General features: G+C 39.9%; 1 protein-coding gene and 1 long non-coding RNA gene across 11 annotated transcripts; one reads left to right on the top strand and one right to left on the bottom strand.

The window, feature by feature from the left end:
* Nucleotides 1–72,496: 72,496 nt before the first annotated feature.
* On the bottom strand, nucleotides 72,497–75,392 carry LOC113949633. The gene is made up of 2 exons (XR_003528485.1): nucleotides 74,627–75,392; nucleotides 72,497–74,134 (listed from the first exon to the last, which is right to left on the bottom strand). It is a non-coding gene; the product is annotated as an uncharacterized LOC113949633 (long non-coding RNA).
* A 1,305-nt stretch (nucleotides 75,393–76,697) lies between these two features.
* ZNF438 (zinc finger protein 438) lies at nucleotides 76,698–125,777 on the top strand. 10 transcript variants are annotated; one of them, XM_027648474.1, is made up of 9 exons: nucleotides 76,698–76,780; nucleotides 79,094–79,175; nucleotides 79,638–79,695; nucleotides 80,508–80,544; nucleotides 107,813–107,869; nucleotides 111,853–112,010; nucleotides 117,229–117,333; nucleotides 121,553–123,401; nucleotides 124,977–125,777. In XM_027648474.1, the coding sequence occupies exons 7-9, from the start codon at nucleotides 117,282–117,284 to the stop codon at nucleotides 125,587–125,589; spliced, it is 2,514 nt and encodes an 837-aa protein (XP_027504275.1). In that variant the 5' UTR covers nucleotides 76,698–76,780; nucleotides 79,094–79,175; nucleotides 79,638–79,695; nucleotides 80,508–80,544; nucleotides 107,813–107,869; nucleotides 111,853–112,010; nucleotides 117,229–117,281; the 3' UTR covers nucleotides 125,590–125,777. The 10 variants fall into 10 exon arrangements, with proteins under 10 accessions (XP_027504275.1, XP_027504274.1, XP_027504271.1 ...); XM_027648473.1 differs by lacking the exon at nucleotides 80,508–80,544; XM_027648470.1 differs by lacking the exon at nucleotides 111,853–112,010.
* Nucleotides 125,778–144,179: the final 18,402 nt, after the last annotated feature.

Below are 144,179 nucleotides of genomic sequence, written 5' to 3'. Positions count from 1 at the left end.
TAATTTTTCCTGCATAATGTGTAAGAGCATGTTCCTGAATTCCTGCGGCAGCAGCAGGCCAGATAAATTCACCATGAGCCCTATCTTCCATCCAAGAGGCATTCCACTGAAGTTGGAGAAACTATTCACTATGTGGGGACTGCCAAGGCTCACTGGAGCAAGGAGAGCAAAATCATCTCCTGAAAGACTATTTTGGTTTTGTAAAGGGCAGGAGAAAACACTGTACATTGCATGGGTAGACTTATTTGTCTGCTCCAGAAGGCTGAACGTATTTCATCCAGAAATGACAGCGGTGCCTTAAAAAAACACCAGAATTAGAAGGTTTATTTTGCAGTGCAGATTGCTAAGCCCATGTTTCTAGACCCAGTAATGGACATCAGAGAGGTCACAATACAGAATGACAAAGTATAGGCACTGGTTCTTGTAGAAGACCAACCCAGAGATAACTTGATTGAGCACATTCTACACCATGGAGATCTCTAACAGATGTGCTGTATGCATGGTCAGTGGCAGACACTGGCAGTCAGTGGTCAAAATTTCCAGAGCACTCTCTTCAGATTACCTATGAATGACTGTCCTCCCATTTTTAACTTCCTAGCTCAATGTAAAGCTTTCCTGTTCAGCTGAGCAGATGTCATGCTACAGCAAAGTGTTTCTGGGGTTTCTGCTAAATTATTCATATCTGGAAAAAAGCGGCACCAGCTAATATTTGGGTACTCAATCACATACTAGTCACCTGTATGTGCCTTTTGTGATGATTATAGTCATTTGCAATAAGCTGCTGCAGTTTTGCTTACTCTGTGTTATGCTTTTCCGTTCTTTCTCAATTGTCCTTTTCTGTAAAATAGTTTTTAATAAATTTTAAATAAATATGTGTTTTATTGTGTGCAAATGTGTAAATTTTGAGGTGCAGAGGAATATACAGACTATTGTTACTCTTGCTTAATCAATGCACAAACTTTGTAGTTTTAATCTACCAAATAAAATCAGAGATAAGTTTTACTGATTAAATGATCTGTAGCAGCAGGAATACATTATTTGGTTTTCCTTATATGCTCCTTGCTAGAGGTAAATGAGATATCATTGCAATACTGTTCATTCTGTTACAGCTCTGACTGTGTCAGCATTTACATTGCAAACCTCTTCCAAAGGCTTATAACTCAGCCATAAAACGCGCTCCAGTCTGAAACTTGGCATGCAAGGTCTCAGTCTGGCAATGAATTTGTTTTACAAAAAGTGAGAACAATGCAGTATCTGTTTGGCTGTATCTAAGTTACAATTGTTTAGATTTTTAGCGACAGAGTGGGCTGTACAGCAAAGCTGGAGAAGTATCCACCTGCCTGACACATTGCTCCAGCCTCACTCTTTATGGCCACCATAAAATCCAATTATGTCAAAATCCAACTGTGCAATGCTTAATGCAGTTTTGCACTCTGCAGTGGGTTTAATTCCAAAGGTGGAGTTTCAGAAGTGTTGTGCATTGCACTTCTCCAGATAGCACTGCCACTGCTCCCACTGCAGGCAGAGCTCCACCAAGATCCCAGACAGCTTTTCGTGGTTCATAACCAACCCCTGGACCTTCTGTGATGCTGAGCAGAGATGCCTGTTTCACTTACGCTTGTACCTTCATTCTCAGGACCTGAGTCTTCTCTCCCCTTCTCTCCTTGTATGGCAGCAGGAGCCTGGGCACCTCATCCTGTACCACTCAGTGCAGCCCAGGGCTGCACAGAGAGCTGGGCTGCCTTCCACTTGACCAGCCTTTGACTTCCTAGCAATCAAATAGGAAAAGGTCCCATAAATGGCAAAGCTGTTAAAGCCACTGGATTTCGTGTTCAGATGCTTTTTTTTTTGCCATGCCCTCCCCTTGGGTTTGCTGGGAATGTTTGATGTTACAGTCCCCAAGGCTGGGTCAGTGGGCAATGGAGAAGGAGTGCCTTCTCCACAAAGCCATAAACCTCCTCCTCCTCAGCAGCGGTTACCTCCCCAAAGTCCCCACCAAAACTTTTGAAGAGAATTCCTGGCATTGTGCAAGGCTTTTTTCTCCTAGTAGTGCTGGAACATAAGTTGGGTGTTTACATCCTTGGATTTGCCATAAAATTACCACTTCCAAAGATGTTAGTGTGTTAAAAGGTGAATATTACTAGAAAAGCAGGCAAAGGACCTTTTTATGGAGCACATCTACTCTCTGCTCTTGCTCCATGCCACACCTCAGGTTTTCTCCTTCAGTTTCAAGAACGTGTTTTGGCTCTCTTTCCAGACAAACTGAGGAACTGAGTGAACACTAGCCAAGTTCACCAGGTTTGATATACACTCACCAGCCATTAATTATAAAAAAACACTTAAAGCATATAAAGGATACTAATATATAGATTTTGAGTGATGCTGTTATTAACCATTAAAGAACATGCTTTATTTAAATAGAAAGGTTGATGAGATTTTATCTAGAATCCATCTTTAAGACAAATATATGAAATGTAGTTTCCAAATACTCATTCGCTTTCATCTCATGATATTTCCTCTTGGAAAGCCTCAACCCTTCAGGTTCTCTCCATTTCTGCACAGCAGATGTTGGAAGATTGTGATATTGATTGCATCTGCTTAAAAATGAGCTGTTTGCACCCACATCTTTAATCCAAGTAATATAAGACTACATTTGGGAAAAAAATCATAAATGTGGCTTTGAGCATATACACACAAAAGCATAATATTAATAATGCCATCATCTTAAAGTATAACTCAAACAGACACCTACTATTCTATAAAATCTATTTGAAGAAAAACAGACATGATGTTCTGACTTACTTAAGCCAAAGTTTGCATTGGATGTACATTCAGAGCATATTTTGCCTGAATTGTTCAACTATTCATGTCATTTGGAAGGAGATTATTTCCAGTCTTCAGCAATGTAACTCATCTTCCAAACTCACTGAGAATCTGTGTTATAGAAATAGAATGCCAGCAATTAGGTGATTAAGTCACTGAAAGAACCAATTCAATTAAATATTTGGACTTCATTGTAAAATATAAGTTAACTGATAGTCAAGCTGTTTTGTTGTCTTTGGGGAATATCAAGAAACGAGAAGGAAATAAATCTTAATATTAAAATATGTGAGCTGTCATAACAAAGATTTTGGGAGAAAAATAGGTAAAATAAAAATGTGATTCAATTTTTTAAGAATTGAGCAAATATTGTACACTGCACATTTACAGGACTCTTAGAGTTACAGTGATGTACCATCTTTCTCCTGAATGCAGGATAAGATTTTGTTCCATTAAGGTTTTTTTCTGGCTGGGAAAGGCATATGCACTTTGTGAGCACAGTAGAAACATACATTAAGCAAATATATTCACCCTTACATGGGAAAATTGGACATTTTTTTCTGTAGTAGTACCTCTTTTGAAAAAGCACAAATACTAAAAGTTCCTATTGTCACCAACTTCTATTCATGAAGGAAAAAGATAGAGGAAGCCCCACCATGCAGATAGTGTTGGAAATGCAACATTACCAGAAATGTCGAACCTGTAAATCTAATAAAAAAAATATTTTCATGGCAGAAAAAACAAATCACTCAGAAATCTTATGAAAGGTTTGCTCTGATAAATTGCTAGACTGAGTCTGAAATTGGAAGAGGTATCTCCTTTGTTGTGATGTTATGGAGACGATGTTTTTCTCGGTGCCGAAACCCTTGAAATCACTAGCAAAATTCAAAGAATGAAAATATAGGTCTCAAGTGGCAAATTGTATAAAAAAATAATCTCATGAGCTTTCTTAGAAATTTTTCTATGAATGTATGAGATCAGGAAATAGTCTCACATTTTGAAGAAAATGAACTGAACATTTATTTTTCTACCCAAGGCCTTCCCCTTGCTGGGCTTTAGGGTCATGTAAAACCCAGCTGAAACAAGCATGCTGAGGCACAGGTTTTTCTACCCGTCCACAAAGCAGCTGCAGTGGGGGACCAGCTTTTTTCTCCCTGTCCTACAAGCAGGCCATCAGCTCCAGCCCAATGAACTAGTGTCATCAGGATAAAGCCTTGTGGCTTTTGTGACATAATAAATCCTTGGTTTTATCTAGACACTTATGGGAAAGCCATCTGGGCTGTGTTGGTTGCAATTCATATATGACATCAAATGAGTTCAGCCATCAACTAAGAACAGATTTTGATTACTACCAGTCCTCAACATGTGAAAGGTTTTCTCTTTCCCTAACAGTTCTCCAAGTCATTCAATCCTTCTACTCTGTCTTTGACCCTATTTAGGAGTGCTATATGTAAATTAGATTCATTTGCCTTGCAGAGGTTGTCCCTCTTCATAACATCTGCAGGCCCAGAATAGCACCTTGAAAATGACATTGTCTAACCATTGGGTGCTGCTACCAAGATCAAAAGTTATCACAATTTAGTAACACCCTTTCATCCATCACCTATTTATGATCTCTCATTTGCTTTCTGGTCCATGATTTCTGAGTGGTTTATTTGCCACAGAACTGCTGTCTGAGCCCTGGTCTGACCTGAAAGAAAGACAGCACTGGTTTAGAACTATTTTATACAACAAAACAAATGTAGGGCAGAGAAGGGAAAAGAGCTTCCAATTATTATTTTCAAAGTTGAAAAAGACTTTTTAAGTCCAAGTGGTCAGGTTTTTATTTTAAAGGCAATCTCAGATAAAGATTACTTTGTGGGAATTTTTGGTGAAACAAACCTAAACAGATGCTTTGTACCAGATCACTAGCATGTTCTTTGAAAAAGCTGGAGTCATCAGCTAGATTAAATTAATAAGTATCTATGAAAATATGCCATCATCACCGTGCATTCATCTTCAGACCAGAGTGAATTGAGCTGAGTTTGAATGCAAATTCCCTGTGAAGGATAGTGTCCATATCCCCAGGAATCAGATCTGCTAGTATGATCTTCCTCTACACTGCTTCCTCGCAACTCCAAGCTCACAGTGACTGCAGTCTGTATATTCATATTTCCACCATGAAGGTGTTCATATACCTTCATGATGGTTGCATTCTGTGTGGCCACCTACCTGTAACTCTCTTAAGAATATAGAAACTAGCACCCTGGGTCAGAGTCAGCCCCTTCAGCCCGAAGTCCTGTCCCTAATGTGTTTTAGGGCCATGTTAGAGCCCCATGGAGAAAGGGGTAACTATAGAATGAGACTTCTTGGTATCCTCCTGTTTTATAACAATCAATATTTTAAGGAATTTTACAATAAGAAGTTCAGTCTGGAGCATTGGGCTCATCACCAATAGATGTATATACCTGCTATGATAGTATTCAATTCCAAATAACAAATCACTTTTTTTTTCACTCAGCTATAGTTTCACCATTCATAATTTCAGATTTCCATTGCAACCATATAAAAGAGAAATCATCTCCCTTCTGAAACTGAAAATCCTAGCCACAGCAGGTTCCGTCTACAAATGCTTTTCCAGACCTCTGAGCCGCATCATACATCCTTTATTCTTTGCAGTTCCGCTGTGTACTCTCTGAAATGAGATAACCGGACCTGCGTGCAGCATTTAAGAAGTAGGAGCACTGAGGGCTGACACAGTGGCATACTGGTTTCTGCTTGCTTTTTCTCTCCTAATAGCTCTTTCAGGCTGCTTGTCTCCTCGGCTGTTGCAGAGCATTACGCTGGTGTGTTCAGACTTGGCAGTCTCAGAAACATCACTGGATTTGAGGGATATGGACTTTGTTTTTTGAGGCGGTGAAGAACCTTCTGTTTGTAGAGCTGCCCTTTAACTTACTGTGGTTGCTAATTCCAGTGAAGAAGCATGAGGTCAATATATGGCTGCAGATACAGCTCTCCGTTGTCAGAGTGAGAGCAGAGCAGGCTTTGCTAATAGAGTCATAGGTGAAGCACAGCTGCCACAATTAATCCCTGTGCACTAACGAGTAGCTCTGACTTCCTGGCTGGGACAGGAAGGTGTGTGGGAGAGAAGGGTGCCAAAGATTTGAAGGAACAATTCATTTATTTTTTAATTTCAGTTTTGACTGTAAAGCAAGGGTGTTCTTACTTGCTTTAACAAGTAAATATATGTTTACTGGGAGAAATGGCTTCAGATTACAATAAGAAATTGATCCTATGAAAACATTTTATTAATTTGAAATGCTCAGAAAACTTTGGAAAGCTGGTGGAACCCATATCCTTGACCAAATCAGCCTATCATTAACCAAATTTTACCCTTCACCCTGTAAAAAAGAAAGGGTAGTGTAAATATTGCTCAGTCTCATTTTCTGTATTCCCAGTGTTGCTATTTTTGTGTCATGAAGGCCCTCCACATATATTTAAAGTGCATATGCTGAGAAGAGCCCTTTGACTCTGCCCTTTTTGTTATTTCAGTTTTCAGGAATGAAATACACTGTTTATGTGACTCCAGGTTTTGCACTTGTTCATATGCTGTGTATACTGTTCATAAGCTGGGTTTATAAAATGGAATGACCTCAGCCACCTAATTTTCAACCCCCAGGTCCAGATGTTGACACAAATTCTTCAGACTCAAACACATTTCTTTCCTTTTGCTATTGACAGTTTTTATTTTAAATTTGTATTTTTTTTCTTGCTACTTGCATAATAAAAGTTAAAGAATCTTGGTATTCAGCCTTCTCCTTCACTGAAACTTTAGAACTCCCTTAGAGACCACAATTTCTTCCTGCCTTGTTTATTTACTTTTCCAAAATATGCTTCTAAGAAGTTGTGGTTTCTTCTCATTGCAGAAGACAGACAGAACTCTATTAGTTCAAGATACCAGCCAGATCCTGCCCTGGTACAAGATGTGATACATTTGGAGTAGGACCTGCAAGCACCTGTATTGCCTAGCTGAAGTAAACAGAAAAGCCTAGTAGAACAAGCTTTTACTCTATGAAGTAATTACGAAGTCCAAATTTCATGACGTCCCAGCATTCCCTTCCTATCAGCCGACATCCACACTCCCCCCCCTCCAGGAAAATGTTGTTATTCTTGTTTAATATTAAAATCATTATACTATGACATTTGTTCTTAGCTGGGGAGGAATTACAAATCAGAAGTATCTGACTTTCTAATCTGCCATTTTATCCAACCATCTAAAACTTTCTCTTCTCCTATCATATAGGAATAAAACATTCTTCACCTCTTTCTTATCACTCACTTTTATTCAAATAAATGTTCATTTTTTTTATTATTTCCCCCCCGAGTAAGGAGTTGAACTTCTGAAATTTGTGGTTCCCCATTTGTGAAATAGACCCAGACTATCTTGGAGGAATGTTTTAATAGAATGAGTGATTTCAAGGTAGGAGGTCATGCTGGTAGGAGGTCTTGAGCTAGACTCTGGATATATGAACCTGCTTGGAAGCTGGGGGAGGAAAACAGCCTGAAAGGCAGAATATTTGGAGAAGGCAGTAAAAGGTCAATTTGTGTGCACATGGCTCAGTGTTTGCCACAGGTGCGACATCTTTGTATATAATTGACTTTATTTTCCCAGCTTTGGCTGCAACACTTGATACATTCTGTTAGCAGACTGTAGGATTAACAGAGACTGCAAGAGTAGATAAAACAGCTAGATAGTCCGTAAAGATACTTTGAGTAGGGGGCAAGTGGCAGCAAAACCTGAATGCTTGTACAGAGCCATGGCCATAGTCATGAAAAGATAAAATTGGAGGTAAAACTTTTTTATTTACTTATTTTCTCTTGCTTTTGCTCTCAACACACACAGGAAATAACAAGGAGTGAGTGAGACTTCAGCAATGTCCAAACCACAGAACCAGTGGATAAGGGAGTCAGACAAATAGCCTGTTCCAGGTAGATGAGACTACCCAAGAGAAAAATGGAGATTTATACTACACAGATGAGAAATCTGGCATTGACTATGAATTTGGAGATACTAAATATTCCCCAGTTAATGACAGGGTCATTTGTGAGATGTGTTTCCAGCAGAAATGATCAGTGATAAAACAGTTCTAAACTGCAGATAAAGGCCTCAAAATGGTGAAGGCCACTAAACTGTCCTGGGAAAAAAATGAACACAAGGGCAGAACAGATATGGAACACCAGAGAGAGCTGTCTGTCCTCTCCTGCACCATCTGGAAAAAAAATGCTCTGGTTGTGGATGTAACAGGGTGAATGGAGCATTGCTGAGAAGCAGGATTAGGTGGAGAAAAGCCATCATAGCACAGACACATGTGGGTCATAGCACAAACACATTCTGTGGCCAGTAAGAAGAGAAAGGCAGATGTTGAGGCAACTAAAGACAGAGCTGTTGTCACCAGGATCACCCACTGCTTCTGCTAAAGGAGAGAGGGTGGGTAGATCGATGGGCAGTATCTATTCAATCCTCCTCCTCGGAAGGTCCTGAGAATCAGCCTTCAAGAGCCTGAGATGTGGCTGAAGTTAGTCTCCCCTGCCCTGCTCCACAGAATGGTCCCATGATTGCTAAGCTGCAGACCAGTTGTTTCTGCAAGACAATGATAAAGGAGGCAGGTCTGCATAAACAGGCATCGTTCATCCTCCAATCCCAGCAGAGACTGGGTCTGCCAGTGGCTGTGAGAAAACCATCAGGTAACCAAAGCCTCTGAGGGCAGTTAAACTGAATATTGAAAAGAATTACTACACAACATTATTATACCTGATAGTGTATAGGATAGCATGCACCACTTGCAGCAGTGATGGGCACTGGTTTTCTGAGATGGATGAACCACTGGGCCGTGTGCCAATGCCGAAGGTCAGACGGAGAACATTAGGGCAAAGTTAGCACAATACTACTCCTCCACATCTGACGCCTGTTGATTTCTGAAGAACGTTGATTGACAAGCCCCAACCAAAAGAAGAAACCTGCCCATTTGTATAGACAGGCATCTGCCTTCCCTCACCCTGGAAAGCCCAGGAAGAGGCAAGAGGAGACCTTGGGGACCTCCTCAGTGAGTCACCAGCCTCGATCTTTATGGGACAGCCAAAGCTCCAGTCTTTTGCCTCAGAAGGACAACTGTGAATAAAGCAGAGCAAATTCCAGCAGCCCTGGGTGTTTGATGTCAGAGTCCTAGCATGCTGTCGGGCAGAGCAAGACCAAGAAAAGAGTTTCTTTCCTCTGTTTTCTTTAGGTCCATTAACTCAACTTTGACTTTTTGAGCATCACTAGTATACCAGAGAGGTCCTGATGACACATGTAATTACACCAAACAATTACATGATTTTTTAATTTTTTTTAGTACTACACTGGAAAATAAGGTATTGCCCTTAGAATAACACCGAATCTGCATGTCTATGAGGAAAAAAATAATATTTAATGCACAACAAAACTCTGTTAGAAATGTCTAGGCATCTAACAAAGTGCTGAAGAACTTCAGGTGCTATAGAGATTAAGGCAGTTCATGGTTACTTGTAAAAGGGATAGTGCCAAAGAAACTACCCATGCTGCTGGGTAAAAGAACATCTGTGATCACGGCAATAGGCAGAGCAGTAGTCCCAGTAGACTGTCCTCGGAAGATGGACACTCGGGCAAACCAATAAGTATCTCTACCAGCCAGATTGGGATGCTCAGCTGATGTACATCAAATACTGTGACCACTGAGCAATCAGACCAGAAAAATACCAGCCCTAAAACAGTCAGAACTGATTTACTCCATTTTAAAGGCAGGAACTACATGACCATGTAAAATTGCTACTTGTCTTTCCAAAAAAATAGACTGTGTGGAAGGCATTCAAGCAAGAAGTGAGATCATGAAATTCAAGGTACATTCTTCAGACAGTAGGTTGTAATGCACAGCAGCAAAATTCAAATGATTCAGTACCATGGGAATCTGAGCACAAGACCTCTTCCCCTGGGTACCTACAAAACAAGCAAAAGGCAAGAATGACAGTAAAGAGCCAGGAGCAAAAACTGCACAGACAAGAAGAGATGTCTACTTGGAAATGCTGTGCTCTTGCAGCAATCCTCCCAGGGAATAAACACCAGCTCAGCAAGAGACCGATGAGTAGGAAAATCAAGACCCCAGGGTAAGCTGACAGACAGGCTGTCAGCAGCTACAGGCATCAGGACTCCGGGATAGACCAGCGGCTTGCAGCAATAAAGGGAGCCGAGGGTAAAACCACTATAGGACAGTGCCTGTGTGGCAGAACAGCCATGAGGCACAAGGCAGCACTGTGATCTGGGCACTGGTGGGTACAACGGCTGGTACTCAGGGCAGCAGTGGAGGTAAAACTGAAGACAGATCAGCAGAAGGCAGCACACAGGAGAACAAGGAAGACAAAAAGATTTCAGGAATTCACTGATTTGACATAGTAGTGCTGGGGAAGTGAATGTCCCAGGAAGCCAGAGGAGCAGCAGAGTACCAGACAAAGAGGCTTGTAATGCCTCATCAGTAGTGATAACACAAACAAGACATGGAAGGCTGGACTGAAGGGGCACATGTGAAAGACAAAAAGGCTCTAAGTACTGCTGGGCAGTAGCAGTAAAAGTCAGAGCCCAGCTCAGGCTGTGCAGAGGTGACTCTGAGCTCAGCAATAGCTGCCAACATGGTGACAATAAACAGCTAAGAGGGGAGATTAATGACCTTCACAGGCCTTGGAGGACTATGTGTGGCTGCAGCGAGGGCTTGGAGGGGGCACCAGGAGCTGCATCTGCATTTGCTTGTCTTGAATGGCTGTGGCGTCTCAGGTTTTACAAGTGTGGAGTCCTTTCATGTCGTTGTCCAGCGCCCAGAACATGAAACACTTGAGGTGAAATCCTGCCTCCACTGAAGTTAATGGGAATTTTGCCTTGAGTCTGGTTTCTCTCTGCTCACACTCTCTGGTATAAGGAAAGACAGATCTCACCTCAAGGGAGAGGGAGGGGAGAAAAAGGAGCCAAAGAAAAGCTTTAGTGCAACTTTGCTGGTGAGTGTGTGCCGAGGGCACAGGGCTGGTGTCCCTCACTGCTGGGGACTGAGGCAGGCCCAGGGCTTCCTGAGCTGACCAGAGATGGGGCTGAGAGGGCAGGAAAATCCTCAGCACAGAGGGAAGGAGATGAAGTGGGGAGCTGGGAGGAGAACAAAAGCGCAAACTGAATTAAAAGGTGCATCAAGGAGCAACAAAATAACAAGGGGGGACCACCTCCGTAGGGCAGGAGGGGAAGTAGAACAGGCCACCAAAAACATGCCTTGGCAGCACCAACAAACACACAGCAGAGTTGGGAAAAAACACAGGAACGGGTTCTCCCAATGCTGCTGTCTTAGTTTTGCTGATGTATTGGCAAGGCAAAACACAGTCCTGCTGTGCTGCTGGAGTGGGTAACTTAGGGGGTCAGAAAAATGAGTAACTGGAAAGTTATCGCTTTGTGGAAAGAAGGCAACAATGTTACTGTCAGATATTTCAGTGGGATACCTGAATCCTATGGGTTAATGAAAAATAAGTGGCAGAAGCAAGGAGATAGAAAGATCACACACAAAAAGTAGTTCAATATCTGGAAGCTGCATGAGAATCCACCATTCGAAAAGTAGCAGCTACATTTGCCCGAGTAGTGCCAATTTCTTTGACCCAAGCAAGAAGATTTCATTATATCTTTGGAAGAGACACTGTGGAAGACACAATGAAGGACCTTGTAGAAGAGGTCCTTTCCTTTAGCTGAAAGCTACAATTGTGATACGTACAATTCCTAATTGTCGCAGTGCTAAAAGTGCTACAAAAAAGTCAGAGAGAAAGTAAATTCCCACAGTAGAGCTGCCAGTGACAGATGACAGCAGTGCTGAGGAAGGTAAAAAAAAAGAGTCAGAGCAAGAGAAGTCTGTAGGCAGACCTATTTGGTGCTTTTCTTTTTTCCTTTGACTGGAATGTTTTCTTATGGGAAATGCTCACTTGACTATATCAACATTTCTCTTTTTCCTTTCCTTCAAGAACATGTCTGAAGTCAGTTTCCTCTTGTCTTGCCTAGAAACCTCTTGTCACTCTCTGGCCAAAATGGACATGAATTTCCCAGGAGGCTGCAATGACAGAGTTCAGTGTGTATACCCCACAGGACTGGGCAACTATGCCAGGGTCCCCATCCCACCACCCACAGCACCAACACTGAGGCAAGGGGCTGGGCTGGATCATCACAAGCTCTGGGCAGAGGTAGTGGGCAGGCACTGAGGAAGCAGAAACCTTTCAGTTTTCACTCTTCTCATTCATATGTAAAGAAATTTCTCGGAAAAAGACTGTGGTTTCTATGCTCTTTCCTTGTGGACATAAGGGTGACCATCCTCGTCACAGACGCAGCTCTCAGTGCCTCATTGCTACTGGGCTATTGTGAGTCAAGCTGGTAGCCCAAACCCTGCCTGTCTCCACACAGCCTCAGCTCATCCCTCTGCATCACCACAAAGAGTTGTTCCCAGCTCCTCAGGCTGTTGTGAGGCCTAATTACCGAGTGTTTTGAAGAACCTCATTCATTAGAGGAGCTTAAGCTATGTAAGTGCATATTATCATCTAGGATACTTCAAGATGAAAGGCACTTAAGTGCTTGACAAACTGGGAAAGCAAATGTATACAGGAGTCATGCCATTCACCTCTGAAATGAAGCATATGGGCTGAGACATAACAACTGTCCTGGGCAGCAGCATGAGGTGGGAGCAGTAAACCCCCAAGGTCTGGGTAAATGTCCCAAGGCAGCAGCAATCTCACTGCTGGGGGCTCCAGCTGGTGGCTGCCAGAGGGACCCCAGCACTGGGGTTGGTGTCCCTGCAGGGAAAGTCTGAGCCGAGGAATGGGATGGCACCAGTCGGGCACTCCTGGACCACCAGGTCCCCACCAGAGGCTCTCACATCTCAAAGGATATTGACAGTGAGTTTGCACCTAAGAGGTTCCCATTGTGGTTCTTTCCTCAGGAGTAGAGGAGGAGGGAGGAGCCAGGGATGGGAGAACATATGTGCCATGTGTCTGCACCAGAGCAGGTCACCTAGGAGGTGCAGTGCAAGTTCAGGGCAGGAAAGATTCATTGAGCTACCCTTTTTATGGCTATTTTGCATGCATAACTTTGAGCTGAAATAAATACCAGTGGATGATTTAAGTCCCTTCTAACAAGCCCTGTAGCCTTTCAGAGGTATTAGCAGTGTGCCTCCAATAAGGAGTGCTCTGTTTTTCCGTGATAAATCCGTGCTACACTATGCCTCCCACGTACACAAGTACTCGATTTCTGCAGCAAGTGGAGATAGCAATGAAAAGGCCTGGAAGGAGACCAGAAAATAGATTAATGAGAACTATAGGCCATTTAAAACACATGCTGTAGTGACAGTGAAGCTTTTTAGAGAGCCTTCATGAGCTACATCCATGGGCTTGCTTTGCCCAAACTAGGAGTCTTGAAAAGCATATATTCCATAGCAATTTTGCCAAGATCCTCAGCAGCATAGGATTAGTATGTATTACTAAATTTTTTTTTTTTTTTTAATTCAGGCTCTTAAATTGTGTATGATATCCTGATATCAAAGCACTGAGCAAAAAGTACACTGAACTGTATTTTGGAGACTCATTAGGGGAAAAAAAGGGTGAAGGAAGACTTCTTAAGTACTTTCTAAGTTGCTGAGCCCTAAAGTATGTGCAGAAGTACACAAAAGCCAAACCAAAAGGACCCCACTCATCTGACTTACATATTGTTTCTTAAGATGTGGGACAAAGGTGGTGGATTCACCATCCCTGGAGATTTTTAAACGCAGATTGGACGTGGCACTGAGTGCCATGATCTAGTAAATGGACTGGATTTGGACCAAGGATTGGACTCGATGATCTCGGAGGTCTTTTCCAACTCAATCGATTCTATGATTCTATGATTCTATGAAATTATTCCATATTTGCCACCTACTAATCATGGGGGTCTTTATTTCCCAAATGTCAGTGCTCTAATTTGTGTTTTAATTCTGAGGTCATCCATTTTTGTCTCACTAATTGCACTCACAGAGATCTTATCATTTGCACTGTTCACCTGTGCAAGATTGCTTATTTTTTATACCCTCTGCTCTGCAATCCTCCCCCCTCCTACCAACCTCTTGGCCTGAATCACATTATTACTGAAACTTCTACGAACTTGTATGGTCAAATAGAAAACTTTTCAGTGGGCACTTTAATGAATGGCTATAATGAATTTTGGGCTGTGTATCTATTTTACTCTTTTTCACTGAGTCCTTTATCTCACAACAAGAGCAGATGCTACATGGTATAACTTATGCTGAGCTGAGTCCAGGGCTGGGAAGGGGGAGAGAGTGGGATCACACCACACTATGCAGGACAGCAGGGAGTCTCCTCACAGCTCCTGCCATGCACCAAAAGGCTTTAGTCCTTGGCTATCATTCCTGTAACATCCTCTGTTGCCTCTGACATGCTCTCACCAGCCATTGCTGTTGTCTTCCTCTGTAGACAGAGCACAGAGGGACTCTGTTTCTGCTTTGTGTGTGTACAGGGGCCAGATCCGTTACTTATCTACAGGACCATACATGAGCAGGACAGTGGTTATCAGCAGGGTACCTTGCAGCTCACCAGCCAAACAGAACTGCAGCCTAAGACAATAGCTAACCTCTGCTGGCATCTGTAGTCTACTTATGTCCATCTGTCTTGAAACTCCCTCAACTGGGAGTCTGGAGAGTCTTAAAACTTCCTGAGCTCTCCACTCCAGGTGACTCCCAGGAGAGGCATTTTACTCACTGCACCTCTGAAATTGGCAGTGTTTTTACTCATACTGCTGCATTTAGGACCAAAAATGTTGGCCCATACAGATAAAGACACCTGGATCTGATAAAGACACACTGACATGACAGTAAGAAATTAATATTATTGAATGCCACTTCTATGTGAAAAAATTTTCTGCATTACACGCAGAAAAAGTGAATCAGCCTTGTGTTGTATAAAATCAGACTCATTTTATAATGAAAGAGCATAGCACAACACAAGGCGACAGGAGTACTGGCGTTTGGATGTATCTCTGGTATTTCATTAATATTTTCATATAAAAAATCAGTGATTTAGAGGATTTATAATAGAAAGGATCCTGTGATGCAACAAGTACCTTCAGCTCCCTGAAAGAGAACTGTAGCACCTCTCCAAGAAATGCCCTACACAGTCAGGGACTCGTTGTTAAGAAGATTGAGCTCCTTCCAGCATCATTGATATTGAGATTAATTCAGCAGGGTTCTCAGATACGGTTAAATTTCAGCAATGCAGGATTTCTTGCAGCCCAAGGTTAAGGCTTTGAGAACTTCAACATCATGTAGAACCATTCCTGAATACATATAAGGGGGACATGGAGGAAATATGATGCCCCCCTCTAATATGTAGACATTAGCAAGCAGGTGTCTGTGAGCAAAGAGTAAAGTGGAGGAAGAGAGAATGTGAGGAAAAATCAGAGAAAATGCAACATCCAGGCAATTATTTTGCCTGGGTGAAGGCAAATTCACAAATAGTATATGATGCAGTACTGAACCCCTAAAGCTCTATAAAGTCCTGAAAGTCTGAAAGTATACAGTGGAAGGCACAGGCTGACTGGATTCTTCCCAGCACTGCTAAAGCTGGAAGATATCTAACTCAGCCTTTAAATATTGACTATTCTGAATGGAGATATGAGAAACACACTTAAATCTAACACAGAGCTGGATCTGTTGTGCCAGCTTCAAAAGAACAGCTGCTGCAAGCATGTTTCCCAAGGGTTGATTAAACATCGGAAGGAAATTTCCAGAGTTAGAATTTACATCGTGAAGAAGTAACTTTAAAAATAAAACACAGCCTAAAGTTTAACGGAATGTTTCTATACCAGCTGCTTCTGGAAACAGTTGCTTAAATGCAGAAAATATTTCTTAATAATATGCTGTACTGTTGCGTAAGAACAGGAGAGGGATATTGAGTAGGCAGAAAGTCAAAATGAAGTAGTTTCTCTTTCTTTACCCAGCTTCACTGATATACAGGAGGGAAATAAGAACCAAAAATTGTTAATGACTGAATGAAATGTTACAAGTTTTTCTTTTTTTTCAGTGGTAATAAAAGGAGCGTTATTCTGTGCTTGTCATAGGGGTAGGAGTAAGGGAGGATGAAGAAGGGAAGTGGAATATATAGAAAACATTCCACGTCCCTCAGGGAAACCAAAGAAAGCCAGAAGTGGCAATAGGGCTAGGTCTGCAGGGGAGGGCCTACTCTACCTGCTAAGGCTTCCGTCCTTGCCAGGACTGAGGTTAATAGGACGAATTTACAGGTCACCAAAAGTTACATCCCTTCTGTGTTTCCTTCAATCCACCTTACTTTACTTTATTTTACATGTATTTAAATATGTACGTCTTACATGTGGAGAAGCTGAAAGATGCTACAAGGCAAAACAGTGTGTAAATAACAGCAATTCACTTTCTTTTTGTCAGGTGAGCCCAAGAAGTAAAGAGGAGTCTAATTTAATTTAATGGGGAGACTAATTTAATTTAATGGGGTCTAAGCTATGCTGCTATCATTCAGACACAGTCTAATCATGCCCAATGTTCCTTGTATGACCAAGGCTAATAAGTCTTAAAAATAACAGAAGGGGACACTTTTCTTTAAAGAAAAGGGTTTTTAACCTTTACTGCAAAAATCTGTTCCAGTGTTTTGCATTAGAAAATCTGTGAAAACATTCAGTGAAAACATTCAGGGGTTAGAAATCAACCTCCCTTTAACCTGAATGAGACCCTTTTCTAGTAGATTAATAGAGAAGTTTGCCTTTATACCACAGGGTCAGGGCTGGTCAGCTCATTTATAGAGTGACTTCAGGAAAGCAGACCTTCATGCCTTACACACACAGAGATTTTGGGGAAAAAAACCCCAAAACCCAACAACCAAAAACAGAAAAGAAAGAGAAGACATTTGTCAGACTGTGCTTAAGGGCAGGCCATTTTCTGTGCTGTGAGGACATGTAGAGTTCAGTCACAGCACAGAACAGTCAGAGCTCCTGATGGCAGGAAAGAGTCTGACAGGGCTTGTTCTTCCCTTCCCAGGAAGAAGGAGAGACTTTTCCAGGGACATTCTGTAGGTAGGGCAAGCCATGCCCACTTATTGGATAGCAGTCGACATGAAAGGAAAGGGTTTGCAAAGCCCAGTTTGCAGTTTAGTGGGTTCATCCTTGGTTTGCACAGCTCAGAAAATGCATGGGGTTTTCTGTGCAGCTGGGAGAAGCTCAGTCTTACCATTTGAAAAACCACACTGGAGGGCTTCCCAACTTTCCTTAAAATTTACACAGCAAATAAAGCCGTTATGGTGATGTAAAGGGTCATAGTCACGATATAAATTACTCCTTCAAGAAAATACTGGGACTTTTCCTATATATCTGTGGGAAGAACTTTAGGGCCTCCATAGAGGCCCTCATATATCAAGTCAATCCCTTTGGTTTTGTGACTAAATGAAGTCTGCATTTGCAACTGAAGGGCACTTGGAGTATTTACCATGTAGAAGACCTTACATCGCAGGTGATGAGGTTCAAATGCTGCAAACCTTTAAAGATTAATAAAGAGCTTTGCACTCTATTCTTTCCCTGCTTATTTTGGGTATGAATAAAAAGTAATTCAACTAAAGTCAGTGAATTACAACAATTACCAATATGGGAGGGAAATGGGCTCTTTGGATAGACTCCAAGATTTCATCATACCAGTCTGCAGTCTGTTTTCTCACCATGATCCTCTTTTTTGTTATTTTGTCAAGTCAGGGTGAAGGAGATTAAATCCCAGCTCCAATAACTGTTCAATAGTTTAAGGTCTCTAAAATATTTATGCACTCAGCAGCTTGCTTCTGCATAATAACTTTCAAAGATTGGTAATGTTTCATCTCTGAGGTTTTTGACTGATGACATTAACTTTTAACATGCACTGTTTTACTGCCCGAAGCGCTTTCCTCCCCTTTGGCTACCTCCAGCCTGGCAGCACCTGCGCCACTGTTGCATTGCAAGGAGTGGTGAATGCAAAGTATGATGAGGAACAGGCTCAGAAGTGATGTCCAAAGGGAGCCTTTTCTGCTGCTATCATTTGGGTCACTGATAAGCCAGAATCCTGGAACTGGCCTAACCTGAGACACTGGGAATGTGCGATCTGGTCCCTGGAAGATGGTGATCTACCTGCCACTGGAGACGGCTGCCAGCTCTATCAAGGCTGGGAAAGGAAGCATGAGATTTTCCTTTCACTTGACAAGTCTCCGGCCCCCGCAGTTTCAGAGCCCACTCGGGTCTCCTTTCACATTTGGGAACAAATCAGCATCACATACGGGTAAAAAAACATGGTCAGGAAAAGAAGAGAACCCCTATTTTGAGGGAAACAAAGCAACAATGGGCTCAGCGAGTCGTTTGTGGTCTGCTTGGCAGGACCCAGATCGCTTTTCTTTCCTAGCTCTGCACAGTGATAGAAACAGGGCTGCAGCACTTAAGGCCTTGGCACCATCATCTCGGTTGGGATTTGGAGTTATTCCAGGAGGCCCAAGAAACCTGCACCTCAGGCCAAAAACTGGGAGTACACAGGACTGTTCTGGATGATTTAAGGTAGATAGCAACAATCTGAAAAAGCTTATTGCCTGGCTACTCCTTCAACCTATGAAAATGTTTGTGGATAGTTCCAAGGTTTCAGCTGCTGCAACAACATGGTTACTTCTCTTTAGGAGCCTTGTTTTTCCCAGAAAACATTTCCACCTGCAAAAAGCTCAAAGGAAAAAATGGGTAAATTCAGAGGAAAATCTGTAGTGGCGTTTGAACCTCTCAGTTAAGAAAGAATATGAAAGCTCCTCACTCTCCCTTCTCATTTCTTCTGAGAAATACCTTGCATTGGTTACTTCCCAATTTCATGTTGGGATAATGACAAGATCAATAAAGGAAGAAATATTTTTGACCCATTTCCAGGAAAAAAGTATATAAAACTCAGCTATGTCCTTGGACTCACACAGTATCATCTATCGTTTGCCATGGTGACTTCACAGTCATGATGGAATTGTCTGAATGAGGTTCAAGCAAGTTGTTTAACCTCAGGTGGCTACTGGCAAAGCTGCTGTGCTTATGATATTTGCCCATTCTGATTACCAAGTCTTGGGTTCCCAGAAAATTATGAATCATTATGGGTCACTTTACTTTCTGTACATTCACTTTTAGAAGAGACTATTGGTTTTTCAACATTAGGGGAGTAGAGCGGCATCCTCCTTGTGAGTTCTGTGTATTCCTCAAAGAATACAAAAATTTTCCCATAAAAAATTACCACTGCAGCTGCAATTTCCAAATAATCATCAGCATTTGGAAGGCTATAGGAAAATATTCAGGATTAAAGGAGTCATTGCTTTGCATGTGAAACTGAAACTCTGAAAACGGCTTGTAAATTACAGAGTCACAGTGTCTTGGATCCACACCTTTCATATATATGTGGGGAAAGCAACACAAGTATCCCAAGATACTCCCTGCCTTATTCTGACACATTCTGCTGATGCTGATTCTGAAAAGCTCGAATCTGATGTCTGCCACTTAGCTATGTTATGTTGGTCTTAAATAAAATTCTTAAGAAAATACATTATGGAAAAATGTGATGGTACTCCCTGACTGAAAATGAAGGAAGTACAAGGGCGGTTTAAAACCACACCACACCCATGCAATGTTGATGTTTGAAGATGGAAACAGAGATGTAATGGAAGCAAGACATGGTGCAAAGAGGAGGCGCGGGATGTGGTGGGAACCATGGCATGAAGTGCTGTTGTGCTTACAGTGAAGACCTTGATGTCTGGATCTTCCTGCTTATTCACAGCATTTACCATTGGCTTTTCTGCCAGCAGTCATACATTCCAAGTAAATCCTGGATTGCCAGTCCTCTGCAAACATTACACTAGGGGCTTTAACTGTGAGATAAAACTGATAGAAAATATGGCATTATACTAATGGAACTGTCTAGAAGGGAAAGAGTTAAACATGATGGCTGGTAGCACTAACACTGCCAATGTCAATGTGCAGAAATCCAGCTCTGGTACTAGGAGGAGGAGATCTATGTCTCAGCCCAAATGGCTTTGGGGATATGTGTTATCTTGGATGTTTTCAGTCACAGAGAGTGATAGTTCATTAAAGAGCCTGCCAATCTCTTACTACAAGCTCTTTGTCCATCTTCCACTGTGGTACTCATGGTCAGTGCTAGCAAGTCAAAAGCTCTTTCTGCTTTTTTTCAGTTCAACATTTTTATAGTTCTGGGCAAATTCTAAACTCTCAGTTATGGTGCTGTAATTTTCTTGACATTCACTATAAATATGTGTGTATGAGAGAGAAATGGAAAGAGAACAGGGAATACTTCTCTTTTGGCAACACTGTTATGCCATTCCCCTTAAAAAGGAAAATACATGATGTTCATAAGTTATGGCTGTTGTAAATGTCCTTTTTTATGTACTATGTAAAAAAAATCTTAATTTATATTATTTCAGTAATAACATTTCTACTAAATTCAAAGGTGCAGACTCATGCCCTAAATAAGAAAATCTTTTGCAAGTTTTGTGGATAAATGAAGAGAAAAACAGTGTTCAGAATAACATCCTCACACGTATTGGAAAAATGCTAGTCTTTAGCGAGTTGCTTTAATAATTTCAGGATTAGCATTTGGACAACCTGCTGATGTTCAGAAAATCCCTCTTTAGAACAACGAGGCTGTGTGTCAGTGGGGAATGTGCTCCACTCCTACAGAGACAAGGCAAACATGTTCATCCAGAGCGATGACTGTACCACTTCAGAGAGGTTTCCTTCAAGTGACTGTCATGACTCCCAGTGAACTGGGCTTTTCAAATCCTACCAAACTCTTCTATCTGCTTTAATTTCAGCCACAGTTTCTATAAGGATTTCATAAAATATTTGAAGATAAGGCAAACTTCAGCAGACAGGTGTTTCCAGGAGATTTGTACAGTAGCAATGATACTGGACTTCAGAAAGTCTCCTGGAAGGATGGCTATGAGGAAGGTGGTTGGGACTAGGAAGAGGATGCAGAAGTAAGAGTTAGATCTAGCCTGCTTACAACCTAGAGAGGGCATGGGAGGGTTAGGTCTTGGCTTCTGAGGGAGATACTTAGAACAAGGCAATAGGAATGAGCAGAGTTGCCACTGCTCTCTAGAGATAGAGCTGGCTCAGAGCTTCACGTCACCAGTCTTTGCCCAGGCATGGCCCAGAGGTGGGAGCTTCTCCTGAGGCTCAGCACTCACTTGTGCAGCATTTGAGAACCAGATTGCTCCATGACATCTGGTTTTATCAGGTTTTTAGAGGTTTAGAAATCTGGTTTCTCCTGGATCCCTTTCCCCACCCACGGCGTGGGGCGGCCCAGTTCTAGTTCCATTTCCATCTGAAGAACCATTCCGACGCCTTGAAGGATGGGGAAAGGGAACTCCAGGGGTTTCTTCAGGGGTCTTCTTCTGGCCCCGAACCTGGAGGGGAGAGGTGCTCCCCCCTCCCCCCCCCCGCACGTGGCCACATGGCCCGCACGGAGACAGGACACCGGGCGTGGAGAGGAGGCAAGAGAGAGCTTTATTGTTGGGGATGCTACATTTATAGGGTTTAGGAGGATTCACATAGTAACCAATTAGAAGTCTCAAGGGGCTTACAGGAACACCCAATCACAAGAAGAGGTTAACAAAGGCCAATGGGAAACACCTCAGGATACCTTCCCAGGACATTCCTGTATGGATAACACTTGTCGTGGGGGGTGCTGGGAAGAAGCATGTGTTTGCAAAGAGACCACCACAAGCCATTTTAAGACATGTTTAAACAACAGTTTTCCCATATAATGCAGGTTTAGTGCCACAGGTTTCAAATGCAGTCATTGCCTGAAGGGGTTCTGACCCTCATCTCCTTTTTCGAAGTGTACCCAGCTGACAAATGTAGAGTGACAGGGAGTATCAGTGAGGCTGTGGAGTAGAAGTGGGATGAAGAGCATTACAGTGACCATACTCCATTGTGGATTTACCCCTCAATCACAAAGGATCAGAACCTTGGTTTGCAGAAGGTTGTTGAACATGCTCTTCTCTCAAAACTATCAGAAGTTATCAGAATTATTCCTCTGGTTGTATGGGTTTGAACAACATGGGAATCTGCTCTTGTGGCAATGAGAGATTGTTCCCTGCAGGATACTATCTGGAACTAATGCAATTTTCCTGCATATTTGAATGAGAGGCTATTAATATGTATTGACTGCTCACTTAGCAATAATTGTATCTACTTCGTTACTAATGACAGTAATGTTGCCATTTAGAAATTTTATTAAAAATTTGCAGCTGAGAGGGTATCCCAGTTTAAATACTACATTCCTACTTAACAGAGTTTAGATCAGAGGCAGCCTCTTTGATGGTTCTTGAATGCAATGGAGAAAGTTGGATATTCGTAAATCATTCAAAACCGTTCAAAAAGCCCATCCAAGCCTCTTTAATGATTGATCCATCCAGAAATTACAAGAGCTAGAGTCAGGGTGAAAATCTCATAATCCTCTGCACTGCCATTGTTGTTCCACTGCGTTCCATCTGAATTAGAGGACCAAGGGCACTTCCTACCTCACATCTAGCTACGTAACCTGTTGAAATTCCCAAACCATCCAGGGGTGATGCCTGGATGCATTCTTTGTCTGCCGTGGTTTCCAAAGAATGCAAAAGGTAAGGAAAACTTGATTTCAGTGCTCTGGATGACAGAGTATGAATGCACCAGGGAGCATACCCGCCTAGTCTAGATATAGTTGGCCAAGTCTCCAGCTGCTGAGCTCTTCAGGTGTAGGTCTAACTTTTAAGTGAGAGATTAAACTTTTAGTCTGCTAATCCTCATGCCTGTACAGGGCTACATGGTCAAGTGTGCCTTTCAGGTGTGGTCACAAGAGGTAAAACACCTCAGATACAGATACTGTATCTGGTTCTTTTTTGATGAGTTTTGCTGCAGGGATCATTGGCCAAAGCAGCGGGAAGCCACTGTCCATTGTCTGTATGGCCTTTCCGACATAAGCTGGCCAGTCTCACCTCAGATTTCATGACCTTCCACCCTTCAAATAGCATCTACAGTCTTGCTAATAATAGCCTTCCTCTATCTGACAGAGCCTCACAATGTGCTCTGAAATTTTAACTAACATCTCACATGCCTATTAATCTCTTGACAAATCAAATAAATTAATGGTGAAATGAAATCTTGTGCCATAAGTGGATGGGCCTTGTAAGGCTTAACTCAGCAAAAATACATTGAGATGTCACTCAGGCAGGCATTGCCAGGATAAGAGGGGACTTTCTAACAGGATTTCATTCCCTCTTCAGTTTCCTCCAACACTGGAGTAAGCATTTTATTGGTCTTGCTGACTCACACCTTTAATTAGGAAAAAGCAATGTTTTCTGTTCTCTGAATAACATGCTTAAATAAAATGTTACAAGTACTCAAACGTATTAAAATATTTAACAAAATATTCCATAATTTAATGTCATATATATTTCTTGGCACTAGTGAACTCCAAAAGCCTGAAGCTGTAATTGAACAATAAATTTAAACCATGATTTCAGCCTATGTATTATAGATGTGTTCAGGATCTTTACCAAGCTCCTTGCTGACACCATGTCATCAGAATTCCTATTCCTCAGACAAACTCTCTCTGTGCTTTTTTTATAGAAAAGTCCTGGTGTTGCAACAGTAACGTCCGCAAAGTCATATTTGACTGTAATTTTGAGGTCTTAACGTGTGGAAATTGGATACACCTATGACACTCTTTACTTCAAAGCTGAAAGATAAACACTAAATTTATTTCTCTGACTAGAGAGATTTTTGGGTCAGTTATTTTCTGGCTTTTTATAAATACCTTAATAGTTTATTCACATACAGAACTGGCCATCTGCACATCTTGATATTTAGAACATTTACCATTTCAATCCTTCAGAGATCTTTATCCTCTGCTTATGGAATCAGATTTAATCATTACAGATGCTCTGTAAAGATTATCAGAAATACTATTCAGTAGCTATTCAGCAAGCTAAAAGAAGGCTCCTTTTCCTCCAGCCTATTGTGTGAGAACACCCAAATTCTGTCTTGATGCTGGATCTATAGCCAAGTTAATCCAGACTGCTTCCATTCAGTTTATGCAAAGTGCCTCTAGCTCTGGGAAATGCATTTGGGATTTTGCAAGCACGTATGCTTAGGTTTGAATTCAATCGCTTGCCTCTGTTGTGGCAGAGCAATAAGGCAAGGGAACAAATTCATAGTCTGCTTCTGCTTTCATTTTGGCTAACATTTCTCCTTGAGGTTTCACAGGGCCTTAAGAGAAACGGCTCTGCAAAAAGTCTTCTATGCTCATGCCCTCCATGGCACAGGAAAACTGACCAAAAAAAAAGTACCAAGCAATGAAGGTTGCCATGTCCACATTAGGGAAAAAAAATAGCTACTGCTATTTCTTACTGAGAGATTTGGGAGTGCTCTGCTCCAAAACCGTTCCCCTGAGGTTGACCATCTGTTGTTACTGAACGTGCTCCAAACCCCCTGTTCCTGAGCATGACTGTCGAGAAACTTGTGGTAACACAGACGTTGTAGTCTGGACACTCAGTTCTCCCATGACCCCATGTTGCCTGGTGCCCAGCCAGCAAGTGGTGACAGGCTGTCCTACCTGGGCAATCAGGAGCCAGTAGCAGGGTACCTGCCAGCACAGGGAGTTCCAGTGGCCATATCATTCATACTTGTATGTGAGGCTGTGATTCGCAGGAGGATTTTATAAAGGTGATGTTGATGGGACACCCATTTACCCTGGAGCACTGTCAAATGTTACCTCTTCTTGCTTTACCCATGAAATTATGTTCCATAATTGGAAAGTGTTTTGGAGACTCCTTCATACTCCAGTCAATGAGAATTAGATAATTCTTGCATTAGGCTGGCATGACTGAGCAAATTCCATAGTTCAAAGCTAGGACTGGGTCTCTATGAAGATCTTTTGTTCTCATGTGCATGAACTCATTTTTGGTACTGTAGGATTTCATCCCTTCCCTTTACTCTAGCCTTGAGGGCCATTTACTTCCTTTTTTGTATGGTATTCTGCTATTCATGATGTCCCTTAACATTAGGTCACCAGCTAATTTATCTGCACAGTTCTAATGGCTTTGACAAGACTGTTATCAAAATAATAAGACTCTGGAGTCTCGCCTAGTAACCTCCCTCCAGCCCCATATTTCTTGCAGGATTACTCATTGTCTCCTTTTCCTTCACACTCCTATCTCTAAGCCAACTTCTTACTCACCTTCCACTTTACCGACTGACTCCGGCTTTTCCATTTTAAAGAAAGGATTTCCATATGACCTATAGCAAAATATCCTATTGAATTCCAGAGAGTTTGCAGGAATATTCTCTTTATTAAATAAATTTCATGTTTTATCAGAGGCAGTCTGGCAGAAGTTACCTTAAAATTACTCCTGTTGTGCTTTATCACTTTTCCTCTTCACATTCATGTCTTTAATTACAATTTTCTTCAGAATCTGTTTTAAACCATGAATACTGCTGAGACAGACTAATGAGTCTAGACTCAATCTGAGCACTTTGTTTTCCTTCTGAAGCATCCGTCTTGACATTTTTTTGACAGTTTTTTTCAGAACGCAGGGATGAGATCATCCAGTTCTCTCAACCAAGTGCATTGAACTCCTTCAATTTTGTTTCCACCATGATTTCCAGCTCTTTTTACCATCCTCTGTGTTTTTCTCTCATGATTAAGCTCATCACCTTTGTGGGACACTGAGGCAAAGTCTGGACTCAGTGTCTCATTTCTATTTCCTTGCATTTTATGCTGCTGAAAAACCCTTACCCTTTTGCCTGAAGCTTTGCAAGATCAATCTCAGTTTTCCTTTGGCAGTACTAAGGTTAGCTCTGTTCCTCTCTTTTCACATATTGTTCCCCTTTCCATCTTTGTACAGATTTATTCTTTTCCTTACATCTCTCTGTCTAGCCTAGTCTGAAGTGGAAATCTGGCTTCTTCCATTTTACCCTCTTTGGGATGTAGATTTCTGATCCAATTTTTGACATGTTTGAATGTATTTCCTTCACCTGCAAGTTCGGACTCATCCTTAAACTCCGGGTCACTGGACTGCTGGAGGACATGGGATGCAGCTGTAGCAGACAGTGGTGTGTGTTTCAGCTCTGCCAAGTACCCAAATTTCCCTGCTGAGGTTTCAAGCTGCAGGCTGGAGAATTGTGGGCTATAGTTGGAGAAGGAGGCAATTGCTCCAAGTGGCTGCTGGGAGAAATAGACCTTACTGTGATCCTATCATGCTCCCAGGTGCACACACAATATCCTACTCAGTCCTTTGCCCTGAAATGCAGGTACAAACCCTGGCAGAGGATTTTCCCAGCCACAGGTGCTCTGTGTTTGGACATGACAGAAAGGAAAACTGGGCAGAGGATGCAAGGTTCACCTCGCTGTGGAGTGGGTGCAAGATACAAAATAGTCATGAACCAGGTTTTTAACCCACACTGTCTGTGAGGATTATTGCAGATGATCATCTCAAGCTTCTCAACAGGGAAAACAGCAGGAGTTCATGCTGAACCAACATTCCATAGGCTGCAGGCCAAAACTCAGCAATGGCCAAGGTGCAACCAGCGTAACATAGGATGAGGAGGAAAATAATGGACTGGTGCCATTCCTAATGATGTAAAAGTAATCCTGAGACAGTCTTCCTGCTGCTCTGTATGTCCCAAGGCCCACGGCAGGGGCAGAACACCAAATGGATTATAAATACATTCTCAAGTAATCATTGTACCTGCTTTGGGATAGGAGGTGGAGATGGTAAAGAAGCAGTTTTTACTGCTAAATAACTCCCCTCCAGAAGGGAGTCCTGGGGAACACTGAAGAAAGGTTTTCCCCAGTAAAACAGCACAAGGTATCCCCGCAGAGTAATGGATCTGATACTTTCCTGGATTTTTGTTCCAGCATTTGAGTCATTTATGCCACAGATGAGGTCTGGGATGACTATGACTCTGGGGTTTTGGTCTGTTTGGGTGCCTAGCAGTGCACGGCAAATAGGGGAGGCAGGAGGCACCCAGTGCTGTGCTGGGCCTGGATACTCCAGCACCTGCCATTCCCTCAATGCAGCGTCTAGAAACGAAAAATAGTTTCCCATCAAAGGATTGGCAGCCAAGCATTCAGGAGCTTTCTGAAGAATCACTGGCTGTGTCACTGGGTGTAAGCACAGCTTTACGTGCGTGTCCTGGTGTTACAGATGGGATCACTGCAGGGGCTGGTTCATGAACCCTGGTCCTGTTGGTCCCAGCTGGTGTGTCTGGTCCTGCACACCCAGAGAAGGGCTACACTGTGTGAGCACAGGGAAAATGCCTGTGCAGGGCACAAGACAGACTATGTCCAGGCCTCAAGCACGAGGCTTAGAGACTCTAAGGCAAGTGAGTCTTTAGAAGGCAAAACCATGCCAATGAGCCTTGCAGTGGTCCTTTTGTCAGTGGTCACCGCAGTGGCTGCACAGGGGGAAACATCTGTTCTGTAGACAACACACTGTGTTTCAACATCAGGAATTTTGGCAACATCTGTGTAATCAACAAAACTATGAGTATTTCTAATCTGTAGCCAACTCTACAGTACAGAGACTTCATTAAAGTCATGAAAGCTGAAGTCCCATCTGTCATGAACTGGCTCTGAAATCATGCTGACCTATAACAGGTGAAGATCTGACCCTAAAGTGTTTAAAACATGTGATAGCATCTATATCTGGGAGTTCTGCAGCACTGAGCACTTCTTTCGTTGTATCTTTTTTTTAAAAGGTGTCTTCCTACAAAACCAGTATTGCCAAGAGGAAGAAAAAAGGACAGCATGACACACTTAAATAGGAAAATCTTACACTGAGCCCTTAAAATATTTCCACATCTTCTGATCTTTGGATGCATATTTACTGATAGATTAATTCTTAGACTATTGCAGCTCTGATGGAAAGTGGATTTTTAAAATTTTATTGTTTCAGTAAATGAAACTTCATGTGTGTCATTGGTGTTCTGATCACAGCATAATTTTTATAAACACAGTGGAAAGTCTGAGATTTAAAATAAAATCTCAAAGAAGAATGAATAATAAGATAATTGAAAAAAAAATCTTAAAGAACTTTACATAAGGAAGAACATATAAACCCCACAGCACTGTCTTATATAAAGTAGCAGCAGGAAATTCTATGAAAGTTTCCCTGGGAGGGAGAAGTGAAAAAAAATCCAGCTGCATAAAACTGTTTTGTTGTTTATTAGGCTATTATTTCTTTGTCTAGCAGAATACCAGACCATGTTAGATAACTAACACAGACTGAGAGCTGTGAAGATGACAGTTTAAATTTACAAAATAAAAACCAAACAAAGTTCTTTAGCTATTCAAAGCCATTGAACTGGAAAATCATAGTACAGAATATTATATTCTATCACAATTTATCTACCTTTTAAGCAAATTTATTGTTCTGTTTATTAAAAAAATAACAACAGTCCTCTGCTTGTCATGTTTGATCATACACTGTGTTCTTTAATGCCAAGTGCATCGCTGTGAGTGCCTGTAATTTGCCATCATCCCTGAAGATGTTCTTGAAAATGAGATGTTTCGTCTCAGTGGTCATAACACGCTGACATTTTTAAAATAAATAAATTATCAGTTCTGTAGTACTGTTGTCAAGGTTTAAGAGGAATTTACATAGGATGCTGCACTTCTGTGGGAATTGTCAAATCTTAATCTTCCAGTAAGCTACAAAACTATTACTAACATATCTCTAGGTAATGTTGTTTAGTGTTAATATTCAGTGGAATATACTTTTCATTAAAATATGAAAGCAGTCCATATATGCTTTACCCTCAGATATAATATTAGCTATGCTCTTTCTTGGAATGACTGCAATATAGAAATTAATCTAGTCTTACTCAAATGACTTTTGCGTTACTGTACAAACTCTGGATTTTTTTCTGGGTGGTAAGATGAATCGAGACAAGAGAAAAAAAAACTTGGGAGGCAAAACCAATAAAAAAATGTCTATTAAAGCCAAAGGTTTCAAAGCAAAGAGGTCTTCCCAGTGATGTGCAATGCTGCTCCTCTGCTTCCTATGGCCACATTTCATCTGATCTAGAGTTACTCTCTAGCACATCCTATTTGGTGAATGCTTATCTCAGCCTCATCATATGAATGAGTTATGAAAGCATAAATATGACGTTCAAGTTGGCCCAGGGACATGGCAGGGGGATACCCACTGTGAGAAGAGCAGGCACCCTATTTATCAGTGTATGGACACACAGTCCAGGGCTGGATCCCTGCAGCTCCCTCTTCCAGATGTCCAAGGAGAAAGACTGAACAGGATGTTGAGCCATCAAGGTATCTTTTAGAAAATTGAAGTCCCTCCTCTCTGTATCCACAAGAAGAAGTATAAACAGCCTCACATTAAAAAATACAGTAAATATGAAATGATTGTAGGGTGTATTTGCAGCAAAAGTAGCCCTAAAATTAATAACAATTTTAAAAAACCATAGAGAAAAGAAGATAAAAGTTTCTTTTTCAGTGTGCTGTCAACAGGCTGCCTTCAAGGATTCAGTGAATTCATTGAGAAGTGAACAGGATATTTTACTAATGGGTGGATAGGGAAGGGATAAATTACATACAATACCATTTTTAGTTTGGAAACATTTCTTCTAGCTGACAGTTTGATCAGTGCAAAACTGGTGTGTGTGAATTCAGCCTAATGAAAAATAACAAATGAGAGTAAATGGCTAATTTTCACCCAGGCAAAAATTTAACTGTTGGGCTAAATCAAAATACTGTTCTAGAAAAAGGGGTGATGAAAAAGCATGTTAATAATGTGATTGGACAGCTGGCAAAAAGGAATAGGCTGGCAGGGTGCAAATGAGATTGCAAGAAGTTTGAAACATCTCAAGACAGTTCACAGGCAGCCCTACAGAGGAAGAAAGTCATTTCCAATAAACTGAAGGCTGAGCAGTGTTAACAATAGATTCATTGCTGGGCTCCAAACATGGCATAACCAGTCAGAAAATAAAACTAGGAGTGAGAGAGAAGCTGGTGAAATCCTTGGAGGAAGAGTAAATTTACACGGAAATGTGGTTTTGAATGTCCTGAAACTATTTGTGAGTTCAGCTCGAGGCACTCAAATAGTTTCACTTAATTTCTTTCTTCTTTTCTGGCAAGAAGGTAGAGAGAAGGAAGGAGCCAAGAGGGGAGGTGTCATTTTATCCTCCTTCATCTTCTACCTCATCTTGCCCTCTGTCTGGGATGTGGGAGACCCAGCTGTAAATCCTTTCTCCTTCTGAGAGGACCAGACCTCTCCCGAAGAAGTGGTCATAAAGTACTCAAAGGGATGCTCAGTTTCTTACATGGAAACACCAAGGGACTGAGGCCCCAGGAAGGTGTGGGACCAGAGGGACAATGGTCCCTTCTCACACTGACTCTGTAGTAACTCTGGTTCCTCTGTACCCTTTTCTCTGCCCAGGGCCAGCCGGGCACTTTGGTGCTGTGGGCATCTTTCTAGGCAGGGGGAACTCAGAGTCTGGTGGGGGTCAGGGCTGCCCAGGAAGTGCCTTGGTACTGCCTGACTGTGGCATTCCTGGCAGTTTGATAAACATTGCTTTGATTTGTGTGGGATTAAGTGAGGGAGAGGGAAGGGGGTCTATTTCTGCAGAGAAGAAAGAATAAGTAGGTTTGTGTCTGACAGCTAATTTGTATTCCAGCCTCTAAAAGGTGCAGTTTCACAAGTGGGCTGATTTTCATCATAGTCTTTGAGAAGAAGATCACTATCCTCAGATGTTGATCAATACCTTTCCAAAACTAACCTAAAAGATAAATAAAGTATTTGACAAAAGACTTCCTCTTTCCTTGTTTTTCCTCCACTGCTCTGAGTGAACACATCCAGCCTTTCTTTTTAAATCTCACAGCCTCCAGCATGCAGTAATAGCTCATTCATTATTCAAGTAAATGTTTCTGTAACTAGGTTAATAATAGTCCTCATAGCTAAGTACAGTAGTCTTGGTGGTAGAGTTAAAGTTCCCACAGAGATTTTGTTTTCCTCAGTTTGCAATAATATTCCCAGTAAAGTCATTCATGGAAATGACTGTGTCACAGCAGCTTGTGGGTAACACCCAGTGAATTCTTATAACAAGATTTGTTAAAACTGTGGAGGACATTTGTAGTAAGATAGTTATGTGAAAATGATCTTTAAAAAAAAAATAATTGTTGAAAGCTCTCATTTCAAGCTATGCTGTTTTCTCTGCTGCAGCCAATTCCAAGAGCTAACGGGATTGCTATAATATCTGAAGGCAGTTTTTGATTGAAAGCTTAGAGAATTTTCCCTCACACAGAGCAGAAGCTGAGGTACTGATGCAAGTAGAAGTGCTCAATATGGAGCCCACATTTAAAAGAGGAGCTAAGGATAATTTTTTAATCAAATACTTCAGTGTGTAGAAAATCGTTAGAGTAATAGAGCACAAGAATCTTTATAACTTGATAAAGACATACTGGCATGACATACATAGAAGTAAATTATGTTTCTCCTAAACTCATGGAATTCTCTGAGTTAAAAAAGTAGTACATTAAGGCAAGATGATGGATATAATTTATTTAGAGTGTTGAAAAGCTTTCGATAGGATTCTGCCCATGAGACTATGAAAGAAGTCTGGTAACAAGAAGGTGAGGTAAAATCTTGTCCTGGATTAACAACTGCTGAAGAGACAAGCTGGCAGTGGGAATAAATGTTTGAAGCCTGAGGCTGAAAAATATTAAGAGTGAAGTGCCCTAAGGATGTCTATAAGGACTATTTTTTTATCTATCCATGTGCAGGTGACTATGTTGTACATTTATTACACTGATTTCCTTCAGTTCCTATGAGGATTTGTTTACAACAGATAGCAGACAAATATGGACTTTGAGATAAGGAGTGTACCTATCAGGTTTTTTTGAGATTTTTAGAATTATTTCCTATGTCTTAAGACTATGATCATAGTTTCAGTGGATTTTCTAAGTGCTGCATTTCCTAATAAGACTAAGAATTTGATGAACAATGAAATGCCAAAATATGCAGCTGATAAAAGCTTGATCAGAAAGTAAAAGCTGCAAAGGATTTTTTGAAACACCAGACAACTCTAATACCACCAGTGGTTGTCCTAACATGATGGCAGATGAACTTGAACTAAAATGTAATGCATTTGAAAGAAATAATTTAGCCTACTCTGACACACTGATGGCTTCTGAATTAACTGTAATCTCTGGGGAAAAGAACTGAGCATTATTGTGAACAGCTCAGTGAAGATACTAAGCAGCAGAAGCAAAAAAATGTGCCTGAGATGCTGCAGCAGGGGGATGCATTAAGAAGAGAATAAGAATGTACCTACCCTGGTGCTCAGATGTGGCTGCACGTGTAGCCACATGTGCACACAGAGGGGTGGCTCATCAGCCTTATTACTGCCTGTGACTTTAGACACCACATGTACAATGTGAACTTGATAAAAGAACATGTGAATAATTCATGTTTCCCAAGTGAGTGGAAGGGCTGAGGATGATGAAGTTGGTCACTTGCATCTAGGAGCTGGCCAGTCTTTCTGGCAGTGTACCAAAAGCTGGGAGAGTAGAAAGATTTGGTTTGCCATAAGGCGTGTCTGAGCACTCAGACTCCTCATCAGCATTGGCCCTACTTCTCCTTTTCTGGATATTTCCGATTGCTTCTGTCAAAGTTTCTCCCTCTGTCATTTTCTAACCAGGATCATGGCCTATCTTGCCTCTCATATTATTAATTATTGCCAGACTTATGGTCTGAGTTCATAAACCTGTGTGGAAAACTGAAATGGTGCCAGTCAGGACACATGAAGGAACCATGCAAGGAAGGACTGAGGGATGAAACTGGAGGAGATCAATGCCAGTGAGCAATAAGGAGTGGAGAGGAAGCAGGAGATGGCAAAACCCCATGGGAACCCCCATTTGGTCTGGATCAACCTCTCAGATGGCCTCTCTTCAGCAAAGTTTTTCTTTGTCTCCAGGTCTGTGGCACACTTACATCCCTGACACATTGTTTTACATTTAGTTCTCATTTAAGATAAATAGAGGAAGCTCATAACTCCGTGGTTTAGTTATAGTTTCTCTGGCTGTGACACAAGATAACCTCTGCAAAATGCAAACTGAAGCATGGTTATCTTTGCGACCAGAAGGGCTAAACACTTCATTAGCTTTTTAAATGAAAGCTTATTTTCTGGAGAAAGCAGTCAAATCTGCAGGAAGGACCTAATTCCTCCCACATTTTCATGAGCATAGAGGATCAACATCTTTGCCAGTCAGACACTCTTGTTCTGCCTGTCCTAGAAAACAAGGAAAAGGGAATACTCGCATTTATAAGACAACACTCTTAAAGCTGATAAAGAGAACCATGAATAAGTAGGATAAAGTAAACCTGTGGAATTCACTGATGTAAGTTTTTACTGGATTCTACAGGATTAAAAAAGCAGCAGTCTTTTACAGAAGTAATGTTTGCAGCTGCACTAGTTATAGTGGCTGCACATAATATTAAGAACAAAAATGTTTTCCCTGACCTGACTTAGCAGGTTGGGTTTAGTGTAAGCCAGGAGGACACTAGGAGATATTCTCTCCTGTGTGACCCTCCTCATTTATAACAAATCTCATCCCAGTGTTGTTTGTTGTGCCTTTTCCCACTGGTGGTAATACTGTGTGAAAATCTAAGTTTTCATTGGAAGAAGGAAGTGAATTTTTTGCTTTCATACCTGTAGAGGCAAAATTGAAAACCCGACTCCCAAGGTTTCCAAAAAACAAACAGAAAAATCCTAATGAAATCTGCATGTTTGGTTTTGGTAAGTCGTGATATGTGAGTGACTCGTGTCAGCAATACTGAGAATAGCTCCTGGAGCTGATGGGAACTGCAACAAGTGTTTCTGTAGGCATCAGGAGGCACAAGTACCCACTCACATCAAGGAGAGTCTGAGAAAACAGAAAGAAGGGCTAGGAGAGATAAAGCAGCTTTACATTTCCCTGTTCTAAAATTCTCTAAAGAAGGCAGACAAAAGCCCCTGGAAGAAGCCCAAATAACCCAGCAAACAACAAGGGAGGCTGGATTTCAAAGGATTGCTGAAAATGAAGTAACGGTACCATGGAGGATGGCTCAGTCCTGTGGTAGATTAGGTGAAGGCCTCATCACGCTGGATTATTTCATGTTTTGCATGTGTGTTCACTTGGAAGACATGGAGTTCTGATTTAGTGGGACAGCTAAAATATCCAAATATCAGGAAGAAAGTAGTTGTTGGCCAAGTAATCATGATAAAAACAGTCTTGTGTAAAGGTTATGAGCTTCTCTCTTCCAGAATTGCTACATAGGAACCAATAATACATGTTTTTTCACTTACTATGTGACAGAAGAATGCTAGAGACAATGTGCTAGATTAGGGGGACCCATGTCCCTGTGGACAGTGAACAAGAATATATGAGATCTCTGAAATTTGAAACATCGTAACTCAGGAGCTGGATGTGTCCTTTCCTAGTAAAGCAAGGGAGGCCCAAGGGGAAAACACTTGCTTTCTCCTTTAAGTTCTTCAGCAAAAAAAGCTAATGAGGAATTGCCATAGGACCCCATTTTGAAGCACAGCTCGGATAAAAACTTGTAATTGAAACTGAGTTAATGGGAAATGTAATACTGGCTTTCATAATACAAACCATGCACCTGTCTCTGTAATGCTATACCCCATCAGAAGATCCAGTGGTGGAGTCTGATAATGAGCCAACATCATACAGCCACACTGCTGCTGGATATACTGCACAAGGTGCCAGCATCCTGCCAAACTTATTCCCTGAATAGGCATGGCTGATGTTTCCAGGAGCTGTAAGATCTAGGAGAGTCGCCAGCGGGGAGCAAAACCAATGCTGCCAGTAGCAGGATGGGATAGTGCCAAATTAGTACAGAAGTTGCTGTATGTGCCAAATAGCTTTCTAATTACATTGCGATCAGCAAGACAAAACTGTGTCTCTTTAAAAACATATGTCTGTATTCACAGTGGGTCTTCAATGCAGAAGGGGAATTTAGAGGCAAAATGGCAGATAAGAAAGGCTTGCTTGTTTTCAAATGTCCTTGGGCTTCCAGAACCCCAGTCCATAGGACTGATCCCCTCCCCTCCAGGAAGAGGAAATAAGAGGACAAAGAGGAGGTGGGATCTAGTAGATTGGAAATTTGGTGGGACTATTTCAGTGTATGGGCACACACTGAAATGTGACTCTGGCAGGTACCTTCTCAATAAACATCAAACAAAACCATTTAGGGTTCTGTTTGGCTGCTTTTATGTTCCAAACATAGCACTAGACCACTGGACACAGTTCTTTTTGTCTGTTTTGATTTCAGTGTCATTTTCTTTCCAAACCAGTGTAGGACATATTTCTAAGAGTTGGGTTGCAGAAGCCCGAACTTGAATAAACTGGTCCAAATTATAAGGATGCATCTGATACTCATTAAAAAGAGGATGCAACAGCTTTTGGAACAGACAGTGGACTCTTGGGATTACATCGTGGAGGAATTTATGAAGAATGAAAAGTGAATCATGTTGCTGTAGAAATAATTATTCAAATATGTGGTAAGCAAATTTGATCTGGATCCTCTGTACTCCTTCAGACTTTCCCTGAGCTCCTCTAACTGGTAATGAGGCCACCACGCAACAGAGTGATGATAGGGTTGATGTGTACATGGGCTTAAGCATCTGCCTCTTCTCCAGGCCATTACCCTTGGGGGACAAGTGCATTTTTTATCCAGTAAGAAAAAATTAAGAGAGGAGAACATGTGAAAATATTGACTGCTCTGTTGACTTGATGGGTGACTATACTGCTTTCAAGGTGGGGGATTTAAGGTACAGTAAGCTATGGTGTAGATCTGTGCTACAGTACCTACACTGGCTCCCTTTTCAGACTTTTGAAAGGGGAATTAAGGCAGAACAACTTTCTGTGCTTTCAGTGTCCCAGAAACTCATGTAGGAGTGGCCTAACTAGAACTGTGAGATGGTCAGGGATGCATGGATGGGTCTCTGCTTCTGCCCCACACACCTCCATGGGTTTTTGGGCAGTATTCAACAGCTGGGTTACAGCACAAACACAACCCCTGAGATGATAACAAGTTTCCCTCTGTGAATACGAGTCTTTTGAGAATCAGCAGTATGCTGGAGCTTCAGCCTTTTCCCAATTCTCCACACATCCTTGGTTGAAGTGGCCCATCCCCCCTTATCATGTGAAATAACTACAGGGCTGCCACTCCCAAAACCTCAGGGCAGAGTTGTGTTTGCCCTGAAATGTAGAGACACAGTCCTTATGGGCAGAGATATCAGACATCCATGTGTGTGATGCACAACAGTGGGTTTTGCTGAGTCAAAACAATAACAGTGCATTCAGAAAAAGCACTAATAAATGTATTCCATACGATCATTTCTATTTCTGGGCACACAGGCTTTGTGCAGGACTGCTCAGACATAGGTATCATTTACCACAACCAAAACAACACTTCTCCAGTTACCGGTGTGTTCTTTATTCTGTGAGGCATCTATGCAGGTCCAGCACTTTGCAGCAGGTCCATGCATACAAATAGCAGATGTTTTATTTTATTTTATGTTATTTTATGTTATCACTATCAGCCTGCAGTGCAAATTTCTGGATCCTTCATAACTAGGGAGGGCCAATTCAACAGGGCACCACTCTCCAGAGTCTACCCAGAGCACTTTCTGACAACCTGTTTTCTTTGAGATTTCAGGCATTCCAGTATTTCGGGCCATTAATTGTAGAAGTCTCCTGGCTTCTGTTCGAGAAGTAAAAACAATTTACTTCAACAGGAGGTAGTCCCTTATGAGGTACATCCAGCTGGCCACAGCGGGGGTCGGCCTCGTCTTCTTTACAAGCAGGATATGTTCACATGCCAAAGTCAGCAGAAGCAAAATAGATGACACATCCACAGTCTGAAGGTTTGTATTCCCAACAAACCCAAGCAGAAATAAGACAGGATGAGGAGCCAGGTCCAAATCAAGCATTTAATTCAAACATTTACATGCCTGAGATCAAACTCTTGGATTATGGATGAAATCCATAAAATGTGTAGGAAGGAGGGAGCTGCCTGTGAATTGTCTCTTAGGCATGTCTGGGGACGTTTTGTGACATCTGTTATACAAGCTTGGGTTTGTAAAACCCACATGCAAAACAGTGGGTTTAGACCAAACTGCTGATGTCTGAAATTTTCACTCTGCTTGATATGAAGCATTGCCAAATCTCCAGCAGTATCTGTGTCTGAGGCTCTTTTTCCTCTCATCCCACACACCTTGAGCTGATTTTTACTTGTACAACCTCTTGCTCTTGATACTTTGGGAGCCATATATCAAATAGAAAGCTGCTTGGGAGGAGAGAACAGGCATTCTGTCTGTTCTCTGCTCCTTAATGCAGTTTTCAGCTTGAGGTGATTTAAGTCTTTCTGTTCAACAAATCTGACATCAGTCCTGCACTCTCAGCTGAGTGAGGTTACTCAGGATTTACAGCATTCTGTCATGTGACCATTCAACTTGGAGTAAGTTTGTTAGGATAATTGCTGTTGTGATTTGGAGACACTTTTGCCTCACCCTTGTTCTTCGAATTCCATGTCCCCGCATCCCCACAGAGCAAGCAGTAGAGCAATGACGTTCAACTGTACTTTGCAGAACATTCTGCTGGGACCCATTGGTCCTGGTTGGAAATCATCACAGAGCCCCAAGCCACCTTCTCTATATTCACCTGGGTATTTTTGAACAGGAATGTGGTTCTCAGAGGTAATTTCAGAATTTCTGCTGGTGTTTCTTGCAGCATTGTGGAGTGAAACCTGGGGTGCTGACCAAAGAAAGACCTCATAAGGATCATGCCTACCAATGGGTGCCTGAGTGCAGGGTGTGTCCCAACCTTTCCTCTGACCCCCATACAGCTCTAGTGACAGCTCTGAGGGTATTGCATAGTGCTGGAAGGAGAGAGCTGCTTTCAGTGGCACCTGGAGGAGCCAAAGGTATTGGCAGATTCCTACTAAGGGCACTTTGTCCTATTTTGAACAAACTGGAATGGACTTCTTCTCTTGCCACACTGTTGGGTTTGAGAAGGAGCCCGTGTCAGCAGCTGCACATCACTGACAGACAGAAACTGCCATAACAGGCCCTAAAATGGACCTCTGTGCAGATCTGGCATTTCAGCTCTGAATTCAGTGGGGAACAATCCAGAGCTTCTGTATGTTCAGTGAGTAGAGCATGAGAGAGGGTATCCTAGGGCAGGCAACTTTGTGCATTCATCTCGTTTCAAAACCCCTTACAGGGGTTAATATCTATTCCAGCATTTATCCACCTTTGGGAAATTTTATTTGATATAGAAGTCCTGAGGGAAGAAAATGTTATGCTGTTATTGTTGGGGGACTGGGGTAAGGCTGCTTGTGACAGTCATGAAAGATACATCCATGCTGTGTTGCTGCAGACAGCTCTCTTGGCACACAAACTCTCTGAAAACAAGGGGACTTCAGGTTAGGAGTGAGGAGCTCCACGAAAACCAGTTTCATTGCTTGGAAATAAAAAGACTGATGATTAAATGGACTATTTTAGATATTTTCGACAGGTTGAGTGCCTCTTTTTTCTGTGCTTACTATTTTTTAACCTTCCCTGCATATATCATCCCAAGTACATGTTAACGCTTTCCTTATTAGTGAACAATAAAACCTCTTCTCTGAATTCCCCCCTCCCCAAATCTGTGCAGCTACATTCCTCCTTGACTTGATGGAGCTGCAAGACACCATGCCATGGATAACTTGCCATGCAACGTGTAGCTTTGTGTATGTAAATGTGTATATACAATGTATAAATGTGTCTATACAGTGTATGTAGTGTCCTCTGTAAAGGCAGGACTGTACATATTAGAGCTGTTTAGGATCATCACGGACTTGGGAAACAGATTTGTTTTGCATTTAATATTCTCTTTCCCCTTTCCATCAGAAAGAGACTAAGTAGAAATTGTTCATTTGAGCAAGGTTCATCCCTGTTGGATCAATTCTTTACTCTGGGGGTGCCTGAACTCCAAGTGATAGTTCAGGCCTGAGGTTGCTACGTTTGGGTAAATTAGGCAACCATGCAGGAGTGGAGTTTGTGGCTGCACCTGCCAACACCCAGCAATGGGGGGAGGAAGGGTGCAATGCCTGCCTGTGGGCATGAGAGCAGGCAGCATCCCCCCCTGGGCAGCATGAGGCTGGCTGGTGCCCACAGGGATGTACAGCCTTGCAGTACTTCCCTGTGCCTTGGGGTTTACAAGCAGTGACAGATCTTTTCCTTTCAGCTAAAAAATGCAGGCAATAGTGAAGAATGAATCCTCAGCATTCACATCCCACTTTGTTTTTCAAAGACTTAAACTATTTGTTCCCATCCCTGTTACTGCTTTCTGTCACCCTCCCTTCTGCCTACCCAATCCTCTGAAAGTTTCTCCTTACTTCACAGCAGATGGAAGCAGTGTCTGCTCCATGGTCACCCAGAGGTGTGTGGGGCCAGGGCTGAGCTAAGCAGCCCCGTCTTGGCTGAGTTGCACCGAGCTGGCTCAGCTCAAGATGCAGCTTATCTACCAACAGAGAAGCCACCCACGGATAATGGAAAGTGACTGTAGCAATGGAACGTGTTACAAAACCCTACTGACTTCATGGGAGCCGACCGGCAGAAATCACTGTGTATTCACACTAGGGAAGTAATCTGGGACAGTAAATTAATCTCAGCAGTCCTAGCTTCAGGGGTTCTTGAAGCTATTTTGTGCAGTTTTCATTTGCATGGATTTGTTCCCTATTAAATTCATAAGGACGAAGCCAAACTTCTCTCAAACTGCTGAGCTGTGCTTTGTTTTGGGGTTTTCAGGAAAACAGACAAAGCCAGAGTTTTGTCTGACTCCCACCTGGAAGCAGAAGCTGGTCTGCTGAAAGCCGTGTGACTCTCTGCAAACTTGAACCAATCTTGGCCTGTGATCTACATCTGTGTCCACCTGGCTTCATGTTCCATTGCAGGAGATCCACCGAGCTGTGTTCAGGACTAGAACAAGTCAACTTTCGTGTATGAACTGGACCATCCGTGATATTGGTTGGGTCAAAATGCAAAAATAAAAGCCATAATCACAGCAAATAGTGGAATTTCTGTTCACCTCTTTAATAAGAGATGTGTCAAATTCTGGGAGGAAAGAGTAGTATGTCTGCATGAGGCAAGAAGCCCATATTTAGTAATTCTATTTTTTGAAGTTAAAAGCAGGCCCAGCCTAAGTATCTTAAGGGAAGATCAGATTTGTGTCCAGGCTCCTGTTGGTATCACATTTTTGAATGTCAGTGCTACAGAAAGCAGTGTTTTTCTTTTAAAGTTGAATTTCCATCTGTGGTGCTGTGCGGAGCAGCTTTGTGGTGAATGAGAGAAGAAAGAAGAAAACTCTTGAGTTGCTGTGGATTATTAAGCAGCACAGGGAGGAAGTGGATGAATACCCTCTTTATAAAGATGCCCGTGCATGGGGGATATGACTTCCCCTCCATGGGTGCAAGGGCTGTCTCAACTGCAGCATCAGCTGGCTTGCTCAGCTAATGAGTTGTCCCTCACCTCTTTTTCTGCCTCCCACAAAAAAACTCTCTGTTGAGCCTCTAGCCCAACAGGAAATACAGGCTAAAGAGAAGATGTTGTTTTCCCTCTACCCTGCCTGCTTGGATCAGCACAACCCCTCACAGTGCAATGACCGCTAGGAGATGCTTCTAGAAATGCAGGTGGCACAGGAGAGAAGCACAGCCAGCAGGGACAATATTGGCCTGGTGGGACACTGCTGGGGCACCCTTAAGTCACCTGAGACAATTCAGAAGGCCCATTCAGTCTTTATTCCTTTGCCCCAACTCAACCCTCTGCAATTCCAGCTTGAAGACTGTCTGGCTCCCTTGGGGCCACTGGAAGTTCTTCAGCTTTGAGGAGCACAGTTGTTGAGTAACCTGACAAGGGAACAACAAATTTGTTATGCCTGTGTTATATTTTTATTGGCACTAGAACTTCTATGATAGGAGAAAGGGAAGGCGATACTTCCTAAGAGACTGAGAAGTGAAGGACACACTTGTATATAGTCACTGGTAATGGTGGAAGATGGGCACAAGAAGGTCCTAATTTGCTACACAGCAGACCTGCAATATGAAGTGGAAACAAAATGTACTCTTCTGGAAACTCCTGTTTGCTTTCACTTGAGAGTTAGCAGCAAGGCAAGGATCACAGTCTTCCAGGTCTGTTTTTGCCTGAGCACAGGTAAAAGCTTTATTGCTTGTAGAATTAAATACAGGTTTCAGATTGTTTTTCTTAGAGTAGTTTTTTCTCTTCCTATTTCCGTAGCTGCTCTTAGAATGATGCTGTTGGTTGGATGAACACATTGCAACAAGCATGAAGATTTGTAAATTTCTGTGAGCTAAGACACTTTCTTTTCTCTTCAAAGGTTCCCATAGATGATGCTCACTGCCTTCCCCTCTTGTGTTTCTGCATCAGTGAGTCATTTCCCTGTCTACCGCCTGCCTACACAGACTCCAGGTGCTGATGCCTCTCTGGGATGCTGAGCATGAAACTGAAGTGATTTGCTGAATCAAGGCTACATAAAAGTATTTCCTTTTTGTTGACTTCTTCAAAGATTTCCCATCTCTTTTTTTTTCCCCCCATCTCTCTCTTATTGTAATGCTTCATCATATCTGCAAATTAACTTGGCCTGCAAGACTATGTTCACTTTCCATTGACAGCCAGGGCAGTGAGGTGCTTTCAAATAGATTTTCCCCCCTCTCTGCAGTGGGAGAGAGTGATGACAGCTGGGGACCAGGAGCAATGTAAACTGATGTTGGGAAGGTTGCGAATGGGCTCATTTAATCAGGACTACAAAGAGGTTATCAGAAGATGAGATTTGGGAACACATCTGTGTTCTGTGTACTTACTGAACACATCTGAACACATCTGAAGTCTGTATACTTAAATGGAGGATCCAAAGCAACCATGACAGTAAGGTCTAAACTTGAATACTTGTGCATCTATATCAGTGTCTTTGGACCAGGAGCCACTTCCAAAGGCAGTCTCTCAGTTGTCCGCATTTCATGTGCTTCCTTTTGATTTGTGGAGTGAATCTGGAAGAGATGAATCCAACATCTTTCAGGTGAAACACACACTTAAAAGCATGCTCTGGGAGCTCACGGTGTACGAACACATATTCAGTCCACATATTCAGAATATGTGCTACATATTCTGGTAGCACATCATTCCCATGGGGTGGTTGCTGAAAGGCCTGAAATTTAGGCTAAAATAAAAAAATCGAACTTTCAACATGAACAAAGGAACATGCATGTTCATACACAGAAAATATAATGATATTTGGGAATAAGACCATCGATATTCAAAAAAGAGTGTTTAAGGATGTTGGTGAAGTGACATATCACTCATCAGAGAGTTGTCAGTCCAAACAGAGCTGTTGAAAAGATGCCACATATATTGCATAAGAAATCTTTTTACGTATTTAAGAACCTTTTTAGTCTCCATGAACAACAACAACAAAATCTAAGTAATATATAGAACAAAATATTTATATATATTATATATACACATAAAATCATTTCCCTGTGTGTGTTGTGATTTTGAACACAGTGGATCTATTATTCACTCGTGTTAATCTCTGTAAGGGAACACACAGGTTCCGTAATATGTTATTTTGTCCCAGTCCTTCCTTTGTATACAGAAACTGTAAAATTACTGATGTATAACCTGAAAGCAAATAAATTTTGGTATCTGAAACATAAACTTTGCTGCTCCTGCTCTACCTTGCTCTACATGACACAGGATCATGAGAAGTGGTTACAGTAGTGAAAGCTTAATTATTCTTTACTAATTACTGGATGAAATAAATTAGATGTCAAGAGCATCTGTAGTAAAAAAATGACATCATATATGATATAATTAAATACACAAAACTATGTTTAAATAGCTGTAAATGTCTGGCTAAATCAAATCAACCAAAAAATTCAAAGACAATATTGACAAAGGCCATTACGTCACACTGTTGTGAATAAAAGTTGGTCCTAATTATGAATTTTCTGGTAAGTTAAAGTCTAAGTTTTATTTTTATGATTATTCTTTTTTGTTTCTGTGGTAATAAAAGCCAATGATAATGTTATTTTGAACAGTTGGCATATTTGAGGTGGTGATAAAAATTAGTTGATAAATGTATAATATTACCTTGTGATATAGATATAGCTATGGACAAAAAATTACCTAAAAGTTCTGGGAAGAGCTATCTAAATCTGTAGTGCGACTGCTACTGAGTTTTGTGTCTTCAGAAATCATGATCTCATGTGCTCGCAACAAAGTGTCTTAAATTGGATGTTCTTGATGTCAGCATGACTTTAAAATCTTTGTGCAGTCCGACCAAGGTGTAAGAAAGCCTGCGGCAGAGCAGGAATTTGCAGTAGCTCCCGGGGTAGGTTTGATAATCAGCTGTAGCTTCTCCCTTCCTAGAGCTCCAGAGAATCTGAGTGTTGCTTTTGCCGACAACTTTTAGCTTAGGTTACAGGATGAAGTAGACACTACTGACATTAAAGGAGGAACTTACACGGTGTAAAAGCTGACAGACCAAACAGGAGCAGCATGAGTGTAACGTTATTGTAATGAAATTTCACAAAAGAAGTGTCATAAGAAGTGTCTATGTTATTTATTAACACAAACCTTGATTAACTTATACTAGCCATTGACACATTTAAGTCTTAATATCAGGTGTTTTCCGCTGATTTGAGCTGAGGAAGTACAGCCAACCCGGCTCTTCGGCTGAGGTCGCCGCGGCAGAAAGGCGGCAGTGCCGGCGCATCCGGCGGTACTCGGGCAGCAGCAGCAGCAGCCTGGCTGCCGGTAATCGTAGTTCCTTTGTTCCCCCAGCCCTGCTTCCCTGTCCAGACCAGCCTTCGCGCCGCCTGGTCATGGCTTTGCTTTTTTTTCCCCCTGCTTGCTCACCTGCAGTCTCTGTTCATATTGTTTTATGGTACTTTAGACAACGGGTTTTAACAGCTAAACATAAAAGCCACTGAGAGCATAAACAGGAAACTTGTGTTTAGGTGGGAGTGCCTAGGAATTTTATACTGCTGACCACAGAGGCCATGGGAGAAAGGAAATAGGAAAAACACTGTAAATACCTGGGTGACTAATGACTTATGCTGTTCATCTGGCTTTTCAGAACATGAAAAGTTCAGTCTTTTTGAAAGGCAAAGCAGCACAAGGCAGGCACAATTTCTCAGGTCAATACTCTCCATGCCCCTATGCTGCCTGTTTCTCTGCTCCGCTCCCACTACAAAAAGTGCCTCGTTTCTATAAAGTCAAATAAACCCGTAATAAATTGTCTCCTGGCACTTGAGGCTGAGTGCACTGCTGGCCGAGGGAGGGAGTGTGACACGCGAGGGTGTATGCTTGCTCTCCGCATTCACACTGCCTAAGAGGATTTAGACGAAAGAAACCAAATTTGTAGTCCCCTGTTTTGTGTTGAGGCAGCAGCTGGAGTTTGGGGGCAGTGTGAGCCTTTGTCCAGCCTTCCCTCGCCGGCTCCCGAAAGGGTTGTCATTGTTCCTGAGGGGCCTCCCCAGGGCTGCTCCTGTGCCTGCTCCCTTTTATCACCAGCCGCATGGCTTATGAGAGGTTTTGTCTTTTGCTGACAGCAGCAGATCTGGCAGATCGGCATCTCTCACGCGACGGCACTGGGGTGGGATTCCCAAGTTAGCCATCTGCACGGGGGGGACTGGCAGAGTGGGGCATTTTGGTGACCAGACGATTCCCCTCCTGGAACCAGTGCTGTTGGTGAAACCACGACATCTGGTCACCTTCACCGGGAGCGTGGGGTCTGGTTTCTCTCGAAAGCTGCAGCGGTTTCTCACACTGACATCATGACCCGGCAGAGCAGGGATGAAAGCAGATGAGGATGCTCCCCAAGGGTCATGTTTCTCTCACAGGGAGCAGCAGCCCGGAGGGAAGGCAGCAAGGCCAGGCCCTTCAAATGGGGTGCAGGATGCATGTGCAGCCCCCTGGGATCCACAGGATCCAGCTGTAGCCCTGGTCAATGCTTGCCTCAGTTTCCAAGGCAGCACTGACCGAAGGGTTTGTGTTGCAGGCAGGGCAAGGCAATGTGGGCTCCAGCAGGATGGAGGGAACCCCTTTCGTGTCCTTTATTCAGTCCTTGCTGCTTCTCTCTCCCACAGCACAAAAACTGATACAGAATAACTAGTCCACTTTTCATCAAGGTCCTATAAAAAACCCCCAATGACTTGCAGGTAATACTGATGTGCCCAAGCTGCTTCAGAGAAGGGCCAACACACCCAGGGATGAATCAGCTGTTGGATCTTGCTGAAATCAAGTGTGTTACTAAATAGGGCTGGAATTTCACTCATAGAGAGTTAAGCACATCTGTAAACATTTCTATGAATCCAAGCTGGGGTTTCATCCATAATGAACTTGTTGTTTGATTGCTGAACTGGTGCGATAAGCTCTGGCAATGTTTGGCAGGCAGCTGGGGAGTACACCTTTGTTGATAGCCAGGCATGATCACTTCCAGATGGCAAGCACTGAATTTTATTGATAGATATGCATGTATGTATATGTTATATATTTGTGTGTATATGTTTCTTGTATGTATACATGTATCTATAGTTATATGTGGTTGTAGATACAAATTGACCCAGTCTATAATAACACAGTTACTTATTCCTACGCAGTTAAAAAATATGTAGGAAAGGTTGCAGTGATCACAAAACAGGAGGCCAAACATCTACATTCATTTTTCCATGAATATTGTAGCAATAAAAGATGCTGGACTCTCTAAAGTCTCCTCTTTTTCCAAGGGCAGCCACAGACCAAGAACACAGCAGTACAACCTGTCCAACACTACAGTTCCAACCCATTCTGAGAGGACCTGCTCAGACCCTCAGCAGGTCCTCACTGCAGCAGCAGTGCCTCTCTGCAGCAAGCACACAACCTCACTGCTGCCCAAGGAGATCGCTGAATGCTTGTCAGGAAAGTGAAAAACAATTCCGCTAAGCGACAGCCCTGGAGCAAAAGTCAGCGAGGGACTTGGCGGTATCAGGATTGCACTGGTGAAGTTTAGCCCCCGCCACAGCCCCGCACAATGTGGGTGTCTTGCTTTCCTTGCACGTTGCCTGGAAGGAATCACAGTGCTCAGAGGCCAACAGTGCACACACAGCACTGCCTGAGACAGAGACACACTGCATGGCTAATTCGGGGTGGGAAGGACACCGCTCCTTCGACTGAGCTGAGTACGTAAGCCAGCTCTCACACAATGACCCTGAAGTTGAGTCCTGAGGACCGTGGTGGCCAAAGCATTTCTCAGGGTTTTACTCCTAAATCCCTTCTCCTGCATAATACTGAAAAGGGGCTCTGACCCAAGACTCTTCTCACTTAAATACTTGAGCTGCCAAGCTACAGATTTTCAGGGATTCCTTTTAAAACTCTTCCACTTTGTACAAAGCGATTAAATATTCATTGGCACGGGGACTGGGAGCCGGCCTCCTGGATGAGCACCCCCGCCCCAAGCAGCAGAGCCCTTTTCATTCCCATCCTCTGAATATTTAATCAGCTCATACAAAGCAGAGCAGCTTCAGCAGGGGAGCCTGGGAGAGACCCGGCTGTGAGACCCACTGATGACTGTACACAGCAGAGGCACTCGATCCCAGGCCCCTGCTCCAAAGCAGACAGATGAAGGATTTAAGCATTCGGCTCAGGATAGCTGTGAGCGTGTTAGCTATTCACAGTGGAGGATATGACACTTCCTTTCTCTTCTGTCCCCCACCCTGTCTTTTATGCCAGTTAGATGTGGTTTAACCACCTCAGAGTCCAGGAGAAAGACAGGATGAGGAATGCTTCGTTTGTGTCCTGAAAACTGTACAAAATGAATGGATGAAAATTTGATGAGAAGTTTTTCAGCCATTCAAGCACCTCTCTTAATAATTCAGATGTTTGATTTTCTTCTTCAGTATGCAGTAAGGATTAATGCACTTTGAAGATGATATAGAAACTTTAGGTTTCAGAAAAGGAGAAAAGCCTGAGATTTAGAAAGAAATTCTCACACAGGAGTATGACACTCTTATGTGAGTTCCTATCCCCCTGATTCTCTTAACTGAAGACTGAGATTGGCTTTGCACTGAAATTTCAGCATAGAGAGATCTTTTGCAGCTTACCTCTAATAAACAAAGTTCACAGCGGAAATGCTGACAGGTTGTGATCAAAGCAGCACCCTCAGGTGTTGCTGTGATATACTACTTGCTTACTAAAACACAGCAGTTCAAACAGCCTGGCTGTATTTAATTGGGATATATAGTATTTCCAACTCAGAGAGCTCAACACTAAAGAGAGTTTTTCTTAGATCTTTCATTCTGCCATTGTTCTGCTATTTGCTCAGAATAAAGACATTTAGGAGACCAAGTTTTGGTTTTCATCTGGAACAAGGACTCTAGGATTATTCATAGCATTGCCTTGAACTTTATAGGAGGCTGCCCTGCAAGCACTCCTTTGCTGTTTCCATTTTGAAGACCATGCTGTCCTCTTCCCAGCTGTGGGGAGCAGCTCTTACCCAATGGCAGCTGAACATCTTTACTTCAGTCACATCAACTGCATATGTAAAAAAACTGACACTGACAGTACACAATAATGTAGTTTTAGTGTCTTTAAAGTATTACAAAAGAGAAGGAAAAAAACATCCAGATGATGAATTCTTGGATTACCATCTCAGGCTCTACCAGGCACCATTCAGGACTTGCTAGAGTCTGGAGTAGTGCTTGGCTCCACACTTGAAGTTCACAATTCACCCTCTGAAATTCAGATGCATGTCTAAAACTTCAGCCTGGCCTGGCCACTGGAGATATAAACTATGCCTCAAGGATGCCAGCTGGATCTGAACTGCTCTAACCCTCACCTGGGATTAGAGTTGAGCAATTTCTTTAGGGATATTTCTTTCAAGAGACCCGTGCAACAGTTAAAATGGAAGGGAAGTCTTTCAGGCTATAGGATCTGCTCCTGTTTCAGGAAGGCAAGGGAAACCTTGTCTGCTAAGTGCTACATACTAAAACTGGTTTATCCAGGTTTGGAGTGAAGCCAACTCATTTGAGGTATGGTCCTCTCTACTCTCAACACCATGACCTTGGATGCTACACATGGAGCAGGGTTCATAAGATGGGCAGGGCACAACTCACATGCACAACTTGGATCAGAATGATTCTTTCCACACTGTTTCTCCATTGAGTCAGGGCAGTGGACAGGCTTTGACACCTGAAAGGAAAGTCTCAGAGAAGATGACAGAGATGTTGCATGAGGGAAGCATTAACGAGAACAAAGGACTTATCAAGAAAGAATATTTTTTTCTTGCCCAGTTCTCCCACAACATCCACCACAGTACCAGATCCTGACTGTCACCCTCAGTCTTCCTAACTGAGGAGTCCAGACCCCACCACTGTCATGTCCCTCCCTCTTTGGTCAGTGAATTCCCACTTGTAATCAGTTTTTATTTCTTAGTCCCACCATCTGTTTGTTGTTTTCCATTAGTCAATTTTTTGCCTCCTTTCCAGCTGCTCTGAAGAATTTCTTGTTTCTACTGCCTCAGTGCTGGCTAGGATGTTTCTGAGAGTTCCCATCCCTGACCATTATTGGAGGAATCCTCTTTCTTTGACTTTGGATGGAGTACGTTCAGCCCAGGGTGAAGATGGTGCATGTATTAGCTTTGTCTCCGGCAGGAGCTGTGAGGGGACAGAGCATGTGCAGTCACTCCCTGTAGACCAACAGTATCTTTTATAAGCCACTCCAGCAGCCCTGAGAAACTTGCCTGTGTGCCTTAAAGATGGGATGGATGGAGATACCAGCTTCTAAAAAAAAAAATAAAATGTCTCTACTTAGCATGGGCAAAGTGTTGATTTAAAAAGTTTCTAACTTCTAACCTAAATGAGACACTTCTTTAAAAACACCAATGGACATTTCCCAGCGGAAAAGGTCACTTTGCCTCCGCTCCTGCATTTTGAGTCACTGCTACGAATCCCTCAGAAATTAGGCTTTTTTGGAAAAAAAGTTTGTTATCATTTTTTTGGTAATATGAACAAAACAAAATGTTTTCTCAATTCCTGTTCCCAGAATCTGCTAAACTGTTTTGATAAAAATTTTTCCAAAAATTCAGCCTTAGGCATACACCTGGAATATAAAATATCAACCCAAATGATTAAAACTTGACAAAGTCTCAAAATGTGATTTTACAACAGGAAATACTGGGCAAACGTCATATTATGCACTATTAGCCCCGCCTATTAAAAATATTTTCTTATGTGTACCAAAGAGCTTTACACAAACTAGCAGATGTAGTCACTATTTCCTAGTATGCAGTATCTCAGTAATTTTGACTTTTTCATAATTACTGAGTGCAATAAGACAACATAAATGAAATAATCCCTTGGTGAACTTATTCTTTTAAATAAAAGCTTGATTTGAATTATGCTGAAAAAATGTATCTTTAAATCAATTGATTTCCATTTAATTACATGGATATTAGTTAAAAACAGCTGAGTGGACTTTTTAATTTTTAATTGTGAAAATTCTCTCCCAGGCTGAAATCTTCTGTGCCAAGTTTCTGTGCTGAGCACATTTTTATGGTCTAGTTATAAACCCTAGAAAAACAATGTTTATAGGAAATGTTGACACAACCTTAACTAAAGTGGTGCTAGCTGACACCTCTATATTTTCAATTTGGGGATTTCTACAGGGAAAATATAAACGCTAATGCAGTAAAGGAAGCCAACTATAATAAAACCCTCATAGTCTTCCTGTTCACCCCATGAAGACCTACTTCAAAAAGCACCAACTCAGACTGGAGATGAGTTGAAGTTAACTGCGTTCTTCTGAGAGTACTAAAAATTACCTGCAGATAGTTCAGCCTTATATTACTTGCAAGACTTCAGTTTGGTCAAAGTCACGTGAATATCCATTAAAAAAAAAATCCTTACAAGAAAATGAGAATGTGCATAAGCTCAAAAAAAGGGTGCTAGTCCATTTATATCCTTCCTAACACAACATAAAAAGAGGAAAATAGACTTTATAGATTCTAGTGAAACAAATGTAAGTACACACAGGGGAAAAACGCAGAGATGGAAAGAGAAAAGTGAAAAGTGAAGTTAGCTTTCCTACTTGTATCTTTTAAGTCTGGCTCACTCAAAATGAATGAATAAAGGAAGGTTTGGGGCCTCTGCTTAGCCTTCTTTTTAAAGGTGTTTCAACAGATTCATGAGCCAAGATCAGGATCATTTTCAAGATCAGGATTTTCAGGTTTTGGTGACCAAGATCTGAAAGTCTTGGGTAGCTGATTCTGCCTCAATAATAAAATCTAGTTGTGTTAGTGACGCACTGGAAGTGATATATAATGTTGGAGGGAGGATGTTGGAAAACGTGGTAATCTTGGAACATAAATATGAAATACAGAATGAAAAATAAATTACATTGTTTAAGGGCAAATTGTGCTGAACCAGTCTGGTTGCCTTCTGTGATGAGATGACTGACTCATGAGGGGAATACTACGGATGGCATTTCCTTTGATTTTTGCAATACTTCAAAGATTATTTCCCATAGCATCCTTGCCTGGACTTGAAGATTTGTTGTAAACTGGCTGAATCCTCAGGCTTAAAGAAAATCAACCAGTGGTTCAGTCTAAGTGGTAACCAGTTGAGTAGTTTTCTGGATTTAACAGTGGGCCTAATGTGGTTTAATGTCTTTCTTAGTCACTTAGACAACAATTCATAATGCACTTTCAACAGATTTACAGATAGTATCAATTTGGGGAGAGTGGTCAATAGGCTGGAGGGTAAAGCTGCCATTCAGGAGGACACTGACAAGCTGGAGAAATGGGTCTCTTAAAGTTCAACCAAGGAAAGAGCAAATGCTGCACCTGGGCTGAATTACCCCTGTGCAGCAGAACAGGCTGGAGTCAGCTGGACTGATGGTGACTTGCCAGGAAAGGAGCTTGGTGAAAAGACAGTCTTGGTGAATAACCTGTTAAACATGTCAGTAGTGTGCCCTGTGGGAACAAAGGTCCATCTGCATACTGGGCTGTACTAGGGAGGATAAAGTCAATGGGTCAAAGAAAGTCTCCCCTTGACATCATGAGACCTTGTATGAAATAATGAGTCCAGTATGGGATTGCCTGGTACAAGAGAGACATTGGCACATGGCAGAATCCAGAAGGCGGCCAGCAAGATGCTCAAGGGGAGGGAGCATGAGGCAATAAGGGGTGACTGAGAGAACTGGCTTTGCTGAGCCTGGGGAAGAGAAGGAGAAATCTTACTGTTGTTTTCAGTTCCCTAGGGAATGGTTGTAGAGAAAATGGAACTGATTCTTCCTGAAGCTGCACATCAGAGAGATAAGAGGTAAGACAAATGTAAGAATGGGAAATTCCAATTGGACGTATGGGAGTAAAAAATCCCAGTGAGAATATTTGCCCAGAGACATTGTGATAACTGTCCCTAGAGATACTCAAAACTCAGCTGGACAGGTTAACTCCAATTTGAAGAGTAGGTTGGGCAAGGTGATCTCCAGAAGACCCTTTCAACTTGAATGGTTCTGATTCTATTTGCTGTTTAGAAATCATCCTGACTTACAAGTTCAAGAGGTGTCTGGGAAAACCAAGATTTTCCAATGTCACTTTTGGCATTTACTTGTTCAGTGGAAAAGGAGAAAGTGGGAACAGTCAGAGCAGCAGCCTGCTGTCTCTCAGATGCCACTCAGATTCCTCCTTTAGACAAACTGGCTGCTGATGGACCTGGATACTTGCCTGCTTCTGAGAGCCCAGCCTTATCTGTTTTTAAAGAAAGGCATGCTGAACTCTCTAGCAACATTAGAAAGTATTGGCCTGAGTTTTTCTTTAGTTGCTATCATACCTAACCTTCACCTCTTCAGAGGCAAACACTAAAAGGTTACGTAAAAAGCCAAACTGAATCATCCTGGTAAACAAATGCAAAACATTGACCTTGTCTTAGACCTGAAAATGACCTACCCTTATATAGCTGTAATCCACTCCATTTAGTGCAGCTAACAAACTGTAGTCCTTTGATTCAGTGAGACACTTGCTGCTTTTACCATTACTTTTGTCTTGTCTAATTGTCTATTAAGAAGGTAATTTGGGTTACACCCCAATGAAAATCAGACCTACCTAACCTTCTGGAGCTCCCAAGAGACCTTTCACTGAGGTATCTCTGTGAGCAGAAGAGCTTTGGATGATTTTTTTTTTTAACCTTGCTAACATTTCAGCCATTCTGGCAGCAATTTATATTGTTTCTGCCTGCTGCCTACTTCTTCTTCCGTTTTATCCCATAGGTTTCACAAGATATCACAGTAACCTTGGCAAAAGTATGAAGTCTGTTTTAAGGTTAATGCTAAACTTCTGTAGGACATTATTTTAAGTTTTAAAGGAAAGATAGTATGTTCCAGTATGTACCTGTCAGTACTAAATGATTGTTCATTTCCTGTGAATTGGGAATAAAGTAATAACATACATCTGGCAAGCTAAAACATGTTGCTTATTTCTTTTTCTTCTCTGAGCCATATCCTTCACCAGCTGTGAGACATCACTATGCAGAATCTCCAAATACCTTTGAGGAAAATTAAAACAAAGGAACAGAGGGCTGGAAGGGACCCCCTGTGTCTTGGAGTCCAGTCTCCCACTAGCCCCAGGCCACATCACACAATGCCTTTCATCAGCTGTTCCCGTCTCACTCCATCTTACAACCCCTCTTGTGCCCCCATACTCGTGTTGGAAGTCTGCTCTCTCCAGCATTTAGTGCTCAACTGGCTACATAATGTCCTTCAGTTTCCAGTTAAAAATGCGTTCATTGGCAGTTTATGCCCATTTGTACTTGTGCCAACACTGTACTTTATCTTCAAAAGATCTTTTCCTTCCTTGATGTTTAACCTCCTGGTGTATTTATAGAGAGCAGTGACATTCCGTATCGGCTTTTGTTTTGCTACACTAAATGTGTCAAGCTCTTCTTGCCTCCTTATGCAAAGCAGACTTTCCATTCCCTACCACAACTTTGCTGCCCTTGTTCCCAGGTCGTCTTTGGCCCAGGGGGCTATTGCTGGACACAGCATTTCAGATAAGGTTTCACCAACTTATTTTATTAGTTGCTAACCATTTTCCTGCGTGAGTCAAGACAGAAGATGACATGGTAAGAGGATATACATCACCAAATGTACTAAATACATTGAGGAAAAATCTAATTATAGACTGCTTGCCCTTTGTTAATGTAATATTTGTAAATGTTAGGTGTTTGTGGGCTTCACAAGACCATGGAGTTCTGATGATGGATCCTGAAGTACACGTTAGAGCCTAGAAAAGGACGCTGAGGTATGAAAACAACAGCCATGGAAACGCAGTGACCTGAATAAAAAGAGTCCTAGGGAGAGGTGAAGTAGATTTATTACCGCATTGCAATGGATGATAAAGGAGGTGATTAGAAATTAACTGTCAAATTCAATTTTTTATACTCTCCTGGTCAGACAAATACTTGAAACATAACAACACATATTTACATGAAAAAAATCTCAGTGGCATTCTCAGATTTTCCATTTGAAAGTATAAAGAATGGCAAGTGAAATTTTTTTTATGCTATAAATACTGTTTGCTTTCTGTGTATCTCCAAGTCAGAACAATAGAAAAATGTAACCAGCATGATTAAGTGGAGAAAAGAAGATCCTTTGCATTTTTCTCCACATGGACTCAGTCTACTGAGCTCTTGAGTAACTTAACATAAAAGTTTATTATTTTATGTTCTCATTGTTCATTTCCAAGGTGTGACCTGAATAAAATCTTTGGGGAAAAAAACCACAAAGCAAAAGGTCTTATTGACTGAATGTTGGTACACAGTATTTTATGGAATAAAAATTAAATGTACATATTGTTTATTATGGTATTGAAATAACAAATTTCCTCAGTCTTTCACAGCAGTTCCAGAAATTAAGCATCTCTTTCATGGTTCCTGCCAGCTATGCCCCAGTAGAGTAATTTTCTTTAGTATCACACACCACATAAATATCACAGTTTTATCTGATGGCAATGAATCTTAGAGGCAAACAGTTGTTTTTCCAGCCCTTTCATATTATATTCATAAAGGCATGAGGGCAGCTTGAATCATTAAACATTAAACTGAAAGGCAGCATTCGGAAGAGACCTGAGTGGGGACCTCCCTGCTGGATTAAATGTAATGTTCTCGTTGCAGAAAATGGCTCACTCGGCTGCACGCAGGAGGTTAGCTCAACTGCTCTCTTAGTTCCCAGAGAGGAGAAACTGGTTTGTGCAATTTTGCTTTATGTAAGAAGCAGATTCTCAGCCACTGTTCAGTTGCAGTTCCATTAGGCAAAGTCTTTGTACCTCTTCTGCCCTTTGTGGCTCTCTAGACATGGGAGCGTTGTCTTTCTGCATGTAAATCTCTGTGTTTTTGAAGATATTTTTCTTCTGTGACCTGCCTATTGGACTGGTAGAGGCTCAGATTACAGTGGTTTTCAATGGACATTAAGCACATGCTGATACTTTTTCAGGCAGGAATGACCTCTTGAATTTGGAGCTGTAAAATGCAGCTACTGTGTTTACTCAGTTGAGGGACAAATCATGCTCCCCAGGTCTCATATTCTCAGGTTGGTTGTAAACCTTTTTGTTTTGTTTATACTATATTTTGGGACTCAGATTTCACATCCCCATGGGGTCTCTGCCTGTTTGAGACTCTCTCAAAAGTATGACTTGACTCAGTCCTAGTTCTACATCAGTCATCCCTCCAAATCTAATGTCAGCTCGAGCATAATGTCTGATAATGGAGAAAACTCAGCTGCACTGAAGCAGTTACCACACAAGATAGCCATTTTTATTCTAATATCTTCAAATGAGGCTATTTCAGGAATTAAGAATAATTCTCTTGGAGCAATGAAGTTTATATAGCCAACATAAACAAACCTATTACTGCTTCATGCCAGGGGAGGAGAGAGGGGAGATATTTCTTTTGCTACCAACATAGGCTCTTTTGCTTGAATAGTATTTTTGGCAGATGCTACCATATTTAACTTCCCACAATGGCACTGTTTATTTAAGGACAATATAAAACATCCCTGGCCCTTCTCTTAGATTTTTCAGTCCCTTGGTTGACTTTCACGTATCCTTTTAAGCACATTTTTTGTGGTGCTGTTGGAATCACTGCTCGGTGCCTTTAAATGAAATACTTCCAAAGAACAAGAACTCCATCTTAGCAGGGTGAGGAAATAAGCTGTACATGCCACAACATTGCTCATGGATTTCACTTCTTTCTGTACACCCTGTTCTCATCACTAGTTCAGAGGAACAGATAACTGCCAGATCAGAGGTCTACCTAGCCAAGTACCTTCTCACCAACAGAGATCAGTTGTGATTATGTACAGAATAGTGCAAAAAATTGTAGTGGTGCTCTGCCTAATATACACTTGAGCTTCTGGCAATCATTTTGTCCAAGGCTGCACTGTTTTGTTTTATCAGACTGACCTAGGAGCAATTTACTTCTGGTTTTTGCACTCTTATTTTTCATGCTATAGAAAATATATTTGCAGCTATAAATCTTTCCGAGATTTGCATTTGATTCTAAATCAGGTATATGTAGCTGTAAAAATAAGTTTCAAATCCTTATAGGAAGTTTACTAGGTTCTTAGAGATAGTGGCTTATGATCAGCCAAACAACCTCCACTTTCTACAGAATGTGATTACTTTTAACCCCTGATTTCAGGCTGAAGTCTCCTTCTCCACATGAGTGTAGTGACGCTTTGTACCTATTATATCTAAGCTACTGGTCTCTGGCTTCGCATGTGCTGGAGCAGAACTATGCTCCAGCCAAAGCTACTGCCTAATAATATCCATCTGCTAACCAAGCTGCCACAGGTCCTGGTAAGCCACCATGGGCTGCCTGCCACAAGTCACTGCGGCCACGGTCACAGGATGCCTCTGTCCAGGAGCAACCTGGGGGTTTGGAGTTGGACAGCTTGAGCAGTCAACACTTCCCAGCCTGGCAAGGACAGCTGGGGAATGCAGTCTTCAACTTTCTTGCCTATTGAAGCAAATGTGGTGGAAATGGCCTTACAGTGGCCTACCCTTATCCTAATGTTTCTCCCAGATGTGTTATTTCTGCTAAACAGTATTTACTGTTGGCATTTTGGTAAACCTCTGGCTGCTCAGAGCTTTTGGTCGTGCTCTTCTACTGTCTTCCCCAGGTAAGAATATTACCTAATACTTTAATACCCTCTCCACCACCACTGTTTTTTTCCTGTGTTTTACTGTGAAATACTGTAGGTGCCAAACACAACCCCAATAGCCATCTGCAGAAACAGTGTCTCCCAGAGGAGGTGCAGTAGGTGCACAAACATGTGCTCTGTTTTCCTAAGGACACCTGCCAGAATCCTGCTGATGCATCAAGCATAGGAAAATATTTGGCAAAAGCCATGTCTCCAAAGATTTCTCTCCTTGTAGGTAGTGGAAAATATTCCTTTCTTAACATACTTATTTCATTTTTTTGGGTTCTCTTTATATAAGCGAATGCTTCTGTTGTTCCCTGCTGTGGTGTCCAATAAGCACAGCCACTCGTGGTTTCTCAGATCTCTCAGAGCGCTTATCCAGTCTCATTTTATCTCCTGCCTCAAGGTGAGTGGTGTGAACTGTTGTCATGCTGCACTCTCTCTGCTCAGTCCTGTGCTTCTGAGAGTCTCCTTTTTCCTCAGAAGAATTCCCCTAATTCTTTTTCAGTTTTTTAAATCCTCGGGCTTTCCAACAAATGCATCTTCTTAAGAGTTTTTAACTCATTAACAGGTACTGCCTTCCCCAGAATACTCACAAACTGTGCTGAGGTGGTGGCATGACTGGAATATTAATAAACAAAACATTAGCTTGCTCAGGAAGGTCAGGAAAGATTGGACAAAACAAGATACACTGCTCTGCGTTCAAGGGTACGTAGGTGTGTTGAGAATGTGGAGGAAGTTACAATCTCTGAGAAGGTAAAAGGGAAAAAGAACATAAAGGCTGTGATTGTGGGGATTGCAAAATATTAAACAAGGAAGACTTGAGGCTTTTTGTGTCCAAAAAGCAGAATCAGCCAAAGAACAGGATATTACATTAATGAGGGATTTTAACAGTCCAGGTATTCCCTGGTGAAAGAATGCAACAGGACGCCAATGTCCAGTGAGTTCCTGGAATTACTGGCAATTCTTGTTTTAAAAAGTGGAGTAAGGAGTTAGAAAGAAGACTTTTGCAGATGTGATGCTAAGCAGTAAAGAATGATGTGAGAGTGTGAAAGATTACATACGTAAGAGTAACCTTGGAGTCACAAGGTATATGATCCTTGGAAAGGAAATAAAGAAGAGTAAAAAAAGATGATGGACTAGAAGTGTGGAGGCTTCAATAAAGTATTTGAAAATGGGTAGCTAAGTGAACATAGGAATAAAAAACAGCTGTAAACTCCTCAAAGGAATGTTTCTAAGGACAGCAGTATATATTATTTCACATCAGAGAAACTATAGACACTGTAAAAAGAGACCAAACTGGTTAAACTATTGGTAATACATGACCAAAGAAAGTAAAACGAAACCATGTTAGATTGTTCAGGGTACTGAAAAAAATTACTCTGATTATGAAAGACCAAAATTTGTGCTTTGTCTTTTCTCATTCTGTTTTTTCCTGATAAAAATTAGATGCAAAGAGCAAGAGACATGATGTCAACAAGTTCAGTAGTAATGAAGGTGATCCAGGAAAAGTAATTAAAAATGGAGGAAAGCTATAAAGCCAAGAAAGCTGAAGTAGATAATTTTGTATCAGTTTTTACTCAAATTATAAGATCTAACCAGGTGTCTAGCTCAATTAAGACTATCTTAGGGCTTAGAACAGAGAAGGAATTCTTAGATGAGGTAAGGTGCTTTCAGACCAGTTGCACCTGCTTGCTAAGCTCCATTTGTGGGCAGTATAAAACCTTGTTTAGAAAACTCTATCCAGAAAAAAAAATCTCTCAGGAGTTCTCTGTTCCAGTACAGGTATATTTCTGGAAGACTTCCACAGGAATCTGTTCTGGAGCATTTTCTGCTTGATGTCCTTCTTGAGGACTTGAATGATGCAATATATTTAATAATTTTCCAGATGAAATGAAGCTGGAGTGATGGCAGATGGAATGCACAATGGAATTGGAATTTAAAATTATCCTGAAGAATTACTGAAGAAATGACCAGCAAAAAACAGAATGAAAACAAATAGGGACAAATTTAAGAAGCTGCTCTTGTTCAAGAGTGATCACCTGAACAAATAAGGGTTGTGCAGGCACCTGACTACCTGTTAGCTTTTCAAAGAAATCTGGAGTTGCAGTGGGCCATGGGCTGAGCAGGACTCCACACAGTCAGGCTGTTTTAAAAAGGCAAACTCCCAATAGCAGACTATGTAAATATGAGGCACAGAAAGGTTTTCACCTGCTCTAGTGAGCAACATACCCGGTTTGAACCAATGCCATTCAAAAAGCATGGGAACTAAATCAGAACAATCCAACAAAACCAACAGAAATGATTAATGATAGGAAAGAAAACCTGGGGAGGAAAGCCTGGGAGAATCACATTTGCACAGCCTAAACAACACAGTGAAAAAACAGAGGGAAAAGGAGCTACAATGGAACATGATAACTATTCTCAAACAGATAAAAAATTGTATAAAAAATAACAGTGGTCTGTGTTTTGGCTTTTGGGTGTTTTTTGCTTGTTTGTTTTTCTTTTTTTGTTTGTTTGGGTGTTTGGATTTTTTTCTTCTAAACCACCACAGGACTAGCTTATAACAAAAATTTTGATTTCAGCATTAGTTAAAACTTTCTAATGGGAAAGTAGTAGACAGATAGATTATACTGTTTGTGAGTAGGGACATCACAAAGTTTACATCAATGGAGGTTTTTAGAAAAGACAGGCAACCTTCAAAATTCGCCTATAAGTAGTTCCCATTAGTGGGTAAAGCAGTGGACTTTACATGACCTCTTGACTATCTTTCCAGCCATAAACCCAGTTTTTATGGAACTGTGCTCCATTTATCAATCAACTTTGCCATTTGTTTACATGCTGTGTTTGTGTGTTTGTATGCTCATACATACATAGAGGCCTAAATCTTACTTCTTTGTCCCTTTCTTTCTGTGAGTTTTTAGTGTTAAAATTCATGATGGTTCTGTTTTGGCTAGTATACCTCTGTCCTCCTTAAAATTTGGAACTGTCCCACTTGCTTTCCCTGATTTTTGATCACATTTTCCTGTGATCCTACAAAAAAGTCTTCTGAACTGGAAGTTCTGTTAATTGCTCTTTTTGTTCCTGCTGGGCACATTTTCCTGCCACTTGGAAACTCTTACACAGTGATGCTGTCCTTTAGTCTTTCATCTTATGCCATGGACCAGCATTATTTTAAGATGATGGGTGTTCGACCTTCAAAATATAATGATGAGAATGATTAGAAGAGGGAAGGAGGAGCACACAGATTGAATGCATATTCTTGTTACAGGAGTAGATTTTGTTAATCTTTGAGATTTTCACCGGAGTATACTGCAAGGTAAGAAGGAGAATCAGGGGGACCTGATGACTGAGGTCAGCTCCCTGCCTTTTCTTTAGCCACACTGTTCTTAGCAGTTCATTCTTAAAGATTTTTGACTTGTGCTCAATTTCCCTAGCAGCAGAGTTCATATGTACTTGATTACTTACACAGGAGACAATTTAACCATGAAAACCTCAATATGTGAGGGATTAGCTGAGGGCAAAGTAGGGCTCTTAAACTCTTAATGTAAGTATGGTCATGACAGCACAGTTTGATTAAATTGAAACATTTCACTTAGCAAAGTATAGATTTAATTCTAATAATTTTAAAGGTGCCAAAGAGTAAGGGGTACTCATTTCACTCAGCACATACTGTCTGCACATCTGTCTCCCTGAGGAGAACAATGAACAAACCCTGCACAGAAAAAATAAACAATTACCTTTTCTGTACATCATTTATCTTCTGGTACTTGGAATTGTTGTGGACACATCTGCGTGATTTCCACAAATCCTATTACACCTCATATAGAGAAATGAGGTTAGTGATACAAAGTTTTATTTGAGAGGCAAGACATGCTGTTGCTCTGTATTAGAGATAAAATATAAGTGTTAGAAATTCTCTTTTATTTGCCGCAGATATAAAAACTAACTTACTTGTAATGTAAATGCTCTTCAGGATACTACTGTCATATTTTTCCCATTGCAACATTTTGTCTCTGACCATGGGTTTCATGCTTAATTTTTATGTTTACCATCAGTCATGCAATTGCAATTGACATATGATTTGATTTTTCTGCTACATAAACCAATTTTACCTCAGTGTAGTTCCAGTAACTGGGGCTACTCACGCCATAAGAAAAGTACCAAGCCCTTTTTGTTTTCTTTAGTTTCTCTTTGCTTATTCTCTTGGGCCAGATTCTTAGCTGATTTAATTTTAGTCTCTTGTCTTCAGTACAGCTCTACTGACTTACTGTATTGGCAAAATTTGCACTTCGTTTTTACAGTTAACTTTGAAATAAGTCACTTAAAATTTCTGCCTTTGTGTTCTTCTTTCCTCTGGGCTGAACATTTTGAGGCCCAACTTGCAAGATAGCTTCCTAAAAATAATCACATTGAAATCAATGGCTTGTCTTAAGAAATCTTGTTTATACATTTTATGTGATGTGACAAATTACTGCTGCACTGTATTAAGAGTTTATACTGAGGGTGACTAAGGTGTATGGTATGAACAGCTTTATCCAGCAGCTAAAAATTTGTTCTCTTCTGCCTCACTTCTGTCTCACAGAGAAGGGGAAAAGCAAAGTGGTTCCTGGCTGGTTCTGACTTCAATAACAGAGTAAACAGCACCCCAGGTGTGTGTGGAGACCAGAAAGTGTGTAACCGTCACCCTCTTACAATGGCTCACAATTTAAAAGCCAGCCAGCAGCAGGAACAGGAAGAGAAAAGGTCACAAGAGGACAGTATCCATGGCCAGCATCAGGTTTCAGAGCAGGGACCATAAGGGAGAAAATGAAAAACATTTGGACTTAATTAAGGCACTAATCTGGAAAAATGAGGAACAGTTGAACGCTGCAGAGTTGGGGCATTATACAAACTTCTTTTCTTGATCACAAAGTAACCTTGCAGTAGCTTCTGCTACTGAGAATAAGGAAGGAAGAGGTTGGTAGGAACTGGGGCTCTGAGGTCTACCCTAGAGCACTGGTTTTTTATAGTGCAGTAGCATCAATAAAGGCAAAGAAGGGAGTACAAAAGGAATGCAGTCTGGGACAAAATGACATACATTGCTTAGAGCTTTGCTCCTTAACGGATAGTGCTTTCACATCTTTGAAAATATGTATTTCTCCTAGAAGTACCTTTTCAGTTGTCATCTTAAATTTTCTGCTAGAAAATTCTCTGTGCGCTTATATAAATAGCAGGTAAATCTTGAGTTGTATAAAATAACATTGTAGATAATATGCACATATATTTGCGTGTATTTATCTCAATAAAAAAAAAAGGTGACAAGGACAGCTGCACAATGTGAGACGAAAGAAGACAAGATGCTGGAGTTCTTTCCACCCTTTGCAAGGTCTATCTGCACTACAACTTAGATTAACTAAAGGCAGAGGTATCTGACTTAGTTCCAGTTCTCTGTGTTTTATCACTGATTTGGATACAACTGTGCTGAAGACCAAAATCAGGGGACTTTCTTACACTCAGTGACCTGCCCATACTTCAACATGAAAAGCACATTAGAAAACCTGTATTTCTGGGCATCCCAGACAGGCAGATGCTGAAAATGCTTGACCTCAAAGTCTGTCCTTCTAACTGCTGCAAATTGGCATAGCTATTCACCTGGGTAATGCAGCATTGCTCATATTGGTACTGGTATAAATTTACCCATTAGAAGTTATATGCACACGTCTCAGGGTATTGAATGAGCAGAGATTCCAGTTAGATGAGGGTCAAAAATGATGTTGCATGTCTAAATGCATAATTCCTTTTTTTCTTTATGGCCAAAACAAAGACTAAGAAGAGTATATTTTGTTCAAGTGCAGAGACTAAGGCAGGTTTGCCACCAGAGTTGGTAAGCATGTCTCATGCAAAACTTTCTATGGAAAGATAGTTTTCTATCCCAGGATTCAGAAGAAGGGATGCTCATGAGTAGGAAATGAGACACAGTAATTATTTTTTTTTAAATCAGCTGTTTTACACCTTTAATTAATTAAATTTACACTTAATGGAGACAATTAATTTTCAGTATAATCAAATAAAAAGTTGGATATTAGACTATTTTCCCCATTCTAGTTTCCACATGAAATTTCTTTTTACCAGTTTAAACACCCTATGGCCACATCCTTATCTACAGAAAATTTACTCCATTAAGAACAGAATGGTGTTGACTTACATCATATGGGAGTATGGCCTAGAGTCCATTAATGTCTTCAGTTGAGTGTGGGGTCCTGATTCTCCCACACATTGTTTCATATGCAGCTGTCTGTGCAAATCAGTTTTAAACTGTGTGTAGAAAGCTGCTCAAGCACCTGATAGTAACCTGCATCTATTTTGCATGATAAGTATAATACAAAAAGACAAGGTAGTGCAGAATCAAAGCAAACTCTTGTTCCCTCCCTTTAACATACAGGAAAAGAATGGAGCACTGATATCTATCTGAGGTAAAGAATTATGTAACAACTTGATGTTATTATTTGAGAAAAATTAAATAGAGCTTATTTTTGATAGAAATATGTACTATTTAGTAAGGAGACTTAGAAGTTTGTGGATTTTACATGAAAGTACTTTTTAAACTATATTTTGTGGCAATTATTTCCAAAAATAGCTGTGGCATGCAGTAAATAGTACAGTTGTTGCTTTGAAAAAAATCTGTGTCTGCAGTGGTCTGAAAATAAAATCCCACATCAAAGAGTACAGTACCAGTTAGCCCTGATCCACAGACAAAGGATATTTATGCAAGGCTGTGTTTCTAAGCAGTGCTTTTCCATTTAGTTCTTTTGGAATTGCAAATATTTTTCTCTTCTCTTGTTTTCCCATTACTGGTGAAATGTGTTCCCTTTCAGCCTTAGCAGACTACTGGACAGGTGTACTGAAAGCCCCAAATTTGTAATTGAAGGGATGCTCACATGGTTCACTAAGCTGGTAGAGCTTATTCTGGTATCATTTAGGCCAAATTTATGCTGATGGAACACCCCTGGGTGAAATCCAGGTCTTTTTGAACTCAGAGCAAAGACTGACTCCAAGGACGGCCAAATGAAATCACCTTACAGAGAAAGCACTGGAAATACCTTTGTTATTTATACATTTGACTTAAGCCAAGTGATCTAATTGTTGATGAATTTCAGCAAAGTATGCCCCAGCTGCTGCCATTAAAGTCAACCAAGTTAATCTTGTTTTACATATATGGGATTGGAATCAGAATTTGTCTCAAGATTTTTTTTCATTCAAGTGGAAGAAGTGTAACTAAATGTTTTTATTTACAGATGAATAAGGAGAAAGGAAGACTACAGTGACGTTCTCTGAAGTATCCAGTCTACTAGGGAGCAGCTTCTGTTGCCACTGCCAGACTGTATAGTTACATGCCATCCTTATACTTCATTTCCAAAATCCTCACCAATGAACTTCCTGCCTTTTCTTGTGTTACCTTTCTCACAGAGAATATCACCAAGCAGGTTTCCTACTCCTTTTTAGCTCTTGAAAGGGTTGGCAGTAATGTTTTTAAGTAGCATCTCTGCCAGCCACATAGGAATACCTTTTTTTTTTTTAACCTCTATTGCTGTCTGAGGCAAATTTAGGCATAGATGCAAGGCAGCAATCATTAATGCCCTTTCATCCATGTGCACGGACTACTGCAGAGGTCCATCCTGCCCTTCCCAAGTGGTATATTTAGTTCCATCTAGGAGTCACTGAACACAAACATTGAGAAGGCAAATGAAGCAGAAAAGGTGCTCCCAAAAATCAGTGGACACAAATACCTCTCCTCTGCTTTCTGAAGATATGCCAGTTCCTCCTGTGTATACACCTGGTAGAGCAGCACTACTCAAAGAAACATCTCAATCTTCCATGGCAACAAGCCCAGAAGCTGATCTGTCAGCCCCAACCTGGTTAACTACTAGCAGGCAGTAAGTGGGGGCAGCCAGCTTCCCAAAGAGCAAGAGCAACCTATATCTTCTGCACTGGGGACAACTTTCACACTGCTGCTCCAGTGCTGCAATTCTTAGGTGACTTTGAGGATACAGATTTCTAGGAAGTGTCCTTTGCTTTTCTGACAGTCTGCTAGGAGGCCCAGACATCTGAGTTTTGCTTCACCACCTATCCCAGGAGCCCTGTTAGCTGGCTGAGTCTACAAGCATGTCTCATATTGTGTGCAGTGATTCCAGAAAAACAGCTTCTTGGTCTTCACCTTTCTTCTCTTTCTCTGTTAAGAATATTCCCATGTCCCCAGAAGCCCTATGAAACTGCACTGCCAAAAAAATCTGCCTGCCCACCTGCCAATGTGTGTATACTCTGACAGACACGCTCAGGGCACTCAGCAGCAACCCTACGCTGCCTGTCAGCAGGTCAAAAGTGGTGCTGGCAAAATCAGTAGATGCCAGCACAAGAATCATGGGAGTTGTTATTTTCAAGTCCAGTTTCCGAATTCTTGGAAGCTTCTGGTAGGCATCCTATAATTCGCCATTAGAAAAACAATTCTGGAGTAGCTTCATGGAATATTCAAGAATTTATTAATATATAGATGTAGAGCTGTAGAGACTATATGATTAACAAGAACAGCACCTTGCCTGTGGAAAGGAAAAGGTGGTATGGATACACTTCTGTTTAACTGCTTTAATTACTGTAATTTCAATGAATGAATAAACTAATCCAATGGAATAACCCCAGGCAGCCATATCCATGAATTTCTCACTGATGTCCCACAAGGCATGTCCCTACCTTTTGCGTCTTTCCTCTCTATTGCTTTGTAAAAAAGACTTCTAATTCTATAAACTTTATTATTCAGCCTATTTCAATTAAGAGTACCTCCAAAAAACTTCATTTCATTCTCTCTTCTGTAGAAGGAAAAGTTTTTGTGTTGAAAATGAAAGCAACCCTTCTCCCATATTCTGTTCCTGTACTGTGTATATTTTGGTATCCTGAATTTTACCAATGCAAATTCAGAGACATGATCTCTCTGCATGGGGAAAGATGTAGTTATTTATACATAACTTAGAACATGCTTTGGTATGTGTTCCTAGCTAAATATATTAAAAAAAGACAACTACCAACATTAACAACATCTCCTGAAAAATTAACATTCTCAATTCAGTGACATTTTTCATTATGCACCTTCATTTGGCCTAGGGGGCTATGCATGAAAGCATCCCATCTAGAATCATTAGTGACAGCTACTAATCTTCAGCTTTTGACTCCTGTTCCTAGAGTTGGTTTGTTGGGTTTTTTAAAAATTTTATTTCAACATAATTCTGACGATGTTTTCAAGCCTAAAGGATATAAATCACAAAAATACTAAACAGACATTCATATACATCAGAATTTCTGGTTTCTTCTCAGATTTACCCGTATCATCTCTATGGGACTACAATAAAAATCTTGTTAACAATTAATTAGTGATGTTTTAAATTACCTTTTTGTGTGGCATTTGGGATAAACCTGGTAATAGCAAAACATATACTTTCTCCTTCCAAGTGTAAATCAAACTTTGACTACTTCACACTCAGCCTGTCTTTCAGATATGTGACTATAAACCCATTACATTCTATCTCTAGATACGATGCTCCAACTCCCAGTTTCAGGTAACTTAAATTATGTAATATGCATGCTCATGAATTAAAATATAATTGTTGATTTTTATAAAGAAAATAAACAGCAGGGTATACATTATCATGGCTACCACAGAGGGCCTTACTGAATTATTCCTTTGACTACAGTATGAAACATCTAACTTAAATATTAGTAACTGAAGTACGAACAAACGGACTAATAAAATGTTTTCCTGACCAAAGTTTCATCTATTCCAGCATCCTATCTCCTAGCATATATGAAGGGAACGGTATTACAAGAAAAGCATATCTCAGGACTTCTTTGGAATACTCTCCTGCCTTCCACAATTTGTGACCCCGGGACTACTTTTTTTTTAAAAACTTTTATTCCTTACATCAATATGATATTTTTAATAAATATAATAATAAAGTATGTACTACGGATATTAATTTTTTATGTTGTAGACTTGTATACTTGTATAAGACTAACACCTTTCTTTATCTTTACTTCACAAGCTGGAAAATACTTGTTAGATTTCTTGTGCCAAACAAAAGCAGTCTCCTCACTTTTTATACGGACAGGCCCTGCTGCTCTGGAACCTGGTGTGGGGGAAAGAAGTCATAGGAGACTTCATGTTCCAAAAAGCCCTTGGCATGGAAAACATCCCTGTAGCTTTCCAACTGAATGGATCCTTCTTGCACCTTGGGTACATCTATCCCATAATGACCAGGGTCTGTGTAACTCTTCTGCTGTCCTCTGTACCAGAGATATCACGAGGTTTCTGACATCAGGTATCTCCTTTCCTTTTTCTTACATCTGCTAAGTAATTCAACGAATATACTAAATCCACCTTCATTCACGTTATCATTACTATGTGGACTATAATTAGTAAAAATTTCCTAGGATATCCTGCATCCTTTCTGTGACACATTTTACCCTTAACCCAGGAGACAAATTACCAAAATGGTTCCATTTCTTTCTGTTCAGGACACAGATGTTTTGGCACAGGATTTGCACTGAAGAATCACAGCTCAGTATTACTGGTCTTTTCCTTCCTCTCACTGCTACACTGCTTATGGCTAAGAGCTGGATTGACACAGGCCTTATAACCTTTTTTCCTTAACCTGGCTGCCTGCAGAAATGAGATATTTGCAACACTGCTTTTCATCTGGTTTGGTCTGTTGTTTTTTTTTATCCCTGTCTGTCAGTGCCCTGGTAGTAACAGAGGAATCCACTGAGAAACTTAATCTACACCTGAAAGAAGAGACTCAAAGAAAATGATGTTCTTACTGGTTTTGCAGCCATAAGAAGGTAGGGGAGAACAGTGAGATAAAATCATGCCATTGTGGGGGATTATTGGGCATAAACTGTGCCATATTTTAGGTGGCTGATGAGCTGGCTGGTGATCTGGATTTGCTAATTTAAAGTACAGTTATAGCTTGTCCTTGGTGGGCCTTATTCACTAACACATTTTCAATATATCTATGTACAAATAATACATATGAAAAATAAAATAAAAGTAAATGTATCGACTATGTAAAAAACTCAGATAACAAGCTATGAAAATTTTTAGGCTTCTTCACCACTGATTAAAAAATATAATAGTTTTAAATTATTTTATTTACATAATATGTATGATACAAATCCTGAAAACAGCAAGTATAAAGAATAATAATAAATTTTTAATGCTTTTAAACATACTGATTTTCTGGGGGCTTTAGAGGACAGACTTTTATTTAATTGTATTTCTGGGCTGTTGCCAGGCTGTCACTATTCCCTAGAGCTGAATCTCTGGACATCAGAGGTTCTCCCCTGGAGCTGCATCTATAGACATTAAAGATTCAGAGTCGTTACAAACCTTAAGCTAGAAGAGACAGGGGACTAGGTCTTAATTACAGCTTATGCCCATTTAAGATTCTTTAAGCTTAATGCAGAAGCCTTGATGCAAATGAAAATCAGGTCCTCAGTTACTTCAAAAGTACTCACAAAAAAGGTTAAAATTCTGTTTAACTTCCTCTTCTTATCAAAGTCTTGGAAAAAGAGCCTTTTCACAACCACTGAGCAGTGCATGTTTTATCTGAAGTCTGCTGTTTAAAGAGGGTGATTGATTTTTCCACATTAAGGGCAAAATAGCAGGAGATCTGTGCCTCACTAACTCTTACGCACATACCTGCTAGCAACAGAGAAGCTCACTATTCAAATCAAAATGGGATTTCTGGGTTTTAACTGCAGGAATTGCAGGGCTCAATTCTTTTGGCCTTGTCTTAAATTAAGAGCCAGAAATTATTTCCCCCTGAGACTTCAAGTCAGATCTTTGCCAAGGCCATGGGTCACTTGATTGCATCCACAAGTTTACTCTAAACCTAGCTGGTGATGTGTCGATGTGATGAGGTTTCAGCACATGATACTTCATAGTGACCAAAGGTGGTTCCCATGATTTTTTAAAATTCATTTGGGGAATAGGAGTACATAAAATCTGACTGTAATTTTCAGTTTTTTATTCCATGTTATATTTTTCCAGAAATGCAAGCATTTACAAGGACTTTTAATTTCTCACTTCCATCCGTACACTGTAGAGTTATTCACGGAAATGAAAAATAAAACTGCCATGTAGATGCACTACTGTGAAAAAAAAATATTACTAATTAAATGTGGAGTAAGTGACTATGATAAAACCTCTTGGTAATATGCCTGGCCACTGTGGGACAAGAGGTCATGCTTCACGTGCCAAGAATGACAGCAAGATGCTACAGGGGTTTGAGAACCAGTCAGAGAGTCAGTTCTCTAGTTCAGTGACCTCACTTCAGTGGGAACTGTATAAACACAGAAGTCAACCAAATAAATTTAGATATATTTATAACTCTCTTGTGTCGTGAACTACACTAAAGACAAGGGATGTAGGAATTACAGATTGCCAGTAATGGTAAAAGAAAACAACAACAAACACAACTTTAAATATATATTATATCAAGCAGACAAGAAAAAAATCCACAAACTTTCCAGAGAAGACTGCCAATAGCTCAGTGACACTCAGCTTTTCCACATCAGGATCCTTTTCCTATATGGTTTGCTTCTAAAAGGAACCTCCATCTTATTTAGCAGTGTGGGCAGAACAAACCAGCTGGAGTCCTCCAAGAAACCTTGCAATAACATTAAGGCTTCCTTGCCTCAGTGCCTAACTGGAAAAGGAGAATATAGTTTTCTTTCTCACTGGGTGTCACACAGATAAAGTATTCAGATTATTTCTTCGAAATGAAAGAAAGAAAATAGCAAGTAAGAACTGCTGTAAAAGGTATTAAAGAACTATTTTAAATTTCTTGAGATTGAAATGATGAAAATTCCTTGCAGTCCAGCCTCCCACACATCCCACACATCACATTTTGCAGAGACCTACTGGATGATTTAAAAGCAGTCCAGATCACAATTTTCATTAAAACCAATGGTCTATCTTGTGATTCAAGAGCAATCTGCTCACCCTCAACTGTGCAGCTCTGCTAGATAATGCTGCATGAATGCCACCTTTGCACTCCCTGAACATCCTGTGCAAACTGTATCCTGGGACAATCATCTGCAAGTGAAGACCCAATAAGCAAGTCTTCTGCATTATGAAACTGAAATACAGAGAAGCATTTCCTTGTATTACAGCACAGACATATTGCAAAGCACACACACACAAAAAGGTTTTTATGAGAACATGTAGTAAACCATATAGAAAGCCAACAAGTGTATCCATGCTACAGATCATCAGGTGTGACAAGAAGGGCTGTCTGTGCAGGGTTCCTGCTCTAGTCACTGCCTTGAAAGGTCTCTCTGTGAGCTGTAGTCTTCATTCAAAGATTTATTTTTATGAACCATCTTCTCATTGTCAGCATAGCACCTTCATGAACTAATTCAAAGTTCTAAGTAAAAATAATTACATCCTTGTCTCTGAAACACAGCATCCTCTTGCTACACAGCATTTCTAGAATCAGATACACAGTGGTCAATTATAATCTCCTGGACTGCAGTTACAAAGGGCATTCTATGCTTTCTTAGAAAGAAGAGGCAATATTTGATTTTTTTCAGTCTTCTAGTGTTTGTCCCTCTTTTCAGGCTTCATTGACAGCGCTACAGGAAGCTTCATAGCAAATACCTTTTATCCCCTAGGATGCATACAGCTGGGCTGGCTGATGGACTTACAACTCTGCACATTTTTCAAATGTTTCCTTTACTGCTTTTTAGGAACAGTTATTTTTATAAACCTTTTGTTACTTCTAAGTTGTCCAGCCTTCGTGGGTGTTTCTTTCCAAATGAATATGAAACTATCTTCATTACTTCCGAATCACTCATTTCTGTCCTTCCCATTTAATCTTGTGCTTATGTTCAGTTTCTCCTCCCCCTCTTTATTCTGTTTACAAAAGCTTATTTTCCCCATCTTTTAAAGTATAATAGTTTTTTTTTCCTATCCTCTCATTTATAAAAGATTTTATTTATGCACTTCTCTTATATTTCCATTTTCAAAAATTCAGCTTTTTTTAATGCTTCCCAATGCTATAGGTCTTTGTAGAGGCTTTTTGGTCCACATAAGTAGTAAAACATATTTTGTGTTGCTGAAAGAAGGGAGTTTGCTCTTCTTGCTTGCAAGCCTGCAGGTTCTCAGTGATGTGTGTTTCCTTGGCTTCTCATTAAGAAAAATAAAAAAAGAGACAAGAACTATGTGTTCTTGGCTTGTCATAATATTTTATTACCTTGAAGGACAGAGATCAACTTGTTGGGCATAAAATGAAAACTTCAGAACAAGCAGCTTGTGGGTTTTTAAAAATAATTTTTATTTGGCATCACCAATCAAGGCTTTCATGTTGCTGAAATCTATTGCTGTCTTTGAAAAATCAGTCATCCTAAGCTGGTACAAAATCAGTTCAAAGAGCGATTTTTCTTACTTTATGATTTCTTAGAAGCTTTTGAAAGTGTCACCTCAAAAGAAGGATAATAAATACTTAAAAAATGCTCCCAGTCTCTTCTATGATGCAATAATAAAGGACATAAATTCTGGCCTTCCACATATCACAACACAGAAGCTATGTTGAAAGAATATTAGGAGGTTGAGAAATCACATCCTGAGAAGTTAGGCAATACCAACCAGCATTATTTTGGCTTCCGTGCTCTTGATGAACATACAGTTTCTAGTTATATGTGTTTACCTTCAAGAAAAACCCCAATCAAACCAGAACAAGAGATTCACAAAATGAGTAATTACTGTGTATTTGCTTTATTTATGGCCAGGTGTTATCCACCATACAGAGGGTAGTTGTTTTGACTGCTGGGCTGACCACCAGCAGGGATGGATTCTCATCTTCTGTGCAAATGAAGTTATACGCTTTTGCCCTTTAATCTGCAAATATACATTATTGTAAGGGGAAATATTAAAATTAAGCATCTTGGATCCATTCCAGGATTTAGAATAGGATGTGTTCTTTTGTGCAAAATTATTCTGCTTGCTGTCCCTAAATTTGATCCTCCCTCTTTTGACCTACTCCTGCAAATCTGTCTTGTCCCACTTATGGATTTCTGCCTAATCTCAGTCTTCTTGCCCAGTCCGTTTCAAGATAAGATCAAAATCATTACCTGAAAACTTCCATTCGGCCATCCCCTAACACTGGAGGTACCTGAACTCTGAAGAGCTGAGATTCACGTATTTGAGGTAGTTGCCATAGGCTCCTCTTGCAGTCAGAGGAGAAGAAACGGGAACTTACAGGGCACCATTGATCCATTTGAGACTTCGGGAGATAAACTGCTGCCCAGACTTCTCTGGCGCATTGTCTTAGTATGCATTCACTCCAAATCTTATGCAAAGATGTTTCTTACTAGCATACTAACTGCTCTTCCAATTGCCAACAGCATTTGTTTCATATTTTCTTATCAGTTTTCTGAGCTGTATTTTTTAGATCTGCTCCGTCCCTTGGATTTTTTCCCCATATTTATTTTATTTGCTTGTTCTGCTTATTTGATCTGGATCTTGGCTTCTTTATTATCTTAATTGGCATTTCTCCTTTCTTTTCCCCCAAGAGTAATGTTTCAGCATTTAAAGGTTTGACAGGTTAATCATGACGAAAAGGAATGTACTTAAATCTCATTATATTTTTCAACTTCAAAGAGTTTTGCTCATATTTATTAATGTATCTTCACAATATTTAAGTCAGAATTACCACTGCTGTTTCAAAGGTAGGTGAACTGAGGTGCAGACATTAAAGCTGAAACATCTTATATATTCAACAGGTACAAACAGTCAGCAGGAGGCCTAATCTGTAGGAAGCAGGAGAAGTCTGGTACTAAGAGGTTTTTCAAAGCTTGTGTTTGGTGTTGCCCACGTTCCCCAGTCTCTTTGAATCTGTGCTCTAGTGCAGTGAATTTAAATACCTTCATCATCTTTAAAAAGCAATGGTATTTCTCAAAGGCTGCTGAAGTACTTCAGATTTAAGTATCTAAACCAACACTAACCTAAATGAATCTCTTCCTGGTTTAAAGCAAACTAGTACTATGCAGTAATACCTTACTGCATGTAGGTGGATTTTCTCTAAATGTGATGTAAAATTCCTCCATGTACATTAAAGTGCAAGAGAGAATAGCAGCCTAGCAATAATTGTTCTAAAACTTCCCAGATTATGGGAAAGTGGGAAGTATTACACTTGTCTGTTGATGTTGTTCCCCCCATAAAGGCTCCAGTTCACAGCACCACACAAGACAGAAGTTCACCCCTTTATTACCATGTATTGCCTTTTCCACTTCTGCTGACGTATGGCAAAAGCCCTGCTGTGCAAACCTCTCTATTGATTTAACTCTGAAAATATACCATACTGCTAAACAAAGAAACAAAAATAATGTGGGCTTTTTTTTTTAGCCAGTTTATTACCCTAAAATAGTAAGTAATGCATATTAATACTGTACATCATAAAGTTCCTAATAATGTAGGTATACTCTTCAGTTTATTCTGACTCTTCTAAATCATTACCAACGTAATCTTTAAAACAGTAGCTCTTCATCCACTGTAGGTTGTAAAAAGAGAAAGTAATATCTTCATTAGATATCACAGCTTTCCTTTTTTTCCTATGGTATTAATTGTTCATTGGTTACAAAGTTCTGTTTACTTTCAATTCTAAGCAGAAACTCATTCTATTACTTTGCTTTTAAGTAAAACTTCTTCACAGAAATCTGTAAACAGAATTCAGATCACTGATACACTGTTCTGAAAAATATTCCAGAAACAGTACTTCAGTATATGATAACTTTGGGTATTGAGGGGCTACTCCACAGAAATATTTTCTTCAACAAGTCACAATGGATTTTTTCCCAGTGTTGTTTTAAAACTTGCTATTCCAGACTGACATTAATTACCACTGGTACAAAGTTTCTACAGTTTATCATGATGTGAGGCTTGAGGAAAATTAATACACTCCCTATTAGAAATGACTGATCTTTTTTGTGAATACTGAAACCAGCTTAATGGAAATTTATATATATCCATTGTAGTATTTTATATTATTTTAAAATGAAAACTAATATATGGTAAAGGCACAAACACATTTGCACATCAGAATGAGTATTTTTTGTCTCTCCAAGTGGCATGTAATATATCAAGAATCATCACATGTTAATTAAGCCACATTTGTGGTTCACAAAGTCAGTACACATACAGAATATAGTTTTGTTTAAGCAACAGTTAAGACTTGTATGACTTCAAAAGGAATTATAATTGTTAAAGATCATTTGGAGAACTCACCTTCAAATTCACTGTATTTTGTAAGTTCTGTAATTGCAAACCACTTAAACTTTAGTAGGTACAAAAAAGTGAAGAATAAGTATGTTTATTTTTAAACTTCAGTTCATGTTGAAATTGTCAATGACTTTTAAATGAAGTATTCTGAAGCACTGGAGCAGTTATTTCAGATACAGAGCTTCCAAGTGGAACACATGACTGAGGGAAAGTATCGCATCATAATGTACCTTGGTTCTGAAATGAGCCAGTCTGCCTGTTTTATCACCACAAATTTCATTTGCCAAGATGTTGTTACTGTATTCACAAAATTGTTTATGTTCGGAATCACTAATTCTAATTCACATTTATTTTCGTGAAACCTGAGTTCAAAAAGAGCCTCCTGTTACCCACTTTTTCCAGAAAAGGGATATGACACAAAGCTGTGCCAAGTGCAGGCTCAAAGGAGATGCAGGTTTCCTGACACAGCACACACAAAAAGAGGTTGGGAAGATGGAGACAGTCCTGCATCACAGGATGAAAACGGAGAAGGAGGTGGCCCCAACGCCCAATAATCCTTGAAGTGATGAAGACAGAAGTCCTTTCCTTCCCCACAAGGATCATCTCTGTGATAGAAGAGATAGTCAGGAGAAGGAAAGGAAAAAAGATTCAGGGTTTTTTTCCTGAATGTTGTTTCCTTTCTCTTTTCTCATCTACATATTCTACACTTTCCGTCTTTCTTCTGCACCTTGTCACCCCTCTCCTGCCCAAATCACTTCTCCCTTCATTCTTCCCTTAAATCCCGTATTATCCTATTTCTGTCACACTTGCATTTTGCTTTTCATAGAATTACATTTAGATTGGAAAAGACCCTCAAGATTATTGAGTCCAACTGCTAACCCAGGACTGCCAAGTCCACCACTAAACCATGTCCCTAAGTGCCGTGTCTATACATCTTTTATATACCAGGGATGGTGACTCCATCACTGCCCTGGGCAGTCTGTTCCAGTTCTTGACAATCCTGTCAGTGAATAAATTTTTTCCTAATATCCAATCTAAACCTCCGCTGGTGCAACCATCCTGTTGCTCGTTACTTGGCAAAAGAAATGGATGCACACCTGGGCACTCTGCTGGCTCATGTTCGGCTGCTGTCAACCAACACCTCCAGGTCCTCTTCCTCCAGAGTGCTTTCCAGCCACTCATCCCCGAACCTGGAGCACTGCATGGGGTTGTCATGACCTAAGTGCAGGGCCAGGCACTTTGCCTTGTTGAACCTCATATCATTGCCCTCAGCCCATTGATTCAGCCTGTCCAGATGCTTTTGCAGTCTTTCCAGCCTCCAGTAGATCAACACTCCCATACAACTTGGTATGTCTAAGGCTGACTGAAGGTGCCCTTGATCTCCTCATTCACATAATTGATAAAGATTAGTATTAAACAGAACCGGCCCCAATTCTGAGCCCTGGGGAACAGCACCAGTGACGGGCCACCAGCTGGATGCAACTCCACTCACGAACACTCTGGGCCTTGCCATCCAGAGAGTTTTCTACTCAGTGAAAAGCACACCTGGCCAAACCTTGAGCAGCCAGTTTCTCCAGAATGATGTGGGAAACTGTGTCAAAGGCCTTACTGAAGTCCAGGTAGACACATCCAAGCTTTTCCTTCATCCATTAAGTGGGTCACTGAGGGGGCTGATCACTGCCCTGGTCCTGTTGGCCACATTATTTCTGACACAGGCCAGGATGCCACTGCCTTCTTGGACACCTGGGCACTCTGCTGGCTCACACGCACTTGTCTCTGACCCAATCATAGAATCAGTCTATGGGTTGGAAGGGATCTCCGAGATCATCAAGTTCAACCCTTGATCCACTACTGCCGTGGTTGCTAGACCATGGCACTAAGTGACACATCCAGTTTCATCTTGAAAACCTCCAGGGACAGAGAATCCACCACTTCCCTGGGTAGCCCATTCCAGTGCCTGATTACCCTCTCTGTAAAGAATTTCTTCCTAATATCTAATCTAAACCTCCCCTGGCACAGCTTAAGACCATGCCCTCTTGTCTTACTGATAGTTGCCTGGGAGAAGAGACCAACCCCTACCTGGCTACAACCTCCTTTCAGGGAGTTGTAGAGAGTGATGAGGTCTCCCCTGAGCCCAGGCTAAACAACCCCAGCTCCCTCAGCCTCTCCTCATAGGACTTGTGCTCAAGTCTCTTCACCAATCTTGTTGCTCTTTGCTGGACCTGCTCCAGCACCTCAATGTCCTTCCTGAACTGAGGGGCCCAGAACTGGACACAGTACTCCAGGTGTGGCCTCATCAGCACTGAGTGCAGGGGAAGAATCACTTCCCTGGACCTGTTGGCCACACTGTTCCTGATCCAGGCTAGGATGCCATTGGCCTTCTTGGCCACCTGGGTACACTGCTGGCTCATGTTCAGCTTCCTGTCAATCCAAACTCCCAGGTCCCTTTCTGCCTGGCTGCTCTCCAGCCACTCTGTCCCCAGCCTGTAGCGCTGCAGGGGGTTGTTGTGGCCAAAGTGCACGACTCAGCACTTGGCCTTGTTGAACCTCATCCTGTTGGAATCAGCCCAACTCTCCAGCCTGTCCAGTCCCTCTGCAGAGCCCTCCTTCCTTCCAGCTGATCGACACTCCTCCCCAGCTTAGTGTCATCTGCAAATTTGCTGATGGACTCAATCTCATCTAAATCATCAATAAAGATATTAAACAGAACTGGGCCCAACACTGATCCCTGGGGGACACCACTAGTGACCAGTCACCAACTGGATGCAACCCTGTTCACCAGCACTCTCTGGGCCCGGCCCTCCAGCCAGTTCCTGACCCAGCACAGGGTGCCCCTATCCAAGCCGTGGGCTGCCAGCTTTTTCAGGAGAATGCTGTGGGAGACAGTGTCAAAGGCTTTGCTGAATCCAGTGCTTTCAAGGCCCTTGGGTTGACTTTCCAGAACAATTCCTGTACTTTCCAGAGACTCCTTCTCTAACCTGCCCCCTGGAAACTCCCATCCCAGCGCCCCCAACCGCAGCACAACGCTCAGTTTTGGAACCGGTTGGCAGCGCGGCTGCCCCCACACGAGCGGCTGGGTGGGAGGGGAAGGGCGGGGAAGGGCAGGGAAGCGCAGCCCCCGAGCCCGGAGGCAGCAGCCCCCAAGGCCAAGCGCGGCACAGCCCCCGCCCGCCGGCCCCGCGCCTGCGCCCTCCCGTGGGGGTGACGCGGCGGCCGCGCCGCGGAGGCGGGACCGGGCACGAAGGCGCGGTGTAAGTTCCTTCCCCCCGCGGCAGAGGGGCCACGGCCCGGGCTGGGGGCGGGCGGCGCCGGGGCGCGGCTGCCCCCGGTGTGTGCCCCGCCCGGGGCCCCTGGGGCCGGGGAGCAGGAGGCGGCGGGGCAGAGGCTCCGGGCAGGGCGGGCGCCTTTCCTCCGGCGAGCACGAGGGGTCTGTCGTCCACGAGGCTCTGCCCTCGCCCCGTCACGGCAGAGCGGGTCCGGCAGCTCAGCCGGGGCTCCGGGCGGCGGGAGGGGTTCGGCGGTGTCCCCCGGGCCGCCGAGATGCGTGCGGGGCCCGCCCAGTTCCCGTCCCTGGAGCGCGGCAGCGGCGGTGCGGGGCCTGCGGCGCTCGGACGGGGCGGCTGTGGGAGCTCAGGGCCAGCGCGGGCACACGAGCCCTGCCCCAGGGGTGTCACAGCCCTGCCCTGCCCGAGGGGTGTCACAGCCCTGCCCGAGGGTTATCACAGCCTTGCCCTGCCCGAGGGGGTGTCACAGCCCTGCCCCGAGGGGTGTCACAGCCCTGCCCCGAGGGGTGTCACAGCCCTGCCCCGCGGGGGTGTCACAGCCCTGCCCCGCGGGGGTGTCACAGCCCTACCCCGAGGGGTGTCACAGCCCAGCTTTAGGGGTTGTCACAGCCCAGCTTTAGGGGGTGTCAGAGCCCAACTTTGGGGATTGTTACAGCCCTGCCCTGGGGGCGTGTCACAGCACTGCCCCGGGTATTGCCAGCCCGGCTCTAGGGGTTGTCACCACTGCGATAGGGTATGAGTGCAATTACCAGTTCTGATGTTCAATAAAGACCTGCAGAAGGGCTGTATATTACAGGTTCTTACAAGTCTCGAAAGTTACTTGTCCAACTCACGGTTTTTTTTTACGGTGGCCATCTATGAGGGGTGGCCGTAGCTTCCTCCATGTTCTGTGGCAGCGTTTGGCTCCTGTGCAGCCCCAGCGTGAGTCAGAGCTGTGTGCTGAGCTCTCGACTCCGAGACCTGAGCGATGTTTCATAACCTTGCTGCTGCTTCCATAAAAGTACAAATACGATGTGCAGTCCTCTCAGGCTCCTCACGATTTGGGAGGAACTGAGAGCCGAAGGGCTTTTGTCCTGTAGTTGCAGAAATGGATGCAGTAAATGAGTGTAGTGTTTGTGTGTAACTGGGGCTGAGGCCTGCCAGCTTATGAATCTATTAGAATTTTTTATATTGCTAATGACATAAGGAACATATCACAGGTTCCAAATGCTCTGATGTGTCTGGCATAGATAGCATAAGGAGGGAAGCACTTGAAAGCAGCATAAGAGAGTTTTGGAAAGACCATGATAATGTCTGCAGTGTGGCAGATTTGAAATAATATGTAAGATTGGGTTGTTTAAATTATTTTGCCCCGAAGTCATGCTTTATTAAAAGGTTTACCTAGTTCTACACCTGAATTAAAACTGACATGATAAATCCTGTGCTCAATTCCTTTCTTCTTCTCCAAGTTAACTCTTATCTTGTTGAAACTTTTTTGTGTGTATTGAAGTATCAGTCAACAGTCTAGCCCTTAAATGCTGTGTAGTTAAACTAATTAGTGTTGAATTTGCTTGTACATATTTATTTGAACCTGTAATATACCATTAAAAGTGATCTTTCCTGTTATTCATTAGTAAGAAGGAAAGAGAAGGATAACATAGGATGAATGCACAGTTCCCTTGGATGACAGTAGTTTGTGTGCAGTTTTTTCTTCCCGCAGAACTATTCAGCAACCAAAATACTAAGCTGTTTTTTTGTTTTGTTTTGGGTTTATTTTTATAACCTTATCGTAGCTAGTTATTTTTAGTACTAGTTTAAGTTAATCTTTTTAGAAGCTGTTTTTATACAAAACAAAATATATGTATTTCAGGGATGAGTGTGTATTTTTTTCTGCTTCAGTAGCAAGAAGAATTGGATTCTTTCCAACTTACAGTTTGTCAAAAGTCAGAAAGGAAAAGGAAGGAAAAAAGCTTATGACAATTATATTATACATTTAAAATATTTTTTGTAATGATCTAATGTTCTTAGCGTTTAATTAAAGATGTTCTTGGGTAATGATAACTGGAGGGTCAGAAGAAAACCAGCACTATTGTAGGATTCAAATGTTTTTAGCTTTTGTAATTAAAATGTTTTTCAAAGCATTTCATGAAGGAAAACTGGTTTCCTATGTTTCCTACATCTCATCTGTGAAAATATCAGAATTAGCAATGACAGTGACAGCATATGGTGAGGTATTTCTGACTTTCTCACATGAAACCTTAGATACACGTAATGACTTATACATATGTTTTTGATGTACAGGTTCAAGGATTATGCTGTATTAGATGGCAAAAGTGTTCTTCATTGGTGACTTGAGCTGTTTCGAAGAATTGTATGTGCAGAGGTAATACATGATTTATGGAAGTGGTTTAATGTTTATGTATTTATTTGCACCTGATGAGGCGATGCTGTCAGGTCAAAGTGAAATGGCCAAATGTTGAATGTAGAGCTTTGATCTGAAGTTGACAGAAAATATTACTGCAGTTAGAATTATAGAAACTTAAGGGTTTTAAAAGTACATGGTAAAATCAGAAATGTGCAAACTTTATCAGTTATTTTAGCAATGTTTATTCAAATATTTATTATTGCAATTTCTAGTATGAAGTACTGTTAATATATGGTGCACCTCAGAGGATTTGCTGTTTTATTGAAAGTAAATATGTTTTAGTAGAATTCTTGTTTATATACCAGTTTCTAAAATGTTTGTCTGTTTTATTTAATATGATTTTCTATCCTTTGCTAAACACATTTTCTGAGATACTGGAACTTTCTGTTGTTGTTTTCATTTTTTATTTCCTTGAAATAGGAATTAAGATGGATGAAATGTTTCATTGGCTGTAGGAGCAGCAGGATGCATAATGTGGGTATGTTGAAAGAATGCAGTTAATATCCTTGCAGAGTATTTTAATTTTTGATCCTGTGTCTATCTGAACACGAAGCCGTTTTTTGTTGTTGTGCTTGAATTGCTGTTTGTTTGTTCATTTTAAATTCTTTAGCATCATTGAGGGTGTACTCCATTGGGTTTGTACTCCAATGAAACTTTTCATAGTTTCCGTATTAGTGGTTCAGCAGCAAGAAAAGATGTTTTGATCCTCATCCTCATCTGCAGTGAAGTTAAGACATTGTTCTTATTTGCTTGGACTTAGTGCTTCATGTTGTCATTATAATTTGCTTACAGAGATCCAGAACATGTGTTTATTTAAAAAGATTTTTTTTAAACAAAATTTAAAACATGAACATATATTTTTACAAGACTAACAGTGGCAAATCAGAGAATAGTGATGCTCGAGTAATAGTTGAGCCCTTTCTCATGAAGTATATTTGCATGTTCTTGTTATCAAAGTTGAGTGAATTTCAGTCTTCTTCACAATGTAACCATTAAAAATAATATATAATATAGATTTAATTTTTTTTTTAATTTTGAAAATAAAAAGCTGTGGGGTTTTTTATTTTGTTCTTTCTTTTGCTGGTGTAACAAAGAGATTCTTACTGCCAGCTTAAAATGGCATTTGAAGAATGCTGTTGTCTTTATGTTGTATTTGCTCTGTGTTACTGTTGGTGTTGTCACCTTTCATGAAAACAAAGAACAGCTGGGTAGAAACCATGCTATTCTTCATGTGATATTTTCTAATTAAATGTGTCTTTGACTTACTATATTATAGTGCTGTATTTGCAGGTATGGGTTGGTCCTTTATAAGCTGATGAAACATAGTGTAAGTAATATTCAAGCATTACTTTTTTTAAAGGACTGATTTCATGGGTATTTATAGCGTAATTAAATGTTGTAGGAAATGTTATCATGGTTTGTATAGCAATATGTTGTAATCTGATAATTCTTTCTAATTAATATCAAGAATGTAATCAAAACACCATAAACCTAACTGTGGTAGAACTGTACCGTGTATTGAACACGTATATGAAAGTGCATAAATTAAGGAGAGGCTATCTTTGGTTTGTCACTTGAGTCTTTTACCGTTTTAGGAAAGAATAATTTCCTCACCTAAACAGCAAACTGTTCCCTTTATTGTTGGTTTTTCTTGTATCTTTTTGAAGGCCATGCAGTACTGAAAACCTTGCCTGAAGGGAGGCTGGCTGGTGTCCTGATACCAGAACAGGCTTAGTAGTGAGCAGTCAGAGTATCTTGAATTGTTGCATAAATGGAAAGGAGAGAATGTAATAAGTAGTTCAGTGCATCTTTCAGAATTGTAATGCCTTGTGGTCATTTATTTGTGGATAAGTTTTTGGGGGTTTTTGTGTTTTGTTGTTTGTTTTTTTTTTACAGAATGCTGAGTTTTTTTTCATGGCATCATATAAAGATCATAGTGACTTTTAGAGGCTGATATAAGATATGAATTCATGTGTACGTGTTGTGTTGTTTGTCTGTGGCACAGCTCTTTATCGTTTTTCAGAAAATCTAAGCCCAAGATTGTTGGTTTAGAGAAAGTATCATGGTTAATACCAAGAAGTCATGTGATGAGGTGCTTTAAAGCAGCACTGTCGCAGCCTTGCTGAAGAGCCTCTGTCACAGCAAGTCACTGGGGAGGCGGGAGTGTTCTTTGGCTCACTTGGGTATTTGCCAGGAGGAGCAGGTGCAAAAGGGATGGAAAAAACAGCTTGGAAAATTTGTTTGATAGGTAAGGGAGTTGTGGGGGAAATAAGCTACTTCTGTCAGACTTACTAGGAGAATTTTTGCTGTTTGGTTGAGTTTGGGTCGTGGATCAGTCAGAGCAATGTTTCCATACTCAGTCTTCCACATGAAGCGTTATGGTACCAGTAAATGAACACTGAAATGTCTGTAGGAAGTATTTAATGGTTTTATGTGACTCAAAAGCAGAAACCAAACAAAAAAAAAACGCTTAAGGGTGTGTTTTCTTACTTTTTGGTGCATTATTCAGCTGTTGTAAGGGACAATTGCAAGGGACTCTATCTGTTCTTCTAAGGATTTTTCCCTAGGGCCAACTCTCTGAAAATGTTGCATAGTGACAAATTACAGCTTAGACTGATGTAATTTCTGTTGTACCTTTGCTTCTTTGCCACTTTTCTTCTCTTATATATATGTTTATGGTTATTTTGGATGAACCAGAGAAAATAAGGATGTTCCTTTTACTCATTTTTGTAGTTTTGAGCACACTTCAGTCTTCTGTTGAAGGATGCAGAAATTAATTTTGGTGGGTTTTTTGGTCATCCTTGACTGGTTGGCCTCCCCTAAGTGAGGCTGTAGTCTGCCAGTTGTTTGTGAGTGCATGTAATCTCAGATATATATCAGTCTGCCCTTTCAAAGAAGTAGTGCTACATACACCAAAACATGAGCTTCTGGCAGTTCCTGCTCTTGCTCAGCTCAATAAAAGTAGAGCTGCTGGTGAAGAAATAAGGTAGATCCATGATTTTAGGAAGCAAGGCTGTAAAGTTGAAATATCCAGCATCAACTGCTAATTATATACACTGGTATAAAACTATATGAACACCCAAGATACTGTAAGAGAATGAGAAATGATCAGTCTATGGAAACCCGTTGTGTATGTGTAAGCATGACCTGGGTGTGATGAATCAAGAACTAAGAAGTTACCGGCCTACTAGTAAAATGTCCTAAATTAATAATACGGATGTTCAGTGGGTTGTATTGCTTTTGTCATCAACAGATTTTGAGGCTTTACTGAAGAAGGAACTTAAATTGGTATTGGATTTAGAAAGAAGGAACTGTTCTGTATTACAGGACTCAAATGGAGACCACCCAAATGCCTTCAGCTGTTTGTTGTTATTTTCACAAGTAGTTTGTTCTTTTAGCAGGGTGTTTAAGAACAGAGAGTTGAATCAATCACTATACTATGTTTTTCCCTAAGTAGCAATATTAAGTAAACTTTACAATACTGTTCGGCATCGAGAAAAAAAAGTCATAAACTTAAGATTCTCTTGTTTTTTTAGCTTCCAGAGAAAAGTAACGATAGGCTGTTGTGATTTCAAATCTTTAAATGCACCGTGTTCTTGGAAACCTTTTTCTGTTTTTGCCTGGATAGGTACCTCCTAAGGGCCAATATATTATCTGTTATATTTTATGGTATTTCAGTAAATTAATTCAGAGATGTTATATGTTTTCTGTAGTTCTGGTAGAGTAAGCAGGATGTAGAATGTTCTTGTCTTCCATATATTATGAGTTATCTTTTTTTTACAGTCTTAATTTTTCGAAGGGCAGGTCTGCTGTATTACTTTTCAAACTCGCTCTTGTGCCAGATGTGTTTGGTGCCTCATTGAATGCCTAAAGCTGAAAAGTCCTGGTTAGTTACCTTTGCTTAGTGTGTATTTATGTTCTCCTGTAAACCAGTGATTTTCTTTTTGGGAAGGTATCCTGATTGGTATATGACAATCATTTGCAGACTTTAATGGGTGAGATACAAGGAAGAAAAGCAAAGACTACCTGGCCCCAAATGATGGCTTGACATGTTGCTTTTCTAAAGAGAAATTGGGAAAAAAAATTGTTTACCCTTTGAAAGTCAGTGAATATGGAGAAGTATAACACAAATACACAGAAAGATGAATGGTTTGAAAGAAGTAATTCAGAAGCTTTTGTTTTGTTGGTTCATGCTATAAGAGTAAGGGGACATTCTGTGAAATTAGGGTGCAAACTGAGAAAGAAACTTGAGAAAGGATATATTTCTTGATAAATTGATAAGACAGTGAGCTCTGCAGTCTAGGGATAATTTTAATTTAGGAAAACTGTAATAGAAATTGGATAAGCTAGAGTGCAAGAATATTTACACAGGCTCGGGTTACCTTTTCTCCTGAAAGAATATAATCCCTCATCTTTTCTTAGTTGCAAGATTATTTCCATCATGATTTTTAATAAAGCTCATCTAAAAACTGTGTATTGATGGTGGGAGTAAAGCAATTAAGTCTATCCCTAGTTTGTTTATGGGAGAAAAGGTTATGGTATCTCACTAATTTGTTTGCTCTCATTCCCTGAATTAGGTTATATCTAGATGAGATACCCACTAGGAGCTATATCTAGTTCCCTTGGTAGTATCCACTGATTTACTTTATTTTTGTGGTAGATAGGGACATTGAAGAAGAGGTTTGGGGGATTAACATCGGGATCCTTGTTAACTTGGAAAGAACTTATGTAGGGCAGTTGCTTTTGTGACTTGCCACTAGTGAGACACTGTTCTGTGCAGCTTTGATTTTCCTGTTGCCTGGGCTCCTGCATTAGGTAGGTGTTCCTGCAGTAATTTAATCCAAGTCAGTACACAAGTTTGTTCTGTACCTAGAGTGATGGAATATTTAGGGAGGGTGAGATGAGCTAACGCTGGCCTTCTGTGTCACCCAGCCAACTCCCAGCAAGTATGTAAAAAGTCATAAAAATAGCAGTGGGGGTATCTTAATTAAATGAGCATGCTTGTCGCTCTGCCAGTCTTTTTTCTTGGCATGGTTCAGGTCCTAGAAACTGTTTGCTTTCAGTCTCTATCAAACTCAATTATAAAACTCTGTGATAAAAGCATCAAAAGCGGTGTTCAGCAGGAAAAGACTGCAGAATTGGCTTTTGCTCATTCCCACTGAAATGCCCTTTTCTCTCTGTATAATAGAGGCTGCAGTTTTTACTTTTGGTGTGTTTAGCAGCAGATTGACTTAAATTTGTTGTGTTTGGCTCTAGAGCAGCAAAGAGCAGATGTCAGGGAGGTGCCGTGACAGGAATAAAAAAGTTCAGAAAGCTTGTGGGAATTTGAGGGTGAGGGGGAAGTCTTCCTCCTATTTTTTCCATGCTAGAATCCATATTATAACATTTAGAGCTGGCATTCAGTTCAAAACTTGCTCTGCTGTAAGGGTTGCTGCATTGACGCAGACATTCTTTCCCACAGCTCAAATTATGGAAACAGAGTTTATTTATAAAATAAAATATGCCTGTGAAATTATAATTGATACCTTAATTATGGAGAACTTGCCTGAAAGATGGTAACTTAGCGATCTGTGGGACATTTTCCTGGCTTAGAATAGCCACGATTTACACTGAAACATTTTCTCTGTATGAATCTTAGAAATGGAATTCCCCTGTCAGGGCAGACAAACTTCAGTAACTGAGAGGTACTCTGTCAGGGATGATAAGCCTAAAATAATGGTCAACTTTTAAACATTATTTAGGCTTGGCACATCTGAAAAGTAAGCTTTGCTGCTTGGGGATTGTCACTGTTTGAAAAATATGCATTTAAAAGCCACCACTACATTATGCCAGTCTTTACATAAGCAGGTGGGTGCCAGATGTATGTGGGATCTTGGAAAGTTTGTTGCTTTGGATTATTTCTTTTCACTTCTGTAATGAGCAGAATGCTCCAAAAGTCAGTGGAGGCTTTTTTTAAAAAAAACCCTCTTCTTTGCTTTGATTAAAGGGCCATTTCTGAAACACCTGGTGTAGTTTGTTAGTTAGTAGAATGATTACTTGTTTGTTTATCTTTCTCACATCTTTTCTTTTCATTCATCATCTACTTGCACTACGAGAGTATATATTGCCACAGTATAGTTTATAGAAACATAAATATGATGTAATTTACGTCATATTTACATTTATGTAATTTTGATTGCAGGTTGCTGTATTTGAAAATTGTGCCAGTTCTCTGTTGTCTTACATGTAGGAAGATGTACTTAATATTTTCTGGAGGAATTTTTTTTCCTATGATGAAAAAGTTTTACTTACAATAATTACAAGTACAATAATCTGCAGGGGAGGACAGTAATAAATCTGCTTTTCCTTCAGAAGATTGTCATTAATCTTGTATTAGTGTTTTAGTAAACCATGTTGATTCCTGCTTTGGGTCTTGTATTTTAGTGGTGAATCTACACTCTAGTCTAACTCCAGTAGTAGCTTTTATCATTTTCTGGGGAGATGGGATTTGAGATAGAAGGAATGTATGCTATTGTGCACTTCCTAAGAATGTAAAGTCTGACTTTTTTTAAAAGAAGCAATTAGTATAATGGTGTGAATTGACAAAAGCATCATATGTGTAAGGTAGGTAATGTACATGCTCTGTTCTCCTCTTACAAAGTAGGAGTGGAGTGTGCTATTCAGATTTGAGAACAAATCTTCCATCTCTTGTGCTAATGAACAGTGTAAAGGCACTGCTGAAAGAAAACAGGACAAACTGTCTTCCCTGTTGGCTGTAGCATGTTGAGTTCTTGGTTAGGTAGCTAATTTCAGTGACTTTAAAGTGACAAGACTGGAAATAGTTGTGGCCAGAGCTTCTCCCAAGAGGATTGAGTGAAACTTTTTTGATTTCCTAAATGTAAAGGAAGACAGGTTTGATCAATAGTTGCTGGGAGGGTTATTTAAACAATGAGTTAGTCCAATCCAGTGCAGGATTTTCTACCTCTGACCAGTTTAGGGCATCTTCTTCTGCTTAAGGTGAGATGCTGAAACTGTGAGAGTTTGATGTGTTTGATTAGCATCGTTTATGTTTTGTCATATACTTAATTTCTTGTAGGTGTTTTTCACCTGGCTCTCAAATTAATTTGTTTACTGCAGTGTTGGAAAGACTTCCTGACCACATAAAAAAGTATTAGAAAAATGGTTAAGTTATGAATTTTGTAATTAAAGACTATATTCTAGATCATTTAAGTAATTTGTGAGATTTCTTTTACATGGTAAGGTTTTTCTTAAAAGAAGCTAACTGTAGAGTCCATTTAGGCTAGATAAAGGTAATACTAGTTTTATTTTTTTGTCATGATTTCATGTAAGTATTAAACCTCTATTTATGTACTAGCATGCTCTGAAGATATCTGTGTATTGTGAGGAGAGCTGGTGGAAGATATTATTAAGATATACTTGATCTAATGCACTAAGGTGTAATTGATCTAATGCACTGTAAAAGTTTTGAAACTTTTTTGAAGGTGTTTCTGCATCTAAAAATCTTCAAATACTTGGTACATAATATCAATGTTCATTGGAAAGTAAAATTTCTTTTCAATTTTGAGACAAAAAAAACCTTTTTCATACTCAAGATTAAAGTAGAGCAAACTTATTTTTCTTTTTCAATTTTAAAATTTATCTACGCTTAGAGAAACACAGATACCTTTGAAAGATTTGGCCAAGCAGCTTTTGGGAAGCAGAAACACTCCTTAGACTAAGAATAATGCTAACTACATTGATGGAAACTCCTGACTATAGAATTGGTTTGTTCTGCATAAGTCTCTTTCTGTTCCAGGGAGCTATTTGTTTCAGAAAAAAGCAAAAAGATGAAGAACTACAAAATATTGATTACAAAAGTTGTGGAATAATGGGCTTTAATTGGACCACCAAAAGTGCAAGCCAAGGAAACAGTATGATGTCTTGATGGTAGTATCTAGAAATTAGCAAAACATCTTTACCCTAGAAAACAAAAAGTAAAAAAAGAAGTATAATTTGTGTAGTAGACTGTACCTACACACTATTGCAACTGTCCTGTTTAATCAGGGAATAGGACAGGCTGAGTATCCTGGTGTTATTTAACCACAGGGGATTTCAGTGATGGGAGATATAATAATCTTGGACAGTGTAAGCCTCTTTTTGTCTAAGTGGAATTATGTTTTAAAGTGCATGCTGTTCAGTAATGGAAACAATTTACTTGAATCGTCTCTTTATAACGTTTCATATGTGAAACACTGGAAAGACCATTTCCAAAATGTTTATTAATGATCGGAAGGTAATAGATAAACTTAAGTTATTTTTATAGGTTAGTACTGGTTGACAGAGGATAACTGTGCTTGCTTTCTTGGAGGATATTTACAAAGAAGAGTTTCAGGTGTTCTTTAGTGGCCTCTCTCTCCAATACTTGCCGGTGATTCAGGCAAGTTACCTGATAATTCAGTCTTTGGCAATTATCTTTAGAAAGCTGCTCTGTATTGGAAAGGAGAAAATGTTTAGTGTATATCCTTGCAGTGAGGAAGACACTGGGTGGGGATATTAACACACATGCTAAGTTGACTGACTAGAGATGTCCCCAAAAGAGGAAGTTTTAAATTTCTGTTGAATTCTAGTCATATTACAAATAACTGTATTTAGAAGCTTACTAATTTTCAAAGCTAGTATCTTTGGAATTTACTTTTTCATTATAAAAATGAAAAGGCTAGAATATGACATTTTTTACTTTCAGTTTTTTAAAGTTATTATATTTCTTTCTGGAAGTAAGGCGAACACTAGTAACCTCTCAATTAAGAAACCTTACTCGTACTGGTATGCTAGAATCATAGAATATCCTGAGTTGAAAGGAACCCACAGGGATCACTGAGTTCAAATCCTACTAATTTTCAGATGCGAAGTCTAAAGAGGTTTTGCAAAGAGCAGATGTGGTCAGGTGGAAAGTGTTGTTGATTTGCAAAGGAATCCTATGTTAGCTGTGCACGCTGTTGTGAGCCACAGTGCTGCTTCGGGGTCTGGCAGATGAATCAGTTACTAATTCATGTATTGAATGGAATGCTCGGTTTCTGACATGTTACCTACACTTGGGAGGTACAGGAAACACTTCCTGGTTACTGTTACCACCAATTCATCTGCATGGGCATAGTCCTTGTAGCCATCTCTTGGCTTCTAACAAACTTGAGGCAGTTCACCTTGCTGAAAAAAGGCTGTGGTTTTAAGCACATTGAACTGAAAAAGCCATAGCAGTATCACTGGAGTATTTATACTTTACGTGTACAAGTCCTTTGAAGACAGAATATCTTGCAGCAATATTGAAATATTTTTCTAACCAATCAACAAACACTGTTATATGCTGTGAGTGGATTTGTATTGCATTTATAGCCATCAAAAATTTAGTGGCTTATCTACTATTGTGGGGTTTTTTGGCTGACATCTTGTATGGATATTGTACTGCTGAATCTTTAATCTGCTGTGGAGACAGACAAATTTAGGAGAAGTGACTTTAATCTCTGAAGAACATGTATTGACTGGGAGAGTTAGTTCAGTTTGTTTTTGCAAGTCACCAACCCTTAGAAGTGGGATTAAGTTTAGTGCAGGAGAAAATGGAACCTTCTCGTTGTCTCCAGAACAAGGTCATGGTGCATGTCTCTTTTCAGCCTCCATCTCAGTAAAACAATAGAAACTACAATTGCTTAGTTTCAGTTTTATCTCCTGAAGAATGGGAGTTACAGTTACTTGTGCAGACCATAATAAAAGCAATGTCTTTTTGGCCTTCTTGGTTGTTACTTCTTTACCACACCATAACTGCCCTGTTTGCATGCCCATACTTGAAATTCTCATGTCCTGATTTTGTATTTTCTTTTTTTCTCCCTCAATTTTATTTATTTAGAGAGTCCAGTGAGCAGGTAGCTGAGTAGACTTCAGTTGTGCAGGAGCTGGTTGTGCATGTGGCTTTAATGATGGCAAAGGCTCACCCACCTTAGATGTGAAGGCAAGGAAAAGGAAACAAAACAGAATCCAGCAGAAGAGTTGAGAAAAGGAAGACTTTGCTAGTAAAGGAAGGTAGAGGGGAACACCTGAGTGACAAGGTGAAAGAAAAGAAGCTAAAGCCGCTAGTATGGTCTGCTGGTTTTGGCAATGCAATATGTGATGATGCTGTTCTGATTTGTAATTTTAAGAACAACTAAAGAAGCATGGTGCTTAAATAGGATAATTTCCTGATTTTTAATTGTAAAAGTATCTTTCTACCTCATTTTTCGGTAGATCAGATATACACCAACTTTTTAGAGGAGCTTATTTTTGTTTAATGAGAGTATATTCATGGTATTTTCCATCAATAAATTGATAAAAACACTAATGCTTGATTTCTTTATTGCTTATCTCTTGTCTGATTGGCGTTATGTGCAGCATTATGTCTTGGTAGATATAAAGGAATGCAGTTTTCCTTAATGAGGAGCTTAAAAAAAGTCTTATGTATTACTAAAATGGTTCCCAGTTCTGTGTGAAGAGCATGTGTATATGATCACTGTTCACTTTGCAAAATGACACTTGAAGGCTTTGGAAGTAGACTGCAGTCCAGTCAGATTACTCAAATTCCTCCATGTCCCTAGAGAAGAGAAATTGCTTCACCAACAAATACATAGGGTAGCTTGAGCCCATTCTGCTGAGCTATGGGGTTTATTTCAGAATTTGGGACATTCATTTTCATGGAATAGGTAACTGAGAGAGTTAGCATTCTTGCTTGAATAATGCACTATATATTTTGGAAGGATGTTTCCTGTGACTAAATAAGAACAAGATGTTTGACCATCTTCTAGAGAGGAGACTGTTTGGTCAGCATAAAGTTAAAAAGTCTGGAAGAGACAACTGACCATTCTTGTGTGGTGTTTTCAACTTTCTCATGTTTCTTCTGGGCTTTAATTATACTGCATATACATGGCAAGAAGAAAGACCAGGGGTTTTGTTCCTTTTGTGGAGGTGTAGCTTTATCACATCGTTGGGAATTTATAGCCTAGTAATGTATAGTGCTTTTTCCATTCCTACGTTTTGCAATTGGTTTGTACAGCCTCGTAGTTTAGCAGCTGAGAGCTCACTTTTTCGTGATTTTTTTTGGCATGAAAGGGTTACTGTTCACATTTCCTGTGTAATTCCTTCTGATCTTGCTGGGCTGTAATTACTTTCTTGATGTTAAACATTCCCAGGCTCCTATAACCTTCTAGCTTGCTTGCACTGGCCAAGTTTGTCCCAGGTGATCATGTGGGCGAACCTCCTGTTTTTAAGGATAAAAATCTCTCCTTCCTGTGTAAGATAGGCTACATACTCATTCCTTTGCTGTGCAATCCCAAGAGAAATCTTTAAAAAAATAATAATAAGGTAACACATCACTCTTTTAGAGTCAGATTTAGCAGCCAAAATAGATGACAAATCAAGTGTGTGGGTTTAGAATTTGCTGAATCTTGGTTGAATGACTATGAGTTCACATGAAAGATTATTTTTTCTTAATACATTTGGAAAATAGGTTAAGATATAAAAAAGACAGATTTTGACTGTAGCTTCTTACTTTTGACCATATAATTGGCAAATCTTTTTAAGCTTGTTTGAATGTGGAACTACTTAGCTGAGCCCTCAGGATTCTTTTTTCTTTTAAGTATCTAAAAAAAAAAAAAGAGAAAGACAGGATCTTACTCAAGTCTTGTCTTTCCCACGTAGTTCAATTATCCTGTATTTCTTCTGATTTTCAGTTTTGGGATATAAACAGTAAACCCAAGGTATTATTTTGTTTTTAAATAGAAGTGACTGTGTACTACTGAAAAATGTTGACTTCAGAGGTGTGGGAACTGAAGTGTTCTGTTCTGCAGGGGCACTGAAAGGTCCTGTGTGTTGCCACTCAGCTGCTCTTCAGCTTTCATGTGGAGGAGACACCTGTAAGAATGCAAGTGAAGTTTGTTTTCCGTGACCTTTATGCCGTTTTCTCACAGTGCCAAGAAAGATGCAAGATTGTGGTGGCAGGGTTTTTTTAGGGTGTGAGGAGTTGTAATGTGCCGATACGTTGACATTGGTGGGTGTATTTTTGGTACTACCTATGTCAGAAGAAGTAGTTGGAGAGGTTCTGTGTACTGTTAATTCAAGAAGCAGCCCAAATTTTGATTTGGACTTCATTCAAGAGCGATCTCATTATCCTTTTACAGATAATTGTTTTGGTCATAATCCTGGTCTTATTACCTTGTGCATTTAATTGGCTGCTTTGTGAAATTATCAGGCTGCAAGTAATTCTATTTTGTTCAGCTGTATTACTGAACTTGCAGCACTGATACTCAGAAAAAGCCTTCCCAGTAACTGCTTGACTGAAGCCTTGCGAATGCATAACTTTGAGCTCAGGAGGCTTATACACTTATACCTGGAAGAAAACAGATTGTAGGTAATAAACTGTAGCAGTTTGAGCCTTTTCTTAGTTTAATTGTCATGCATACTGATGCCTGCGCTTTACTATATAAATAGAAGTTAGAGCAGTTGGTGTGGCTGTTGTTAACTGTGCTGCTATGCTAGTGAGGGGTAGGAAGAATATATTTTAATGAAAATGTCTTTTTAATCTTTTCAGGAAGTATTCTCAAATTTGATGGCTTAGTTATAATAGGAATGCAGTCAGTATGTTGCCCAGTTCTTAATTGCATACTCCATCATGTAATTGGGAACATGGCTGTCAGATATGCCTATTTTTGTTTTTGAACCCAGGTGTTCTTGCTGGAATATTATTCAACACACAAGAGTCCAGTCCTGCCATAAAGTATCGTGTGAAAAAAAAAACGTGAAGCGGCAAGTGAGTATAACTGGACAGAAGAAGATACTGCTGATCATTTGAATAATCATTTTTTGTGGCCTGCATGTGATCTCCGAGTAGCTGAGATTTTGTAGGAAACTTCATATGAAGAGGGTTTACCTGAGCACATCCACTTGGGTATGTGTTGAATGTATTGCAAGCATGATAGGCTTCCTGTGCAACAAATTGCAGCAGGGTGGTGCTTTTGTTAAAGCTTTTTTTTAAAACCACTTATTTTTGACTTTTTATTAATGAAACACTGATGCATTTAGACTTAGTTGAGAGGAAAACTGTATTGAAGCCTGTTTTCCATTTAATAGGATTTATAGATCATCTTGCCTTTTTCTTTACCTGTTTAATTTTGCTTCTGCTCAAATGAAGACAGAGAAGAATTACATGTTATATTGTAATTAAAGGTAACCTGTTTTGAATTTACTTCGTAAAGTGCTTAGAATGTAACTGACCAGACTTTCCACTATAAATTTCACCTTTGCAGTGGGAAGTACCCTGAGTGGTAATGAACTTTCTTTTGTGAAAAATCTGTGGTTTCAGGGTCTATGCGAATTACCTGTTGCTTTTTGTGTAGAAATCATGTTACAGGATGTAAGCTGGTTCTGTTGATCTTGTGTGTGTGCAAGTTGATCTTCCAATGGCTTAACTTAGAACTCTTTTGGACTTAGATGTCTCTATTATACTAAAGGCAAGGTGATGCATGTAGCTGGGAAGCAGGAAAGAATTGGACCTAACCTTAATGCAGAGAAAGAAACTGTTCACTTTTAACAAGCTGCTATAGAAATAAGGAATAATTTGAATTAGGTGAGCTTTTAAACTTTCAGATAATGTAGTCAACTGTATTTTTATATTCAGAGTTGTACAAGTTCTCTTTTAGAGAAGACGTGTAAATTACTGTTGTGACAAAATGCACAAATATGTCTAGGTTTGATACTAATTAGTTCATTTCACTTATCTAAGGAAAGATTAAGTGCCTCAGTTTAAAACTGGCTATAAGAAGTAATATGTAAACAAATTTAACACTCATCCGGTGTAATAGCACATTTTGTAGAACTACAGGCACTTTGTTCTTAAATGCGGTGGTTTCTCACTTTCAGTGTTCACTAGCTGTTTAGTCTCAGAGTGCCTCTTGACTAGATTTTTAAGTACAGTTTTTATCTCCATGAACCCATGGCTTTTTTGAGTTACTTGAACTGTATATAGCAGAGTTTTAAGTACTGCTAAAATGTTGATTAGCACTCTGATAGAATTATGTTGTTTACCATTGATGCACAAAAAGAGTCACAGAATCACAGAATATCCTGAGTTGGAAGGGACACACAAGGATCATTGAAGTCCAAATCCTGGTCCTGCACAGGACAACCCCAAGAATCACACCATGAGCCCGAGAGCATTGTCCAAACACTTCTTGAGCTCTGTCAGGCTTGGTGCTGTGACCCCTTCCCCAGGGAGCCTGTTCCAGTGACCAACCACCCTCTGGGTGAAGAACCTTTTTCTGATATCCAACCTAAACCTCCCCTGGCACAGCTTCAGGCCATTCCCTTGGGTCCTGTCACTGATCACCGCATAGAAGAGATCAGTGCCTTCCCTCCGCTTCCCCTTGTGAGGAAGCTCTAGATTTCAATGAGGTCTCCCTTTGGTCTTCTCCAGGCTGAAAAGAGAAATAGAACAGTTCAGACTGTTCTATTTTCTTGAGACAAAAATTCCTCTTTACTACACTGCCCACTCAAAATTTCTTGGTTTGAGCAGTGCTTGTAAGGATAAATAATAGGTATTCTGGGTAAAACTACCATCTTTCGTTTAAAAACTGAAATGGTCATGATTTCTATATCTTAAAATTAGATAATAGTCAACTGACAAAAGTAACTGTGTGTTAAAGGCTTGGCACTGGAATCAGTAATTTCAGATTAGGTGAGAATCCCTACCACATTTATAAGTTAGTTAGTGAGCTGTTGTCTTGGACCTGGTGATCTGCACAAACTCATTTGAGTTCTGAATCATACCCATTGAGAAAAAGAATTTTGTTGTTTTTTTTCTGAAATAACTGAAACTGGTGTATGTGTTTGTATTAGTAAGTGGATTTCAGGTGGCATTGCTTTGTTGTAGAATAGGAAACATGATGATTGGGGTACCAGGGTGATAATTTTCCCAAGTACACCTAATGCTTAACAGTTCTATTTTTTTGTTTCTAGATGGTTAACATATTTTTGAAAGTATCTCTTTTCGAAGTTTACTAAGCATGCATCCAGCTTGTATTTATTCACTGGACTTTTCCTAAATAAAATAGACGGTGAGTTTTTTAAGGGAGAAAAACTGAACACCCCTGCTCTCTGCAGTTTATTGGTGTTTACAGTAGTGCAAGCAAGGTCCGAGGTGTCTGTTGCTTCTGATCATTTAAAGAAAGCATGCATCTTCAGTGATGGGAAGAGCTTGTTTGCAGCTCTTACTGGCTAGTTAAAACATTTTCTGTGATCCACAGATAAATACAGGAACAAAAGATACCAATATCCTTTGCTAACGTTAAATTTCACTACCCAGTTTACCACATTCAGAGACTACTATTCAGCCAATGAAGAAAAGATTAAATGTAGTGATAGAGGCATTGGCATTTTTTTTCTGTGCGAAGAGAAGATGAAGTATCATGACATTTTTAACATTTGAGATGCAGTATCCCCCAGAATTTTTGGAAGTTCTGTCTGTATTTTTAGGGCTTTTTAATTGTATGGTTTTAGATGAACAGTCATGAAAGCAGAGAACCTTATAAGGTATTTAACAGTTTGAACATGTTAGGAAACAGAATACGCTGTATCCTTACTATTCCTGTGTTTCTGCTGTATAGAAAGAGTTCTATTCTTGTCATCTGATCTGATGCCTGAAGCAGTTCTATGCTGTCTATGTGATCTGCTAAATGTATATATGTTGCCTAAATTTGTTACTGGAAGTTTCTTTTAAAAATCCTGTCTGAAACTTTGCATTGCAAAACCTTAAAGCTTAATTCTTCCATCTGTATAAAATGAATTTGGTTTCCAGTCTGTGGATTTTCATGACCTTTAAATGCTATAGGTGTTGCAGCTATTGCAGTGGGCAGCTTTGCAAATACTTTCAAATTGTATATGTATGTAGCCAGAAATATTGAAAAAATGAGTTACCTATTTATCTTTAAAGATAACTGGCATCAATGGAAAAGCTTTTTTTTTTTTTTTTCAGATTAATCAAAGGGCTGTGGGTTGGAAGGGAACTCTCTGTCATCACCATTTCATGTTTCTTTTTTAAGGTTAATTCAGTTCCAACTTGTATCATGGTCACTGACATTTACGTGCTATAGGTCATGAGGCCTGCATGCGGCAAGTGAATTCACACAGATCAGAAGTACCTTAGAAGGAAAGTGCAGAATGTCTTTGGCAGTTATCACCATTATTTTTTCTCTCCACTCCTCTCTGTCAGTGCTCTGTAAAAAAGTGGTAGAGCTGGATGGACGAATGTTTAATACAAAAGATGATGCAGGTTGTTGGCATGCACCCAGCACACATCTCAAAACAGCAAAGTTTACAGCACAGATCTTATGTTATTTCACTATTAGTGAAAGGTGAATGGCCTTTACAGAGAGAAAGTGAATATGGTAGAAATAATATGAAGGGTTTTCTGCTTTGCTGCAAGGGAAGCATTGATTTTTATTTTTACAAAAATGCATTTGGTAGTGTTCTTTCCATATTAAAAGTCTTATCTAAATCTTTCAGGATACTGTGTTCTTTGTCCAGGCTTGTATATTTCTGCTATTTAGCACTAGTTTTTGAGATAAAGCAAAATGATAAATTTTAAAAAAACCAAATCACAACTGTGTAATGAAAATGATAGCAGACTCAAATAACTTATATGTTAAAACATGTTTAATGAGTGTTTACTAGAGGACCTCTCTGAAAACTAGCTTCTCATCAAAACTGCACAGACTTTTCTGTGGTCTTGTACATTAAACATTCTATACTGCCTCCTTGAACAGTTCTCACCATTCAGAAGACGAGTATTACTGTGCCAGGGTTTTTTATCTGAAAAAATATATTAGAGGCTTTTTGTAAATATAATTCAGATCCTAGAAACATGAGTAGTTTCTTAAAACTCCTTTTGTATTCAGTAAAGGAAAATTATGAGAATTCATCCTGTTGCAGGTATTGGAAGCTTGTGCTGATAAATGAATTGGCCACTGATCAATTTCTGAAGTTTCTAAAATACTTCTTCATATATATATATACACACAAATATACACACACACATATGTGTGTATATATATACATATGTATACATATACATATGTACTTACATACATGACAGTTTTCTATCAAATAAAAGCCACATTATTCTGCTGAATTCTGTACAGGTTTTTCTTTCTGATGCATGTAGAATAAATAGTGCAGATGTGTTAGGAACTGCGAGCTAACTTCTTGTGTTGAGAGCCAAGAACAAGTTCTGCATGCATGTATCTCCTACTTTAAAAGAAGAGCAAACTTAAAAAGCAAAGAGTACTTGAGCATAAAAATGTGACTAACTTGATAACGGCTTGCTCATTTAGTTACTCCCAGAGCAATTCTTCTCGTAGGAAACATGATTTGTTTGCTTAAAACAAGGAAAGAAGGGGAGTGAAGTTAGCAATACAGTTTTAAAGAATGAGGAGCTGATGATGGCAAGCACTATATGGCTTGGAGACAGGTGGTTAAGGAGGTAAAGTTATTAATAAAAACCTGTGGGCAGTAGAGTACAATGGAACTCTTTAAATATAGAGGGTGTTCTTGAAGGATACAAAAGCTCAGTAATGATAGAAGTCCAATAACAGGCAAGGATGATAAATTTCTGCTGTGCAGAAAAAGGCATAAATATTCAATAAATATTATGTTCTGTATTCAGAAAGAGGCTGGATGATGCTTTTACATCTCACCACCTCCATCATTAGTGATGGGAAAAATGTATTATCACTGTACCAGCAACTATTAATGTTAAATGTTTTTAAATCTGCTGCACTGACACCTACAGATACTAAAAAAGAAAAAAAGCTTAGAAGCCATATGAATTATTCATTTCAAGTTTTAACAAATCGTGGAACAGTGGAGAAATTCTGGAAGGCTGGAGGAGAAAGGGGAACTAATGTGCCCAAATTTAGAAAGTATAATATGTGCTCCTTGAAAAGTCCAGTAGTATTACGCCACCAGTGAAGATTTAAAGGAGAATTGCATAATTAATGCTGATCAGGATGGGCAAGCCAGACCCTGCCTTGTACAGCTGCATGGGGTCACTCCTCTCTGTGAACCGAGATTAGACTGACTGGCCTGTAGTTTCCCAAATTCTCTTTCTTGCCTTTCTTGAGGATGGGTGTGCTATGTGCCAGTTTCCAGTCTTTGGTAATCTCCCTTGATGCCATGACTTTAAAAAGATTATAAAGTGCATCCTTGTAGTGACACTGACCAGCTCTCTGAGCCGTCAGGGATACATCCTTCTGATCCTATGGATTTGTATAACTGCATCTTTATCTACTGTTGGTAATATTATATTTTATGATTCTATTTTAGTACTTCAACCTTTTCAATGGCTTCTTTCCCCTTCATTGCTAAGCATTTGGCCCACTTTTTCCTTAACCTTTCTTTTGTTGCCAGTGTACTTGCAGAACTCTTGTCACCTTTCCCATCCCTTGTTATTTACAACTCCAGGTGACCTTTGCCTTTCTTATTTCTCTCTGTGCATGCTTCAGCAGTGTCTTAAATAATTAAAACTCTGCTGAAATCTAGAGACACAGAACACTACTAGCAAAGTTTGGATTTGGCCCTAGTGTAGGAATTAGTGCCCCTATTCAAAAAATAGATATTTGGTTATTTCATTACCCTAAGTGAGCAGCACTTTAACGTTAGGGTTTGAAGGCTTGACATGACTCAAGCAGTGTAGGTGTCCCACAGCATGGTTTTTATGGGCAATTAATGAAAAGGTGTGTCAAACCTAAAAAACTTAGTTGCTTTAAAAGCTTGGTCATGCTTAATTGTTTTTCTCTTGAAGTACTAATTCAGTTTGGTCTTGCTTAGTTTGAGATTTAACTGAATGCATTAGGAATACAAATATCCGTAGGAACAGAAGACAAAACTGGAGGCCCATAGAGAAAGAAGAATGTTCCCAGGGTTAGCATAGTATGCACGCCACAGCTGGTTGCTGGACAGTGTCCAGGAATAATTTTGACATGTTTATTTCACATTTTTTCTCTGTGAACATGTTTTGAAGACACTTCATTAAATATGTCTGATAGTCTTTGAAGCTCTGTGCCTTTAACGTTTTTCAAACAACAAACAGGGTGATGGATACAAAAATGAAAATTATACTGGCAAGGACTATTTGCACAATGAGAACAACGTAGGTTAAGTGAGTGAAGGCAATGGACTAGGACAGATTAGACTTTGATTTATTCCTTTTTTGTATGTTTAACTGTGTGAAGGTTTTTGTAATAAGTACGTATGTTTCATCAGTAACATTGTGCTGAAACACAGTAATAAATCCCTGAAAAAAAGAATCATTTAAGTAAATCATAGAATATGAACATACACTTTATCTTGTAAATGTCCTGTATATTGCCTGGTGATAGCAGTTTGAACAACTGCTGATATTTTGTGTGCTTCTTGATGGTGATCCATCGTCACCAAAACTAGATAAGCCTATGGAATACTTTTGTCTACTAAATTTTACTATTAGTATTAAAAAATGTGTTTATATCAGATTGACTAGAAAATATACTCTGTTATGTCCTGATTGTTCTTAAAATAAGCAATATATCGGTCACTTCCACCGACCAGTTTCTTTGTCTGTTGGGTCAGACCTCCGGAAGCTCCCAACCAGGGAATTGGGGCTTTCCATGCGGGAGAATCCATTGAAGTGGTGACAGTCCTTTCCCAGAAAATGAGAGGGATATGACCGAGCAAAGAATGCTGACCAACAGCTGAACTTCTCTGCTGTGGTCTGTATGAAATAGTCTGGACACAGCAGCAACAGGGAGGGCAGCTGCTGCCTCTGCTGGGTGTGCTCAGTGCACAACTGGGCTGTCACTTCTCTTGCTGCAGCTCTCACAAGGGCTCTACAGCTGTAGTTCACTTCTTCAGCTGTGGGAGTTGAACTGCCCTTAGTTGTGCAAGATAATTTTGACTGTGTCAGTTGTGTGTCGGGAATTCTTTCTGTCTAACAAGTATAAAATTTATGCAGTATTCTTTAACACCTAAGGCACCTACTATGAGAGAACTTATATAAAATGTGACCTTTTAATTTTTGTGCTAAATTTGGAACTCTGAGTTTTATGAGGGTGCTTCAGTGAGATTATGTTCTAATTTGTAAATTTACGGTTTGATGATTCTTCCAGTGTAGAATAGTTTATTATATGCTTAGGAGACAGTAAAGGCGGAAGTCAATATAAGATTGACTTCAGTATAACATTGAAGTTGCTTATGCCAGTTATTAGATTTTTATGGTTTTTTTAGGTGTGACCTGTTAAATACATATTTCTTTGTAGTGAATAGGATCATGTTTGGGAAACATAGGATATAATTTGTAGTTGGGCAATGTTTTTAATGTTCAACATCATTAAAAAAATCCAACTATTTACTTCTATGGTTTTAAAAGCCTATGTGTTCTTGAAGTGTACTGGGCACTAAACTATCCAGAAAAAAGATGTCCTTAGCTGTGAAACAGTCTGGGCTAGCAGCATTAGAGACAAAGTTTCCAGGCAGAATCCATGCAGCACCAAACCAGTCAGAGCAGTTCTTAGTACAACATCTGATTGGTTACCTGGTATATTTTTTACTACAGGGATCTCTGCGAGGACCAGCTGTGCCTCACAATGGTTACACATGCTCAAATGAATTCTACTTCTTCATTTAGAGGTTATTTTGAGTTCAAATGAAGAAAATAGGCATTTTCCTTCAATATAAGTAACTAAATATTTCAGTGTATAATTCACATTAAGAGCTTTTTTGGTAGAGAGAAGTTAGGCCTTAGAATTTAGTATGCTTTGAATACTTAGGCATGTGGCAGTGTTCAGAGTTTTTTGGCACCAATACCATTCTTCTGTTCTTTGTTTCTTTAACTTCTGTCTTTGAAGCTTGTGTGTGTGTGTTACAGATGAGTCCTTTTGAGGGGAACTTTTAAGAGAAAGTTGTTACTTGGTAGGCAATTTGGATTTTAACATCTTGGAAATACACACCATCTTGGCCTATCTCATGTATTGCTTCATCAGGCATAGTCATAGTGATAGTATAATTGTTTTATTTTTTTTAAATTTTTATTTTTCAGTTCTTGAATGCTTGTTTTCTTGGATCTGGAGGCCCATAGAGAAAAGTACATTGAATAAGATACATTGAAGTTACAAAATATACACTGCATTTTATAAATTATGGAGGATATTTGCACAAACTTTATAAATGTCACAGTGTAGCTTTCTTGATGACCTGTTAAGAAACTCTGTAATGAAAATTTTTATAGAAACAGCTGTAGATGATGCTCACTTTACTTATTTGGTACCATGGCAAAATTTGGCACTGTGCTCAAGTTTGCAGGTATAAAATCATAAATAATTCCATTATTTTAGTCAGAATTGCAAAAGCAATTCACCTTGCAAAGCTTGGAGTGTTTTTTTGCTTTTTGTCAGCTGTTGATTACCTTTCTTCTAAGTAGAACATTAACAACATACCCAGACTATATGAAAATCATGAAACCCTGTACAAAATCCTTCCTGAATGGCACAGGAAGTTTTATCGGAGGGATTCAGGTTAGGCTCAAATAACCTGAAATATTTTAGTCAAAATAGAAGAAGCGATTGATTGTTTGTTGGTTAGTCTTTCCACAATTTAAGGGCCTGCTGTGATTCTGTAAAGAATTCAGTGCTACATTTCAAACTTAAATCAGTCAAATTGGCTGTGTTATCTGACTACGTGTGATTAAGTTCTGAGGTATCAAGTATCTCCAAAATGTGTTAGGACTACCAAATTAAGAAAACAAAACTTGCTCTCCTTTCAACATTGCAGTCCTGACTGGTTGTTTCTGTAGTCTAAATTACTAATTAACAGAATCCTAAGATTTTCACTGGAAGTTGTTGTTACACTACATGTAGTAGCTTATTCCTCAAATATCAAAGTTGAGGAAGATGAAAAAAACCCAAGTAATATACATGTAATGTGTTTTGGTTTTTTTTAGGCTTTCCTTTAGTCATCTTTAATTATTTGGTTGGTGCCTTTGTACATTAACCTCATCCTACTCTTTGAAATAACCTGTTTTTCTGTAGCGTAAGAACAGGTAAATAAAAGGTATATATGGCAATTTATTACAAAATGTCTTGTTCTCTGCAAGTCTTTGAAATCCTCTTTAATCCTTCAGCATAACATGAAAATGGGGGGTTTAGCTAATCTGAAGGATTAGCTAATCTGTAGGAGCGTTGCAACAGGGATTGGAGCAATCTGTCCTATGTATGTAGACCTAGTTTTTCTGTGATTTTTCAGGCTATCCTGAAAATATAATCAAATATAATTTGATTTCTGAAAGGCAATTGTTAAGGTTTTCAAGACCCATCTGGACAAAGCTATAAGCCCAGCGTTGACCCTGTTTTGAGCAGGGAAGTTGGACAGGATGACCTTGGGCGGTCCCTGCCAACCTGAGTGATTGTGTGAGTAGCTGTGTACACAATTGTAGATGTTTGTCTACTTCTGTGAAGTTTTATTTTAACTCCACTGAAATTGCTGTTTAGTATTTGTGATATTGTTTATCTGAATGATATCTGTTTGTCTTCTGAAAGAAAGCTAATGTACTGCAGCAGATACGTAATGGAAGATACATTATGTAGTCTGTTCTTATTAGACTAAAGCAGTAATTAATTATGAACAAAATTCAGAAAGTCTCCCAATTTAATCAGACATTGCAAACTGAAAACCATAATGGAGTACTGCAATTCCACTAAAATGACATAACATATTCCTTACAGAAGTGTAAGGTACATAGATTGTGTCTTGTGAAACTGCATTGTTGAGAATCCCAGCAGAGCTTCAAACCCATTTGGACCCAAGCAATAAATTAATGCTTGATTAAGGACCAGGACAGTGTGGCAGGGGAACAGGAGTAGAAGGAATTGCACAGTTTGAATTTTAAAGTAAATTCTAGATTAGTCATTACCAAATAAGAATGCTAGATGTTTTTGTTTCTAAGATTTTTTTTAAAAAACACGAAGTTAATTTGAAATTGTAAGAACTATGGACAGCATAGATTTCATGTAGTATGTAATAAAAATGAAATTAGTTTGTATTTTCCAGAACTATTGTTTCTAGCCGCCCTCAGAATCAAGAACAAAATGTAGCAATTTATATTGATTCATCATTTCACAGTTACTTTCACAACAGTAATATACAAGACTGTATTTTAAATCAGAAGCTTTGACCTTTTAATACAAAGTAATGGCAAAGATGTCTAATACAGATGTGGAACTTATGCAGGTCCCCAGTTTGTGGCATTTAAAGCACCACTACTGAGAAGATATTTAGTAAGAAAAACATAAAATGATAATATTTCCTTTTAAATTGGAATTTGGAAAAAAATATGGTATTTTTTGGCATTCACTGCATTGTCTTATATTAGGCATAATAGTGGCTGTGCTGTTCCATGCTCTTTTTTAGTTTTTCAGAAAGAAGTTGTTTTCTTAAGTGGAAAATAGTTGGAGTTATTTATAGTTGTAAAAGCTGTTCAACTGCAGTTTGTTTAATACACATACATTTCATAGAATGAAGAATCAATATTGCTCCTTTAGCCTTCTCTTCTCCCAGCATCCTTTTGAGAAATTTCACTTCTATACATTTTTTCACAGGTCCTTGAATTTGCTCTCTTGGAGACAGTTATAGCTGTAAAATAGGGATTACTGAGACCGTATACTGGGCTGGATGCAATAGTAGAAAATGTGTGGAAAAGCCTCATTTCTTGCAGTGTATGTGCTAGTTTTTATTCATACAATTGAAAAACCTTAGAAGTTGATTTTGAAAGACTAATCTCAAGAAAAGCAATCATTTTTCATTTGCTTGCTATTTTAAGCTGAACGTTGAAGTTGCCCTATGTTGTTTCATAAATAAGCTTTTATTCTCAGCAACGTGTTACTGAAAGTAGCATAGAACCTGTCGTGTAGGCACAGTTCCACTCTGACAGATGGGCATGGGGTAGGCATGCCAGCCAACCCTTCCCCACTTCACCCAACAGAGTATGAAGGGAAGCATTTTTGTCCAGGATTGCCACTGTGGCATTCAGTGCATGCAAGGCTTGAACTTCAGGAAATGCACTCGGACTGGTCCATCTCACAGGATGACCAAAAGTTTAAAAATAACCCGAGTTTTAGGGTCTGCTGGGTTTGTGCTGTTCTGTTTCTTTTTGTGGTTCTGCTGAAGTCATCTAATGGGCTCAGCCAAAAGAATTCTGCCGTGGACACACGTTTCCCCCTGGTTAATTATCTAAGTATGGAATCATAAGCACTCTATAATTTCACTTGTAAGAAAGCCGTTCTTTGTGACTACATCCATATCTCTTTGGGTGTAGAACAGGAAGACAAGGATCTACTGATACAGGATGAAATCCTGGTGTAAAAATACAATGTAAAATAGAAAAGTTTGAATAAATCAGACATTTGAGACTGAAGATGAGGATACTGAAATGCAGAATATTTTTGCAGGTTTTTGGAAGTGCAAATAAGCTATTGCTTGGTTATTTGGGCTTGGGATTTTGGAGGGGTTTTCATTTTTTAAACAAATTGGCTTAATGCCTTGTGCTTGATTTTATAAAGTAGCCAAGCACTGCAGGCTTTTGGCAAATATACTTGCTTGAACAAATGCTTTTGTGTGTTACACTAGTCGGTCTTTGTGTCTGTCATTTTTATCTTCCTCGGTATTTTCATGTAGCTTCAGTGTGTTAATCTTTTATTTCAAGTCTAACTTGGCCTTTATATACCAATGGATTTTGCTAACTTTCCTGGAAGCTATGTTGATTCAATACTTTCATGCTTCTAGGGAAACCTGGTTTCAGTTGAAAAGTTTCTAAATTAAGGGAAATAATGTTTGCATGGCACTCATTTACAAGGTGGCACAGTATGTGAAAGAACAGGTGTGAAAAATGAAGTGAATAAATTTGCTTTTGAAACACAAATGGGCATTTCATGGGCTTCTGTCAGGAGAATGTCTTTTCTTAACTGTTCTAAGTATTTAATTTTTCCTTTTAGCTGAGTGTTTTCCTTCAGAAATTAAATTACATAATATTTGACTAACACTTCTTTGCATGCTTAGTTTTAAATTAAAATTCATAATTAGTATGAAATTATAAGATTTTATTTAATGCTTTCTTCTGGTACCTGAACTAATGTTCACTGTGTTAGAAGGCGCAGTTGTCATTGAGAAGCTTTGTTCTTTTAACAAAAGGTACCAAAAATAAATTCGGTTAGGGTCATAGTGGTTTAGTTTAATACTGTTATGATAATAAGTCCTATAATTACTTTCAGATAGTTCTTCTTCCCCAGAGGATGAGGTTTTTAGTTTTGATGTCTGCTTAAAGCATGAGAATGACAGTAAAATTAATGTCATAACCTTTACAGCCTATTTATCGCTTTCTGTGTAATATCCTAAAGGATTTTGTGTAACACCTAAGATAAATGTCTTAGTATGGACAAGCATCAAATTAGGTTAATTGGGTTCAACTGATATTCAGATTCAGTGTGTCTATCAGGGCACCTGTTTCATATAAAAGACCTGTGCATATCATCCTGTGAAAATTGCTTTTAAATTATTACATGTATATGCTCTGCTTTCTTTGGTTGTTAGAGACCAAGTTACAGTGTAGGATTTTTTTTCCAGTTTATTTACTATTTTTGCCTCTTCTGATTGAAAATTAATTTATCCTTTCATTCTGTGGTAACATAAGGAATAGTATAGGCATGATGGAGCTTATTTTATGTCATTAAGATAGATTTTACTTTCTAATTCTGTTCAACTCCACTTCACTTGAAATTCTTGTAATAGATTTCATCTCTGAGTAGTCAGCAGCAGATTTCTAGAGAACTGTTTTGAGTTCTGGAGTACTGTGGCTTGAATAATTTTACTTACTGTCCTATGCTAGGGTTACAAATTAAATAAAACAAATTTTAAGATTATATAGAATTTTAAAAGTTTTGTCATTGGGATAGGCTCTCAGGTGGAGAAGAATTTATGAGAATATAAGATAGAAATAATTGATGTCATCTCCAGTATTTGGAAAGAGCCAGTATTGGACTCAAATATAACCAGGGAAAACTGTAAGAACGTTTGCCTCCTCAGTATTCAGTAAAAGCAGTTGGATAGCCTGAATTATTAGTTGATGACCTAAAATTTGTTCTGAATGTAAGACTGTAAAACAGGTGGGGCACTCTTACATAATATAATCCTCCTATACAGAGAGAAGGACCATGAAAACCTAAGAAGTGTGACTTCAGAATAATAATTTTGAGGATCTTCATTTGAACATCATTTCTTACATTGTTTTTACAAGAATATGTGTTTCTTTAACAACTTCAGTACATTTTGAAGTGCTGGAAATACTAAAGCGGAAGGAAAACTTTGACTGACTTTGATTCTCTTGAGAGATGTTATTGATCAATACAGTCTTAAAAAAGGATGTGTTACAGTGTAGGTGGCACAGAAGTTGTAACCCAACACTAGTTTCTAGAAGTGTTTTGCCATTCCAAAATTACATCAAAGTGGTCTGTTCCATTTTTGTATGTTAAGGGAGTTGTCTATATGTTCCCATGGTGTTAAGCTACATTTGGATGACCTGACGTGTTTGTGTGCTGGGTCTGGCAGCTCAGGGGTTGGCTGCTTAAGTACCACGGACAGAGGCTCTGTGGGGGAGCCTGGGACCTGCTGGTACTCATCAGCAAACCTCTGCCAGGAGGTGCTGGTTGATGTACCAGAGCTGCTTATTACGTATGGCTCAGCAGAGTAGGTACAGGTACCAAAGAGCTTCACTGAGAGGTCTCCTCACAGCAGCCACACTTAATGTTCTTTTATGCTTTGGTGTTGAACTCCTGAAGATGGAATTGGCTTTGCCTCTTTTTTACTTCACTGCTACCTACAGAACCATCTCCTTCCCAGAACCTCACCCTGGCTGTTTGAGAGTCAATTGCATGATGGTACGGAAATATATTCAAGACTTATTTTGTTTGGGAAGTGCATCAGAATTCATCCTAACTATTTCTGTATTTAACCAAGACCAATTTTTGGTACTTTGTGTGGGTCTTGGGTGCATGTTTGGCATGTTCTTTATACAAGATTCTCTTGGCTATTAAATTGACTGGGAAAGTAAGCAATCTCCACATCTGTGTGGCTGGATTTGTTTGTGGGAGTGTTGTAGATGTGCACTGGTATGAAAGCCTGGATCTGGGTAAGCCCCCAAGAAGTTGTTATGTTAGTCAATAGACATATCTGTTACCTTCCCAAAGCCTCCAACTGCATCAGGAGAACCTTTATACCCTTTATACCAGAGCTTTGTACCCTTTGTGACTTCTTACATGTTAGTGGTGGTCAGTTGAACCCCAAACTATTATGCAGCCATTCCAAAAGCTAGGCTGTTTTATGAAAAAGAAAATCTAAGTGGATAATAACACAGTTTTATATTGTCACTATATTATACTATGTCTTTGTTACCTGACTGTTGAATCACACTTCACCAAAGCTTGAAGAACACACTTGACTGCACTGGAGAGAAATAGCTAATTCTTAAGTTAGCCATGGGTGGCCATTTCATGTAATGCCATTTTGTCAAATGTAGTGCATCAGATCTTGTTCTAAGTACCAACATCAGATTCATGCAGGATGGCAGTGTAATATTTGGTTCACAAGAACAAGTTAATATCTTCACTGTAGTATCCACAGAAGATTCTGCTGATCGGTCAGTTCTGTGGGATCCATGCCGTCACATAGAATCACAGAATGGTTTGGGTTGGAAGGGACCTTAAGGACCATCTAGTTCCAAACCTCCTGCCGTGGTCAGGGACACCTTCCACTAGACTAGGCTGCTCAAAGCTGTGTCCAGCTTGGCCTTAAATGCTTCCAGGGATGGGGCATTCACAGCTTCCCTGGGAAACCTGTTCCAGTGCCTCACCACCCTTGTAGTAAAAAATTTCTTCCTAATATCTAATCTAAACCTACAGTCTTTCACTTTAAAGCTGTTACCCCTTGTCCTATCTGTATGTGCCCTTGAAAAAGTCCCTCTGCAGCTTTCCTGCAGGCTGCCTTTAGGTACTGGAAGGTGCTCTAAGGTCTCTCTGGAGCCTTCTTTTCTTCAGATCCCCAGCTCTCTCAGCCTGTCTTCCTAGGAGAGGTATTCCAGCCCTGTGATCAACTTATTGGTTCTCCTCTGGGAGCCTCTCCAACAGGTCCAACAGGTGTTTAAAGGAAAATGACCGTACATTGTCTGTGATTCTTAAGAATGCATTGTCTCATTGGAATTCATGACATTCCCTCTTTCATGGCTTTAACAGGGGGTTTTAATTACAAGAAGCCTAACTTAGTAGTGCACAGTACTGAAATATGGAGGGTGCATATAAGGGCCCAAAGAAACGCTTAGTTTAAAACTCTGGTGGTGATTTTGCATGAGGTATGGACATACTGATATCCATTCTGAAATACAAGTCTGGAAACTGTTGCCATCGTCCTATGAATTTTTTTGTTAGTTTCTGAAAAAATTATCAGAGCCTCTAAGTATCTGTATTTCTTTCCAGGAACATTGCCGTAACCATTCAAGGATATAATGCAGAATCCGTTAACAATTTCTGCAGGTACAGTATGCTTTCTATACTTCTTTTGGAAATTAGACGCTTGTGATTCAAAATGTGGAAGAAATTTCATCCTTAGTAATTACTGTATGACTCTTGTCTACTATTCTACTGTAGTGTGGTTTTAAAAAAAAAGCCGTTATACTGCAGCGTTTATCACTTTAAACAGTTGCAATATCTAGAATTGTTTTCTTCTTTAGGGTATTGCTAATTACTGTTACCACCTGTAGGTGAAACTTGGAAAGCATAAATCTGCTTCTTGTTTGATTCAGCAGCATTGTGTTCAGGTTTTATTACATTTTTTTAAATTCTCATATATTTGAAAATCATTGCTATATTTGATCCCCATATAATATGGGGTCAGATCTATCTCCAAATTGTGCTACAAGACTAGGAGAAACAAGAAAATAAACATTAACTTAGACCTTTTTTTATTATTATTTTGAATGCCTTTTCTCCAGCACTCCTATCCTTACTAACATTTTTTGTGTTTAACTCTTTGTTCCATGTTTTGTCTCTTCAAAGGTCGACTTTTGTTTTATATAGTTTTCAGTAGGGTTAGTGTCTTGATTTTTTTCCTTCCATTATTAGTAAGGATCTTAGTGCTGAACTGTGTATTCCCAAGCCTCTAAATGTGTAGCTGTAACTTCAGTTTCCTTTCCCTTTTGATCTGTCACAATGCTGACATTTAAATATGATTTTTAACATGAGTGTCATTTTTAATGATGCTTCTTAAATGTGAGTGAATGTGTGATGGATACAACATCTGCTCTAATGGATCTTTCAGAACCGTTGCTGGTTGTCAGTTAAGTTTCCATTGTTAGTACTTATGTTAATTAAGAAAAGCACTATATATTACTTAACTTGAAGCCTCGAGCTTTTAGTGTCATGTAAGTTTATACTTTACCTGTTTTGTGAAGACTGAGTATTTTTACGATGCTGTAATAATTCTGAGGAAGTGGTTCCTGAAGCATGTCATGCAAATTGATGTTAGTTGATGAGTTCTGTGTCTAATGGGACTATTCTTTCAAGGGAGATAGTACTTACTCTTGGCTAAAGCTGTCCACCCCTGTGTGCTCTACATCTGTATGCTTGTGACTGAAGTACTTCATTTGAACACTTAAAAGCCTTAATTTGATTTTTCCTTTAAGTAACAGGAATTTGACCCTGGTTACAGTCTTATGTTAAAGCCATTTCTGAATAATAGGAGGAGAATATAGACTGTGAAACTGTTTGCAAACTTGAAACTGATAAATCATTTGCTTTGAGGTTTTTTTGAAGGTTTTTTTTTTTCCCCTAAACCAAAATCCATTCCAGTCAGTATTATCCAGTGTTATCAAATTGCACCCAGAGTGAATGGTAGACTTTGGAAGTGAGTGTTCATTTTAGAAGTCATAACTAGATCATGACCAGGAACTATATCAGTGTGAAACGATGATATTCTACAAATATATTAGTGTGTATATTTTTTTTTACTCTGTTACTCTCATACTTTTTTGTCTTTGCATCAAACACCACTTGTTTCTTAAATGTGGCACTTTGAAAATATGGAGGCTATTAGCAATTTATAATGGTTTATGTACATGTCTAACATTGCTGCATTCCTTACAAATAAAAGGTTTGAAAATAAATGATATTCACAGTAGAACCTATCCATCAGTTACATTCATTATAGCATTTTTGTCAGTGTTTCCATACTTCAAAAGTGCTTGTTATTTTTCAGTGAAGTATGGAAGTAATGATTAGTGCAAGTTCTTTGAGTGACAGCATAAACCCTTCACTGCTGCGATTTGTCATGTAATAGCAGGAGTTCTGTAATTGGATCTGTACTCCTTCAGGACATCTGTAGTTTTCTCAATTTAAAATATTTCATAAGAAAGGTGATTATCTCTTATATAACAAGCAATCATAACTCCATGTTCAAATAGATGCACTTTTCTGAATAATGATAAATATCTAACTTCTCAGATTTTATTTTTTCCTAGGAATTATGAAACTATCATTGAAGCATCATATTCTGTCATTCACACTCATGTTAAATATTTACCAGAGCAAGTGATGGGGTTTTTTTACAATGCTCAATAATGACATAAAATACCAGTGTGCCTCAGTGAACTGAAAAACCTTTCACCTTGTCAGATTTATGAAATTTTTTTTAAATGACTCTGACATAAAATAATTGTGTATCCTATACAAATATTTTGCAAAATATAAGGCTATCCTGATTTACCTAGGAATTTATTTAATACTTTTTGTCTTTTTTAAGTATACATTGGAGAAGGATATCACCAGCTGAAGTAATAGTTTTTCTCCTTGAGTATGTTTAAGTTTTTTTTAAATCCATAGGCTTTTTTTAAAGTTAATGTATAGTTCAGTCATTTTGTATCCATGTTAGTATGGTCATTTGGTGCTGGGAGATCTTAAACTTCAATTAGCCATGTAAATGTGTTTCTTAGCATCAGCTCTCACGTTGCTGGAACCCCTGCTGCCTTTATATCATTAACATAAATGCAGGTGCAAATAGCATTTATGTACTTTGATAGAAAGCAGTTGGAGACATTTCACTGTGGGACACGACACTTTCAGATTGTGTACATCTGTTCAAATAATGTATCCAAGCCAGTGACATGAATGCAAGGATAAAAACATCTGCCCCTGAGACCATTTGCCATACAGCAGATGCTTACATCTTTATTTATGCAGATGGTTTGTGTGATGAGCTGAGCAGTGATGAAAGCGAGAAAGTTTCACAAAGATTCCGGGGTATTCCTTAGGATGGGAAAGTATGTTGGTAACAGTGCTTTGTTTTCATATGTCTGCCAAAAGAAGAACATCTATTATAAATACCGGTGCTTCTAGTAATATGTACATACCATTTAGGACATCAACTAGATTAACACAAAATCACTAAAGGATTTTTTTTTTAATCTCCTGCACAGTAATTGTACTGCAGTTATAGAAGATACTGAATAGTTTAATAGGAGTAATTACTTTTAAACAGGCAAGCTCAACTGCTTTGCTTCAGGATGTTCTCAAGTTATACAAAACATTGAATTGACTGAAAAGTTTGCAGAGGTAGAATGCTTTGAAATACTAACCGAACTCCTCACAGAGTTGTTCGGAGGTTGTGTGCGGTGCTGTACAAGATTCCATGACTTCGTGGATTTTTCAGGACGAGCCACATTTAGCGTTACAAAACCATTAGAGAAATAGTTTAGCCTGTCTGTTGTTTGGAAAGTACCGTAGGGTAGTCGACGCGAGTTGCAGATCCAAACTGAGCTGGCGCTTGGGGAACAGGAGGTGCCCGGGAGTGGTTTCCCGGCGGCAGCAGGACTCGCCTGGCGCGGCGGTGGCCGGAGGCTGCGGCCATGGGCGCCCAACTCCCCCTGCTGGACTCGGCACCGAGGGGCTCCTTTGTCTGCCAGCACCCGCCGGACACACGTGAATTTAATTAGAAATGGACTGATATTTCGGCACACATCAAGCTGAGGATATAATCTTTGTCCTACTTTCCTGTTGACTGCGTTCCTGTTTCCATTCCCTCGTATGCTGCCACCGTTGCCAGTGTTTGCTGATACAATATCACCTCTCAGCAGTATATTCGGTAGTTCCTTTACAGCACATCTACTACTTTGTTTAGAGAACCAGTGCTGCCTTTAAACAGCAAAGTGACTAACAAGCTTAGCAATGCCAATAAGCTTTGCAAATAATTGTAATTATGCACAGGGGGAGGAAAACCAGTCAGATACTGTAATTTAAATTGTTTTCTGCTACTGTCAGTAAGACTTAGCTATGTTTGGGTTCAGCAGCAAGTGATAATTTTATATGTTCTGAAAACTAATGTCTGCCTAGCCAGGAGATATATTTGAGAAGATGTTTTAGTTTTCCTGTGCTATACAGGATCATGTCTGTATTTGAAAAAATATACGTACCTATTTGAAGTACTGTAGAGATTCTCTAATCTTTATTTCTGTTTTAATCTTCAGTGGAATTAACTACAGGTGGCAATGTTTTGCATACCTCAGCCAGAGCTGGAGAGTCTTTTTCTGAAGACATCTGGGTCATGAAGAAAGAAAAGGGGGCACAGCTAGAGCAAACAGAAACCTTGAACAGAGATTCCCCATTCAAAACTTAAACCACTTAGGTAATTTTCGAGAGAAATGAGCTATTTACAAAATCCCTCAGGAAATACCAACTATCCTTGAAGTTCAACAATTGTTCTGGTCCTTTCTTTGGGGAGTGATAAACTGTGTAAAGTTCATAACAGAAGACTCAAAATAGGCCAAGCCAAGCCAGACAGTCTTCTGATCCTCTGCTTATCTTGAATAAGAGAGCACTTTCTGAGGTTTGTACTATGGGTTTTTAATCCCTCAAGTAAAATATATTTGCTCTATTGAACCAAAGTGGCAAATTAATTGTTTTCTCTTGCATACAATCTTTCTTTAGAAAGAAGTGCTCTGATTTTCACCAAAAACCAAAAAGTGGTACTCTGTGGAAGGAATAACACTTCTCCTCTTCTGTTGTGCTCTCTAATTGCACATCAGTATTTGCAAAAAAATTAATTTGGGGAGTAAGAAGCATAATTTCCTTACTGCAATCAGACATATGTGTTTTCTGTCCTAAGGAGGGTAGAGATGTAGATAGGTTCTCTTCTTTGAAAGGAGAGCTAAAATCTAATCAGAAAATATTTTATGATTTATTCATAAAATGTTTCTACTTGACCTTTTCGTGCTGCATAGTTTCTGAAGAATTCTGCCATCATTTTTTTAGCAGACTTGGTCATTATTGTTTCCTGCACTTAAGAAAAAATAAGTCTATTAATTACCACTTACATTAGGCATATCGAGATACCATCCAGGTTGATTTGATCAACACACCCTTTAGAATTGACTTTACACTGACTTTGACTTTACAGTGGATGAATTACTGTTTAGGTCCATATCTTTCCTGAAGCTCACTAAAAGAAATTTCAACTGGCAACTCTCCCAGGAAATAATTTTTAAAAATCCAATTACAAGTGTTTATCCCCACCTTCTAAAGTACCTAATTTATATTTGCAACGCTATTGGAGGGTTATGAATTATGAGTTTATGACCAGTGCTTCTATCACCTCCCTTCAGCTATTATCTGAACAATTAGTTCCCCCAAGTGGCTGCATCACTGCAGCCTTGCTTTGCAAGTCTTAGGGGATTGTGTCCTCTATGGAACAGAATGACTGGACAAAACCAAAACCAAAAAAGATAACCACCAGATCTGCATTCTTCTCCATTGCATTCTCTCAGGGCAGCATGGTTTCTAGATAATGCCTACTTGAAAGCTGACATGTTTGGTTGCTGAAAGTAGCAGAGGCATATAGAAGCTGAAACACAGTCTTTGATGATGTATCAAACAATGTCTCTTAAATTTAATAGCTATTTGTGTGGTTGCAGAGGCCAGACACCGTCTTGAGCCCATAGATTTATCTACATAAACCTCATTCCTAAGTTCTCTTAATACCGTAGTGGGAAAAGTCTGTGTGTGATTTCAGCTGTAAAGGCGGAAAAAGTTATTAAGTTATTAGTAATTACAGATGCTTTATGTCTAGCTCTCTTTATGTCACTTTTCTTGATATGAAAATGTTTTGATCTGCTTAAGACCTATTAATTTTGTTGACCTTAATAAGAAATGAGTAGCTTATAACTTGAAAGATTGTGCCTTCAAAAAAAATGGAAAGCTTTTAAAGTTCACAAACACTGCATGAGAGGTGTTAAGAGAGCATGTAGATCTGCTAATTTAAATGTATTTTAAATCCATAGCAAAAGTGTCTAAAAATCTCTTATGTATATATGTTCTGTCTCTTAGGAAGGACTTTAAAGACTTTCTTGCTTTATACAGTAGCACAAAAAAGGCTTTTTTAATAGGAGGTTGCGTTAAGCCTTGCATTGCCCACATTTTATATAGGATGTTATTTTTGAATATTGATTTACCTGTGTGGCTAATTCATCTGATGTTACAACTCAAAAAGGTTACCTCAAAGCTGTTGGTCACTTGTTAGTCCCTATAGAAATAGTATTTCATACATATTTTAAAAGTTACTTGCACTGGGACTGTGCAGAGATCTATGCAATCTAAATCTCTGAGAAATCAAAAATCACCTCCTCGTGTATTATTGTTGCTAATGCTGATAATGTACTGCCTAAATGCATTGATATCTTGATGTGTTAACTTTTGTTTAACAAATCTCCTTTTGTATGGGTATTGTTTTATGTTGCACTTTTCTCTGAGGGCAGAGATACTGAAACCAAGATGGTGGTGTGATTGATTGGCAGATCATAGTAAAAATTGCTTCCTTGTATCTAGTCTGAATCTGCCTTCTTTTAGTTTAAAACCACTGTGCTTTGTCCTGTTTCTACAGGCACAGTAAGAAAGTCTGTCACTGTCTTTGTCTTAAGCCCCCTTCAAGTACTAAAAAGCCACAATAAGGTCTTGGAGCTTCCTCCAGGCTAAACAACCTCATCTCTCAGCCTTTCCTCATAGAAGAGGTGTTCCATCCTTCTAATGATTTTTGTGACCCTCTTCTGAGCCTTCTCCAACAGGTCCATGTGTTTCATGTGCCGAGGACCCCAGAGCAGGATACATGTGGGGTCTCACAAGAGCGGAGTAGAGGGAAAGAATCCCCCTCAACCTCCTGCCCACGCTGCTTTCGATGTGGCCCAGGACACGATGGGCTTTCTGGACTGCGAGTGCTCATTGCCAGCTCATACTCCAAACATACATACTTGTTTTGCATCCACAAGTACCCCCAAGTTCTCGGCAGAACTGCTTTGAATCACTTTATCCCCCAGCCTGTATTGATACCAGGGATTGTCCTGATCATGTGCAGGAACTCATGAGATTGCCGTGGGCCACCTTATTGATCTTGTTTGGGTCCCTCAGGCATCCCCTCCTTCAGGCGTGTCAACTGCACCGCTCAGCTTGGTTTTGCCTGCAAACTTGCTGAGGGTGCACTCAATCCAATCCCATTGTCTCTGTCATTGATGAAGATATTAAACAGCACTGGTCCCAGAACAGACCCCTAAGGGACACCACTTATCTCTGACCTCCATAGGGACACTGAGCTGTTCACCACTACCCTCTGGCTGCAACCGGCCAGCCCCTTCCTTATCCATTCCGTAGACCATCTATCAAATCTGTACTTCTCCAAATCAGAGAACAGGATGTTGAGGAGTAACATATCAAAGGCCTCACAGAAGTCTAGATAGATGACAGCACAATAATGAAGCAACTGCTATGTATACTTTCAAACAACAGAGGAAAGCAATTCTGGAAATTGATAAAGTGGTGTAATCTTTTTTTTTATAAGTTGTGTTAGATCTGTGCAAACTTTGGCATATATCAATAGTGCATTAAGGATGTTTCTAGTAAAACCAGAAGACTGAATTAGGCAGGAAACTGCAGAACATCCCTAAATGATCCTTGTGGGTCTCTTCCAACTTGACATGATTCTGTGATTCTGTGAAATATGAACTATGTACCCATGGTCGTGGATTACTATATGACTTATCTCTGCAAGGTGACAGTTTATGCCAAAAATAGTTTTAGCTTATTCCCGTACTAAAAAAAAGTCACTAGAAATTTTAATGTTGAACATCTACTTCAATGGAGTCCAGTTAACGTAAAAAAAAAATTTTATTGTGTACCTTTGTTATTGTAATGTGTTCTTCTGCTAAGAGGAGTCTTTTGAAGACCATTTAAGGAATCCAGGAAGCATCCCACTGCTCACAGAGTTTCTTGAAATGCACTACAATCTTAATCCCTCAAGATAATAGACTTGCACAGACTGTAAAATAGAGAAGACCTTTCTAAATTATAAAATGCTTAGTGCACAACTAGCAAATCGCATTTATGCTCAAATCAGAATTAATTATCTATAGCTTCAAAGAGGTCTAATATTCCCGTCTAGAATTTTAACACTGATCTTGTTCCTCCTGTAGTTTACAAGAATAAATTTTCTAAGTGTATTTGCACATTCTGTAGCTTAGTGTTTGTGTGAATGATGTACTGTGATTTTCCAATCTCACATTAGAGTACTGTTATATTGTTTATTTTTCTAAACTAGTTTAAATTGCACAAAAGTGCTCTTATGTAAACATAATTATATTACTCTTTGAAAAATCAAGTACTAAAAAGGTAAGAAATGTGATTCTCCCTTCGACTTGAATGCTTCTCCTTTCCAAATCACATGTAATAGTAATGTTGGTTACCTGTCTTAAGTCTGTGTGTAATTCCCATATCTCACCCTGACTCTTTGGCCTAGACACTTTTCAGGTCTCATTTCTAGTCCTCTTGTCCTTTTTCTGCTTGCCCTGCGTATATCCGTGTTTCTCTTCCACACTGTCAGTTCTGCAGTTCAGAGATAAGGAGAGGCCGTTTCCTTGTTCCAGCTTGGGTGTTTGGACCTAAAGCTATAGCTCAGGGAAAATCCAGCCCAGCTTGAAGCAGAGGCACGTTCAATAGAATGTAATCATTGGAAAAATTAGCTGCTTAAAGTATCTATTGAACACGTGCCCAGAGCTTACAACTTTGCCAAACGTTGGCAGCTTTTCACAGACCAGAGAGACATTGCTGTGTCACATATCAAGGTCTTTACCTAATGCACAGATGTGTTACTAGATTTTTTTTTTTAGATTTTTTTTTTTTTTAAATGCAGACATACCTGGCAATGGCTGGCATTTCCTGTTGAAATTAATTTTAGAAAATTATCTGATGCAAATACCCAGAACAGAGCATTCCACCCAAGTAGTTATTATTAGAAAAGGTAGAAACAACTGCAAATTAATTGCTGTAATGTATGGAGTTGGACATTCATGGTTTATAGGCTTTATTACCAATCTTATTTTGTATAGGTGTGTGGCAAAACTAGTTTTGAACACAGAAGACCAAATTCTGTTTTCTAGAATATCTGCAGTTCCACTGATATATGTGGAATTATGGCAAGTGTAAATTAGCATAGAATTTAACACCTGTATTTAAAACCCTCACTAAAGCTACTGAACCTTCACTTTTCTGAGTTTTTTATTTTGCTGCTGTTGACTGTCTGCCATGACACTGAAACTAAACCATTCCATCTGTTTGCCACGTTAACCAGCTTTACTCAATTATTAAGCTATCACCTTGTATTTGGCATATAATATACTGGATTTTAGAACATATTTTGAGGAGAGAAAAATGGCAAAGAGCAAGAAGCAGTAGCTTTTCTAATGCATTAACTGGAAGTTAATGTTTTATATTGTCTTTTTCTGGGGTTTGTTGGTTTTGGGGGTTGTTTGGTTCTTTTTTTCTGTCCTGGAATCTATTTATAACTGACTGAAGCACTTTTGCAGGTGGTGGTTTTTTGCATGCTAATCCTGCAGAGAAACATTGTGTCCAACAGAGTATGCTGGGTCAGCAAAAGCAAGAAACTTGTGCTGGAAAGACAGTATCCACAGGTATTTAGTGTGTATGGAGATTTGGCAAAATGAATGATTAACTGTCACTGGCAGAAAAAGATCTAGTGTTGTCTGTTAGAAAGTTGTGAATTTTCTTCTTTCCCATAGAACAGATTGTTCCTTTCAAAGTCAGCAAAAGACTCAGGTTTATACATGTGCGTTTAATAAAATATTTCATTAATCTTCTTTATCTATATTATCTTTTCCTTTAAAAAAAGGTGATCTTTTTTGTGTTATTTGCCTCTCATTTGTCCATTCATACAGAAATTAAATGCATACCTGCACAACTGAGGTGGACCTACAAGAATTATTAAAAAAAATTAACACTGTTACCCAGTGGTTTGTGGCATTTTGGTGTTTTTGTTTAAAATAGAACAGATAATGGTGAAAATTAAATTTCTTCTGATGCTTTCTAGAGTGTCTGAGTTCAGCAATGTTACGTGCTTTACAGAGAAAGCAAACTGAAGAAAGGACAGAAGTAAGGCAGATCAGACTGGAGTAGACTAGACTTGGATTACTTAGGAAGGAAGGGGAACCACTGAGGAAGAGCAGCCCCATGGAAGACTTCCTTTCCTCTGTCAGACTCTTCCCAGCATGGCTATATCAGAGAATTTGATGCGTCATTGATTTTTCTATTGGTGTGTCACTGTCCACTCCTATACAAGTTTAAGGTTATTTAGAAGAGATGGAAGCTTACGACATGCTGCAAGTTTCTGAGTGATTTGATACTTGCAGGTCCTATCATATTAACCATTAATCTTTTAACAGAGACTTTTAAAGTAAATGGGTTGAATTGCACTTGATTTAGCCTTGTGCTTAATTATTTAAAAGTGTGTACCTGTTGCCCCAAATCCACACCCGTCTGAAAGACTGAGGACACAGTAATTAAAAATAAGCTTCATGTCCTTAAGATATTTTCATTTTAGAGAAAGTATAAAAATCATTGCCTTTCAACGAAGGACCTGTAGACTGACTTGAAGAAAGAATGTTGTCCAAAACCAAAGGCCATCTTCACAAATGCCGTTGCAGAGCCTCCCTTAACTGAAACTTCCCCTTCTTAGGTGCAAGACTTCATGGGATTGCATAGGCACAAAGGCCTTTCCGCGGGTCACAGCTGTCAAGTCAAAGTGAGTCCTTTGAATCAGAGACAGAAAAACTTTGGGAGAAGTGGAATGTCCCTGAAAAATGCTTATGAAGTTTCTAAGCAACCTTTCCACTAGCCAGACAGCCAGAGCATATCCAAGTCCTCCAGTGTGGTGAAGACATGAATTACTGTAGGGCTGTCTTTGTGCAAAGGAAATTGTTGAAACTTTTCACCAGCTATAAATGGCAAGCATAATTTTGATCGCTGACGATACTTGCACGCTCTGGGTGGGGTTAGTAGAACCTCTAGTCTGTGAATTAACTGGCTGCTTTGTCATGATCCAGGATGTTAAATAGTCTTCCACCAGTTCTTCCGATTAGCTTTCCCAGTCTGCTCGCAAAATCTTAAAGTCTGAAGGATATCCTACAGCTAGTCTGCATCTAGCCCTTCCCTATATTTACGCACTGGCTAAGCAGCTTCACTACAGTAGCTGTGTTGGATGAGAGGGAAATGAACTCAAAGAGTTGAGTATCCTTTGCTTACTCAAAGGACTGTGATGAATATTCTGCACTAAACTGTCTAATGTAAACTTCGGGGGAAAAAAAAAAAGTTATATTGAAGGCTGATACCAAACAACTTGCCTGGAAGATGTCTTTGTGATAAAATTACACCAGGTGGAAAAAAGGTGTACAAAAACCCCTTCTCAAACAGTTACGTTGATGCTTAGTATTGTGTTAGTTACATAAGAAGGATATTGATCTAAACAGACCTTGTTTCAAAGAGCATTTTGTGGTTGATATTCATGAAGGTCTTGGCTTCTAGAGCATTAGTTTCTTGCGGAATACTGAGAAAATATGTGGAGATACTCTCTTTATAGAAAAGTGATTCTACTGATTAATTTTACAGTAAGCAAGTCAATGCATTTGAGAAACATGTGGTTCTTTTTAAAGCTAGTGCTGTGCATTATTTCTACGAATATTTCCTCCTAACCTCAAATTAACCTTTATTTTGTGGTGCTTTGACTGCCTTTGGGCACCTTTGTAGAAGTGGCATGTCCACAGCAAAACATCTGCCTTTTCCTGTTACCATTGGTTGGGAGCAGATGCCCTGTAATGTCGAGTAGCACAGGTGTGCTGGCTTTCCTAAAAATTTTATGTAAATCAATGAATGAAATTTTGAAATACAAAGAGAGAGGAACAAACCAAATGGGAGAGAGAATGGAAACAGCTTCATGTTGAATATAGTGGCAAGCTGAGTAGCTGCTGGTTTGAAGAAAGTCTTTATTATCAGTGTATGGCAAGCGTAATCTGGAAAAATAAGAGCTGACTCTGTCCCTAAAAGAAAAGGACATTTGTTCTGTCATCTGCTGTATTTAAGCTATACTATTTGACCTGTAACTAGCATTGAAGTTCAGAGCTAGTTTGGTTAGTGATTGCAATACTTTACATCATTTTATTATTCTTCTCAGAGGTTCTTAAAAGTGTCTACTCAAAAGCAGTAACAAGAAAATACCCTACAGGAGTCAACTAATCAATGGAATAGTAGTAGCAATCTTAGCAGCTGAAGATGTAAAGGTTTCTCTATATACTTAGTGACTGTAGATTGTAAAAAAAAAAAAAAATTGAGAATAAAAAGAGCTGTGGGGAAAAAATTTTAACTGTGCCATGTTTCATTTTTTTCCAGGTTTCACAAACTCTGTAGGCCTGGACTTATCCCTGTGTACAGGGATCTCCATATTTGTGTAGGATTTCCATATGTACAGTAACCCAGTCTGCACAGAATGTCTAGTAATATAGAATACAGACATTGAGCAGAAAGTTTTGGTGGTGCTCAGTAGTTTCACTTAATTGGAGAATAAAGAAGGTACATAATGGACTTGGGGTTTGATTCTGTAGATGGCAATAAAAGGATCAAAGGCTTATGCCCTGCATAGTTATTGCTCTATGAATATGCTGTGGATCAAAGAGTTTTGATAAGCATCAGACCTACTGTGTATGAACTATGCAGTTTATATTTGATTGTTCAGTGAATCCTGTGTGTCCTGAAGGCAGTGGATTTACTGCACATGTGCATACCATGAGCATTCATGTATATCTGTCCAGGAGTTCTGGTCATGAAACAGGATGTGTCTGTAACTTTCAGTGCATGTTGCAAAGTGTGTGACATCTGAGAAGAGCATCCAGGGTTAAGATGATAAACTTTCTGGAGTTTCCAGTGTTTTTTAGTAATTCACAGTTACCTTTTTAAGTCCAGAAGCATATATAAATGCATTTGTAATACAAGTCTTTAAAATGGCAGGGAATAGAAATTTTCCTATGGAATTACCTTACTGCAATATTACAAGGTTCCAGCATTTACTTTTATGTATTCTATTCTAATGTGATTCCTCCCTCAAAGTGATTTTTGCCTTCCCAAGGTGCCTTACTGCTTGGGATCTTTGTAGCTGAATTTTCAATGGTCAAGATTGTTGGGGTCTTTCAAGAAAATGTTTGAATAACTTACTACAGTAGTTGTATTAAGCATTAATGGCACATAAGCAATATTTGTGATTGGATATTTAACAATAGTACATCTTCTTTCAAGTCTTCTTTGATTTTATTATATATTATTTACGTGGTTTATAGCAGTTATTTTTTAAGACTTCATCAGGCAAACTGTGGTCTTTATCTGATAAAACCCACAAATTCTAAACATTACAGAAATTTTGAAAGATAGCATGATTCTGTTTGAGAGATATGATCAGAGCAGGTGCTCAGAAAAGTTCTGTGTCCTGTCCTTGTTCTTCCAGCTAAATATTGCCAACATGCTAGTCCAGCTTTTCCAGGGCTGAAGAGGCTTATGGGGGTATTTGTTCTGAAATGCCATGTAGCTTCTAACCTAGAATGAAACATCCATTTAAGAGGGTTTTTTTTTTGCGTGTCTGTGTTCAAGCACATTACTTCAGGCAATGCTTTTGTTTTGTCCACAAAACTTTTTCAATAATGAATTTAACATGGTGGTCATTTAAATGCCAAAATATTTTTAGTAAGTTTGTGTGTAATAGTATCCTTTGTAAGCAGTTTTAGTTTTGAGACAGTAATTTTTAAAAAAGAAATATTATATTTATATTACAGCTTTGTTGTGTTGTTTTTACAGATAAACACAACCCCCCTTCGGATATAATACAAAGTTTTCAGAAGAAAAGTCAGTTTAGGACCATTGCTCCAAAAATGGTACCAAAAATTTTAACACCTGGAGTGGTTTCTTGTCTTCAGTCTTCTTTGCCCGAGCCAAACACACCAATTTCAGCTGCGGGTTCTAAACCACTGGTGGTACCAGCTCAGAACTACACTGTCATGCAGGTGGCTGGTCAGAAGGGGACATTTTCCCTGCTGGCTGTGCCGTATGTTGCTCCTGCTTTAACACAGCAAGCCCACCAGTCAAATGTGGCCCCCTCTGAAAATCTAAAGCTGCCTATCCCTAGGTACCAGTCTGTAAGGAATATATTGCTAGGTGACAAAAAATTGGCAAAAATCTCTGGTTTGGGTGCACATAACAAGATTCCTACGAAAGCATTGGTCTCATCACAGACTTCCTCAGTGACTACTGTAACTGAAGACTGTCCTGAAACTCATTCTAGTTCAGATTCAACTGAGCAAACGACGCTGATAGACTGTGACTCATCTGAAATCGCAGTTGCCACAGTAGTAAAAAAAAGCAACTGTGTGGAATCTGGACCTCCTTTAATGAGCAAAACTGAAATTGCTAACAGTAAGATTTCTGTACCATCTGTAGTTAAAGAGTCTTTATCCAAGCCAGCAAGTACAATTAATCCCCCGAAACTAAGTCTGCGCTCTGTGAAGACAACATCGGAAACCACAAGAAAGTCAGTCATGACATGTGAGAAACGAAAGGAAAAACCCACAAATTCTGCAAATCCTGTTGCTGTCTTGTCACCAGCCGTTCTTGGCAGCACAATACAGATGAATCCATCAGCACCAAAAGGAAAACTTCCTATTTTGCCTTACTCAAGGATGAAAAATTCACTGTTTTGTAAATCTAAGCAGAATATTAATGTTATGGATGTATCTGGTCCTTCACTAAGATCTGAATGTGAAAAGACACCAGCTCTGACAAAAACCAAAGCATTTGATAAGCAATTAGCTGTATCATCTACACAAACCCCCAAACAAACTGTTCGAGAAAACACCTTCTCTCCATCCAGTGAAGTGGATGTCGACAGTCTTAAAAAATTGAACAGTGCAGCCTCTAAAAAAAGAGGCAGGAAAAGAAGAGCCTCGGATGATTTATTGGCTTTTCAGACCAAGCGAAGGAAATGCATCATTAATAAGTTTAGAGAAGGAAGAGAGAGGGAGAAGGTTGATATTCAGACACCTGAAGACAAAAAAGCAGAAGCAGTGAAAAAATACCGTAGTATTAGACCGAAACCGGTGGTAGTTGTGCAGACCTTCACACCACTGACTTCTCCTGCAACAGTAGAGACACCACCTCGTGTCCATTCAGAGCAAGCTGTTCCTTTAAATGGTTCACTTGCCAGCAAATATTTGAGTTACAAGCAAAGTGATGCTACATCAGCTAAATCAAGTGATTCAAGTAGAAATGCATGTTCAGCCACACCTAAGCCACTGCACAGATGTCCTGTTTGTAATCATACCTTCCAGTTCAAGCACCATCTCCAGGACCATATGAACTCACACACGAAGAAACGGCCCTACAGCTGTCGGATTTGCCGGAAAGCGTATATCTATTCTGGGAGGCTCAGCACGCATATGAAGCTTCATCACAATGAAAGCAAACCCAAAAAGCTGGTGTGCTGTGAATTCTGTGCTAAAGTTTTTGGCCATGCAAAAGTGTATTTTGGCCACCTCAGAGAAGTCCACAGGGTTGTTATCAGCACTGAGCCCTCTCCTAGCGAGCAACAGATGCAAGATGCTTTAAAGAAGAGAGACACGAATGTAAAAGAGGCAGAAGAAGCTACAGAGAGGTGAGCATTTTCGCTAATTAAATCCTAGTGGAAACAGGATTTCAAGTTGTCAGTGGAAATTCATAAACATCACCATTAGGAAAATTGTTGCTTCCCCTCCTGCCAAGTGAGATTCCTAATGGTTTAAATATTGTCCTTGAATCTAGTCAATCCATTAGACCATCCAGTATATTTTAGCTGATTTATCAACTATAAATCATTACTGACACTTGAGTATCCAAAGTAATTTTGCATATATTCTAGTAATATTGTCATTGGAGCTGTTTGGCTCAGTTGGTTAATACTCTGTTAATCTGCACTGTCTTCTGTCCTACCTGTTTTGGGGGTTTCCCTAAAGGACAAGTGAACCAACTGCAGTAAGCAAGAAGTAATTCATATTTCATTATTAGCTTATAGTTTGTTTTCCCTGTTAAATGTCATTATCCCATTTCCTTCTATGGAGTGTTGTGAGCTAATCCATCTTGTGTGTTGATTACTGCTGCTTTTGCCATCGCTCAGCCAAGTAGAAAAGTTAATATTTACCATATTGGGGTGGATAGAACCTTCTTTTACCACTGCATTGTGATTTTGGGGTGAAATTTCTTGACACAATATAAATGTTGGCTCTTTTACTTGTTCCACTGTGCATTTACTTTAACTGAAGAACATTCAGGCCTTTAATGTGACCCCTCACTGCAACACAACATTTTAATTTTACTCATTTTACTTTGCCTAGCTTCACTCTCTGGGGCATCAGTTAGAAATTTTTAATATCTTGAGCCTAAGAAACACCAGCACTTTTCTGTCAGTCTTACTAGTCATCACAAAGTGAATCATTCAGTTTATCTGGTTTGCTGGGTAATCTCTCTAATGTGTATAAATACAGTATTATCCTTTTCCTAAATGTTCTGAGAAGATTTCTGAGAAGATCTTGTTTTGATTGGCTTAGATTACCAGGGACTGTGTATCCTTTATACTGCAGAGCTGTCCTGAGTCAGGGAGAGGGGCTGTCTAATTGTGAATTAGTTATTCAGACTTTTCTAAATCATGTTACAGACTTTTAGGGAAAAAAAAAAGCAAGAAACTTTGACGTTTCATTGTTTCCATCATGGAAAGGGAGGTGGGACATGTGGTTTTGCCTTAAATTGACCTTAGAACACTCACTGTAAACAAAGAAGTTTCTCTTAGTAGTACATTACAGGTAATAGTCATTTTCACTTTTCCAGCACAGCACTAGAAATATTTGGATTGATCTCACTGAATCAGGAACTTTAAAAAAAGTTATCAACCTTTTATTAAAAGGCTAGTGTTGTTAAAAGATTATTTCTACCAAGGATAATTTTGGAGGCAATTCTGAAACTCAGAAGTATCAAATAACATTTGGTTTCAGTTGCTTCCTACACAACCTTACTATTATTTTCTTTCTTTTTTTTTCCTCTCTTCCAAATGAATTAGATACTGTAAAGACAATGCTTATTTTTAATTAAAAGTGTTTTATGACTGTCATCTCATCTAGGAACTTATGACAGAAATTGCCATCCCTCTTCTGTGCCTGGCTAATACTGAAATAGTTTGTATTTCTTTTCTTTTTAGCAGGGGAAATAAGTGCAATCTTGAGGACCTATTTCATAACCCGGGAGGAGTGAAAATGCAGGTCAAATGTGGCCGATGCCAGTTCATTGCACAGTCTTTTGGTGAAATGAAGTTCCACTTACTGTGCTGTCATGGAGAAGAGATTCAGGGAAGAGTAAAAGAAGGGGGTTTGCAAGGAAATAAAGGAGCGAAAGGGGAACCAATCAAACATACAACCCACTTCTGGAAACAGCACAACGAGAGAAGACATTTAGCAAAATGCAGTGCCCGTGAGGAGGAGCTTTATACTTTTCCAAAACTGAAAAGACAGATGTACTTTCAGCATCAAAATAATGTCAATATTTTACCAAAAGGCGAAGTGACTCAGCCAAGAAGTGGTGAAACCACCAAGGAGATACAAAATATGGGGTTTGGTACAACAAGCAAAAAAATGGAATCTTGGTCTAAAGCAGGCTATAACTGCATTTTATGCAAACAGTTATTTGGAAAAAAAGAGGATCTTTTTAGTCATTGGCAGAGTCATCATAATTGTGAAGACCCTTCCACTTTATGGACAATTTTTAGTTTAGTATCAAAAGAAGGGATTATTGAATTTTCTAATAATGGTGAATATTGAAGCTCAATTCTGCAATGCTCTGAACAACATCAACTACCTTAGCAAATTTTTTAGTTTTTTTCACTGTCTTGCTAAACTAACTCAACAGAAGTATCACTTCAAAGTTTTGTTGGGTGAGTTTGTTGGAGTTTTTTAAAGTTATGCTAATTTTTTTTTTGGTGAATAGAAAATATATTTATTCAGTGTCATTCCAGATGGATACTTGGAAGCTGATTGTGAAACACTGTACTTAATATTTGTGTTTAAGGAACTTCATAGCAGCAAATACCCAATACTAATGGTTAACATCAAAGAAAAAGATTTATGAGTGAAATTATACTGTACACACAGAAATAAATCAATTTATATGAAGCAATATCAGTCTTGAATGAAATGATGAAACCCACTGTAACTGTAATTTCAGTCCCAATCGTGCTTCCAAATTTTGTGGTAAATACATGTTCCCAAGCAGTTCTGTTGGTCACTTGTGCATACATGCAGCTGGCATTCAAGAGTTTTATAATCTGTAATTTCAGAACTTTTCGTTCTGGTTTCCTTGATTTCAGTGTCTTCAGCCATGTTTATTGCTTGCAGGCCTTTTTGTTGTTAAATTCCATCCTGGAAATAGCAAAGATTTTGTATTTTATAAATAAAACTCTACATGTATTTATTTGCCAGTAGCTTTTTGGGTTGAAGATGAATTATTTGCTAGCCATGAAGTTGAAGCTTTCCAGGCTGGACTGCTTTATGAAAAAGAACAAGTTTGTTTTAAAAATAGTGATCTGACTTGGTTACTTGTGGGAAGTCTGACATTCTACAATAGACTTCACGTCTCACAGTGGACTTTTAGTGTATTCCTTGCACCTCCAGTCACAGCAGCACCACTGCCAACACTGTTAGCACTCTGCCTTTAACACTCTCGGTGTATCACTTCTGTACCTCTACAGCTGACCCAGTCTCTGGCTCTAAAGGGAAATTGTTCCTTCACTTGTAAATATGTGGCAGCTTGTGTTGCCAGATTTGCTGTACTAGAGGAACTGTGTGCAACACCTTAACCTTCCAATATCAGGAGCTGGTAACCATTCCCTTACCAGGGGAGCAAAGCTGTAGCAGCCTGTGGCGCAGGAGCAGTGCATCCTGTGATCCCTGGCAGCAGGGCAGGCAAGGGTAGGGACCATTGCAGCACATCTCCAAGGGGGCAAGTCTGGTTAAGCTGTAAGGGATGGAGTTCTGGAGCTCAGTTTTGATAAAAAGGTCATTAAAACCATTGAATCTAGTTTGAAATTGGTGTTTGAACTGCTGTTACTCAAAGCCTTATGTACTACTGAATTATTTTGGGAGTAATAAAGGAGGCAGTCTAAGAAATCACTACATCACTGTTCAACGGAAGTCAGAGCACATTAGAGGGCAAGCTGAAAAATACATCAGTGCTGTCCCCACAGTACTACTCTGTTCATCTCTGTGGTCAGCCGTAATTGAGGGTTTGCAACGATGAAAGAGTCATTCTTAAAATGTCCTGGGTCGCCTCTCACTGTTTTGCAAAAATTATGGTGATGAGAACATGAAAAGAGATCTAAAAACGTTGGACTTTCTGAATAGGATTCCAGAAGCTGTTGCAATACTTTGTGTATGTGTTTTGTTTTTAAACAAGAAAGGCAGTTTTGATGAGCTAATAGTTTTGAATGCAATTTCTTGTTTCATGGTGCTTTGCCCTGGAGATGAACTATAGGGCAGGAGCCAAGTATAATAAAAGACAGAAAAAAAATGCTCATAGAACTATACAGGTGCTTGGTAAGGTGGAAGAATCCCTGTGGATTCTCAAAACTTCCTACTATCTGTTGTTTTAATACATATTTGTGCTGTTTCTTTGCTTTTGTATGTTTGTTTTTTGTGCTGAATTAGTGTAAAATACTACTTGTTCTTATTCTTGGCACACCCATTTTCAATGCCTACAATACATTCATATTTATTTTCATGGGCACTTTTGGAAAGGAATAGTTAATTTTGAAGTCAGTGTTTGAAATCAAACTGAAGCCATATTTAACTTAGTAGACTGTGTTGCATTTAGAAGCATTTTTTAGCCCCCCAACTTTAAAATCAAATTGAAGTTAAATCCTTCAGCTTTAAAAATCAAATAGCATGGTGTTTTCCCTGAAACAGAAATGTGAGAACAATGCCTCCTTCCCATAGTTATACTATATCAAAGGGAAGCTCATTCCCTTAACGTGCATTTTAAGAGTTGGAAAAAAAACCCAAACATTTAAAAGATCTTTATTTAGAATTAACATCAAATCACCTTTCTTGCATAATCACACGTTCCGTGGTATAGTTTAAAGTGAGCTGACATGAATGCAGTGCTGAGACAGATTCCCTCCTGTTCTGGAACAGCACCAGTGATGGCAGAGTTGTCCTTTAAAAATATTTTCAAAAAGTATTTATTAAAAACAGTGGTGCATCAGAGCCAGTGATGTAGATGAGTTGTTTGGTCGTGGTCATCAGGCAAGAGGAGTCAGTGCCTTTCAGTGAGAAGGAGGTGCAGTGGGGAGGGGAGGAAGGGCTTTGAGATGAGGGAGTCAGTTGCATTTTTTTTAATAGAAATTTTCATGTACAGTTCTTTTCATCATGTTTTTGTGCTCCTTTCCCTTCCTGTAGTCCAGGAAAAATGGTAAAGGTCTCAGCTTTCAGCAGTTTAAAGCCTGAAAACATGTTTTGAAGCATGGTTCTAAGCCACTTCTCAGCATCCTCATAAATGTTTAAAATTAGAAGCCTTTTTTTCTGAGCCTGAAAGCATTCTTATGTTTCAGGCTATTACGATTATAGTAGATTATGAAAGGTTGGGATTTTTGAAAATAGCTTTGCATTAAATACAGATGTGTCCTTTGTTTAAGATGTGTTTGTTTTGCATTTTTGTTCATTTTGATAACATTTGGAGGTAGGAAGTGAGCCTTTATAGACAACAACATCAAGTAGTGCATGTTTGCTGTTCAGCAGAAGGGTTATTATGAATACAGTTTGCTGTTTACCTTGAAACTGGACAAGTTAACATCTGGTTTTGCACATAAATTATGTTTTTAAATTGTTAAACTGAATGTTATTGTTTTTGTAGATGTAGTTTTGTTCCCCTCTGATTTTTCATTAAATCTCTGTTTCAGCTTCACTGTTCGACTTTAAAGCTGTTCCTCACATGGAAAGTTGTTCCTTCATCATCACACCATAAATAATCAAAGCTGGAGGAGTTCCATTGCTTTTCTGGCTTGCAGAGTATTGCCCTTCTCCAGCTGCAGAGCTACAGTTTCCTATGGCTAACTTGACATAGTTGCTGGCAGTAAATGTTTTACTTCATTTATTTATTTATTAGAATTCAAATCTCTGCTGTTTAGCTCAATCAGAGTTTCTGTCGTACCTCATTAGATACTTATTTTATCTACTATTAATGGAGCCCTTTAAAGAAAGTGTTATAAGAAGGATGAACAAGTATTTAAGGGAGCAGATTTCCACCCTAACTTTGTGCAGATGATAGTGATGTTTGAGAATCACCAGCTTATCTGGGCTCAGCCACATAGTATATTATATTTCTACAACACATCCACCTACACATGCATCTATTTTGGAACGAAATGTGTACTTCAAATTCAGCTGTCAGTTATTATTACCAAACCTGTACAATGTAGGTTATTATGCATAAAGATTAAAATGCTATTAACTGTAGTAGGTTTACTTGTCGAATTCCTTATAGCTCTGAAAAATGAAAATCTCTGTGTGCTGAGTATGACACAGAAAAAAATCTGGTTTCATGAAGAAAATTCGAGTGGCTTAAAGGTTGTCCTCATTTCAGTGTGTGCTTTCACAGCTGATCTGTCACATTGCAGGATTTTCTCCATATTTTTTAAATTGCAATAATTTTCCTTGGTTAGGAATACGGAAGAAGACCTGAGTCTGCAAGCAGGTTTCCAGAAAAAATGTGTTTACTTCTTTTTTCTGTACAAGCAGACACATCCATGAACTCAAAATAGTCTTGGTGGCCTTGGATGTATATGCACAATGTGGGGAAACATGCAAGGTTTGGAGTGTGACTTCATGAGGCTGACTGTTCTGCAGTTCCAAAGTAGAAACTAGAAACTTGAGTGTAAAAATAACTTGGTTTTCAGAGCTGAGTGAATTCCTAATACCTTATTGACAAACTTTCAAGAAATCCTGAAAAATTAGAAGAGCATACTTCTCTACTTGTGCTGTGTTTGGCAATTTTTTGACATAGTAGTACCAGAGGTGTTCTAAAATATGATATGACTGGTGCTGTGGAGTACAAAGAAAGAGCTTTCTCTTTTTTGTTTGTTTTTTTTTTCCTTCATTTTATTGGCTTTTCTGTGTAAACATTCGAAATTATGGGATGAGTTATGATGAATTATGATTTCTACTGCTGACAAATCCAGAAACATTATTCTGAATTTACTTTGCAGAAACTTCCCATTTTAGTCTAGAATAACAGGTGAAATCAGCGAGAAGCAAATTCTGTTGGAAAGAGATATGTGAGCAAACTATTCCATATCTGGATTTCTCTGCATATTTACACCACTGTAGATGAAGTTTATAGATGATGGGTCTTCTACTGATATGTACAAACAGTTTGTTCTTATCCAGAGTTACTTAGAGTGGCCAAGGGAAGTAAGAATTAAAAAAAATCCATATCTTCTCTTTGACTTGAATTTTGTTAAATATTTCTGCTGTTATACCATTACAGATTGTGTTCCAAGGCCTGTAGATACTCAGACTCTTTCTAAGGGACTTACAGCATAATTCAGTGAAGGAAAGGGAAAGAAATATGTGAGAGAAAACAGTAATGATGGTTTGGCACAATTTACTGAATATACATTCAAGCTTCAGTATGACTGGTGTTTGATGGAAGTGTCCTGGAGTCTTAAACTTCTCCCTTTCACCTCCTCTGGTTACATTGTTCCAGATTCTGCTCTAATTTAAGGTATATCAGTTTGGAGCACCCTCAGCTTCTTTGGGCACGAGCTTTTCCAAATGGCATAGCTGACTTTGCAGATGTCCTCCTCTTTTGGTATCTGTTACACACTTGTAGTTAGGTGAGCCACATGCTGGCTGCTGAGAGCAGTTGCTGCCAGACTTGAAGTGTGGTCATTCAGTTTTCTGAGGAAAACATCTTTTAGCTTTAGTCTGAAAAAATTAAATCAAAAACTGCATCTGTACTTAACAAAATAGGAAAATGGCTTACTCAGTTTCCTTCAGATGCAAAACTGATAAGTAGTAGGAAAAAAAAGTGAAGTGTTGGTATAAGAAAAAGCAGCTGCTAAAGGTGATTTGGCATATTTAGATACCATTGTAAAAGACTAGAATGTTCCATCACCTAGTTAGAATCGAATAATAGAATCAGAGAAGTTCCATAAAAGTGTCTCATGCAGATGTGATGGTATAAAGCAGCAATCCAGAGACATCATGACTGAGATTCCTCTCCCCTCCCTTCCCCTCCCCTCCCCTTTTCCTTTTTTCCCTCTTTTCCTTTTTCCCTTCCTAGCCACCCTACCTTTTCAGCACCCATTCTGACTGAATGCAATTTATAAATGTCTGGTTCAGCAAAGTCAGCATTGTGTCTGGCATCTTTGCTGCTAGCCAAACCCAGGGACTGAGTAGTTGTGAACACTCTTTTGGAGAACGTTTCAGGAAAACGCTGGTTGCAGGGGATCCCAGAGGTCAGCTGGAGCAGCCTCCTGCCCAAAGTAGGGCTTACCACCAGCCCAGGAGCAGAGCAGTGGTTTGGCTTTTTAGAAGCCATTTCTGTTGCTGTCCCGCTGGTCCATCGCCAGTGGGGGGTCACGAGTGTAAACAAGGCTTCAGGATAGCAGCTGATACTTCAAGCACTGTCATAAGCAATTTTATGACTTTTGTAAAGCAAGCATGAAAATTGGGACCAAAAAAATCTCCCCAAATTCAAATAAAGTTACAGTTTCAGCTGGCAACCCTTCAGTAGTGAGAACATCTCCTAGCACAGCCCCCCATTCTGTTGCTGCAGACCATGGCCAAGCCTCTTTACCCGCGCAAAGCAGCTCATGCTGCTTTGGCTACTCTGTTTTTTCTGAGACTTCAGGCTCCCTGCCTTTCACATGCAGTGAATAGGCTCCTTTTTTTCTACAGCTGATTCAGGGCAAAAATAAAGCATTTTATTTCCTGAATGCTAAGTAATTTTGTGCAGCTTCAGGTTTAATCTGGCTTTTGAACGTACACCTAATCAAGAAGATCAATACACCTTCCTATTGCTAGGAGCAGTGAGTGACACAGTGAGGGAGGAAAGCAATAAATATCCCCATGACCATACCTTTGAAGCAATGCAGTTGCTTGCCTTTCACTGGAAGTTTAATTTCTTCGTGTTTTTAGTTAAAAGCTTTTAATAACTTTAGCTGCACTAAGTACACTGCAATACTTTGCTATTCAAATAAATCCTTTTTCAGTTCCAAGTCCTTGGAGTTTGAATTCCATCCAGCCTTTTTCTGCTATCTGCCAATTCCTTCCTAAGTGCAAACCCAACATGCTTGCCAGTAAATCCACCTTTGTGCCATTTAAAGTCATCTGCTGTTTTTTTTCTGGAGCTAATCAAAGTTTGCAAGAAGACATTATTTAAAGGGAACCAGCTCTAGGATTTAAGCCATTTAAATTGTGCAAGGTATTTAAAAGAAATTGCAGCTAACTATTAAATAGAGAAATGGTATAGACTGTTAGAAAGCTCACTTAGTTTTATTCTCTTTTATGAATATTTGGAGAGCAAGTTTTCCAGGGAAGAATTTGGGAGTTTATGCTGTTTTATGTGCTACTCTCTTAATCCACTTTTTAGACTCCCAAGCCCAGCACGGCAGAGCCCAGCCCTGCTTTCTAAGTTGATTGCAGCCTGTTAAACTCTAAGCACCATTTTATTTTTACTTTGTGAGACAGCTGGGGTGATAAATAGATGGGATACTGGCACTCCAGGAGATAACCACAGTGTCTGCACAGGTTAATAATCTCATGTCTTTCAAGAGCAGCATTTCCAGTATCTTTATACAGGCATGCACACATGATCACACACAAAATTATAAAAGGATTAAGTCTCTGGAACATTTTTAACTTTTATGTTAGTGTCTCACTGCACAGTGTATTCTAGTTATTTTTATTTTATTAAAATGCAGTAACAGTGTTGTTAGTATTATATTGCTCATATATCTGTGGCTGATCTAAACCCTGAAATACACAGTGGTCACGCGAGTTCTTCCAGGAAATTGGATTAATTGTTTCATTGTTGGAATTTCTTTTAAAAAACATGCTACTCCTGCTGGGTAACACCACATGTAAGGCTTAAACGGTATTTCTGAGAGTGATTTACTGGTCCAGCATAAAAGTCTGGTGATAAACCTTTCCACTGGGATTTGCTTACATTAGGAAGCAGTGCAGGTGGCAGTCTATTTCAACATGGAATGGATTTTTTCCCCTTTCTTTCTGATGAATGAAGTGCTTATGTACAGTGAGAGACTGAAAAAAAATGAGAAGCCTTCATCCCTTAGAGGATCCATTTCCACATCCAGGCAGAGAAGTGCAGGGAAAGTCTGATTCTGTACCTGCTCACCTCACAGGTGATGGGAGCCCTGGGTGATGTTTGTGCCGGCCTGGGAACGCAGCTCAGCAAAAGCACCTCACTGTAGCCAAGAGTTTGAGTTTGGAAGCAGTGACCATCATGTGCAGCACAAGAGGGTGTGCTGACACCAAACTCATTTCATTTAATAAATCGTTCCCAAATCTTCATGGTAGGGGTCATTTATCCTTTGAACTTTTGTGTTGTGTTTTCATTTTGTGCATCACAGATACGATCTGGGTTTGAGTTAGTGCTCAGCAGCTTGTCTGTTCTGAAGCTGCATTGTGTGCCATACCTGTCCCTTTGGTTACCTCTAATACCTAGTGTCTTCCTCCCAAATGAGTCATTTGGTGTCAATGACAAACATTTGATGTTTTTTACTGTCAAGTATAATATGCAAATCTCCGTATAGTGTCATATTCTTAAATTATTGTAGTGCTTGATTAAATTACCCTTTTAAAAGGGATCCAGGTTCACTAATAGTGTTTCTTGTAATGCACATCTCTAGAGAAAACTTCAGATCTGACTTGTAGTTAGAACCAATTAGACTCATTCTTTTTTTCCCCTTCTCTCTGCAGCATTCAGATGAATTGCACTTTTCAGGCACAGTTCAAGCAGACTGTCAGGTTTCCGGGGCTCTTTGCTTCCTGGGCTCCACATTCCCACTGTCAGCTGTGAAAAATAATTCCCCTTTTTCAGTCGTGTCCAAGGGAAGTAAGATGATAAATCCAAAAGTTAGATTGAAGAGGTGAAGTACATTATTGTTTGCTCAGCATTGAATAAGGTTTTGTTCCAGTTTAAAGCTTTCTAGCTCATGAAGTTTTTAGGATTCATTCTCACTTGGAGGAAAATTTAGGAGTTTGTTAGTAAAAATCTTTTCAGGGTCCCTGAAATGTGGCAGTGGTTTTGAAAAACAGCGGGCTGAAAAAAAAAAAAAAAAACCAGGAAAAGAAACTGAACTGTAAACTCAGAGTAACAGCCCTTGAGAAAAACTCAACAAAAATTCCTAACATATGGAGGCTCTCTGAGTGTAAATAACTGCTTTCAGATAAAATTCACAATAGAGTGGTCTTGCTGTTCAGCTGCTCTCATGAAATTGCAATATGATTGAGAACAACTTTTGAACCATAAGAAAACATTAGATCTGTTCATTTTGGAGGACTGAGTTCTCCCTGAGGTAGGGGAGAAGTGCGGGTATGAAGTTAACTTGGAATCACTGCTCAGTTCTCTGTGCAGCATTTGTTTGCAATGTTCTCTTTGCCATAATGCCATGATAGTGCTTTTCAGTGGAGAATAAATGGTAAAACTTTAACCACTGCTAAGTCTGCAAATCGATTGAGCCTTCAGTGTACAGCAACAGGAGTCTTCAGTTAAAAAAAATAAAAGCCATTGTAATGAAGCCCAAGTCTTTCGTCATTCGCCTTTTCACCTTTTATATCCTTTTCTGTCCCTGTTATATCAGTGTTAGATTTAATACACATAAGTACCAGTTCAGCACAGCCATCCAACATCCTGCTCTTTACAAGCAAACCCTGTCACTATTCTAATAAACCTCTAAATGTATCCAAATCCTTCTGAAGACTTTCAGACAACACAGCAAATAGTGCTTTGCTTGTTGTCAAGTGGAAATGATTAGTTTATTTCTAAACACCAAGCTTCTGAGAAATAAAACAGCATGGTAAATGAGGCCACCTTCCTTTTTTAAGTTGGTTTTAATAGCTTGCTGCACTAATGGCCAGAACTGTAATTGGGTGGGAGAACTTTGAGCTGCTCCATAATTCAACTGGTGGAGTATTAATGTTATATATTGGAAACGTTTTCACAGACCACAAAAGGCTAATGTGTCTCAGGAGCGAGATTCATTCAGGAAGGTCGCCGTGCATCTCGGCTTGCCTGCTCCTAGGTAAGCCAGGCACAGGGTGTAACCTGTGCCTTATTGTCCCCTGTCCCAGCCTCTGTGTGTCCCTGGTAACAGAGGGCTGTCGCTGCTCCGACTCGATGTCCTCTGCTGTTCAGCCAGCAGGGTGGCAGAGGGGCAGAGGGGGTGGTGCTGCCTCCAGCCAGAGGAGCTGCCTGTAGAGGGGTGCCCTGCAACAGGGACCCAGCAGACCTGCGAACACTTAAGTTTTAGATATTTTGGAAATTTCTGTGGCAGTTAATAGTATTGTCTGCAAGCCTCTGCAGGATGGACACCCGTGATGTGACATCAGTGACAACCAGCCCCTCCTGGCACCTGTGAGTTGCCTATTGGCTGAGAGCCGTGGCACTGGGCGAGTGTATGCGAGAATATGATGAAAAGGGAGAATTAATTTGAATTAAGGGGCAGCATATCTTATCTCTTCTAATTAATTCATGAGAAAATTGTGTCTGTACAAAGAAAAATCCTGTTCCTCGTGCTGATTACAGCAATTCAAACAACAAGACAAGAAATCTCAGTACAAGAACCTGACGTGGACTTCAGTGAATGTCCACACTGGTGGGTTATTTGTAATTATTGGACAAAGAGTGAGTCAGACAAGATGTCTAAAACAGAGGAAATTCAAAGAATAATTTTACTTAGTTATGAAGGAAGATGTTAATTAGTGTATACAATTACAATATAAGTTAGAATAAATAAACTAGTCTGAACTCAGACACGAAATTGCATTTTGCAGAAGGTACCAAACCAGGGCAATAAAAGCATGAGAGGAGCTGGAGAAGTTTAAAAGTATTTCCAGAACTGGATATTTGGTAAGAATGAAAGCAAGATAACTGAAAAAGTATATATATTTTATATCTGCCAAATTCACTGCAAGGGATTAAAAGGAAAGAGTATTTGGTTCCTCATCTCAGGTTAAATTCACTGGGGAATTTAATGTTTCCTCCCCCATTCAAAGACCCCATGAAGTTACGGGGCACATGGGCTCACTGCACTCCTGACTGTAGCAGGGAGTGGCTGCTCAGGCAGAAAGAAAAAAATTTCCTTATTGTCATTTTCCTTACTATAACCTGTAAAAAATCTCCATCTTTGCAAACAGCAGCACCTAATGCTAAATTGAAATTACTGCCTGAAAACTGGGTGACCACAAAATTATTTCTTTCTTAGAGACTCAAAGAATACATGGTTTGCTTTAGTTTTTTTCTCCCTCATACATAGAGGGTATTCAGAGTTTTCCTATCTGTAGCACTGATTATTGACTGATGTTTTGTAGACAGTCTGGGAAAAATAATTAAGACAAGCAGATCTGGAGGTATTTTCAGAGATTTCAAATAGAGCAAGATTGTAGTGTACTTTGAGAAGTATCCTTGAAGATGTAATAGCAGTTTGGTTTCCTCAGGTGTGCAGTGGCAAATGGTATTTTTTGTTGTTCTTCTAGCTTTATCCTGCTCCTTTCTGCATACAGCAGTCCCTTCCAGCAAAATCGCTTCTATTCATTCATTGTATAAGAAACTTTAAAAAATATTAGAAATTAACAAACGAAAACGTGGGTGGTTTTTTTACCAGGTAGTGCACCCCTGGACATATAGTGGAATCCCTTTTCCTTTGGGGAGACATGTGTCCACGGAAGGGGAGAGATACAAGCACACCAAGCCTCCCACTCTTATTTTCATGCTTCCCATCACAGACTCCATAAGTGCCCAAATAAGAAAAACGTAACTCATTGCTGGAAACAGAATACTTTTTGTCGCATATGAAATGCTTTGCTAGTGAAATCTGGTACAAGCTTCATGTTGAAATAATTGATATAAAGTTCAGCTTACTCCATTGTGATACTTCAACCCTCAAAGCACTTTGGTTAAGAAGCAGGAGCAGGGAGCATGCAGCCCTCTCCTTCAACCCTGAGCCCTGGGGCACCAGCAGCAGAGGGGGAAGGGTTTTGGAGATGGTGGCAGGCTGGGAAGAGCAGAGCATCTCTTTCACTGCCCAGGTGCAAGTACAGCTCACAGTCTTGTCCAGGTTTCAGAGGCAGTGCAAGGGTTCACATGGTTTTTTTTTTGTTGTCTCTCATGCGCCAGGTTAGGTGTGAGTGCCCTGAGCTGGCACTCAGGGAGAGACCAGCTGCCCCTGCAAACAGCCCCGGAGCTCTGCCACTGCTGGGCAGGAGGGCTGTGGCAGCTCCCACAATGGCTGCAGGCAGCAGGGAACTATGAGGCTGTTCCAGCTCCAGTAGAAGAAAGCCTGTGTGGTTGTACATGAAGCTCAGAGCAATAGGAATAAACTTCTCAGGTCATAAAGTTTGATCTCCTTCCTTACTGCCTCACTGCTCTGGTAGCTTTTAGTCATCTTGTGAGCTGATAGCTCTCCTCTTTCGATGTCAAAACAAAGTAAGTCCCCATGTGAAAGCTACTTAGGATGTCTACAGGTGCATGATGTAGAGTTGGTGCAATCAAGTTTAATACATTTCTAATATTTCAACCCACAAAGTCTCATAACTAGTATTTTGGTAATCCCATCATCCTGACAGTACCAATTAACTCTGTAAGATCCACAGATTTCATTAGGATTCTCCTACCTGGTTAATAAAAGGTATTAAATAAAATAACTTGAAATGGTGAGCATTCAAAAATAGTGGTACCCGTCTTTCCTGATGGCTCTTCTTTCAGCACAGCCCACGGTTGTCTTCCTCTTGGCCTGTTTTTGCCCACAACAGTAGTGCTTGGTTAAGCAACCTGTTTCTGTATGGCACCTCCTCAATGAGGTGAAGGTGGTTTACACCCAATGCGCCCCACTTGCAAAAGGTCACTCCTCTTACTGAGGAATGGTGTGAGATGAGGCTGAGGATAGACAACTTTGAGGAGTGTATACCAACCTTCATGTCTTTCTTTATCTTTTGACTTCATAAATACTTCCAAATCGTAGTTCAGTATTGAGGATGGACTAAAATGGCTACAATAGTTGAGATTGCTTGGATTTCCCTCTTTATAATGTAGCTTTCGCTCACATATTGATGCTCTTCATTTGATAGATGTTTGGCAAAAGAGACAGGTTCTGTGCAACAAAATCTTTTTTTCAGGTGGAATATGGGCACTTTCAGTTTTGCACTCATATTCCCATTTCTCAATTTTCTTTTCATAGTCTAATTGGGTTTGTTCACATTCCTACACTTTCTTACCTGTAAGAGTGAAGTTTGATTTTTTAATCAAGTTCATTTTCAGTAACTCATCCAGTGTTTACTCCTGCTGAGGTGACAGACAAGGCATCTTCTTACAAGGTTTTTCTCTTTGTTTGGGGATGATGTTTTTGAAATAGACTTTTTACGTTTATGGAGAGAAATGTCATGCTTGTCCCATGCTCAAGTTCTTCAGTTGAGCTGATGCCATTAAACTGTTTCACCAATTTCTTAAAGCTTGACATTAGAAACTAAAAATCTGATTCAAATACTTAATTCAATTGCTTTTTTTCACCTTTTAATTTAGAGTAAATCAAGTTGTAAGGAACTGTCATCAATGTCTTACCTAAATAGGCATCAGCTAAGACACTTTAACTCAATTCCATAGCAGTTTTTGGCATATGGAGCAAAACTCTTCCAGGCTCAGTATCAGGTGGGTGCAGAGATCCCCATTGTGGCCAGGGAAACCGCAAAGCAGAAGGAAAACATTAAGTGTTTTGAAACAGTTGTGAGAGGCCCTGCAGAATTTATGGCCTTCAGGGGCCTGTGAGAGGTTTACGAGGCCGGAAGGTTTCTGGGGAGCAGTTTTGTGTGGGCTTTTGCAGGTGGTTCCCCGAGATCATACATCTCCGTTGGCTGGAATTACCGCGTTGCTGGATCTGGTGCTGCTTTGGGTTTCTGAATGGCAAGTCATGTCCTTCTGGGGAAATGTGGAATTCTGCTGCAGAGCAGCAATCCCATTCTCAGATGCTCTGCATCACCAGGAGGACAGGCAGGCTCCTGGCATGATGTAAGAGTATCAGTGAAGACCAACATGCTGGTTTGGAAAACAGCTGTTTGTAAAATGTCTGTGCAAGGTCAGAAGGAAAAAAAAAAGCCTTATGTTCTGGTCAGCCTAAACTGAACAAATTTATTCCTCCAAGTAGTTTTATTTTCAGTGGAACTTCTTGCAGCAGTCCAGAAGTTAGTGAGTGATATGCTGCAAAAATCTAGTTTTGTGTGTTTTCTCTTTGACTTTTCATCAGAGGCCTATCTTTTCTGATGATCAGTTCTTACAATTCCTTTAAATAGCAACAACATAATTTTAAGTGGTTTATTTAGTGTAACATGCAAAGACTGTAATAAGCCAGAAACCTCTCCAGGAATGGTGGCCCTGTCAGTGCCTCCTTTCCTAAGCTAGCTAAGCTATCGAGGACATCTGGAAACAGGTGTGGTTTTGTGTGCTTTTCATCCATTGGCCAAAAAGGCTTCATTTGCCCATCCACTCTTGACTCTCTCTGTGACTCCAGTGAGAAATTAGCACATGAGCCTGCAGCTCCACATTTGCTCTCCATGGGCGGCTGCAGATATCTGTGGATAACCTGTTCCACACAGGAGAAAACGCAGCCACACAGGTACCTGGCTACTTTTACAAATTCATGACAAATTTAACTTCTTCTCACAGACTGCTGGGTCTCACCCTCACAGGCCTTGAGGCAACACTTCCAGTGAGAGCGAAGTTGCTGGTATTCCCCCTATCTGGCTTGGCAGCACCAGGTCCCAGTGCTGTGTCCCAGCCCATGCTGGAGAAGTTGGGAAATACTCACTCCAGTCCTAGGCGACAGAGGTCGCTCTGATTTCCCCAAGCATGTCTCAGTGGCCATCCCTGTTGGTGTTCTGCCTCAGTTTCTTGTCTGTATTTACTATTTTTGGCTTAAATTCCATTTCTTATGGCTTTGGCTGCAAAGGAAAAAGATGAAGAGGGAAGCCTCCACCACATGCTGATAGGCTACAGGCCATGAGGGGCTTTCCAAATGTTTCCCAGACAAGACCATCTTCTATTCCATGTGCCACCTACAAGATGCATGCTGGTAAGGTGAGCTTGAGCATTTACTCAGATTCCAAAAAAATTCCTGCTGGAGCTGAGAGTCATGAGGATCTACAGTATTTTACTGAAGCCTTTATTTACACAACTGGTGTAAGTATCATGGAAAGATTATTGCAGAGAAGTGGATATGGATTGTTTAAAGTGGATTTCAGAAAGAATATAGGAATTGATAATTCAGTTTTATGAATCACAAAACCTGGCAGCTAAAACTTAAACAAGGAACTATTTGGTAGCTTGTGTCATAACCTGTCCTCCCTATGAAGATATTATCCATCCTTGAAGAGGCTGTGCTACCTGTCTTTTAAGGGATATACCTGAATGTGGTTATTTCTCAGGTTTTGCTCCCCTATAGGGTTAGCAGCTGGAAAGCATGCTTTATAAGCATATTTTGGTCTTATTTTTAATGCATTTCCCCCACCCTAAAGTGTTTATCATCTGCTGTAACCTGTTGTTTCAAACACCTGCTAGATCCTAGCTGATGGGGTTTATTGATTTCTGACTGTGATCTTGCAAATCTTATTTCGAATTCATCACCTGCCAGAGCCGTACTGGGAGCCTGAGCTGAACTGCAAAATGTTACAGATGAGAGAGCTCTCTCATGGGCCTTTTCGTGTCTGTAAAACCCCTCTGTATGCCCTGCTCTGGAGCAGCCCACCCTGATGCCAAGAGGTCTCAGAGCAAACCCTGACCCCTTCCTCTCCTGCAGCCCCATGCAGGGCTGTGCCTGAACACCTTGGTGTGCCAGCACCAGCCGTGCTCTGTTGTGTTGCACCATGGAAGAGGAGAGAGAAGGAGCTGTGCACAGCAGATGTCAGGCAGTGGGTTGGTGGCCCAGCTTGGTGGGTGGCAAGCCCCCCTTGTGTCAGCCCACTTCCAGCCCTGCTCTCCTCACACACAAATTATGGTCCTGTCCTCCCCACTGCAACAGAAAGCCTGAAAACCTGAACCAGATGCAAGGTTTCACCTGAGTTTACAGACAGCCTGGAAGCAATAATTCTGGGAGGTATAAACTGCTCCTTTCATCATAATAAGATGTTAATGGGGGGAAAGCCCCTCTGCTCCAGGCAGTCCTCTATTAATGCTGCCGCAGCAGCTGGGAAAAGGATCTGCTGGATTGGTTTCATCAATGCCCACCCCTGTGCTTCCCCCATGCCTATGGCTTAGGGCTTCCCATTCAAGTGTCCCCCTGATGTGGTCCTGATTCCTGAGGCAGAGGATGCCTGCTCGTGTCCCTCCCCCCAGTGCAGGGTCCCCCAGGTCCCAAGGTCTCTGGTGAGGGCTGTGGGCAGCAGCCCCCTTCTCAGGGCCTGAGCAAAACATCTGTTTGCCATTGCTTTGGGTTGTTTATAGCATTTTGATGCTCTCTTCTGCAACATTTTATTTTAAAGGGCCTGGTGATACTCCCATGCAAAGTGCATCTGAAGTGCATCTGAACTGTCCCTTCTTTGACTTAAAGTAAAAAATTACTTTGGAAGTCAAGCTTCAATCTCTCATAATGCAGGATGGGATTAGAGGGGCAAATCAGCCAGTGCCCTCCTTTGCAGTGCTCTGTATGTGTTTGCTTTTCTATTGTGGGAAGTCCATACATGTGGTACAGGGCTCAGGCGGCTTTGAGGTAAGAGGAACAGAGGGGTAACGTGTTTTCCGCTGGGCAACCTTATCTGCTCTGACTGTGCTGGATTTTCAGCTAAGGGAAACTGTGAAGGATAATTACCATCATGTGTTACCTGAGATTACAGGGTTGCTTTCCAACTAATGACACTAGGAGAACCAAGCAGTTGTTAATATTTAATCAGACTCTTGGCTTAACAATTGGATAAATGAGGTGTGTAATTACACAATTATAGAAGACGTTTCAGATAGGAACTGTGCTGTGTTATTAATAGTGAAGGTGAAAGCTGGTGAACATACATCGTTCAATCCCATCAAGCACGTCATTAAAAAAGATCTTCAGCACAAGAGTCTAACAGCATGTCTTATGAGATGGTAAACAAAGGTTTCAGCTGCTTTTGAGATAAAAATTCCTGCTTGGCCAAGAGGTTTCAGTGTAAGAAAAAATACCAGACCAGGTGTTTTGTTGATGTGGCAAGCTGTAATCAGGGGTAAATAGGGAACTTTAAATACATACACAGAGTATATCACACATTTATGGTTCTGCTTAATGTATCATTTCTCAGCAGTCAGGCAGTTATTTTCCTTAGGTTCTTCATTTTAAATCTTATAGGAAACAGAGAGGTACCTTTTAACTCAGTGTAGTGCCTGCCTGCCCAGTGGAACTTTTCTTTAAAATAAGTGTTGTTGTATAGCACATATAAGGTATTGTGTTTGATTGCAAAGTGCAAGTCAGAATGAAAATGGAGATGCTGTCTATAATAATTTCATTAGTCTGTTCCTTTAATCCTGTGCTTTATCTCAGCTCCTTTAAAACTTTACTCTTTTCAAGTGATTTGGATTTGAAAATATTGCAATAGTTGTAATTCTTCAGTGTTCCACTACAGTGACCACTAACTGTAAGTCTCTCTAGTGTCAATTAGTGGGATACGGAAAGTTAACATCAAAATCAAGGAACTTATTGACCAGCATGATTGCAGGTTAGTGATATGAATTGGAATAATGCAGGAAATTGAATTTTTCACAATGTGCTGAGGCAACATTCAGGTGTTAAGGTGATTTCCCAAATGAGAGGCTGTAAAAACAATAAGCACGTTTCTTGGCAGATGCTATGGGCAATAGTGTTTTGAATCTCTCCTCTTCCCAACTAACCTTCCTGAAAAGTTTGCAGTCATCTAGATCTGGATGCACAGGTATTGTTGGATTTCTTAGTGCCCAGTTCCAACTGTGACTAGATACCACCACTTCTGGGGTGCGCTTTGAGATCAGGGGAAGAAATGTCCTGTCGAAGTCACATTAATATTTTTCTTCTAGAGATATTTACATTAGGAAATCATGTAATTAGAAGTGGTGTGCATGCTCAGTGCTCGGCTGAGAGCTGGTTTTGTGCCAGTGGCTGAGCTGCACAACATGCTGTCAGGTCCTCTCAGCATGTGCTTCCACAACGGTTCCTCTTTAATATCAATTTGTACTTGGTGTTGAGCTCCTGCTGTGAAAAGTGCAGAACCCTTCAATTACAGTGATGCAGAGCCAACAGGTTTAATTAGGAAAATAAGATTTACCTATATGATATGTTGGAACAGAACTGTAAAAGGAGACATACAGAAATGCACAAACATAGTAATTTCCTATAGAATGTTACCCTGTGATCCAATTTAGTCCAACCTGTTTCTTCATCCTCTGTCTTCTCTGCCTCACTTTGAGTCTGCCAATCCTGTCTTGGCCAAATTAGTTCCCCTGAAATAATTGTCCTCTGTTCTGCCTTTGCCTTTGTCATGCACCTTCCTAAGTCTGCATCTCTGCAGCTCCCAGCCTCACTTTTGAGTTCTGTATGGCCATGGACTGTGCCCTACATCCTCCTTGGCAGGCCTCTGTTGCTCATATGTGATACTCATGTTCTTGTGCTCCCCATTCCTTCTAGTACTTTCATTACATTGCCACCAAGAAAATCATTGGTAAATAAAGAGACTTGGATCTCTCTTTTCTTTTCAGGACTTGATTCCTCTGCTTTGCTGTCCCCATGGGCTGCCTCAGAATTACTGGATGAAATATAGTTTAGAAACTGAGGAACTTGGGAGCTGTTAGATTTGAATGTTGTCCAGACAAACTAAAATACATTGAACCTGTTTGGTTGAGAACCCACCCTCATTGCAGCTCCATCCATGAATTGTCCAGGCTTCCCTAGGGAAGGACCACCTATGGCACTTGGATGTGAAGCATTTCATGTCTTTACATCCCTGTTTAATTGTTTTTGGATAATGAAATAAGCAGCATGCAAGGCTTTCCACCCCCACCCTGCAGGCCTGGACTAGCCTGCCCTCTGAGGGAGGGTGGCCACATGGTGAAATTCCTTTTGGCCCAGTTTTTCCATGAGCAGTGGGGAAACTGCTGTTGACTGGTGGGTTTGTGCTGGAGTGGGCAGAGA

Source organism: Corapipo altera, unplaced genomic scaffold, assembly GCF_003945725.1.
Source record: "Corapipo altera isolate COAL_440 unplaced genomic scaffold, ASM394572v1 47, whole genome shotgun sequence".
Lineage (NCBI taxonomy): Eukaryota > Metazoa > Chordata > Aves > Passeriformes > Pipridae > Corapipo > Corapipo altera.
This window is presented reverse-complemented; position numbering and strand designations above follow the sequence as displayed.

Bases quoted from the DNA above. Each gene is read 5' to 3' on its own strand.
- ZNF438 (XM_027648469.1), top strand. From the start codon at position 107,842: ATGCAGAATCCGTTAACAATTTCTGCAG. The intron at 107,870-117,228 runs GTACAGTATGCT...GCACTTTTGCAG, and splicing joins TCCGTTAACAATTTCTGCAG to GTGGTGGTTTTTTGCATGCT. The intron at 123,402-124,976 runs GTGAGCATTTTC...TCTTTTTAGCAG, and splicing joins GCAGAAGAAGCTACAGAGAG to GGGAAATAAGTGCAATCTTG.